Source organism: Microtus pennsylvanicus, chromosome 2 (assembly GCF_037038515.1).
Source record: "Microtus pennsylvanicus isolate mMicPen1 chromosome 2, mMicPen1.hap1, whole genome shotgun sequence".
Taxonomy (NCBI): Eukaryota; Metazoa; Chordata; class Mammalia; order Rodentia; family Cricetidae; genus Microtus; species Microtus pennsylvanicus.
The window spans coordinates 151612086-151737135 of record NC_134580.1 but is presented as its reverse complement, the minus strand read 5'-3'; the positions used below and the strand labels follow the sequence as shown (position 1 = coordinate 151737135).

Genomic DNA, 125050 nt, shown 5'->3' with positions numbered 1-125050 from the left:
CAGGTCATGTGAGCTCAGTTCTGCATGGCTAACCTGGCACTGCGGGGTAGTATCAACATGAAATCCCATTTGCTCATCCTCAAGTGCCCGTTCAGTGGCATCAAGTGCACTCATGCTGGCAGCCGCCACTGTCTGCTTCAGGAACATGTTTTGTTTCTAGGCAGTGTTGATGCGTAGTCTAGGATTCATCTTCTTGCCTCAACCTCTTAGCTGCTGGGACGATAGGTAGATTTTGCTGTGCCTGGATCACAACAATGCCTTCATTTTCTCACTGGTGCCCGATATTGGCCAAACACCAAGTTCTAAGCTGTTCTTCACACATGTAGACTCAGAGTATCAGTCCTACTGCCTGCCCCTGACCACCTGGACTGCTTCTCTAGTTCCAGTGATCAGTTAGGATCTTGAGGATATCTGGGTTTAGAGTGGTACCCTTAAAAAGAGAACAAGTCTGGTGTGGTCTCCCACACCTGAAATACCAGTACTTGGAAGGCTGAGGCAGGAGAATTCTGCATTTGAGGTTATCCTGAGCTACATAGTAAGACCCTGTCCACAAAGGGGGGCAGGGAGGGAGAGCAGGGTAGAGGGGCAGGGAGGGAGATGGTCTATCAAGACGGAAGCAGGGATTAGAGTAACTCAGGCACAAGGCAAGGTCCCCTGGCACCGACTCTGGAAAGGCTCTTCCCAGAGTCTTAAGAGGCAAGGCTCCCTGCCACCCGCCAACCCAGATTTCTGGTCTTGTCTAATACGTAGACAGATCATCTCTGTCCCACACTACTTCTTGGGTCTCTATCTCTGCTGGGCTTCTCCACCAGAGTAGGCCCAGGTTGTGTGTGTGGGCATCGTGGGCCCAGATAGCAGAGTGTGAGCCTTGAAGGCCCAGCCAGTGTCTCCTTGTTGGTCAGGGCAGACACGGGGCGCCCAGAAGGAACGGTGGGGGCCCGGCTGTACTTATCAGCGGCAGCCAACGTCCCATGCCATCTGCCATCCAGTCATTTCCCGTGACATGCGTCAGCATGGAGGGAAACCTGGTGAGGTTCTAACTGGTTGGGAAGCCTGCAGCACCCCTTAGTTTGCGTAGGCATTTTCTGTTCCTGGTTCTATTTCAACAAAAGCAGGAAAGATAGGGCAGGGGGCTCTACGTGTAGAGAAGGAAACAAAGTGGAAGAGGAACCTCTACAACTTGACAGACCTGGCTGTGAGGATGAGCTGATAGCAAGGCTCTTTCCTGGTATATTATCCCTGAAGCCCTGCAGGAGCTGGAGGCTTGGGTCCTGGAGTGGCAGGTCTGAGCAGGGAGCAGAGCCAAAGGCTGGGAAACCTAGGGGAACTCTGTACCCCAGATCTTGGGCTCCATCCTCAGTCCTGTTTCCTAGCCAGCCAGGCAGCACAGATGCCACAGGCAACCGGTGGCAGATGACTGTCAACAGGAGACAGACTGTGGAGCCCCAGCAAAGGCAGGCTACACCCTACAGGCAAACATGCCAGGAGGGAGCACCCAGGAGCAGAGGGAAGCTGGCTTGCTGTGGTGTCTGGGAAATGTCACTAGTCCGTGGGGACAGGTGTTGGAAGATGGGAGGAATCCAGAAACGTAGGCAAGACTGGGAAATAACACGGGGCAGATGTGTGCTCCAGACAGCTGGCCCCGGCACAGCAGCCCCTCTCTGCCCAAACAGTTATCAGAAGCCCAAACAACTCTTTGGAAATGGCCAAGAGAAGCATGGCATTCAGCTTAGAGCAGGGAAGGGATGCTACTGTCTCTTGAGTGAGCCTGGGACCTGTCCCCGCATTCACCCCACACCCACACGCACTCACTAGCTACCTTGTTGGAGTCAGAGCCACTGAGGGTGCTGGGGAACAGCCTACCACCATAGGCCCTACACTGGAGGCCATCACAGCTCCATGCTGCCTGTGGTCCTTCCATGAAACAAGGCAGCCATAGGCACCTCAGAGACGGCACAGTAGGCATCTGTTAAGATGCTGTTACACAGCTGGGCATGGAGGTGCACTTGGGAGGCAGAAGCAGGTGGATCTCTGAGTCTGAGGCCAGCATGATCTACAGAGCTAGTTCCAGGACAGACAGGGCTACACAGAGAAACCCCGTCTCGAAACCCCACCGCACCTTAAAAAAAAAAAAAAAGCTGCTGCTGCCAGATAACTGACCACCCCTGGGCCCGACTTATGGGGAGTCCAGTGGAGGTAAAGTCTGTGGGAACAGGTGGACTGGGCTGTGAGCAACCCGGGGAGGGGGGGAATGGAACTGTGTTGAAAATAGGTAGTGGAGATGGTTGCACAACCTTGGAAGGCTTACACACACGTGGTGGCACACTGTGAACTATTTGAAAACAGGGTCTCATGTAGCTCACGGTTTCAAACTGGAATTGGAACTGAGGATGTGACCTTGAACTTCTGATCCTCCTGCCTCTCAAATACAACAACATCATGTACCACCCCCATCACTACTTCACGTGTCTTGCTGCAGATGGAACTCAGAGCCTGGCATATGCCAAGCAAGTGCTTTGCCACCATGCCACACCACAGCCTGAAACAGTACAATCTTTGTTTTTCTTTTACGTGTATGGGTGTTTTGCCTGCAAGTGTAGTATGCAGTGTCCTTGGAGGCCAGAAGAGGGCACTGGATCATGAAACGGGAATTACAGACTGCTTTCAGTTTCCAGGTGGGTGCTGGGAACTGAACTCTGGTCCCCTTGAAGGGCATAAGTGTTCTTACCAGCTGACCTGCCAGCCCTTCCCTCCCCCTTCACTTATTTTGTGTATGGGTGTTTCCCCTACATGTATGTGTGCACTGGGTGCATGCAGCAACGGCATGACCTGCAGACACTCATCTGGAAGCAATGATGGAACCAGAGCCTGTGGGGAGGAGCCCTGCTTCAGAAACAAGCCTCCGGGGGTGGGGGTGGGGTCCCAGGATGATGAGCAAACGCGAGCATGGTTCTGGGGAAAGCTTTCTGGCGTTCCTCAGTAGCCTGTGTAACTGAGTCCGGACTGAGGACTGTTGTGGTGCCCACGACACAGCTGCTCTGAGGAGTCAGCCCACCCCTGGTCTCCAGGCCCTAGGGAGGCGTTCTGAGGTCTCCAGAGCACGGCGGCCGCAAAGATGAAAGCCAGTGGTGGATAATTAATGCTCTCAGGCCTGGCCTGACTACAAAACCCTTTTCGGTGGCCTGAAAGAGAAAGCCACAGACATGAGACCCGCCCTGGCCTCGCAAACGCAAGGACCTTTGAAATTATAAGACATTAGAATAAAGCTTTGCGGAAAAGGACCCCGTGTTCCAGCTGCAGATCACAACGGAATTGCTCAGGAAAGCTGAGGGCAGGATTGCTGCTGCAGCAGCCCCACCCCAATATCCAGAGGGACTCTTGTCCGTGTGCCAGAAGCATGACTAGCCTCACTCTAGGGCAGGAGTCCCCCCAAAAGATGGGCCTTTTTGTTTCCATTTGTCTCTTCATTGTACGTCTAAGGGCCACATTAGGGCATCGGCTTCCCTGGGGGAACATTCTGGGAATGTGGTCCCTAGTCTGTACCACCTGGGGTCACTCTCCAAAGTGCAGTGCCTGGAGGAGTAGAGGTCCCTCCTGCGGAAATAGGCCCGTGTTGACTCACAGGGCAGGGCAGAGCGGTGACAGTACCTGTCACCAGGGACAGGTCCCCTGCCATTCTCTCACACACCACGCTGAGCTGAGGCTACCTATCAGGAATAATGTCAGAAATTCAAGGTTCGCATCTCCCGTGGTTGACAACATGCTGGCGCATCACGGATGCACAGCCAGAGGCTGCGTGCCTGGTCGGATATTGGGTGCATTCAGTCGTGAAGCTCAAGGCTGCCTTGGTGTCCAGCCCCCACAGAGCTCAGCACAGCGTTCTGGGAACAACAGGGAAGGAGCTGGCCCTCGCTGTTTTCCTCAGTCAGCTGGCACTGGGGAACAAAGTATGGCCACGGCACCCTGCCTTCCTGACATGCTGGCCCAGTAGCCAGCATCGGGGCTCTGCAGGACCCCCACAAGGAGACCAAGGGCTGCTCTGTCGCAAATGCTGCCACGCATGAGAAGCCCAGCCATGGCTCTGCTGCTGTTGCGTTTGCCCAGGCTGCCTGGCAGCAGTGTTTGCTACTACCTTCAGCCAGCAGCACTGTCCTCCTACTAATGAGGTGTTAATTAGCACAAATGAGTCAACCTCAGCAAAGCAGGCAGCAAGGGTGACAGGCACACCAAGCACTGGGAGTCATCCAGGTACCAGGTGGCACAGAATACTCTATAGCCTAGGCCAGAGGGTAGGGGCAGTTTAGGAGTATGCCTGAAATTGGTGGGAAAACAAAGACATTGACACACTCAAATATTTGCAAGTACTTTCTCTCAGGTGCTAAAAGCTGCCCACATTTTACAACACGCTTGCGTTTGCTTCCTGTGACTGCCGGCCACTCCTGCCCCATGCTGGCCCAGGCAGGGCATGCAGCCCTGGGCCCACTACCACCTGAGAGGCTGGCGGCCCTGCTCCAAGTCGGCCTCCATGTGGGCATCGTGCAGGGCCTTGAGGTGCAGAAGCAGCTGCTCGAGGTTCTCTCCAGTCAGTGCTGACAAGGCGATGACCTCCTGCCCGAGGCGGGCCTGGAGCTGGGGCAGGTGAGCTCTGGCCTGCGGGATATCAATCTTATTTGCGACGATCACATGGGACCTCTCAGACAGGCCTTCTTCATACTTCTCTAGTTCATATTTTAAATCATCAACCTGAGTCCATGGCTCAGGTAAGGAAAGATCTACCACAAACAGGAAGAAGCGACATCGCTCAATATGCCTGAGGAAGCTGAGCCCTAGGCCCTTGTTCTGGTGTGCACCTCGGATGATGCCCGGGATGTCGGCCACTGCGGGAGCAAAGAGTTTAGCGTCAGGTCCAAGGTCATGTTTGGCTTCTCAATGCCACTCAAAACCTTGGGGTCAGGAGGCTCCTCTCAGGGAGACCCCTTCTGGCCCAGATCTCATGTTCTACAGCTGTCCTTCCAAGGAACACTTGAAACTGAAGTCATTCATCCTCCCAGGTGACTCAGCAGGCCAACCGACATCAAGGCCCTGCAGCCCCCGGGTCTGCAACATGCTCTGGAATATCTGGGTGACAGGCACAGTGGACCAATCTAATGAGCAAGCTTTACACATTCCTGTCTCCCAGGCTTCAAACATGGTTCAAAAATGGAGATGGCTCCCTACATTCTATGGCTAATTTGATTATGGATACAAATCACTATCGTGCACTTTGCAGATATAAAGTGCTGTACAAATAACCTTACCAGCAGGCTTGCTATTTTTAATGGGTACATTATCTTCTGGAAAAAAGTTTTCCTCTTAAAATGGTACAGGAAAGGCTTTTTAAACCACATGCTGTCTGCATGACGGATGCCGCCCAGCTCCACAGAGAGAGCGAGGAAGGCGAGAGGCAGCCCTCTCCTCAGGCTCAGACTCCAGATCACAGTTCCCAACCACAGAGATCAGATTTCCTGGCTGCGAGGGGAGGGGCTGATTCTGACAGAGAACAGACTCATTAAAATTGTTTCAATCAGGGAAAACAATGTCTCGTTTTAAGTGGGAAGCTAAATTCAGGGGTTACATAATTGCTCTCCTGAATCACTGGGCCATTTAAACCCATCCTCTGGCAGGGTTTTGGAGGATCTACCTGCTACCTGTTGGTGGCCTTCATAGTGAACGATCCCCACGTGAGGGTTCAAGGTGGTGAATGGGTAGGAAGCCACAGCAGGCTTTGCATTTGAAATGGCTCGAAGGAGAGATGATTTCCCAGCATTGGGGAAGCCAACCTAGAAGAGAAAAAGTAAAAGTGCTATGTGACCTCATGGAGGGACATGGCTGGCACAGAGAGAGACTGGGCTGGGAAGGGGAGTGTGCAGGCACCTGCTTGTCAGCAGCATACACAGGCGATGAATGAGAACTGCTGTCCTCTCCAGGTAGCAGCTGCCCCACCAGCAGGGACCCCCCCACCTCAGAGTGTGGCAGTCAGGGACCTACCATCCCAGCATGCGCCACTGTCTTCAGCTCCAGGTAGAGGACCCGCTCCTGACCCGGTTGTCCAGGGGTGCAAGTTACAGGGGCACGGTTGTCATTGGCCAGAAAAAAGCGATTTCCTTTTCCTCCTGCACCCCCCAGTGCAGCGACGTACTCATCCCCTGGGTGAGACAGGTCAGCCACAACCTCACCTCCCTCTTTCACCAAGGTACCCACAGGAACCTGAAAAGCATCATCATCATGAAGGTCTGTACCAGCTGGAAGAGGAGGGGACACTGCTAACTACTCTCCTTGTCACTACCACAAAGGAAACGTCCCAGCCCTGAAGAGATTTTACGGGCCTAGTCTTGTGCTTCATACTGCATAAATAAACTGTCATGGCAACACTTGCCTCTAGCACTCGGGGGCTGAGGCAGGAGGATTACAAGTTCAAAGGCAGCCTGGGCCACACAGTGAGGCCCTGTCACAACAGCAAACACCCGCCTAGACAAGGGACTCTTTTGAATGTTTCTATAGTGTCAGAATCAACAAAGCACCAGGGAACCAGCCCTGTGTGAGCATGCCACCCTCATCCAGACTTGGAAGGGGGTATGTTCTTGGCTTCCTCTTTAGGGTCAGAAGCAACATGGCACACCAGTGAAAAGGAGTCTGTGTGGGGTGTGACTCCTATGACAGACGGCTGTCCAGCTGCTGGCTATGGGGTGTGACTCCTACGACAGACCACTGTCCACTTGCTGGCTGCCTTCTGCTCCTACCCAGGTGCCAGTAGTCATCCGTGGACTCAGTGATAAGACCTAAGAGAATAGTGGCCATTCCAGCTCCTCAGCTCACCTGGATGTAGAGGATGGCACCACCTCGTCCAGAGCAGTTTTTGCTGCCACCATCTTCTCCACTGAAACCTTGATACCGGGACAAGACTGAGGACAAGGACTTCACTTGCCGGTCAACTAGAATGAGAACAGAATCTTCTTGTGTGTTAAGACACAGCCAACACAGCTGTCATGCAGAGAACAGCAGCCTCACACTTATTACCCTTGCCCTCCCCTGGCCTGGGCATATGGCTGGCTCCCTACACTCTCCATTATCCTAACCAAAATAGAATATGACCTTTTCTTAGACAGAATTTTATTATGCATCCTATTAGCCCTGGCTGACCCGAAACTTGCAACAGGAAGGCATCACCATATGAAGCAAATATGACTATCAGCAATTAAAAAAACAAAAACAAAAAAGTCACCTAAGGGGCTAAAGGGATGGGCCAGAGATTAGGAACATTGGCTGCTCTTCCAGAGGATCCAGGTTTGATTCTCAGCACCAATGGCAGCTCACACTGGATCCAGGAGATCCAGTGGCCTCTGTGGGGCACATATGTGTAGACACACAGACATGGATCCAGGAGATCCAGTGGCCTCTGTGGGCACATATGTGTAGACACACAGACATGGATCCAGGAGATCCAGTGGCCTCTGTGGGCACATATGTGTAGACACACAGACATGGATCCAGGAGATCCAATGGCCTCTGTGGGGCACATATGTGTAGACACACAGACATGGATCCAGGAGATCCAGTGGCCTCTGTGGGGCACATATGTGTAGACACACAGACATGGATCCAGGAGATCCAATGGCCTCTGTGGGCACATATGTGTAGACACACAGACATGGATCCAGGAGATCCAATGGCCTCTGTGGGCACATATGTGTAGACACACAGACATGGATCCAGGAGATCCAGTGGCCTCTGTGGGCACATATGTGTAGACACACAGACATACACTTAGGCGTAACACCCATACACACAAAATGAGAAAAATAAAAGAAACCAGCAAACTTCATTATACTATAAAGATGTCTGCGCCCAGCTCCCGGGGCATTCACAGCAAGCATGTGCGCAGTAGAACCCAGGCCCTCTGCTGCACTTTCTGACCCTGTTACATGTTATCTATCATCCAAAGTCACTCGCCTTAGTACACTGGTGATGAGCAGCCATATAATTTATAAAAATGATATCTATGCATCAGGGGTGAATGCAAATGCATGACAAGATAAGACAGTGGATGTTCCAACCACTAGTGAGGCTATTTTGTTGTCTCCTCCCCAGCTGCTCCCAGGGCACATGCCTCTCAGGATGATATGGCCACCATTTCCTCCATCCCCGCCATCAGGGCCTCCGAACTCCTTGCGGGGCTCACTGTGGAAACAGCTTATGCCGGAGCCTCCGTTTCCTCCACGGACCAGCACTCTCCGGCGATCCACAAAATGTCTTTTCTACAGAGAATATAAGGCACCCAGCGATGTCAGCAACCCTGAAACCTTTCCAAGAGACACCCATACACGTGAGTACCCCCTTGGTACAAGCTCCTCTACCAGCATCAGAGGCTAGCTATGCTAACATGGCCCTCACAGAGCTCTCCAAAGCCGCCGGTGAGGCCCAGCTCCCAGAGGTCACCAGCACCTGAGTGAGCCAATCACTGCCGACACAGTGGGTGTCTGGTATGGCATGCACACTTCAAAAGGGAACTCAGAAATTCTAACCTGGAGAGCACAGCTTGTTTAGGAAACGTTTCCTGAACAAAGTGTCCTTCCAGCTTCTTTCAGGCAGAATTACACTGTTAAAACACCAGCTCTGTCTTTACCAGTGGAAAATGCTGCTGCTGAGGAAGGAATGAGGTGGAGTTCTTGGACAGCGCCCAGGCTCTAGCTATGAGGAAAGACGACTCTCTAGTGGTAGGTAGCACCTGAGGGCTTGTGTATGAAATGCAGGAAGGGAGAGAGACCCTTCTCAGGAGGACTCTCTTTAGGCTCTCAATACAGTGAAAGAATAAGAACTAGCCAGCTGGGCTGGAGAGACTGTGCAGCAGTTAAGAGCACTTGCTGTTGTTGCAGAGAAACTGGTTCCAATTCCCAACACCCACATGGCTCACAAACCTCTGTAACTCCAATTCCAGGGCAGCCAAAAGCCCTCTTCTGATTTTTGTAAACAGCAGGTATGTTTGTGGCACACATACATACACGCTGGCAAAACACTCACACACACAGGGTACACACCAGCTCATCCTTCAGCTGGAGCCCCTCCTCCTTCCCAGCACTGGATTTTTAGAACATTTATTTATTTTATGTGTATATGTGTGTGTGCCAGACTATACGCATAGGTACCATGTGTGTGTAATGCCTGTGCCAGATCCCTGGGAACTAGAATTACAGGTAGTTGTGAGCTACTCTGTGGGTGCTGGGAACCGAACCCAAGTCCTCTGCAAGAATAATAAATGCTCGTAACGACGACAGAGCCACTGTACCAGTCACCAGGACTGGGTTGTTTTTAAGAAAAAGGACGCTCAGCCTGGCAGAGCTCAGCAGTACAGCATTCTCTCCTATTTAAGGTCCTGGATTTGATGCTTTGCACCACAAAAATAAATAAAAAGTCTCCAAAAAGAAACATCCTGGGATTCCTCGGCAGCAGAAGGAAAACCATGAGCTGCTACTTTGAAAAGATGTGGGTTTGTGCCGTGCCAACAAAGACTCCACCTCACAGGAAAAAGCACAGGCTGAACTCCAGGAAAGATTCAAAACAAGCATGAGCGGCCAGGAGGAGAGAGCCCTGGAAATCTAGGTGCTATGTCCCTCAGCCTGCCTGCCAAAGTTCTTTTCCCTAAGAAGCATGGCTTTTTCTCAGCTGCTCACCTAGAGACCCTCCACTAGGGGGAAATGAGAGAGCCCTAATGTGTAACTTCTTTAGTCAAAGGTTCTGGCAAACAGAATAAAAACTTTCTAAGGGCTGGGGAGAGTCAGTAAAGAGCCTCCATGCAAGCATAACGGCCTGGGTTTGATCCCCAGCACCCACATGAAAGTGCTGCTGTGGCCAGGGGTGGTGGTGCAGCCTTTAGTCCCAGCACTCGGGAGGTGTGGCCAGGGGTGGTGGTACACACCTTTAATCCCAGCACTCAGGAGGTGTGGCCAGGGGTGGTGGTGCAGCCTTTAATCCCAGCACTCGGGAGGTGTGGCCAGGGGTGGTGGTGCACACCTTTAGTCCCAGCACTCGGGAGGTGTGGCCAGGGGTGGTGGTGCAGCCTTTAATCCCAGCACTCGGGAGGTGTGGCCAGGGGTGGGGGCGCACACCTTTAATCCCAGCACTTGGGAGGCAGGGGCAGGCGGATCTCTGGGAGTTCGAGGCCAGCCTGATCTACAAAATCTAGTTCTAGGACAGGCACCAAAGCTAGAGAAACCCTGTCTAGGAAAACAGAAACAAACAAACAAACAAAAAACAAACAAACAAAAAAACCCCCCCAAAAACCAAAAAACCCAAAGCAATTTGAGCGCTGGAGTGGTGGCATGTGTCTGTACAGCAGAGACAGGGGCTCTCTGAAGCTCCCTGGCCAGCCAGTCGCTACAGCAAGACTGGAGAGCTCCAGGCCCATGAGAGCCTCTGACTCAAAGGAAGTAGACAGTGTTCCGGAGGATGACACAGAGATGTCCTCTGGCCTTCATATACACAGCGCCTGCACACACACATGCACCTACATACATTATACAGCATCTTGTTCAGTATAAACCTTAAAGAACTTAAACTAAAGATATACCCAGTCCCCAGCTTCAAAACAGAACTTGAATACTCAAAGACACCTAACTGCAAATAAATAAAGGAAATGTAGGTAAAAACACTTTCAGGAGAGCTGGGCAGGGTGGCACATGCCTGAATCCTCCCACGAGGGAGTGTAGTGGCATTTCAATTATATTTTAATAAGTAAAGCTTGTCTGAAGATCTGAGTGTAAAACAGCTCCCCTGGACAACCTTACAGCCAGCAGCAGTGACACACACCTTTAATCCCAGTAGCCACACTAGTTACCATAGAAACTGGGCAGTGCATGACTTTAATCCCAGAACTAGAGAGGATTATAAAATGGGAGGAAACAGCTCTCAGACAAAGTCTCATTCTGAGATTCCTGGAGGCAGGATCGCCATTTTGGACTGAGGTCGAGATAAGAGCCAGTGGCTGGCTGCTTTGCTTTTTGGGTCTTCAGATTGTTTTATTTATTAAAATACAACTGAAATGCCACTACATGGAGACAGGAGGATCAGAGTTTAAGGTCATCCTCAGCTCCACAGGGAGTTAAAGGGCACCTGGATGACATGAGTCCCAGTCTCAAAAAACTAAAATAAGGTTTTAGGGATTTACTTGCCTAGCATGCAAAAGGCCTGGCTTCTATCCCTAATACCTTAAACCAACCAATCAAATCAGTCCTAACTCCACTTGGCCATGACTCCTCCTGGGCTGCTGTGTTGCTGGCAAGGGTTTGGCACACAGGCCCCTCTTCAAGAGCTCCATGCAACCCTCAGTAGCACCGTGAGGGCAAGTCATGGTGGGATAAAGAATGCAAAGGCTGCGCTGCAGAGACAGCTGAGAAGTTAGGAGTACTTGCTGCTCTCCAGAGAGCCATGTTTGGATCACAGCACCCACACCAGGTAGTGCACAACTGCCTCAAACTCCAAGGGATCTACCCTTTACTCTGACCTCCACAGGGATGTGTGCACATGTGCGTGCATGCACGTATACACAAACACACACACACACACACACACACACACACACACCCACACACACACACACGAGAGAGAGAGAGAGAGAGAACTCAAATGTGTCTTCCCTAGGCTGAGACTCACCAGTTTTTTCTCTGACAGCGGCTTCTTTCCAGGGGCTTCCTGGTGCTTAGCGTGGTCCTGAATGCCCAAAGAGAGCAGTCGAGAAGATGCCTGCAGTGCATGGAGCTGGCTGGGCTTGAGGGCAGCCCACGTCGATGCAGCCCACTCTGAAACACCCAACACAGCAGAGGACCTTGCCAAGACAAGTCTGGTAGGTATCATAGCCCTAACAAAAGTCAGAAGGATCCAGTAAGACACTTGGGTTAAACATGAACTTCTGGCAAGAGCTGGAGCAGGGCCTGGCACGAGGCAGAATCCACGTGGCAGAATAGCATCAGGAAAAACAAGAAAACTGATGGACTGAGCTGGGGTTTGTGATGCGCATCAATCTGCACTCAGGCCAGGATCTGTGCATGCAGGATTTAGATAATTGAATCTCTTACAATGGTGAGTGAATCTCCCTGGAGAATGTAAGGTGCCTGCTTGTTGAGATTATTAAAAGGGAATCTAAACCTCAAGTCAGAATTTCTCCAAAGTAAAAATGGCCATTTGTTGAATTGTTATTGAAGAGTGTGTTGTGCTCTTGGGCAGCTTCTGTTAAACAGGAACACAAGAACACTGGACAACGGCAGCACACACCCAGACAAATGTCACCTTTGCCACTTTGCTGGGGACCTAGGGAAGGTCACACGGCTGTTGACTCAGCCTCCTGAAAGTGGAAAGACTGGGCAAGGACAGGCCAACCCACACTGCACGGTGTGCCCTGTGCTTCTGTCCTGCTGAGAGCACAATGAACGCATCTCGTGGTCTCGGTCCTCTGCTCCTGGGGACACAGCTCCCATCCTTTCAATTTCCTGAGAGATGAGAGCGATGGCAGCATCTGACCCAGAGCCACCGAGCCCCAGTGACTTCTGCTCTAATGAGGTTACATGGGCTCCTGCAGCTCCAGGGTGAGGACCAACTCCCACCACACACCCTGCACCAGGAAAAGCAGCTAGGGATGTAAAGGCACGCTTCCAAGACAGCACAAACCATGTGGGCACAGGAAAGCGGGGCTGCTGAATACACAGCACGCTGGGCCATACTCTGGCTCCACAGGGAGGGACACTCCAGTTCAAAGGCCTCTGTCTTACTACGTCGCAGGGACCTAGGGAGGCATCCTGATTCCTGCTCCTTTACCCACCACCACTTTATTAGTTTTATACAGGCACATCTTCCTAGGGCAATCCACGAGCTATTGGCAGTAGGGCCAGCAGAAGTTCATCCTGGAGTGCTATGGGTCTCAGCACCTTTCCATGTCCACAGCGGCCTCAGCCATGTCTTCCTCCAGCACAGTCCTGCAGACAGCCTCCTCTGGGAGCCCTGAACACGCATCTAGAGGCTGTGTGACACTGCTGTCCCCTCTGATGGATACAGCTGGGAGTATACAGGCACCTGGCTTCTCCCTCACACTCCACTTACACTTTTAGTCAGGTCTACACCCGTCTGCCTGCACACACACACGCATACACCTGCTGGAAACTAAAGTTCAGAGTGTGATGGCTTCAGTAAAAACGACCCCAGAGGCTTATAGGGAGCAGCACTATTGGGAGGTGTGTCCTTGTTGGAGGAAGTGTCACTGGGGGCGGACTGTGGCTCACTCTTCCTGCCGCCTGCTGATCTGGACGCAGAGCTCTTGGCTCCTCTCCAGATCATGTCAGCCTGCATGCCACCATGCTTCCCACCATGAGGACAATGAACTAAACCTTGCAACTGTAAACCACCTGGAATCATTAAATGTTTTCCTTTATAACAGTTGCAGCGGCCATGGTGTCTAAGACACATCCACTTGCCATGGTGTCCCTTCGTAGCTATAGACTCCAACTGAGACACAGGGCTACTCCTGCAGTCTAGCATTGACCAAAAGCTTTCTGTCTTGGTGACTTCCTTTCTCCTTATGGCTTTTCTTTATGTGTCCAGTAACCAGCCTAGCCTCATGGCCCATTCCCTCCTCTCCCATGCTGGGCTGCCACTTATGGGGATACCCTTCTCCTCTTACCCTTCTATTAAAGTGCCTCCCCCCCCCAAGACAGGGTTTCTCTGTGTATCCCCGGATGTCCTGGAATTCACTCTGTAGACCATATTATTACCATAATATTAAATTATTACCATATTTAATAAGTGTTGGTGTCCTGCCTACATGCATGTGCAGTACATGCATGTATTACATGTGTATCTAGTGCTTTTGGAGCCTTTAGAATTGGAGTTCCAGACAGTTGTGAGCTGCCAGGTGTGTCCTGGGAATGGAACCCTAGTTTTTGGGAAGTGCACAGACATACTTTTAACCACTGAGCCCTCTGAAAAGTTTTTCGTTTTTGTTTTCATTTCTACCAATGCCAGGGATTGAACCCGAGGCCCACATATCAAGGAAAATGCTCTACCCCTGAGCTACAAGCCCTGTCCAGGAAAGTATTGTTTTAAGTAAATTACTCTGGAATGACTAGACTTAGAGAGAGGTGACGAATACACTTCACATGTGGGACTCTGAGACTCACTCAATACCTTGTGTCAAATGGACATTATTTCTTAATATTGTTTTCTAAGACAGCATTCTCTGTGTAGTCCTGACTGTCAGAGATCCGCCTGCTTCTGCCTCCTGAGTGCTGAGACTAAAGGTGTGCACCACCATTGCCATTGCCTGGCAAACAAATGGACATATCTTTAAAAATTCAAATAAACAACAACAAACAACCCTACATCTCCTCAAGAAATTGCATTTTCCAGGAAACAATAGTCCCAAATTTTAGACATGGTAGTAGATTCCTGGTAAATGCTATCAAGAAATAACCCCAAATTTACACATACTAGATCACTGTGAGGTCAGTGTAGCCCAGAACCAAAACCCAGGTTTCACAGAAAGTAAAATAAGAGGCCAGTAACCAGCAGGGTCTGGTGTGAGAGCACAAGGCCACCTCTGCAGCTGGGTCTCAGCAAACAGAAGGGACGAGTGGCTAGGCCTAAGCATGCCATACTTTATGTGAAAGCATGAATGGTACCCGGGACTTAGGGGGAGGCAGGGATGCCCATGCTCACACCTGCAGACTGGCACTTTCGGATGCTCCAGTGGTCAAAGAATGAGGATGTTGTGGGGCAAGGGATGGCTCAGTGACTAAGAACGTGCACCGCTCTTGTACGGACCCAGACTCGGTTCCCAGCACCCATGTCAGGCGGCTTAACCAGCCTCAGTTACATAGTATGAGGTCAGCCTGAGATACCTGAGACCCAGCTTTAAAAACCAATCCACCAATCAAACTAAACCAAGCAACCGGCAACCAAATACTAGAGTCTCCTAGTGTACCACTTGCAGAATTCTGCCTTTTTTTTTTTAAAGTGGTTTCCAGGGATTAACTCATTCTGTCTACTTAAAAATTCTATAAAGCGCCGGGCGGTGGTGGCGCACGTCTTTAATCCCAGCACTTGGGAGGCAGAGGCAGGCGGATCTCTGTGAGTTTGAGACCAGCCTGGTCTACAAGAGCTAGTTCCAGGACAGGCTCCAAAACCACAGAGAAACCCTGTCTCGAAAAACCAAAAAAAAAAAAATTCTATAAAGCAATTTATTTTATTATCATCCCCATTTTACAGAGAAAGATACTAAAGCAAAGAGCAGGAATGTAACTTACCGAGGTCCTAAGGTAGTGGATGAGAGGGGTGGGGTGGAGTAGGAACACATAGGTTAAGGGGAAAAGCAAAATTCCCGAATCTGCTGTGGGCACCTGCTGGCCACTAGCAGCTAAATCTGCAAGGCACAGGCTGTCCACCATCCCAGCACTGGCAGAGCCAAACCCAAAGGTCAGGAGCAGCTGCAAAGCCACCTGGACTCGGGCCTGCGTTGGTGTGCTGGTTTGGTTTGGGGACGAGGTCTCACCATATAGCCCTCGCTGGCTTGGAATTCATAGAGAACTGCTTGCCTTTGCCGCCAAGCACTGAGACCAAACGTGTACCACCACAGCCCACTCCTTTCCAAATTCTCAATCTGTGTGCAGACTCTGAGTGATGTGGGTCCCTGCCAAGGAATAAAGTCAGTCTTCTTCCCGTTGCTGTTCAGCCTCTAATTGTGTTCCTAATGCTATTTCTGCACCGTCTCATCCAGTGTCTACTAGCCACCTGGGACTGGCAAAGTTAAAATTAAATAAAACGGGGCTGGGGAGATGACGCAGTAAACAAGAACCCTTGCGGGGTAAGCATAAGGACTTGAGTTGGTATTCGTTTGTTTACAAAGCTGGGGTGGATGTACCCATAATCCACATGCATGACAGGGAGCCTGGAATAGGACGATTCAAGGGGCTGCCTGGCTAGCTTCAGACTCAGGGAGAAACCCGATCTCAAGAGAACAAGGCAGAGAATGACAGAGCAGGATACCTGATGTCCTCCTGCCCACACAGGTGCACATGTGTGTACAATGGCACATTCACATGCATGAGCATGAACTCTCACAAAAAGAGTAAATAAAATGTAAGATTCCAGTTCTTCAGTGCCACAGGCCACAAGGGCTATACCAGGCAACAAAGCTCAGGACACTGCCATCATAGACAGTCTTAGTGGGCGGGGTCTACCCAGAGCACACTGCAGAGGGAGCCTAGAAGAGTGTGCTCTCTTCCCTTCTAACAGTGCCTCAACTGGGCCTGAAGCCTGACAGCCATTTACTTTAAGGCTATACAGCAGGGCTTTCACAAACAAGGAGAACGGACTGACAGTGTGAAGGGTTTTACATAATAGTCAGTTCACGGCTGCTATCCAGGATGCTGAGTTCCTGGCTACTGTCCACAAAAGGTATTGCCAGGCATCTTCTGTACTGATTGAATTTATTGTGTAGCTGGGATTAGAAACATGTCACAATATCTCCATTGAGAAAAAAAAAGCATCCTGGGAAGGGGGATATAGTTCCATTAGTAGAATGCTTGTCAGTCTAGCATGCACAAAGCGCTGGATTGATCCCTAGAGCCACACGAACCAGGTATGCCAGGCCAACACTTACCCGTGTTCTCAGCACCCAGGAGAGTAGAAAGATCAGAAATTCAAGGTCATCCTTTATTGCACAGCAAGTCCAAGGCCAGTCAGGTAGCCAGAGAGATGTGAAAGCCTGTCTGAGAGAGAGAGAGAGAGAGAGAGAGAGAGAGAGAGAGAGAGAGAAGCACTTGAGAAACAGTTCCATTTCTTGTGTTGTTCTTTCATAGGATAATCACTGGAAGCATGGCATACGCTTACCCAACACTTATCCTTCAACCTGGTTCATAGTACTTACAGTTAACTAACTTAATTCTAAGCATTTCATTTCCATTTTGCTGGAGGATATTAAATCCCACGGGGGCATTACTGTTTCTGCTACACAGTTACGCTTCATTAGATATATTTGTGATCTACTTCGCTTTTCATGTGGAAAATGTTTAGAAACTGGATTATTTTGTCACTTGACAACGCACATTACATTTTCTTTTTCACTTAATTACATGCCAGTCACAGGAGAAAAAAAAGTGTCCCTGCTGTGTGTGGTGGCATATGCTTTTAATCCCAGCACTCGAAGCCAGACAGGCATCTCTTGAGTTCTGGGCCAGCCAGGGTTACATAGGGAGAGCTTGTCTCAAAAACAAAACAAAACAAAAAAGCCACGTGCTCCTTCCAACTCTGCTGCTGTCTGGCGCTTGCCCTAAGGGGTCTTGTGGGGCTTTTCATTAGAGCAGACCGGAGGGACAACTGCCTCCTCCCCCAGCACTCAAGGTCGCCAGGAGGGGTTCCTGCGCCAGCAGGGAAGCCCCTGGCAGCTCCGGAACAACTGTTCCCTAGTCTAGTCCTTCAGGCTCCTGCGTAGGAACAAACTCCGGCCGAGTACCAGTACAGATGCATCTCTATCGGTCCTCAGTGAGCAGAATCTTCTTTACCTGATTTAAAAAAGAAAAAAAAAATGCTCCCACAAAGCAGCAGAGGCTGGGATTCAGGTTAAGTCAACTGCCGGAGGGAGGCAGCACACTGCAGCGCCTGCATCTTACAAGCGAGTCTCGACCCGGGGAGCGCGTCCATAAACGCTTTCCAAAAGACTGGGCGAGGGGCAGTTTCTGCCACTGCTTTCTGTTCACGGGCTCACTATGCTGGCTAGCCTGGCCTCGAACTCCTGGAAACCCTCCGGCCTCAGCTTCCCGGCATGCTCCGCCACACTCTAAGGGAAAGGGCACATCTTCAGAAACCAGCGTTGTGGGCTCGGGGTGGACCGGCCATCCCCACAGACCTCGCCACCCAGCCAGCCCTCAGTCTCAGAACACACACCGGGGAAAAACTCCACGCTCGCACCCACCGGCTCCGGGCAGCTACGCCATCCGGCCGCGCGACTGCTTCCGGGTCGAGCTCCGGCCGCGGCTGCGCAATGCACCAGCGCGCAGACGCAGAAGGCGCGCCACCGCCCCCAAGCCCGCGTCCCTCTGCGGGCGCCGACGGGCGGCTTCCGATCGAGTCTGCAGCTCCGCCGTTCAGGAGGCCGAGGCAGAAGGATCGCCGTGAATTCCAGCCCAGGAAAAAAGCCAGGGTGGGGAGCACGCCTTTAATTCTAGCCTCTGGGTTTGAGGCCGGCCAGGGATGCACGGTCGAGTTTTGTCTCAAAACCAACCAAACGAAAAGGGGTCAAAACGAGAGAGGGTACTGCGCTCACAAATAACAAGGCGGATTTAACCTGCTCGGTAAACAGAAATGAAGTAGTGGCTAAAAAATGTTTTAATGGAAACGTAAAGTCTTCCTCTTTTTACAATTGCGAATGGACGCTCGTTACTGAAGCCCACGTCTGAAAACCGGCACAACGGGAAAGGCAGACACTTCTTCCCGGTCCACGGCCTCTGCAGACATGGCCAGTTTCCCACTGTGCTGTGCTCTGCTTCTGGAGAGGCGTCCATCCTCCAACCATAGCCCCAACGCGGGGCTTCTGCCAAGCACATCTGAAAACGTCAATCATCACTGGTCACGTTCACCACGTGTTGGACGGGTGCTGGGAAACAGGAGGAAGAATGAGCAGCGATTCCCAAATCTCCCACTTCACCTTTTCTGGCCTTCGGTAGGAGTCATAAAAAAAAAACCCGCACAGTCAACCACACCTGCATGAATGGTTCATTTCCGCTAGGACGTTACAGAAGAAAAAGCTGTAATACAGTCAATGAAAAAGAACTGCTGGCATTACTGTTCCCCACAAAATTACATAAAAATGAACAAAACATTAAATAAACATTATTATTAATCATTAAATATATTAACACCAAAATCATGTATAAATTAGGAAATAAATGTACAAACTATTTCACAAAGTGCTTTTAAAAATATATACACAACATTCAAGAAATTCTTAATGTAAGACATTTCAGATTGAAGTTTTGGGGTGATACATTTTTTTTAGGTGTCCTTTTCTTTCAAAAAGTATTAACACAGCACTTGCACACACACACTAATACAGCCATTTAACATACACACATACTAATACAGCACTTAACACACACATACACGCTCACACACACATACATGCACACACACACATAGAAGGCATATTCCCAGATTGGCAAGGAATAAAAACCATTTTCACAGTTACTTAAAATGTTTCGACATTTTCAACGGGAAATTTTAGGCCCCAATTGAGCTTGGAGACGAGTTTTATAAAAATTGCCAGAAAAGAAAGGAGCAAAAGAGATGACTCCCTAAAATGAAGTTGCCAAATGCTTGCATCACTTAGCAATCAAACTCGTTTCTGTAGAGTTAATACCGTCACACAGCCAGCCTTGCCTGTGTTAAGGGATTTCTACACCCTAAGCCTACGAGACACATCTGCCCACGCTTGTTGGTGTCAGCCCCACAGGAGAGGGAGAATGTTCTAGACTAGGACTGCAGCCAACACAGTCCAGTCCTTCAGTCTTCATCTGTAAGTGAAACAGTCCTTGCTCTGTACTTCCCAGGAAGGCTGTCAAGATTAATTCAAGTAAAACCCACAAAAGTGCCTTGCAAATCCTCACCCACTGAGCTACCGGTAAGTTTTATGTTTTAAAAACTATCAACTGAACCACCAGGTGTGCATGCCTGTACACTCAGTAACTGGGAAGCGAAGCAGAGGCAGGAGGATCATAAACTCAAGGTCAGCCTTAGCCGTGCAGCAGTGAGTCTGTGGCCAGTCTGGGCTACACTAAGACCTTGTCTAAAAATACAAATAAAACAAAAGCTTCACACTGGATAAGCCCGATGCATCAGGCCCTGGATGCACGTGTGTGTGTGTGTGTGTGTGTGTGTGTGTGTGTGTGTGTGCGCACGCGTGTATTTGTGTGTGTTTGTATTTGTATCTTCTTGGTTGTTCTTAGAAATACACCAGCACTTATCTTGAAGGTTTTTTCCCCTTTTCATAGTAACATGATTATTATCCAAATGAAGGCTGAGAGATGCCAATGCTACATTATATGTGGTATTTTCCTTTGACATTAACTTTCCAAAAAGGCTGTGTTTCGTGTTTTGCACAGAATTAAAATGAGATTGAACATCCTAGGGATGTAAAGAAAAAAAGGAAAAGGAAAATCACTCAAATTTCACTATATAAAACGTGTACTTTTCATTTAAAAGAACGTTAATAAAGCTATTTAGACTTGTTAAAGATACGGTGTGGATTTCAGATTTCCCTAATGGAAAGGACACTTGCTTGGCAATCTGAACTTGGAGGTCCTGAAGAAGTAATAGAAACACTTGTCAACTGCTTGTAAAATTTAGCATCGGTACTTTCAATTCTCCTTAAGTTTAGGACTGGGCATACTTTTGAAATGACATTAAATAAACACACAGCTGGTAGACAGTGAGCCTTGCTCTTCAGAACACTGCCCTCCCTGGGACAGGTCACCCTCACACTGCCCTCATGGACACTGATCCCTCTTCACCGTTTAAAGACATAGACTTTTTAGGATCACTAGGAGTAGAGAGACACAGGCAATGGGTAAGTTCTAGAAAGGATAGCTCATCGTCTTTCCACACAAAGCACATTTTCTTTGTTACAATGACACACGAAACTAGCCCAAGACACAGGTGGTATCCCCAAGCCCTATCTAGGCACAGGAAGAGATGGCCACCCAGGGTTGTATATGTGTGTCAAGCTAAGGGCAGTCAGGTAAAGAAACACTTACAGTCCACTTTGCAACAATGGTGTGAGGAGCACACCGGGTCTGTTCACAGTAACATGGATCATGGTACCTTTTAGATATTGTCTCATCACTGGGCACACAACATGTGATGACAGTGTGACCCCCAGAGCTAGCTAAGAACATTGAGGAGGGGGTGAGGGACAAAAACAGGACAACCTCTCCATTGTGTCGATATACAATACTTTACACAGCACCAAATACGTCACACCATCGCAGCCAGTCGTGCACGCGCAGCATCATACCCAGCATGAAATCAGCCTGCGTCACATGCAGACATGGCACTGGGCGCAGGGTAACCAACATGTCATGACTCATCAGAACTGCCACTGGCTTGTCCAAAGACAACGCTCGTCCCTTATTGCTGGTAATTTCCATACTGGCCCTAAAAGAGAACAAGACAAAGATTACACCTCTTCAGTCTTGAGTGGCAGGGTGTACACCCAAACAACAGGAAGTTTCTTCCCACAGCCAGACCCTGGATCATAGGTGGGAAGTGACTTCAGAAGCAAGCAAGCTAACAGCCTGCCCAAATCCACAAAGTGAGAGGTAGCCCTTCTCCAATCCAAAAGTATCATGGCTTGTTTTTTTTTTTTTTTTTGTTGTTGTTGTTTCTTGAGACAGGGTTTCTCTGTACACCTGCTGTCCTGAACGCTGGAGACCTGGCTGGCCTTGACCGCACAGAGATCCACCTGCCTCTGCCTTGGACACGTGTACCACCACCACGGCGGCCCTGCCAGAAGTATCATGTTTTAGCCTGACAGTCACTCCCCACCTTATTTCCCAGGTGGGACAATCATTTATTGACTGAGAGGCAGGTGCTGGAGGACAACCCTTCTGTACGCTGGAAATATATTTTTCTCTCATTGATTGATAATAAAAGCTGCTTTGGCCTACAGCGAGGCAGGAAAGCCAAACTGAATACAGGGAGAAAGATGGGCAGAGTTTAGGGGTATACAAGACAGCCTGGTAAACGCCACGGCCACATGGCAGTGCATAGATTAATGAAAATGGGCGTGGAGGCCCCAAAATGTGAGCCTATTCCACCTGGTCTGCAGGGCAGAGAGTTTGAGCCTATTCAAAGTTGTTAACAAGTATAGCTACACACCCTGACCTAGGGTGTAGTTACTTGGTGTTTTGGACATTAAGATGGCCCATAGAGGTGTATCCTCTCCACCCTGATCAAAGATCAGAGAATTTAAACATACTTCTGCTCCTTCTTTTGAAATAGGAGGTTTGGCCTTAGGGTACCTGGTCTGGGGGTGGTTCACTGCCTAAATAATAGAATACTTTTCTCAAGAATTAATGGCTTGGTGTCTCAAGTACTGGAGCAAGTAACTGTTCTGGTTGTCCACTGTATCATGTTAAAGCAGTCTTTTGCCTTCTTCTCTCTTTTGTATTGGGCTATAAAAGTGTGGGGGAAAAACAGGCAAATTCAGCACTCAGAGCTTAATGTGCAAGAGGCACTGAGTGGCCCTCCCGATACTATCCTATGTCTCTGTGTTTCTTTCTTATCTCTGTTCCTCCTACCTAAGGTTTCTAATCCTCATGCCCCTACCCTGGAACATAAGAACCCGCCGTGGTTAGGAGCCTGGCAAAACTCACCCCAAAAAGGTGGCTCCCACAAATGGGTTAATTTAAATGTAAGAGCTAGTTAGTAATAAGTCTGAACTGCAGGCCAAACATCCTGTAATTAATATTAAACGTCTGAGTGATTATTGTAAGTGGCTGCGGGACAGGGCAGGACAGAGAAGCCTCCGGTTAGAGGCAGGGCCTGTGAAGACAGCAATGTGCCCTCAGCGATGCACTGGGCTGAGAGGCAGGGCCTGGCTATGTGCCTTACCAGACATCATGCTGACCCTCTAGGAAAGGAGTCCCCCTGTGCCCTGGGCTCCTTCGAGTGACTGGTGGAACAGCAGGGCTGGTGCCAACACCAGCTTCACTCTTAGGAAATAGCTTAGAGTGAGCTGGTTAACAGGGTCAGTCAACGCACAATCTGAAGAGAGACCTGAGCTTGAATACAGCATGGCTGTAGGCTTGGAAGCTAACGGAATCCCGCGCCCAGGGGAGGACTCTCCCAGAAGATGTTGTCCTTTGGGACACAGGCACTCAAGGCATCCCAGCTTCCTTTCTCCACAGAGCCCACAGTGAAGAGTCTGGCAGAAACAATCTGCCAGGTCTCTGGGGCCTGTACCCAGGTAGGTGAAGCAGACGGCACAGCAGGCCCTGAGTACAACCGTCACAGCAGGTGGCACCTCTGTATAGAGTGAGTCTAACCCAGTGCCCTCAGGCCAGCCAGTTCTTCCTGCAGGGATATATGGTGTTGCACGGAGCTATTTCTTAATCCTTAAAACTGGGGAATCAAGTTGGGTAGTGGCTAGGAATACTAGAAAACATGAAATACACAACTGCTGCCTGTACTTGCCTAGGCCCATCAGCCAACCGACTGGACTGGGACCTTGAGACCCACAGCTAAAACTTTTGTTTTCTGTATCCACCCAGACAGGGTTTCTCTGTGTAGCTGTGGCTGTCCTGGAACTCACTCTGTAGACCAGGCTGGCCTTGAACTCACAGAGATCCACTTGTCTTTGCCTCCTTGAGTGCCGGGATTAAAGGTGTGCACCACCACCACCCAGCTCTACAGCTAAAAGTCTCACAGGCTGCATTAAAGGTCTGAAGTGAGGACACATTCCCCTGAGATGTCCTGCTGCGTCTCTAGGGGACAGTGACGTCATGACACTCAGCCTATAACTAAGTTAGCATGCCACTTGTTGGTCTGCAAATTCTTGAGATATTCTTTTTTTGGCCTCTGGGAAAGAAGTATCTGTGTCATCCAGATCACCCTAGCAACTCCAGCCCCACAGTGGTTGGGCACTGCCGCTGTCCTGGAAGCCAGCTGGCACCATCTGTCATTCCTTGGGACCATGAGAGAGATCCTCGCCATGCCTCACTCGACACTTAGCAGACAGCACTTCCAGAAACATCCAGAAAGCTTGCCTGCTCATAGCCGTAAGGCCGCTGCTGCTGGGCGGAAGGTCCTGTCTGCGAGGCTCTGTAGCTTCCATACTGTTGGCCTTGTCCTTGCTGGTAGCTTGAGTACTGTGAGGGGGCTCCCTGGGCAGGGCCTGTGAAGACAGCGGAGGTTGAGCGGCCAGCCATGACCGGTCGTCATGCTTGTGAACACCCAGATACCAGGCACCTGTCCCTCGGTGGTCAGGCCGAGTGTCATCTCTGACAGTTTTGTGAGGACCTGGGACTGTGCCCATACACACGTGGGGCACTGAGGGTCTGTCCCTAGCACACTGGGCCTGCCACCTTAAAGAAGTGGGTAAGGGGCTTCTCCAGAACCATCTGGGTTCAGTTAAGGTGGACATAGAAAAGCACAACATTAAATGGAACAAGGGAAACTCGGAGGCCGAAAAGAAATGTCCGATCCTGTGAAAACTAAGTTGCAGGCTCAGGAAAGGATAAAGTACAGCACCTGCTTAGTTATCATCTGTGTGTGCATGTGTGATGCTGGGGACAGAACGCGGATCATCATAGGTGGCAGTGCTCCACCACGGAACCACGGTCCAGCCCCTATGAACACTAGGCAGGCTTTCAATGCTACAGCTATGGCCTGTATGTAAGCTACTGCTCAATGCTGCTTTCCTTTCTCCTGCACACCACGTGCATCAAGCAGAAGCCAGAAGAGGGGAATCAGATCTCCCCTTGGGACTGGAGTTTCAGTCATCTGGGCGCTACCGTTTGGGTGCTGAGAACCAAATACAGGTCCTCTGCAAGAGGTTAAGAAGTAAGTGTTCTTAACAGCCTAGTCAGCTCTCCAGGCCCCAATCCTGGCTTCTGAATTGAAATCACTGTACTGGGTAACTGATGACCTTAGATACGGGGGAGGCATGTGGTGATATTTTATTTGTGTTTTAACAAATAAAGTTTGCCTGAAGATCAGAGAAGCAGAGCAGCCAGCCACTAGTTCTTACCTCTACCAAATCCTCAGAGTGAATGGGGTATCCTGTCTCTACAAAACCTCAGACAGAATCCTGAGCTCCTGTCTGCTCCCGGCTTATATTCCTCTCTCTGCCCAGCCTTATCATTTCCCTCTCCATTTCTTCAGTGCTGGGATAAAAGGTGTGAGCCACCACCACCTGGTTCTGTTTCTCTTTGAGACTGGATCAATCTTGTGTGTCCCAGGTGGCCTTGAACTCACAGAGATCTGTCTGCCTCTGTCTCCTAAGTGCTGGGATTAAAAGTGTGTGCCACCAGCGCCTGGCCTCTTATGTGGATTGGTCTGCAGTTTGATCTTTAGGCAAGCTTTGTTATAGCACAAATAAAATATCACCACAGAGGCAGAGTACTAGCTACATGGGAACTCTGTGCACAATCCCCCAACCTACCCAGAACCAGCATCTTTGCCGAAATAAGCTTACTAAGCCTCTGCCTAGATGACAGCATTACAGTGTACGCAGTCCCCTTACCGTAGCCCTGCTGCTGTCCGGGGTAGCTCTGTTGGTTGGGGTACTGCTGCTGGGAGTACGTCTGCTGCTGCGCTGAGCCCTGCTGGTACCCAGTCTGCTGCTGACTGTACTGAGAGTTTCCTGAAGGAAGAAGGGGGCACAGTCTCATCTCTGGGCACAGGACAAGCGAACAGTTAGAAAACATTTGCACCGTGTCTCCAGAGGTAGCATGTTTCCACAACGGCTCAAATAGCATAGGACATTTTTGTCTTATTATGTTACAAAACACAAATGAAGAGCCAGACAATACAAAATGGGTGAGGTGGCTGCTAAGAGAGAGGCCAACAATCGTGCTGTACACCGAACTGTCAAGTTCTGCTCCACACAGTCGATCTTAATTGTCAGAACACCCTAGGAGACGCACCCGAGTGTGCCTCTGAAGGTCCTTCTTGAAAAGCGTAAGTGAATGTGGGTGGCACCATGTCATGGACTGGGGGCCCAGACTGGATAAAGAGGAAAAGCGAGCTGAGCACCAGCATTCGGGTTTTTTCCACTTGCGGATGCAGCTGCAATGTGACCAGCTGCCTCAGGCTCCTTCTACCGTGGACTGTTAGCACTGCTAGCTCTGGGAGTGTGTTTACACACTGGGGCACAGCATGGGTCCCCACCATGCTCCTTACCCCCCTCATAGTAGTGCTGTGTGGAATCCTCAAACGAGCGGTCGTAGCTCTGCTCTGTGTAAGACGATTGCTGGTAGGCGTAGTCACCGTGGCCTGCAAGAGACAGGTGACTTACTGTCGCTGGAAATGTCTCCCTGCCTAGGCCTGCAGCACTGAGTTCAGGCCAGGGGATGAGGCTGAACTGGTTGAGCCTATCTCTCTAAGCTCCTTTGTTCTGTTTGTCTGTCTCTCTGTCTCTGTCTTTCTCAAATGCAGACTCACTGTGAGGCTGCTCCATGTTGTGGAGAGAATCAAGCTTTCTTGACAGCACCGGCTGCTCTCTCTGCATCTGTTCAACTCCTGGGGCTTCCTGGGTAGTGATGTTGTGACCATGAAAAGGTCTTTGGGACAAGCCACCATCTGATACCAGGCATCACGGCTAGCTACAGACTTGTCTCAGCCACCTACCGTGCTCTTATTCCCCAACGCACCCTGCCTCATGCTATGGCTTACACCAGAGACCTCTATCGTTATCTCTCAAAATGTATATTTAGGATATTTACTGAGACAGAGTCTCCTGACGTAGCCCAGGCTGGCTTCAAATTCTTAATCCTCCTGCTTCCGCCATCCAATAGCTGGCGTTTACAGGCAAGGGCTACCATACCCAGTCCTTAGGATTACTTTAAATGCCACGTCCACAAATCCACTTAAAGGGGACAACCTGCAGAAGTGAGGGCAGGAGGCCGGACGTTGGGACCCACCATGTTAAAGACACCTGTCAGTGACGGGTGGCTCTACCCAGCTCAGACTCCACCTTCTGGGAAAGGGAAGCAGAGAAAACCCAAGGACATGGACGGTGTCCTACATGGAAGGTTTTCTTGTGGGAGACCAGCCTCAGTCGTGCCCCAGAGTGCTCAAGCTGAGGGGACACGAGGCTGGGTCTGAACGGCGGATGAACTAGCTGTCAGGATCATGCCTTACCGTCTGGGTAGTACTGCTGACTCATGGGCTCTGCAGCTCCCTGGCTGTGGCTGTACTGTTCGCTGTAGTACTCTTCCTGGCCTAGGTACTGCTGGGAAGAGCCTGTGGGGATGTGACCAGACTCTCAGGACATGGACAGTGGGCAAGACAGGCTCACACACCTGGTTCAGCAGCAAAGCCATGCTAAGTCAGCCTTGCCCATGGGCAGAACACACCCAGGACCATTCAAACACCAATCCTCCCTCTCCTATTAACCCAGCTGCCCAAACACTCTGGAACTGGAACAACCACCATCTGTCCCTTCAGTCCAAGACACCTGCTCCCTGGGCTAGCAGATGCTCCCTAGGTCCCCATTGCACCTATAGGCCCAGGGTCCTTGCTCATGCTATGGACAGACATTATGGCCCATGTGGCCCCCTGGCTCTTTACCGTGGGCTGGAGTAGGCCTCGGCCTTACCTTGCTGGGAGGGTCGGTAGGGCGCCATGGGCCGCTGTCCCATCATGCTGCTCCCTTGGCCACCCTGGCCCATCATGGCAATGGGCGCCTGGCTCTGGTAATGCTGGCTCCCGCCCTGTGCTGAGTTGTAGTGAGATGTGGCTGCCTGCTGGTGCATCATGGAGACTGTGTGACAGGACAGAGACCCCAAAATAAGCCTGAGCACGCGCTAGGGTGTATGTGTGTGTGTGGGGGGGGGGCTGTGTCCCCTGCAGACCTGACTCTCTCCTAATGCTACCCGTTCATCACTTCCCATGTAAGATGGCACCTCTGATTCCAAGTCAAACCTCTAACATTGTGAGCCGCATCCAAGCCCTGGCACAAGGTCGGGCCTCAGCTCTTAGTACTAATGTTTGGCTAACATAGGAAAGGTCACTGGGCAAGAAGAGGGTCCTCAGAGCTCCGGCTCACAGAAACTACAGTCCTTCCTTGTCCCTAGGGCTTGTCTTGAAGCAGTCAGTGTCCTCTTTCCATTTCTTGAGCAGCAGCCATACAGCACTGTGGACTGCACCCGCCTGTTTGCTGGCCTCTCTACACACTGCTCAGAACTCACTGGAACAGCACCGCCCAACAGAAACGGGACAAGAGCCATTTATTTTAAAGCCTATAGTCAGTCAGGCCTGGTGGAGCAACCTGTCTCCCTAGCTACTCGAGGGATGGAAGAAAGAACATTCCAAGTTCAAGACCAGCCATGGCAATTGTGTGAGGGGATGGAGCTCACTAGAGTCCTTGCCTTACATGCATAAGGCCCTGTGTTTAGTACTCAGCACTGGGAAAAGAAAAAGAGAAGCTTCTGGTATCACGCTGAAAAAACAAAATAAGCCAGGCAGCGGTGGCACACGTCTTTAGTCCCAGCACTTGGGAGGCAGAGGCAGGTGGATCTCTGTGAGTTCGAGCCCAGCTTCAGGACAGCCAGGACTACACAGAGAAACCTTACCTCAAAACAAAAAAAGGTAAAGTGATCTTCAATAAACATTACCACAATGTGTTTGCAAAACAAATCCACAGCGCTATGATCACAGAGAACACAGGAGACACTCCATCTTGTTTTATAATGCTCCTCTGAAACCTGTCTGACGCCCAGGGAACATCTGGATTGGGACCCTCCCTTTCCCAGGTACTTCCTGATGTCACCATCAGCACCCACCATCAGGACAGCCCCCAATCCTGGGTCCCTGCTCTGCTGAAAGGCCCGGACCTCCAGCTTAGTATTTGTGACCCTTCATCTTTTATACTTTTGGCCTTTTCCCGGGGTTCCCTGCGTGGGGAACCCCCATACCACATCCAAGACCAGTGTTTATCCAAGTCCCACAGCCAATGGGATTTGGAATTCAATTTCCTTGGAATTCCTAAGGCCTCTGAGAAACCACTCAGGGTGAGTCACCGTGTATCCACTAACCTGGCCTCGTGGAAACGCCTAGGGAAGAACCCTAAGGGGAAGGCTGCCCCTTAGGGTCACACAGACAAGCTGCCTGAGTTTGCCAAGATTTAGGAGCTGACCAGGGGTGTGGACCAGTACCTGGGTTCGACTGCATGTTGATGTTGGTCCGAGACACATAGTTGCTGATAGCACCTTGGCCTTGCATGGGGACACTCTGCGAGGTGGGTCCCGAGTGGCTGTAGCCAGGCCCAGTCCCATGGCCACTGCCTGACATGCTCATGGAGGTTGTGGGCAGTGTGCTCTGCGCCGTCTGCTGCATGGACACATGGTTTGGACCTGCCAGGAAGAGTAGGAGACAGAGTGTCAGGCATTGGAAGCCAGGTATCCACTTCAAGGTAAAGACATCCAAGTTCCTTTCAGACGGTTTTGAGCAGGAAGGTTAATCCCTGGTCAGTAACACCAAGAAAGGAAGTAATTTACACACAGACACATAGCATTGTGTCATGGTTACTGAGACCCCCAGTTGTCACTGCAGCAATAGCAGCACCACCACCTCTTCATTCTAGGGGACCCGTGCAGAAGCACATGTCTGTACACTAAGTGGAGAGTCAAGTGGAACTGGGCACGTGAAGCCAGCTTCATGCCCTCTGCACATACACGCAGGTGTAGCAGAGTACCTGTGGCCAGGACAGTGGGAGAGAGGTGGGCAATCACAGGCCAGGACAGTACTGTACCCAGCTCTGCTGGGTGTGGGCTGACCCTGCAGCCGGTCAGTCACCTACAGCTGGTTACCTTGGTGACAACGCTGCAGCAAACCTGCTCACCGTTACCGATCTGGCCCTGCATGAGGGAAGCGGGGGGCAGGCCTGTGCTGATGGCATCGCTGAGGCTGCCCTGGGGATGCAGGCCCTGGCTGGAACCGCTCTGGCTCAGTGCTCCGGGGCCCAGGTTCATGTTCTGTGTTGGTGGCTGTAGAGGACACAAAGGTTAGGACAGTTAACTCAGAGTGAGCACCAAGAGCCACTCCAGAGACATAGGAATTGTACAGCTACCTGCCAGCAGGGGTACTGGGCTTAACACAGAGACCAAACATGACATTCAGAACATAAATCAGTTGGATAAGTGTCTCTCAATGTCCACAACTCATCAATGACCTGTACAACCTGGCTTCCTGCTTTTTATTCCCTGTGTCCCCTCCCCTCCCCTCTCATCCTCTATCTCCTCAGTTAAACATAAGGTGTAAGGGAGACGGATCGTCCCAAGGTTTGCATGCATGTGCTATCTGTACCTAGCCAAGAAAGGGAGCCCCTAACCAGGCCTGGTGTTGAGAAGCCCTATACTCTCAGCTGAGAGGTGGAGGCAGGAGGATGACAAGTTCAAGGCTTGTGTACAGAGTTGAGCTCAAGCTCAGGCTGGGCAAAATAGTTAGATCCTAAAACTAGCACTTATTTCTAAGAAATAAAAGGACAACTGAGGACATCACATGCACACAGCTCTAGGTTCAATCCCCCAGCACTGAAGACGAGAAGGGGTGTGTCCGGCAGGACCAGCTGCTATCTGCACAAGCACCCAATCGACATCACAGCTGACCGAGGGGTAGCACCATTCACAATGCCTCCGCTTTCCCAGGGGGCAGTGCACCAGGGGTTGAACCATTCCTGGTAATGTGTCTACCCTGCACCTTGTAATCAGCCTTGGTCATCCTGGGGTGGCTCCTTCTCTTGGCCTTACTTGGGCACAGGTACATGATCCAACTTCACAGTAAAAATTTAATTTGGGGAAAATGCAGTTACAGAAAATTAAACAGACAATAAAATATTTATACTAACATCTGGAATGTGACTGCACAGGAGATTTTTTTCCTTTCAACTTCCTCTTATTTTTAAGACAGGGTTCATACTGTGTAGCTCTAGCTAGCCTGATTGGTATTCGATCTACGGCCCAGTTTGGTTTCAAACTGACGGCAATCCTACTACCTCAGCCTCCCAAGTGCTAGGATTTAAAGGCATGCATCGCTGAGGAAGATGTGTTTGGCTTTTGTTTTTTAAAGTCCAGGTAGTGCACTCACAGACACTGGAAGTGCTCACACCATTTGGAGCCCTGATACGATAAATGAGGCCCTGCATTCAAGCCTCAGCTCCACAAAACAGAAAATAAACAGAAGGGTTTGCAGCAAAGGCACAAAGCCCCCTCCTGTCGGTCATGACACAGATGACATTCCTTGGGTGGGTTCTGGGGTCACTTCCCTATGCTAAGCAGTCCAAGTCCCAATTCTACCTGTCTGGCCATTATAACCTCACCCACACGATGGGGTTTTTCCCAGAATCCCTCCTTTCTGCTGCCTAATAGCACTGGGTTGCTGCTGGTCACCTGCCTACTAAGGTGACACACTCAGAAACTGGCTGCAGCACCTACCGCGGGAAGCAGCGACTGCATATTCTGGTTGGAGTCCGCTATGGTGGCCAGATAGACCAGGTTCCGGTGCAGGATCTGCTGGTACCTATGGGAGACGCAGACAGGTAAAGCAGGACAAACTGCCACGCCCAAGATAGAAGCACAGTCTACCCAAGTCAGCCTTGACCTCACACTGGCCCCTAGGACACTCTGGAAATGGAACGTTGCAGCTCTCCACAGTCTAAAGTGAGGAAAGCAGGGAACAGGTCCCGTCAAGACCCAAGCAGGTTCCTGTTCCGTGAGTGAACCTCAGGAGACCCCGAGATGTGTGCCAAGTGAAAAGAGGCAGCAGGTCAATGGAAAAGGAGGAGAGGCCTAAACATGACAGATGACGACCAGGGAACAGAGCCCTGCTACAGAGTCAGACGCCAGGCTAACTCCATAGCAGTCGAAACAGGAAGGGGCCGTGGACTGAGGACCCTCACCCACACGTCACACCAAGCAAGGTCTCAGGTCTCTCAGACAAGCTGCACCAGGTGGGCACCAGGGCCTCGCACACTTGATACCTCGTGAAGGCGAGAGAGACGTCTGAGGTACTTTGCCCACACAGAGGCACAAGTGGTCTCCTGGTTGGGTCTACTACTGGCCCATGGATGGAGACTGTGGAAACCCCAAGCCCTAAATGGCGAGGGTTCCCACCTCACTCTACTCTGCACCATCACATGGGGAAGGCAGTGTGGAAAAGCCCAGGGGAGGGCTGGGTCCTGGGCCGGCATGGTTACTTACTGGGTGCACTCAGCCGTCTTGCCCTTGCTCTGGTAGTCCAGGATGCACTGGATCAGATGGTGATTCTCATCCAGCATCTGGAGGGGAGAGAAGCAGGGCACATGCCAGTTACACAGCAGCTGGTTCACATCTGGACACCAGGATCCTTGGGGAGACTCACTCCAGGTCCCAGGCCCCTACCTAGAGAGTGCCACAGACCCTCAAATCACGACTTCACAAGAGGGTAGAGGCAGCTTACATCTCTGCTGGCTACGTTCAGTCTAGGTCAGTGAGGGAAGGCAATGAGACATCACGGCCAGCAGAAGGCACTGCAGATACATATGACCAGGCTACACACGGAGGAGAGGGAATCATGGGGCTACTAATCGACAACCTCATTCCTTTGGATCTCTTCCAGCCCTGAGCACAACACGAAAAGACGCGGGACAGAAGACCCAGGCTGCACTCTGCGGAGATCAGCACTGTTTCCAGCCTCTCTTACACATAATAAAGGGTCCAGATTTGAAAACAATCTCATGGGGTGATAGGTGAGCGGTCAAACGTGAACAGGTCAGGGGATGGAACACGGGCTCCCAGACCTGTGCCTAGGCCAGAGTCGGTTCCCAGCAGCAGGAAGCTGGTCTTCACTCCACCAGGAAGGGTCCACCCTCAGCACTTAGCACCACAGGGAACTAACTGGTCAGACACGCAGACCCCAGACCACACCTGACAGGTGGCCATGTTGGAAGGCATTGGGCTGAGCTCCCAAGGTGTCCTGGAGGCACTGTCGTGTCTGTAGGAGAATCCAGCACTCTTCTCAAACCCCGTAATGTGAGGGTCAGACTGCCATAGATCCCAGGGCTGGTGCACATGGCTGGCATGTGCTGGAACTGGTGATTGGCAGCACTGAGGGGGACGACAGGGACACCGGGCATGACAATGCCCAGGGTGAAGGGAATGTGCCCAGCATGGGCAGGTACGGTATACAAGAGCCTTCTACTATTTTACAGTCACTTGGGGGCAGTACTTTAAATCACTGAGAAAGGCAGAGGGAGAGGTGGCAGGGGACAGAGGAAGTGTGGCAAGTCAGTGGGCACAGGACAACTGGAAGGTAGTATTGAGTCCCTTTCTACCTGAAGTGACCACCAGTCTCCCTGGGGGAAGAAGCCTGGCACACCTGCTACCTCCTGTGCCTTAGCACAACAGCTCACAACAGGCAGGTCCTTCCTTCACCAAGACATGTGCTTGGTCTGTCCCTTTAGGCTGCCCGTTGCCCCGCCCTCTACTTTGTAGCTGGGTCCATGAACTATTTCCTGAGGCTAGCTGCCCAGTTCCACCCCCTCAGCCTGTACAACCTTAGGGGTGATCTCTCCTGCCCTGCTCCTTCATAGGTTAAAACACCTTTCTGTGACAACAGATCCTGGACCCAGTGGCCACCAGGGGGCGCTGCTGCAAGAAGCTGCTGCTGGTCAGGTAAACCTGATCTAAAACTCAGGGTTGGACTTTCTCCAGGTTACCTAAAGAACAAACCTCTGATACATGCCCCCATACACAAGGCTCGCAGCATGCTCTTCTTCAAGAAAGGGCTCTCTCCAACGACACAAAATAACTCCCCCCAGCATGCCTAGGATGTCAGCCACAAGGCAGACAGTGCTACATTACACAGTACCTAGCATTTTATAGGCACAAGGAAATGCTGAATTGTTACCATGTTCTAAAATTTTAATTATGTGCATACGTGTTTGCTTGTGTGCTGTATGTGCGGACACATATGCAGGTACCCACAGAAGCCAGAAGGGAAAGGTCAGATCCCCTATGAGTTACAGGTGGCTGTGAGCTGCCCAATGAAGTGCTAGGAACTGAGCTTGGAACCTCTGCAAGGGCAGTGCGTGCTCTTTTTTGTTTTTCCGCTCTGTAGAACTCTGTGGAACTCGCTCTGTAGAACAGGCTGGCTTCAAACTCACAGAGATCCGCCTGTTTTTGTCTCCCAAGAGCTGGGGTTAAAGGCACAGCCACTACCACCCGGCTCAGTGCATGCTTTTAATTGCTGAGCTAAATCCCCACCTCATGCCTTCTTAAAATAGCAAATGGTATGCTGGTTCACTTAGTTAAAAACATTCACAGGAAGTGGGGCATGGTGGCACACGCCTTTAATCTCAGCACTCAGGAGGCAGAGGCAGGTGGATCTCTGCGAACTCAAAGCCAGCCTGGTCTACAGAGGGACTTCTAGGACAGCCAGGGCTATTACACAGAGAAACCTATCTTGAAAATCCAAAACCAAACATTCACAGGAAAGACAGGACGCATGCCCAGTATAAAATCCCAGGCCAGTAAGAATGGGACATGAGCTGGCGGGTGTGGATCTTAGGGAGAAAAGCAAACAGAAGAGAAAACTGAACCGCTGTCCCCAAGGCAGTGGATCGCAGCCAACTGTATGTAGAGCCACCCTGGGGAAGTCCCAAGAGGCTCAAGACAGCAGGGATGGGAGAAAGGAACTCCTGGCGTGTCTCTATGGAAAGGGGGAAGGCAGAGAGCACCCCACAGGGAGGACTATGGAGCCTCTGACCCTGTCCCCAGTCTCAGCAGGGCTAACCCACGATGACCAGCTTCAGCCTACGGAGGAAGGCTGTCATGTGAGGGGCAAACACGAACACCAAAGGCTGGGATGCAGGCCAGGGGTAGAGCATTTGCCTCATGTTGCAGAACTTCAGTCTGGTCCAGTCAATGGCCGGAACTTAGAGCAACCAAGATTACAAAGGGGAAAAAAAACAAAACAAAAAACTATATTCAAATCACAACAATAAAATCAAGTCATTATATAAATGTAAGACAACAGGGCCATTTAAAATGAACACAGGAAGCCTGTTGTGGTGGCGCACCTAAGCTCCCAGCACTCGGGAGACAGAGACAGGTGAATCTCTGGGAGTTTGAGGCCAGCCTGGTCTATGGTGCGAGTTCCAGGACAGCTAAGGCTACAAATAGATCCCTGTCTCAAAAAACAAAATAAAACAGGGGCTGGAGAGATGGTTCAGAGGTTAAGAGCACTGGCTGGTCTTCCAGAGGTCCTGAGTTCAATTCCCAGCAGTCAAAGGGCAGCTCACAACCTTCTGTAACAGTATCTGAAGCCCTTTTCAGGCATGCAGGTATAAATGCAGACAGAGCACTCACATATAAACAAATCTTTTTTATTAATTTTACATTTTTATTCATTTTTACATACCAACCACAGTATCCCCATAAGTAAATACATCTTAAAAAAAAAAGCTGGGTGGTGTTAGCTCACATCTTTAATCCCAGCACTCAGGAGGCAGAGACAGGCATATCTCAAAAACCCAAACCTAAATATAACACAAACAAACAATAAAATTAACCCAGGGGCTGGGGAGATGACTCAGAGGATAAACTCACAACCTGACTCCCACAGGTTGTTCTGAGCCTCCATTCCTCTGCCATGGCACCCATGCAGACACACTGAATAAATCAATCAACAAATGTAGTTGAAGGCTAAGCTGGCCTAGTGAGTTCTCGGCTACACAGTGAGACCTTGTCAAAACTCAAAACAAACCAATGGGGTCGGAGAGACTGGTCTTGCAGAGACCTAAGCTCCTAGCACCCCATCAGGAAGCTCACAACCTCCAGACTGAGATGAGAAGACCCACCCACTATGAGAGGCACCGTGAGACTAAAGGCTGAACACAAAGGGTCACCTCATCTCCCTGCTTCCGCTGAGGTTCAAACCTTCCATCCTCTTAAGACACAGGACGTGAACAGGGAGGTGAAGCACTCCATTCTTTAGGACAGAAAGTAAAGCAAATAAATACCTTTTGGGAAGTCCCTAAAACTGACCAGAATTTCCAGGCCTCTGCCATCCAAGAGTATATAAAAGCAGTGAGGACGGCCGAGAAGACTCTCCGAGGAGCCTACCCCTGTAGAGAGGCTCAGACCGACAGAGCCACCTTGAAAGGCTCGTGTCAATCTGCTGGCCTGCCTGCAGCCTGTGCAGTGTGCTCCAGGTTTCCAGCTCCTGTGCACTGTTGAGAATGCTGGGGAGGCCTTTGGTGATGCAGCTGTCTTTGGGTCATTTCTACTTCCACAAGTAACCCCAATAAAACTCAAATGGGCACCGACAGGACGTCTGTTAGGGGCCCCCTTTCTGGGGCGAGCTGATGTGTCACACAGCACCCTCTGCTCCCAGGCTATGGAAGCGCTATGAGCAGCTGCCCGGAGCTTCTGCCACCATGGCTGAACCCTCCAAGTGTGAGCAAGGAGATAGGGATCCACGATCTGAGGATATTTCTAGAAGGCTGATGACTAACCTTGCTGCAGACCTACAGCTAGGGAGAAGCCAATGAGCCACCTCGGAACACTCACCCCACTGTGGAAGATGCGAATTAGCTGTGTGAGCCTTTCAAAGCCCGTGCAGGCAGGACACGCAGGAGGCACCAGCCTTGCAGTCTCACAACCACGTTTAACACGTATGTCCACTTTGTAATGACTACACCCACGGCAACGCTCGTGACCGCAGATAGACTATTTCTACCTTCCTGAGCAACATACATGTCAGTTCCGGTCTGGTACATCTTTGGATGCTTAGAAAATTTAGTTAGCACAGCTCAGCCTGGCCAAAGCATCCTGCCTCCATGAGAATCTCCGCGCAGAAGAAAGATACACAGATGGCAGATGACGTTAAAACCCAGCACGCTCGGATGAACTTGAACTGGGTGCCAGAAACTGCCTCTTTACAAGAGTCTGCACTGCCCAGTTTTGCAGCAGGATTTCTTTAGGGCCACCAACCAGCTTCCAAATAAAGACACAGAAACTTCTTATTAATTATGAATGCTCAGTCTTAGTTTAGGCTCATCTCTTGCTAGCTTTATAACTTATTTTAGCCTGTTTCTCTTCATCCACATTTTGCCTCAGGGCTTTTTAGATTTCCTTCATTTGTACGTCTTACTCCAAGTCTGTCAGGCTGGTCTCGTCCTCTTCTCCCTTCTCTCCTCCTCCTGTTATCTCTGCCCACCAGCCCCGCCTATCCCTCCACTGCCGAGCTATTGGTTGTTCTGCTTTGTAGCAGATCAATCAAGTGCCTTCCGCAGGCAAGGTAAAACGGCAACACATCTTTACATAATTAAATAAATACAACATAAACAAATGGAACATGTCTTTTCTTTCTTTGCTTTTCAAAGACAGGGTTTTCCTGTGTAACAGTTCTAGCTGTCCTAGAACTAGCTCTTGTAGCCCAGGCTGGCCTCAAACTCAGAGATCCGCCTGCCTCTGCCTCCTGAGTGCTGGGATTAAAGGTGTGTGCCACCAGTGCCTGGCTACATTTTTTTCACAGTTAAAGTAATATTCTGCAACAGTTTTCTACCATTTCCGACAGAGCTCTTGCCAAAGGACACTGAAGTGATTTGACCCATTCTCCACTGCTCAAGCGCCTTTACCTCAACGCCGTCTTCACTCTAAGAGCAAGAAACTGAGGCCCAGAAAGCACACACAAACTAGAACTGACGAAAGAGAATTCGAGCCTAAGAAGCCCGAGCAGCCCTGCTTTGCTCCCCTGCAGCCGCAGCCCAAAGGATCCTAAATACACATGCTTAAAAGCGGGCACAATCTGAGACGTAGCCGAATGGGTCATGTCCACAGCCTGCTCTACACAGCATCCCATATCCCTCTCCTTCACCGCCCACACCTTCAGGCCTTCAATTCCTCCTTCACACACCACACACTCGGCTCATAGGCTTCAAGACATCATCGGTTCCATGCCGTCTGCTAGTGGTCATACCTGGCGCTTACTGTACCTGCTGGATACAATGTGTTCATCACCTGCACCTTGGGGACTGTCCTGGCTAGAAACAAGCCAAGCTAAGGCTGGACACTCATAAAAAAGATTAAGTCTCCGTGTGTGTTGGGAACTGCGTGGCGGGCCCCCACAAAAAGTGAAAGTGTAAAAGCAGTCAACATTTTGGCGCTCCAACAAGGGGCTAGAACAAAAGAAAATCCAGCAACACATGCCTAGGGTAGAGAGTCATGTACCAAACAGTACAGGTATTGGCTTCCCAGGCTGACAAAGGAGGGGGGGGTGTAAGGAGGTGGGGGCGCTGAATCCTGCTCTAAGTGCCTCTCCCCTCTACTGGGGAACAGATGGAAAGGCAAAGCAGCCTTTGGGCACAGATGCCTTCCCTGGAATGTCCAGCAGGAGTGCTCTCAGCCAGGCTTCCCAAAGAACCATCCCTGCTTCTCCCCATCCTTGGAAATGCAGGGCTTGAGCTGAGACCACGCAGGGTGGCCCCTTGCCTGACAGGAGGCAAAGAAACCAAAGGATTGCTCCCATCCCAAGGTGGACGCCAGTCGGAGTAATGAGGGGTATCATTCTCTCCCCATTCCAGGGATGGGAAGAGAGACTCTGTGCTCCCCTAGGGAAGACTCTCGCTCAAGAACAGCTACCCACGAGCCATCATTCCGCCACTGCAATGGCAGATACACCTCCACATGCCATTCAACACTGTGGGGACAGCTCTAAGTTTCCGAGTGGCCAAGTTACCCTCCTAGCTGGATTACTGCTGTACAAGCCTAGAGACCTGAGTGTTCAGTCTCTGGAACCCATGTAAAAAGAAGGAGGAACTGATTGCATAAAGTTGTCCTCTGACCACTACATGTACACTGTGACACATGAATCTGTGCAAATAATAACAACAACAAAGCCAATACAATCAGCAACGGATATGTAACTTTTATTGTGCAACTGCTCTGTGAAACAGCAGGGGGCGTTCAGCTGTCCCTCTAATAAGACATGCAGCCATGGGAATCACTGTCCTGAACCAGGCTAATTGCATCAGCTGCACAATGCTGGTCACAGGTATACGATGGCCTTTAGTGGAGAGGAAGGCAGGAGCCAGCTGCAGCTTCATGTCAGGATGCCAGGCATACCTGACCAGGCTGTCTTCGGCAAAGCACACTTCTGACTACATCTCTCAGGTGCCAATGCTGTCACCACAAGGTCACCTGCTCCAGGTCAGGCCAGCCCTCCAGGCCTCCACTCTGGGTGCCCATTCCCTGCTCCATGAGAGCCACATCTAGGATTACTCTTGCTTGTTCAAATTTCCTGACCTCACGAAACATCTATACTTGGAAGGCGGGCCATCTTAAGTGGGCCAAATTAATGTTACCATTATTCTCATAAGAGGGAGAATAACAGACAAGAAGGTGCAGGAAGAGGAAAACAGAGACCTCGCTGCAGACAAGGACACCAAAGGCTTTGGCAGCCACCAGAAGCTGAGGAGGAAAGGGGCAGCTGCCTCCCTCAGGACTGTAGGAAGGCAGGTAGACAGCCACTCCTTCACACCTTGACAAGTGAATTACAGCCTGTTATCTAGGGAAATCGCGGGCCACTAATACATCCACTTAGGCAGAACCGTGTGTAAATTCTGCAGGGCATACTAGCTGCACCCAAGTCCTAGGCAAAACTAGGGCCCAGCAAGGAATACCTCAGTCACATTCTAACTAACACGCCACAAACAATACCTCGGAGTACTACAGTGCCCTTGTGACTGTCAAGAAAAGATTAGGAGGATACATTTGTGTGGGACCTTGAAGGTTGAGGGAGTCCCGTCACTCCGAGAACAAGCTGTTTCTTCCCTAGCTTCCACCAGCCTCTCAGGAAACCCTGGCTCTCCCCAGGGATCTCAGCGTGGACAGGCTAGCACACGCTGACTGTGCATGGAGTTCAGGCATTTGTGAACGCCAGACAAGAGTTCTCCCACTATGCTATATTCCTCGCTCTTGGCTTTGATACAGAGTCTTGCTAGCTAGCTTGGGCTACCCTTGAACTTGTCATGTAGCTCAGGCTGTCCTAAACACTCCATCTTCCAGTCTTTGCTTCAGAAGGTGATCAGTGGTACATCATCAAGCGAGGTGGAAGTACCCATTTGAAGTACATATGACGCATTCTCCTTAAGCCTTCCTACGTCCTCAGTAAAGGATGCAGAGAGGCAGCAAGGGATGGTTGGCCCTACCAGGTCAAGCACCTTGATGGGATAACGTGAAGATCTGCTTCCAAAGCTGTACAGGGTGTTTCTGCCCTGGACTAAGGTCAGTAAATTTCCCCTCTGTGCAATCTGATGTTTGCGGTGGTGCTCCAACACACTTTAGCCTAGAGAACCCGAGGAGCTTTGACGAGCAGGTGTGACTACAAAATCATGGGTAAATGCTGAAGCCGATGGTGGCTTTGAGAACGGTCTCTCTCAAGCTCCAATAGCCAGAGTGCCGGGATACTGTCGGGTCTTCCAATGTAGTGGCCATCAACCAGGGCTCCCAACCCATGGCCACAGGGGACGGCAGCTCCTGGAGCTACCACGGAAGGAGTTCAATAGTTCCCACTTAGCCTCTCCAGTTTCCTTCACCAAGTCACGTTGCTACTTTAAAAGCGATAAAAATCTACAAAACTGGGCTCAGTACCTGGAACGCCATGGCACCCCACGGTTTTCACAGCCAATGAAAAACCCACACTTGAAAACCTGCTCAAGGCTGGCTAGGACCTGCCAATTTCCAATCATTATATTCCTAAGGAGCAGGCCAGCAAGGGGGCTCTGGGAAACAGGTGACAAGCTCAGGAAATCCCAAGATCCTAGGGTCATGAAGGACTAAAAAACTGGCTCAAGGGAATTCAGAATTCTTCTGTAGAAGGAACCCGAATTGAGAAAAGCCAGAGCTTACAACTGCGTTCAGAAAGGAAAGACAACCAGTAAAAAGCTGAAGTGCCCAAGGCAAAACTTAAAAGCTTTTGTTAAAGAAGTCCCCAAACCCGTGCAAGCGCCTTCTCTGTTAAAACAGTAGCCCGAACTAAAGGATGTGCCCGAGGCTGTAGGATGAACCTCCGTTGTCTGAAGTCTGCACGCAGGCGGCTGGGCTCGCGGTTGCTCAGTGACCCGAGCGGGGGCGGGGCTGCGCTGGCCGCAGGTCCACCGCGTGCAGCGAGCTCGGGACATTGCTGCGGGCCGTGGGGATGACACGCACAGTCTGAATGTATCCCTTTGTGCCGGGCACCGTAGCACCTCACGACAGCGGCCAGCTCGCCGCAGCGGCACGCCTCCAGGCTGCCCGCGCCCCCTTCTCCACTCGCCAAGCTGCGCGCAAAGGCGCGCGACCGTCGCCACCAAGGCTGTCAGCAGAGCGCGACGAGCCCCCGCCCCGGCTGGAGGAGCTGCGGGCCCCGGCGTCCCGCACTGCTGCGTCCGCTGCCAGGGGCGCTAAGGACACCGCGCGACGCGCTCCGGGGGTCTTCACTCCCTGCGGCCGCCGGGCCTCCGCTGCCAGGGCCTCCGGCAAAGTTGGCGCAGGCTCTCGTGGGGGCGCGCGGGGCCGCCGTCAGGGCTCCGGTACCCGGGCTGTGCCTCGGCTTTGTTCGCGCCCCGTGCCCACCCTTTCACTCCGCACCCCCGCGGCCCTGCCCACCTTCTGGATGGTCTGTTGTGTAACCTCCCCTTTGCCTCTCGGCCGCGCCGACGCGAAGGCCACGGACATGGTGGCGGCGCGGACTCAGTCCTTGATCATTGGGGTTTATTCTCCGGCTGCGCCCCGCGGCCCGAGGTGCCCATTCTCCGCAGAGCGGGGGCGGGGGCGCGGGGGGTGCCGTGCCGTGGGCTCGCCCGCCTGCCTGCCGCCAATGCGTGCCCGGGCCTCCCGCGTCCCCGCGCCTTAAGCCACAGCCTTCCGGGACCGGACCCCGCACGGAGTCCCCCGTTGCCCGGCCCGCGCTCTGCGTCCAGCCTGCCGCCGCCGCGCCGCCCCCTGCGCTGGGCTTCGGTGGTTCCGCCCGCCCCGCCCCGCCCCGCCCCGTCGCGCCGCACGTCCCCCTGACGCCGGACGCTGCGGACGCCGGCAGCGTGTCCCGGGCGGGCGGGGCGCAGGCGGTGAGTGTGCGCTTTTGAGCGGCGGCGGCCCGAGCTCGCGCGTCCGCCGGGATGAGCTACGACCGCGCCATCACCGTCTTCTCGCCCGACGGCCACCTCTTCCAAGTGGAATACGCGCAGGAGGCGGTCAAGAAGGGCTCCACCGCGGTGAGCCGGCCCGGGCGAGGCCTGCGCGCGGCAGGGCGCACGGGGAAGCAGGGCATGCAGCCCTAGGCGCGGGGGCCGGGGTTCTGCTTGCTTCGGGTGGCCCGGGAGGTGACGGGAGCTGAATGATGGCCACCTAGGAAGGGAGCCGGGCCGCGGGGCCTGCGCCGCGCTCCCTGGAGAGCCGGGGGCTGCAGCTGCCAGGCTTCCCCGCTGCAGGGCGTCTGGGCGAGCGCATCCCCGCCACTGGGCCGGGGCCATCTTGGTGCTATTGGCGCGGCTCGGGCCGCGGAGGCCGCAGGTGCGCGTGGGCGTGGGAGGCTGGCCGTGAGTCGGCACCCGCGGGGACTTGGGATCTCCCAAGTTAGGCCCAGATGGGCGTTGTGAACAAAGGGCGGCTCGTCGTCCCTGCGTCGGTGACAGGCTGCTTCCGGGTTTGTCTGCTCCACCGACGCTGTGTTCTGGTTCCGGTGGACCTTTCTCCCCGCGCCCCAGTTTTTGTTCCTTAGCACCATTTGCCTCCCCCCCCCCCCCCCCCCCCGACACATGCAAGCATCAACCGTGAGGCGGTTTTGTTTTTTGTTTTACCCGAGTCACCGGGTCTTTGGGGAAACACACGTGGTTCTGACTGAGTCTTGCAGCGCGTATATTTTTCAAGTATTTAAACTTTGAAACTTAAGCCTCAAATCTTTCGGTGACCTAACCCATCTAAAAAAACTATAGTGTGAGCAGGTTTGGAGGGGTAGGCCTGTAATCCTGGCATTTAGAGGTTGAGGCTCGAAAATCTTACAAGTTCAAGGCCAGCCTGGGCCTATAAGTGAGAGAACCTCTTACACCGTCTCTTCCTCTCTCTGTGTATGCATGCTTTTTTAAAATAACTTATTTTTACTTTATGTGCATTGGCGTTTCGCCTGCATGTATTTCTCTGTGAGGGTGTCAGATTCACTAGAACTGGAGTTGCAGATATTTGTGGGCTGCCATGTGGGTGCTGGGAATTGAACCCTGGTCCTCTGGAAGAGCTTCCAGTGCTTTTAACCGCTGAGCCATCTCTCCAGTCCTAGTGGGGAAAACAACCAGTGAGACAGCCGGCCAGGTTGCTAAAGCGCCAGCTTTGCCAGCCAGAATACCTGGTCTTGTCGTGTCTGTCCCGTGTCTGTCCGTGTCTCCCCCTCGCCCCCCTCCTCCTTGTGGGGTAATTTGATCAGTCTGTGACACTCCAAACTGTCAAAGTTTACCTTGAATTTGGGGGCAGAGCCCCTGACTAGCAGAAGGGAATTAGCCATAGAGAAACCAGCAATTTTGATAGACCTACAGGAAGGAAAGGCAGGGCTAGAGTTTGAGCTGCTTTTTGGTTCTGGGCTCTTGAGGTGTCTTGTCTCCAGACAAAAACCAAAGGTCAGCTAGTTGATACTCAGCCTCTCTGAGCTGTCAGGCTTTCACCCCAGTCTTTGATTCTCGGGTCTGATTGATAAATAGAACGATAGAGAATTAATTTAAACCTACACATGGCAGCCGCCGCCGAAGCCCAGTCTGGAGGGGCTGACCGGGCACATAATGCAGGCAGTGGGACTGTGGACAGTAATTAAAATATCAGATTCCTGTGCAGTCACTAAGCCAACAGAGAAACAGCATTTGGTGCCCCACAAATGCAGCAGTACTTTCCCATCAGGACCCCTAACCCACAATAATGACATGGAGACTTAATTATGAAAGCTTGGCCTTAACTTAGGCTTGTTCCCAGCTAGGTCTTATAACTTAACCCATTTTTTAAAAAATCTATATTCTGCCATATGACTTGGTTACTTCCTAGTACTGTACAAAAGTCACATGTGCCTAGATTCCTGCTCCCAGTTTCTTCCTCTCTCTCTCTCTCTCTCTCTCTCTCTCTCTCTCTCTCTCTCTCTCTCTCTCTCTGCCCAGAAGTCCCGCCTATTCTCTCCTGTCTAGCTGTTGGCCATTTAGCTCTTCATTAAACCAGTCAACATCTTTACAGTGTAAACAGATATTCTGCAACACCCATGTGTTTGTTTTGTTTTTTAAGTTAGCTTCACAGAATGACATCCCTGGCATCCCATTTCCTAGGAGACAGAGACTGGAGGATACGCTGGGTTTGCTGGTCAGCAAGTGTAGCAGAGTCTATCAGGTTCAGTGAGACTGATTCTGTCTCAAACATACATTGGAGCAGCTGGGGAGATCGTCCAGCAGTTAAAGAGTGCAAGCAGAGTTTAGTTTTCAGCTCCCAGGTGGTCAGTCTCAAAACTGCCTTTCATTTCTGCCCCAGGGGATTAAGCACCTCTGGCCTTTATGCACACTCGGGGACACACAAAACCATAGGAAAGAAAGTGCTGGAATCTGGAGGTGCCTGTCCCCAGTTCCCCCAGCTGGAGCTGTCGTTGTACCCAGTTAGCTTCTCAGAACAGGAAGCACAGAAGAAACTTGTAAAATCACTCCAGACCAGGGCTGGTGTGGACTGAGCTTTTCTCCCTTGGTAGAACCTTGCAGAAGGTTCCTGCAGCTGGGGGAGTGGAACTGGGTTGCTGCCACCTAGTTGTGCCCTCTGCGCTCAGCTGCCTTGTTGAGGGATTGCTCCGTGTTTCGTTCTCTCGGGCCTTGGGGGTCCTGTGCAGTACCGTTTAGCTATAATACTGCTGCAATGCTTTCGTGTTTTAGAGGTGTGAGATTGGACACTCAGGTCCTGATATTGTCCTAGTCCACAGAAGTGGATCCAGTTGGTACAGTGTGTTAGCGATGGGCCGGATAAAGGTGGCGTACCTTCCCGTGGGACTGTTGCCCCAAGCTGTATGCCTGGCTGACCCTACCCTACTCCGCTGTGCCAAAGATTAACAGCTGTCCTGCTTATTATGTAATTCTTAAAAGTGACCTGCGTTCTCATTTAAGGTTGGTGTACGAGGAAGGGATATTGTTGTTCTTGGTGTGGAAAAAAAATCAGTGGCCAAGCTACAAGATGAAAGAACAGTCCGAAAGATCTGCGCTTTGGATGACAATGTCTGCATGGCCTTTGCAGGTACAGGTTGCTCCGGGGTGGTAGGGGGAGCCCTGGTGACCAGTTGGTGGGGCTAGGCGGTTGTGACACATGGAGACTGGTTAACGGCGACCCTTGAAAAGAGAGGGATTTGGACATTTAAGAGACCCTCCTTGCCACTAGCACCCCAGGGATGGCGGTTACCACTTTCAGCAGAGCCTTCTTGGGAAGCTTGCAGAGGCCGGTGTGCCGCCCTTGTACTCCGTGTAGTGACGAGCTGCCCTGACAGAGCCTCTGCTCGTGTTTCAGGCCTCACTGCTGATGCACGGATAGTCATCAACAGAGCCCGGGTAGAGTGCCAGAGCCACCGGCTGACTGTGGAAGACCCGGTCACTGTGGAGTACATCACCCGCTACATTGCCAGTCTGAAGCAGGTAGGCGCTTCCTCAGGCACTGCTGTCGGGGGGCCGTGTGACTTCATCTGGCCCCTACAGCACCGTTCAGCTGATTCTTCTGACCTGGAGCCATCCTGACTCTGGTCTCTGGAGGGGAATATAAGATTTTGTCTTGCTACTTAGTCTAAGCTACCATTTGTCAAGCAGTTGAGAGGGCTGAAAGGCTCCCCTGCTCTGTGGTAAGATGCAGGACACCAGACACCATGTGGTGCACACACATGCAGGCAAATAGATACAAATAAATCTTTAAAAAAGATACATAATGCATTCTCAGTCCTGGGTGTCTTAGAGGAAAAGGGAATGCTACCATCTGAGTCAGTCGCAGGTCACTAAGCGGTTGTGGTTGTCGCTTCTTTTCCTTTCAGCGCTATACTCAGAGCAATGGGCGCAGGCCATTTGGCATCTCTGCCCTCATTGTGGGTTTTGACTTTGATGGCACCCCCAGACTCTATCAGACTGACCCGTCGGGCACGTATCATGCCTGGAAGGTAAGTCTGTGTTGAAACAGTGGGGCTTTGGGCATAGGGAAGGACTAAAGCGGCATCAGCAGACAGACGGCAACCTCTTAGCATGTTCCGTGTGCACCGCCTGTTTGTCTCACAGTGCTTCTATGAAAGCAACACATTCTACATTGCTGTTTGGCATTGCATCAGAGAGGGCCTAAATTGCAATCTCCCCAAGTGTCTCTTGACAAAGAACTTCCATTCTAATGTGCTAATGGCCTTAAAGGTAGGATCACGGTCAGTGCTACCGCCTCCCACTGCTGGAGAAGCCATCTGCAGGCCGTGGAAGAAGGCAGCCACTGGCCAGCCACATAGACTGGCTCTACTAAGACCCATCTGTTTTAGGCCAATGCCATAGGCCGGGGCGCCAAGTCAGTGCGTGAATTCTTGGAGAAGAACTACACGGATGATGCCATCGAGACAGACGATCTGACCATCAAACTAGTCATCAAGGCACTTCTGGAAGTGAGTATATGTGGAACACCCCAGGCAGAATGAGCCTGCTGTGTCTGAGAGGGGGTGGCGTGACTGGGACAGTCAGGGCTTGCCTTAGGGCAGAACATGAGAGGCTGTGTGCTAAGTCAGGGAGGTAGGAGGCAAGCAGGTGAAGCCACAGTAGCTAGAACACAGGTATTGGGTTCCTTTATGAGGAGTTGCTGTACAGACTGGAGGTTACGTAAGTATCCTCCGCAGGCCTGACCAGACACCCACCTGCATTTGGGACAAAAGCCATAGATGTTCACTCTCCCATCTGGCTGGTCTGGTCATGGACCAAAATTTAGGTCCATGTGAGGTTAGACACACCTAATGCTTTGCTTTCTTCAAGGTGGTTCAGTCAGGTGGCAAAAACATTGAGCTTGCTGTCATGAGACGGGATCAACCTCTCAAGGTAAGTCTCATTTTTGGTGGAAGGGTTCAGATAGAGGGGAGCGCTCCTACCTTACATACCCAGTCCGAGGTTCCAGGTGTGTACAAACACACTATTGATGGCATTTTCATAACCCTCCCCTGGCCCTCTTATGTTGCTTCTCATAGGCCATTGGTTGTACTGTGGCACTACCTCCCCCCTCTTGACGGTTGTGGAGATGTGCTGTGTTCTGGTGTAGACTGCCAACACCAGCTCTGCTGCTGTCTGGGCCACTCGCCTTATTCCAAGCAGCATAATGCAGGCCTGCAGAAGTAGTTGCACCACCAGGTGGTGGTGTGCTTGCATCTTATGCAGATTAATTATAAATGTGCTTCTTGTGGGGTAGATTCTAAATCCTGAAGAAATTGAGAAATATGTTGCCGAGATCGAAAAAGAAAAGGAAGAAAATGAAAAGAAGAAACAAAAGAAGGCATCGTCATGAAGTGTGCGTTATTTGGAGCGGCTTTCAGCATTGGTGTTGTGGGCCTTCTGTCTGCTTGTCCCGGAGCCCAATAAACATCTACATTTTTTAACTCTGTCTTGTGATGTGAGCACATCATTCAGGTGCAGCTGTAGTTAAGATGGGATCTTTGCGTGAGTGCTGGCCTCGTACTCTCAGCATGTCTGCATAAGGGTCCAACAGACCCAGGGTTCCCAGAGCTTTCTCCCAAATAACTCTGGAGCCATGACTTTCAATGTAGCTAGTTACCTGGTATGTACAGCTCCTCTGGCCTGGCATGTGAGGCCTGGGTCCCTTCCTTAGTGCTGAGGTTTGGTGCCAGGTTTTTAAAAAATGACTCAGTACAAGAACACTTGGTGTTCTTTCAAAGGACCTGGGTTTGGTTCCCAGCACTTACATTAGATGACCGGTACATTAGATGACCGGCGGCTGTCTGTAATGCCAGCTCATAAATGTGGTATATACTCAGTCATGCATACATACACGAATCGAACCTTAGGTGGGTAGTGGCACAATCCCAGGGGAGGCAGAGTTTAAGACCAGGACAGCCAGGCTACATAGAAACACAGTCTCAAAAAACCAAAAGAAAAAAAAAAAGCTCCATAGTAAGACCTCCCATGCCACCCCCCAAAACAACTTAGTACTGACTGTCACTGTGTTGTTTTTTTGGCCAGGAATGCACTTCCTCTTGGCTTCTTAACCAGTTTATCATTCTACCAACTGCTTTGGCTTACAGCTACACCCCCACCCCCTTAACCAGTTATGTTAGAACAAATTCTTTGGCCAAATTTATGCCTATTGTAACGTCTATAAGCTACTGTGTCTTGGCAGAGAAAAACCAATCTAACTAGTTTAAGGTATGTAGCATATATACTCTTATTAGTAAAGGACAGGATATGTCATCAACGGTCCCAAGGCTGCCTGCCAATCCACTGACCACATCTGCCCTTAATACTTGAACAGCCACAGCAAAGCAAGGTGTTTACACTTACACCAGTTTCCATCCATATTAGACTGGGGTGCCCAGTGAGAACCAGCCTGCCTTCTTCATCTGTGGTCATTGGGTCACTTTTCTAGCATATACCTCCAACACCTAAGTAGCCTAGGTGTGCTCTAGGCCTGACTAGTTCTTGCTTCTGGGTAGGCCTGGACATGACAAAGGCGATGGAGGCAGCATTTGAAGGCTTGAATGTTTATTTAGAGTTTGCATTACCCCAACAGTAGCCCCAGTGCTATGTTCTAGTCTCAGCTATGAAGTCCTAAAAAAATAAACCCAAGCTTTTGCAATGTGACTTCATCAATACAGAACTAAAGCTTTATAGCTATTTTGAAGGGGTTTTGGTTATCAAGGTGCTTATTTTCAACAAAATGCCCTGTCAGTCAGAGGACGCATGCTTATACAGAAAATCTGACCCATTTACTCATGCAACAAGTTTATGTTCCCACCCTCCCTCCACCACCTCCTTTAAAATAAACACACGAGAACTATTTACAATTGAGGAAACAAGGCCAGTGACCTTAAAAAAAAAAAAAGACTGGCTCATTTCAAAGTGGATGAGAATACTTAGGTGCAGCCAGAGTCTTCTAACAATGGCTGACCTGGGCCAGAGGCAGACAAGGGCAGGAAGTCGGGCACACCACATCCCTTGTCTTGGATCTCGACAGTAAGCCTCAGTAGCTGTGGAAGCCAGGCTCTACAATGAACTTCTTCACTCATCCCTCTGTCAGCCTCCAACACTGAACATCACTGGTTCATTACACAACATGATCCATGAAACCCCACCCCCCTACACTGCCCTTGGCCCTCCCACCCCATATGACTGGTTCACCCTGTGCTGGCCCTGCCTGGCTCCTGAGACTTCCCACTTTTAGCAGTTGGGGTACCAGGCCAGCAGCACCAGGGGCCAGATGGGTTGCAGAGACATTTGGACACCACATGTGCCAAATAAAATTTGGTTCTGTTTTAAGAGTCAAAGCTGTCATTTAAAAAAAAAATTACAAAGTGAGGATTGAGCCTTTGCCTATAGAAACCTTTTTGCAAAATACCAAACCTTACAATTAGTCTGTGTGCAACCAAGAAGAAAATGTAGGTCAAGATACCTTCACAAGGTCACCCACAAAATACTTCCCCCAAAACAAGTGGTTCTAATCAGACCACATCCAAGTTTAGGTTGAGTCCAAAGCTAAGTAGCTAAGTAGCATCCAGACTTGGTAAACAAGATCACTTCTCCGGGTGACTGTAGCATTCATTTCCTTCTGTCCTCTTCAGGACCCTATGAAACGACAAGTAGTCCGTGTGTCCAAAGGTACCTGTCACATGGCTGTCTATTCCCTCACCACCATGGGGACCAGGAGACAGAGGAAGGAAAGAAACCCTGGCCCTCCACATCCCACCCAGCACCGCACAGGACTTCAGCCAGACTTGCTTCTGTGCGCGCAGCTCTAAACACGGTCTAGGGATCTCACCCCACCACCTCCTACCCAGGGATCCAGAAGGTTCCTCGCTTACTTGTACTGCACCCTCACACCCGGCCAGTCCCAGCTCGGTGGGAAGTGGGGTTGCGCCGTGTTGTTCCATTGCCTCTGCCTCCTCGGAATCCACCACGTGAACTGCGGCCCCGAAGGAACCTCCCAGATACCCCAAAGGTCTCGGTGTTCAGCTTCCTCTCTTCTGCCCATGTTGTTCGCCTAGAACTAAACCAAAAGATAAGGTGTGTTAAGATCTAACTGTAAGTTGGGCGGTGGTGGGGCACACCTTTATTCCCAGCATTGGGGAGGCAGAGGTAGGTGGATCTCTGTGTTTGAGGCCAGCCTGGTCTACAGAGCAAGCTCCAGGGGCAGCAAGAAAACCTTGTTTGAAAAGGGAAACCCTGTCTTGAAAAACCAAAAATCAGACTGTAGTGGGCAACAACTGATGTTTCTGAAATAGGCTTTGTCCTTCAAATAGCAGTGAGAAGGAAGGATGAGCTACTGCTGTGGTTGCCAGAGGCAGGAGCACACACCTTTACACTGCACACCAGGCCTCCTGTGGCTCAAGACCCACCTCTATCACAAGAGTAAACAATGGACACAAGTGGACGACAGCGAAGCCCTAAGAGCCATCCAGGTCAGCTTCACACCAGCTCATCTTCAGCCACTGTCACCAGGAGGCAGTGAAGTTCATTGCTTAGAATATATCCAGCACCATCAACCTGCCCATTCTGACGGAAGTCCCGTTCCTCATTCCTACAGCTGTTGCAGAGTCCTGGCCACACCCCTCCTACAATACAGTTGGGCCTAAGTCCTTCTCTTTGCTTGTATCTTTCTTGTTTCAATTGCTCCCCTGACAGTGTGTATGGCTCAGACTACCCAGCTCATTTCCTGTTCTTCATTGGCTGGCAGTGCGCCTAATATTCAACCAACAGGACTCCTAGGTCTGTGTTTGCACATCATGCCTGCTCTGAAGACTACTACTGTACAGTCTGGGGGTGTTCATCCACAGTGCTGACACATATATCACAATCACTGACTTCCAAGACTTGGGAGGACAGGGTGCTCAGCCAATCGCTTACATGTATCTATGCCAGTAGGCAGATGGGCAAGAAAAAACAGCACAAATGCAACTCTTGGAGGCAAACAGGGAGCGCAAGGACTTGACCTCATCAAGTCCAAATCAGGCTAGGGGACAGCCAGAGGCTTTTGGTACTACACCCTAGCTGGCAGAGGTAGACCCAGCCGGGACTCTAGTACTTATCATGTAGAAATGTAAGATCCCAAAACACCCACACCCAGAATATAAACTCAAACCTCAGACTTAATGTTAGTACGTGTGCTTCTAGGACTTACAAACCAGTCATCCTTCCCACAGTGCACTCAGGCCCTGACCTTGTTTTGAGTTCAGAAGAAATGTTGTCAAAGAAGGACTTGGATTTGTCATAGTAACAGTTGGGCCCCAGAAGATCTTCCTCAGTAGGAGTCTCTTCACTCTGGGTCATCACAGTAGGGTCCTTCTCTTCCCCCTTCTCAGCTTTGTCTTCTACAAAGAAAAGCAGGGCACAAAGGTCCAGAGACAAACACTACCCAATGGTTTCCTGTTGGGGGTGCGCTCAGGCCCAGAGGATGACCTAAACATTTCATGCCAGAGACCCTTTCTTCTCACTGCGAGTCACAAGCTTCACAATCCCCGCCCCAACCCTTCCTCATCTCATCTCATTCTAATTTTAACATTGGTCAGGACCCCACGTCCTTCCAGAGCAATGCCAGCCATCATGTCTTAACATGCTCTAGGGAATCTCTTGGGGGCTAACTTTCAAGTGAATCAGACCTTTAAAATTCAGCTTCTTCTTAAATTCTTTATCGAGCTCTTCTCGGTTGAACTGGGCATTTGCACTCTCAAAATCAAAGTCACCTTCAAACTTGATTGTGTTTTCCTTAACATTAGTTGGACGGTTTTGCCCTCTGGAACGATTTCTTGTTCGCCTATTGCCTATGCGGAGAAAGAAAAAAAACCCAGCATGGCTGAAGTCACCAACTTATTTCCAGTTTGAATTCAAAAGTAGCTCAGACACACTGAAGACAAAGGGGGCACAGCTCACTAAGGCCCACCTTAGCCCCAAGTCCCCAGCACAGGCAAGCAAAGTGGCCCTGCTGCTCGTGGCCATGGAGTTACCTGACCGCCTCCGTGGAGGTCTTCTGTTCTCATCATTCACCTGCCCTTGAGTGTGCACAGGTGCCGACTGGACTACATCTAAGGTGCAAAGGGAAAAGTGAGGCAAAGCTCCCGCCGAAGCCAGAACCCAGCCACCAAAGCAGAGTACCACCACCACATGCAGCCTATGGGACTAGGCTGCCTGTCCACACAGCCCAGTGAGTTCTACATTGGGAACATATAGCAAACGGCAGGGGGATATCAAGTGCAAGTACCAATGGCAGTCTTGCTGCTTGGCTGAGCCTGGCGACCATTGAGTTGTGTCCCCGAGGTGACCTTGGTGGGTAAGAGTTTCTTAGCATTCAAGTTATCAGCAGAACTAGTCTGGACAGCCTGTTCCACCATGGGGCTCTTGCCAACTGGGGTAGATGGAAAACCAGCTCCTGAGTTGAAGAGGGAAGGCAGGTTTAGAAGTAGCTAAGAGGAATTTACTACCTCCAGCCATTTCTCCTGGATGGTACCTTGGGGGTGGGGTTAGGGCAGGGGTGACATACTGTCTAGAGAAATTCTGAACTCAGGATTTACTCTCCCAGACCGGCCCACTCCTTTTGAAGCTGATCCAGGTGACAAAGGAAATTAAGTCACAGGGAGGCACCAAGGCCTGTTCTCTAGGAACGCCGATCTTTGAACTACGATGAGGAAAGTCATTGTGCTACCAACACCAACAGGTACTTCCTCAAGTTTACCAATGGGTTTTCTAGACAAGTTTTGACCAAGCCTGAAGGTGTCAACAGTCCTGAAATGAAGTCGGAATTCAAGAAATGTTACTCTGATCTATGCAGGAGAACCCACCTAGCCTGTGATCTTCTAGAAAGTACAGTAATCAGACTCTGAAATTCTAGAACAGCTTTATGAGAAACAAGATGAGGTGACCAGGACGTACTGCAATGAAGGTTAACAACCTACAGCTTCTCAGAGTAAAAAGCTCTCATAAGCAAGGACGGACTACCGGGTGCCCAGTGTATACCTAACACACACACAAAACGCACCCTCAAAACAGAGCTTCAGTGGTGGTCCCAGTATGAATCCTCCGAAACTGGTAAAACACAGAAGCCACCAGTACCGTCTGTGGCCCCCTTTGACCTGTCCCACATCCCATAATCCATGGGGAACATTAGCCCTAGGGACTATGTGGGACTGGAGTGAGGCGTAAAACACAAGTCCTGGTCATGGCAAAACAAAATGAGACACTGCTGTGGAGAGACTATCACATGGTCAGGGACGCACTCCCGGCAAGCATTCGTAAGGTGCTCTCTCTGACAGAAACCAAGACGGACTACTTTTCCAGGCCTATCTCACTCAGCAAAAAGACTCCCAAAGACAAACAGGAAACAGTCACACCAAAGTGGCTTCTGGATACAGTTTTTTAAATATTTATTTGTACATATATGGGTGTTTGTCTATATGTAAGTCTGCACCACATGCATGCCTGGTCTCCTTAAGAGTCCAGAAGAGGAGGTTAGATCCCCTAGGACTGGAGTTATAGACGGTTATGAACCACTATGGGGACCCTGGGAATCAAATCCAGGTTAACTATGAGCAATCTATCCTGCCCCTTGTGTGCTTTGTAAAGCAATTTTATCCTATGGTGGATTTCTGTGAGCAATCCTAAGGGCAAGGAAAGCATCCTCAGTGACAGCTCTTAATTAGAAAGGGTTATGCATTCCCTCGTTTAGGTACAAAGAGGCCCTACAGGACATAACAACCCACACAAATAGACGGATTGTACTCTGTGCCCCGGCCCGGGAGGCCTCCTGGACTAAGCTGGGTAATGATGAAGGTTTGAGCTGCTACAAGCACGATGCCAACATGTAAAACAGACATGCAGAAACATCAGCACAAGAACATGAGGAAGGTCAAGAAACCCTGTAAATGCTGTATCAACAGAGATAGGTGGGTGGATAGTAACACTAGCCAGCTGGCTCTCAAGTTGGCATTGTTCATGCAGTCAAACACCTGGGGGCTACCATTCAAGCTCCCCACCTCAAATGCCCTTAAGACAGAACTACACATGTTTCATCTGAGTTGTTTGGGAAAGTTCCACAGCAGAAATCCAGAACATGTTTAGGACTCAGAAAACCCAAGAAAACAGTTTTATGTCTTCCCATGTAATGGCCATGACAGGCCAAACCGTAAACCCAGGCAGAATGAATTAAGTCCTCTGTTGGCTCTTTCTAACCCTTTAAAACTGGCATTAATAAATCAGGCCACATGCCGAACCAAGCAGAAGCAGTGTCCTGATCCCTGGGCCTAGTGGAAGGGTCTGTTCCAGTTCCTGCCATCCTGGCTCTGTTCACCCCCTGGCTCTCACAGTCTACGAGAAAGCATGCAGTTAGTTCTCCAAACTGCTGTTACCCTTGGAAGTGAGCTGAGGTGGCTCTGAGGACATGTCAAGCTCTGAAACAGGCTGTGGAGATGGAGAGGAACTAGGGCTGGAAGCAGCGGCTGAGGCTGGAGGGCTTACCAACTTCTCTACAGAAGAGAAAGAGAGAAGAGCAAAGAGAAAGCACACAAATAAGTCAGGACATTCTTGTCTTATGCCTAGCAAGCCTGGAAAGAGCCAAGCAACCTCTCAAATGATGTATTTTAGAGCGAGGCTGAGAAGTCGCCTGTCACATCAGAACAGCAATCACAAGTGGCCCATAGCATTGGTCTGGAGTTTAACTAACATTCCCTGCCTCAGCTGCTGGAGTCTTGAGCAAGGATGGAAGGACAAGATACAAACTGTGTTCTTAGGGGTGGAGGAAACACGCATGTGTACATATGCACATTCATGTCAAGGCCACAGGTCAACCTGGGGGTTGCTTCCTTGGGTGTCATCCACTTTGTTTTTAAGGCAGGGTCTCTCAGCTGCCCAATAATTAGGCTTAACCTGAGAGTTAGCCAACCTCAGGGGCCCGTCTGTCTCTGCCTCCCCAGCACTGAGAAAAGTGCCCAATTCTCTATGCTCTGAACACAGCATCATGGTCCAGGTCAAAGACAGGGCTGACCTTACTCCCAACACAGAGATACTCTTAATCTAAGGCTAGTAAACCTCAGAAGAAACCATGTTTGAGCTGGGCTCCTGCAACAGATTAATATAGGCTATAATAAGATATAGGGCACTAATAGTCTTAGATCCCATCTGTAAGAGACTACAGCTACACAGAACTTCTGATTTCAAGTGCATTCTGAACTAACACTGCTGCCTCTTAGTCTCAGAAAATGGGTAATTTATCAGGAGTGGTACGATGCAACAGTCCAGGAGCTGTATGACACCAAGAATTAATTGTCCCACTCTCAGGGCATAAAACTCTATCACTATATGGTGATCACAGGCAAAGGTAGTTGAGCACACAGAACGGTCACTCACCTAGACCTAAGGAGGCGGCATACTGCTGGCTGAGCAGGGAGCTGGCTGCCAGCTGGCCATACGGCGGCATCCCTCTGAAGGGGCTGTAAGGCACATGCGGCTGGAAGGGCGAGGCGGAGGCAGAGCCCAGGGAGGACTGAACAACGAGACACACAGGTAAGAGCACTGCAACATCCCGTTACTTCTCAAGCAAGTCTCCACATACAGCACTTGCCAAGTCTGTCAGCCTGCACTCCTGATGTGGTAGGCAGTTCTGGGCAGTTTCCAGTGTTGCCAAAAGTGCATGAACTTCACAAAATTAAAACCCTTTCACAACTCCCCTCTGCCAACAGCGGTCTGGCCTTTTTAGTTGGAGAAAGTTCCCGTGAAGAGATGTGGGGCCATGAACTATTCACATATCTCCAGATGTGTTTGTCCCCTCCCCTCCTTTTGTCTCCCTACACAGAATTTAGGATCATGCCTGTTCATCTGAAGGCTGGCCTATTCCCACACTCACCCTCAATACCTATGCACCAAGCTGGGTCCTTCCAGTGCCACAGAAGCCATCGCTGCCTGCTGCTACCTTTCTATGCACAGCCTCATCCCAGAACCTGAGCAGCCTGCACTGCAGAAGCCAACCAAGGCCTGACTTTATGTAAGATAACCATCTAGATGCCCTGCCCCTGACGATCCTGACATATAACCTACCAGGCAGTTAGGCTTAGCTTAAGACTTTTAAATTTAGGGTTCTACAACAACGGAATATAACAGTATAAGATTCTCAAGACAGCGAACCAACCCTATCCTCCTGAAAGCATGTGATGCCCTCACACTGTGGCCCCTCAGGGCTTGAGGGCAATGTTCCAGGTCCCCCAGGACCAGGCAAGACCAGCAGCACATCACACACAGCAAGCTAGTTTTCTTTCCCTGCTGGCCTTGCTACACAGAACACACGACCCGGCAGAGCACATGCTGCATGGGTACAGAAACCATCCAGGTGAAAACCAGGCCAGCGCTCACTAGAGGACAAGTCTTCAAGTTGATTGCTCTGGACAAAAAGATGACACCAAGTTCCATGTGGAAACCAAGATCTCTTACGAACCACACCCATACACTTACCTGAACAATAGCAGGATCCTGAGGGAGTGTGTGCTGAGCTTTTGGAGGTTCACACACAGTAATATCTTTGATATCACTTCCCCGGAAAATGATGTACTCATAAATTTCCTCTCTTGGGGGAGCAGGCCTATCTGTGGGACGGTCTTCAGTACCAAAGGACCTCACTTAGGGGTTAAAAAAAGAAGGGTTAAGTTGTAGTCCTGTGCCAAGTCCATTTGATCAGCTTCTAACACTACAGCGCCCTCTCTGACACAGCATTCTACCGACAATTAACAGCTCCTTAATCTCCCACTTTCCAGCTGACATCACCTATAAGGCGCCACATCTCAAAGCAAGGGACGGTAGTTCAGCAAGAGGACATGAGAAATGTCACAGAATCCAAGCCTCCCAAAGCTCCCTGCACATCTGCATAAACCCACTGATTGTCTCTGCAGAAACCTCCCTCCTCACATCTGACTGCAGATGGAACCCTTAGCAGCTTCAAGCCTAAACCCTCATCACAGGCTGCAGCTGAGGCAGTATTCCTAGGCAAGCAGGGAACAACAGGCCTGGGCTGCTGCAGAAACAAAAGGAAGGAGTCCCTGAACTCGGGCCCCCAACACTAGCTTCTGTGTCCACAAGGAAATCTGGAACCCAAGGGATCCTCCACAGGATCTAGGAAGGCTAGCACACCTCTCTTTGGCAGGACTCCGGGGCTGATCTGAGTCTGGTGGCAGGACTTAAGCAGCAAACTCCTACTGTGGACAGGGGTCTACTCTGGGCCTTGTTTCTCCAACTGGGGATCTCATGGCAAGAGCAGTGCAGCAAGGAGAGTTCCGAACATTGAGCTCTCCCCGGCAGCGCCACAGTCTGGGTGCGGGAGCCAGCTTTCAAACGGAAGGTACTGCTAGGGTTCGGGAGAATGGCTCAGGACTGGCCTCGACCCTTCCATCTGCACCCTCGAGGGTCTAACACACACCCCGGGCGGCCTGCTGCGCTCGCGCTTCCGAGGAGCAGCAAGGAAACGAGCGCCCCATTTTACGCGGAGAACGGAGACAAAGAAGCTCTGGGGGCCTCACGCTGCCGGGACCAGCGCGCACCGACTCTTGGGACTTCTCTCATCACAAACCAACCCCTCAAGTCGACAGGGTCGGAAGAGTGCGGGGCAGGGCAGCGGCAGCTCTAGCGACGCCCCGGCTCGGCTGGAGGCTGCACCCGGACGCGGTGGGCCGTGGCTGCCACGGGGTTCCAGCAGAGCGCGCTGGACCCGGGCCCCCCGCCACGGCACGCGGCTCGCCCCGCAGGGACGTCTCGCAGGCGGGGAGGTCCGCGGCTTCGGAGCCGCCCCGCCCCCCGACACCTGCAGGACCGCGGTCCGCTCCTCCCCTGGCCCCCGCCGAAGCCGGCACCACCATTGTGCGGGCAGGCGCGGGGCAGCCGAGCTGTTGGGGCGGCGGTTGGGCGCGCGGCGGCGGCGGGCCGCTACCTTTGGCGAGCGCCACGGTGGAATTGTCGGTGTCGATGGTGTAGAGAATGCCCTCGTAGCGGATCTGCGCCTTGGAGATGAGGCTGATCTTGCTGCCCAGATACGGGGTGCCGGACGAGCCGCTCATGGCGGCGGCCGGGGCGCGCCAGGCGCGGGGGACCAGCGCCGAGCCCCGCCCGCTCCGCCGCCGCGCGGTCGCCTGGCCGCCTACTCCCGCGCACCTCTGCGCCGCCGCTGCCGCCGCCGAGGCGCCTCCTGCCGCGCCTAGGGGCCTGCGGGCCGCGAGCGAGCCGGAGAGGGAGCGGAGCGAGGCGCTTAGCCCGAGTCTGAGGGGAGCGGGGGGGAGGAGCTCCGCCGCAGCCACATCCGGGGCCTCCCGCCGCCACGCGCCGCCCCCGCACGCTCGCAAACTCATTGGCTCATAGCGCCGGCCTCCCTTTAAATATGGCCGCGCCGCCGGCAGCGGGCGGGGCTGCGCCTGCGCAACTTGGCACGGCCGGCTGGGCGGGGGGGGGGGGGGGGGGGGACCGGCCTCTCGGGCTCTGCACAGCCGGTTCCCGGCGGGCTCCGCGCACGGCTTAGGGGCGTGAGATCGAGCGGGCGGGGCGGGGCGGGGCGGGGCGGGGGCGGGGCGCGCGTGCGCGGGGCGGGCGGGCGGCCGCTGTTTGCAAACTCAGGGGCGGTCTCGGGGCTGGTCCTGGAGGAGCGCCAGGCTCCTCCCGCCGCGCGTGCCAGCGTCGCCCTCCGGGCGCCGGGTTTCCCGTTTGGAGGAGACGGACCCCGGCAGCCGGCCCTGGACCCGGGGCTAGGAGGAGACGCACCCCGACAGCCAGCGCTGGACCCGGGGGCCCAGGAACCGGCAAGCTGGCGCAGCTCAGCATTGCAGCGCTTCCGGCGGGCGGCCCCGAAATAGAGCAGGCAGGGGATGCCCGGGGGAGCCCTGCCCCTCCTCCCAAGCCTGCGGCGCTGCGGTCCTTAAAATAAACCCTGGCTGGCTTGGGCGGTCCCCGCCGGCGTAGGCCACCCGCAGGCCTCCCCACGTCCTCAGACTGCACCCCAGGCCCTGCCCCCGCCTTACAGTTCGGGGAGTCCTGCTAACTCTTTCCCTGTTCTTGCCATGCTGGCTCCGCGCCATGCATGGTTAGTAATTGTAATATGTGGTTCGCATGTCTGTTTACAGTTAGTCTCTACCGTCAGATTAGGGCCCAGTATTGGGTACTAGGAAAATTTTGACTTAAGAGTGAAATAGGATGAAAGGCGGTAACGGAACATCTCATATACTGAACATAAGTACTGTTTTGTGAAACTATTTCTCTTAAATGTGAGACATAAAATGTACTTCTTAACTGTGCTGACATCAGCCTAACACATGCCAAGTGGATGCCTGGAGTACAGTTTTGAACATTTAGAAAAATTTTAATTTGCTGTGTGTGTACATACATATGTCCCGACGGGTGTGGAGGTCAGAGGACAACTGGAGTTAGTGCTCTGCTTCCACTCCAGAGTCTGGAAATGGGACCTCTCAGGTGGTCACACTTAGCAAGTTCCCGTACCCACTGAGCCCTCCTGCTGGTCCGATTTTTTTTCTTTCACTTTTAGTCGTGACTGGGGTCCTACTCTTAGCTCAGGAACTCACTGTGCAGCCCCGACTGCAATCCTTTGACAATCCTCCTGCCTCAGCCTCCCACATGCCCAAAATTTGGGCATGAGCCACAGCGCTAGAAACCATAGTGGGCCGATTTCCCCCAGTTGACAGAGGCAGAAACCAGTTTAGTATGTGGGTGAATTGCGGGTGAGCCTACATACAGTCTTTGGAGGTGTTAGCCTGGGTCTCAAAACACCGTACGTCACATTCCATACCACCTTTGTGAGACCCACTGAGCAGCGCCAGCACCCACCATCACCAGGCAGCACTGACAGGAAGAGAAGGCAGAAGTCTGTTTGGCCAGCCGTAATTCAGCTCACACTCCACAGCCACTTCTTGACGTCTAGAAAACTGTGCTCAGGAAAACTGAGCCAGCCCTGTTGGGGAAGAGAGGTCTCCTGGCCTGGGGCAACCAGACATCTGGGTTGGACATGATGGGATGGATGGGTGGACAGACCTGTGAGCACCTCAGTGACCGTCTGGCTGGTGGTGATCCCTGTGTGCAGCTGAGGCTCTCCTTCCCCTGCTTCTCAGCTGAGGAATCCAAGGTCACAGAGCCACGAACCTCTGTGTGTTGGAGGGGTGTGCATTCCTCCCTTTAAAAAGGCTGATCCTGTCTTCCAGAAGGGAGTTGGATCCTGAGCCCTAGAACCTGAGATGGGAGGGGGGTCCAGCTCCCAGTGGCCCCTGCATTTGCAACTGGGTGGTTCCCTGAGGACACTAGATGCAGTGTAGATACCCACACAGTAGAGGCTAAAAATATACACACTGCCCAGGTCCAGGAATACAGGCTCTGTTGTTCATTCCTGGTGCCCTGCCTAGTACAAGGAATGGAGGGTACTTGGGCAGGACCAAGAAGGAGAGCAGCTGTACTGGACTGAAATTTGACCCAGCTATCCACTGGCAAAGTGTTTGTTTCCTGGCCGGAGCATCTGCCCGGCACCCTTACAATGCCAGCTTTTTACAAGTGTGCAGGTCTGGAGAGCCTACTGAGCCCACCTATTTGATAATCACCAAGCCAGTAGTGGAAAGATGTAGAGAAAGAAGCCAGAGCTTCTGGAAAACTCTGACCATGTCAGTTCCCCTATCTCAGTTTCTCCTTTTCCCAAATGGTGATATAGCTACCTGCTCACCTTACGGGTATACTAGAAGTCCCCAGGAGATAATGGCTGCATGAAACTTTGAGGGCAGCCCCGTTGGACGTGTGAAGAACCTGACAGGTAGCTGCAGAAATCTGCTGCATGTAGGCAGTGGGGTCAACAGTGCCGAGACGGGAAGGTAGAAGGCAGGAAGGGGAGCCCCTACCCACACTTCAGTACCAGTCAGCTAGGGTTACACTGGCCAGTATTCCACAGCAGGTGAGCGTGCGGTGCCACACAAAACCATTTGGTAACTCGAAGCACACCTGAGAAAGAGTGGCTGGCACACCAGATGTCACAGGTGAAATTGCTTAGTACAAAGAACACAAGATAAGAATTAGAGAAAACCATGGCTAGGTCGGTGGTTCGTAGGTAAAGAGGAATCCAGTGAGTGGTCTAACATATAGGGATTTTCCAGGTAAGGTCTCACCTGGCCCCTGCCCACGCTCAGGATCTCATCACAGCCCTGGGAAGGAGTCCTGATCACAACTGGCTGGGATGGAACAAGGAGGCACAGGAGGGAGGCAGAGATAAGAGAGTGGGCAGCCCAGGGTGGCAGTGTTCAGAGCACAGTGCTGCACACGTGACTGGGCTATAAACCGGGCAGTGGCCGCGCACACCTTTAATCCCAGCACTCGAGAGGCAGAGGCAGGTAGATCTCTGTGAGTGTGAGGCCAGCCTGGTCTATAGAGCGAGTTCCAGGATAGTCAGAGAGTTAGAGATACACAGAGAAACCTTGTCTCAAAAAATCGAAAAAAAAAAAAAAACCAAAAAAAACAACAACAAGCTCTGCACAACTAGCACCCCTCCTGAGGTCATACACGTTGTCTGTGGTTCCAGAGGAACTCCATTTCTCGCTGCCGTGTCCTACTGCTCAACAGACCTGTTGTCCCAGCATGAGCACAGCTGGGCTAAAGTTCATGTGCTCGGACATCTCTCCACTTCCTTCCATTTAGCTCCTCTTTCCTCTCTCCCTTCCTGCTCCGGTATTGTTTTGTGAGACAGGGTTTCTCACGTAGCCAAGGCTGGTGGTAAACTATGTAGATCAGGTGACTTTGAACTCCCATCTTCCTGCCTCTGTATCCTGAGTTCAGGGATCACAGGCATTTGCTACCACATTAAACACAGGTTGATGCACACTAGGCAAGCACTCTGCCAGCTAGGCAACATCCCAGCCTGCCTGGTCCTCTTTCTGACCCTACTCTTTGTAAAAATTACATGTATTTATTTATTGTGTGTATGTATGTGTTCTGTGTTGGAGGGTCACCGCACATGTGTGATAGTCAAATGTCAACTGGTGGGCACTTGCTCTTTCCTTCCACCATGTTGGTTCTGAGAATTGAACTCTGGTCACCAGGCTTGGCAGGAATGGCCTTTATCCACTAAGCTCATCCAGACCTGCACACTTGTAAAAAGCTCATCTTTCTGTCCCTACTCTTGCCCACCCTGTCCTCTCCATCCCAGACGGCTCCTTGTCCTCTTTGCTGCCTTCCTCTTTACAACCCCCCCATACCCAAGATTCCCAGGTATGGAGCATACGGTGTCTATGCTGTGCTCCAGGGAGGAAAGAGAAGCACGTGCGACCTTGCACACGATCACCGAGGCTTGGCCGCTCTCACGGGGGTTGCTGGTCAGACCTGATGGGGTTACAGGCAACCCTTGGATCCCTAAATATCAGAGAGGCAGAAATGCTTAGAGAACACTGGAGGACCGGAATGGACCATCTACTTAGAGAACACCGTGAGGACCTGAATGGACCGTCTACTTGGAGGCAAGCCTCTTGAAGACCTCAGGAACAGTTTAGGGTGAGGGGTAAAGTCCGTGGGCCTCTGTTCTTCTTGGATAGAAATAAACAAGAGCTCATTTAGAGCCAGTCTACCAAAAGCTCATTCAGTGCCCACCACTACACAACAGCCACATCCATGACACTCCAGATGCCATCCCGGCACACCTGGCAGTGCAGTCTCCCCTCCAGGCCTCTGAGGTACGATGCGGCTCATCCTGAGCTGGGTGACTTTGCTCGGGTCATACAGCCAGTGAGGTAGGGCCTGTTACGGTTGGGCTCTGTCCCTCAGCTCACGACAGGGATGCACAAGGCAGGATGCCCAGATATGGTTTTGCCCTTGAACACAGGCTCTTCAGATGTCCAAAGGGAGGCTTCCCTGAGACTGCAGCAGGACGGGGGGGGGGGGGAAGAAGCAGCAGATTCTTCAGTTGTTTTCTCTGGCATTTCATCCTAGCGTGGCTCCACTGGAGACTCAGGATGCCATGACAACCTAGAAGCCTACCTGGCACTTTTGGCACCTGCCTGATGGTGAAGGGCACCTGCCGGGCAAAGTCACTACCCCAAGAACAAGGTCATGTAAATGAGAGATGTTTACATTCCCCCAAGAATGGTCCTCAACTGAGCCCTAGTTCTTAGCTAACTCAGGACTCTCTGTTTTGAGTTTGTCACTCAGCCCAAGGCCGGATACCAGGCACAGAAGCTTCTATTTTTACTCATAAGTAGGTCTGACTTAGTAACTACAGTTCTTTCCTTCTGTCCCCACCCTAATCACCCCAAAAGCAAAGGGCGAAATTAGGACTCCAGGTGACGGAACTACTGTGTACTTAGCCATGGAGGACTTCAGAGCCAGGCACTGTCTGTGAAGCAGGCGGAGCTTTGCAGTGGGAGGAGCGGAGTTGGAGAAGAGGGCTGTCCCTAGAGGAAGCTGGCTTCTCCAGCCCAGGGAACTGTTTCAGCAGGTTACCAGGCACTAGTTAGTAACTCATTCCCATTGGCTATCTTTCCTAAGTACCAAAACTCTTGCCATCAGTGGTCCTCTGCCATCAGAGTGACATCAAGTGACAGTCACCAGCAGTGGTCACCTTAGAAAGCATGCAGTCTTTTTCCATACCAGGCTGGACCCGAACCATTTCCTATTTACTTAACGGCTTTACTGAGATACTGTTTACTTACTATGCTAGTCACTCCAAGCGTGTAGTTCAATGGTGTTTAAATATGTCCAGTTGTGTAACCACCATCCCAAATAGAAATCCCAACCCATTAGCAGTTTTTCTCCGTTCCCTCTTCTAGTACTAAACGACCTAGGGCTTTCTGTTTCCATGGATCTGCCTAGTCTGGACGTTCAATAAAACCTCCTATGGATGGAGCCAAGCACCGGCCTCCCTTCACTTGGCATGTTTATGCGATTTCAAGGATCATCCGTGTCACAGCTTGGATCAGTGTTTTATCCCTTGACAACTGGACAATGCTCTGCTTTATGATGGTTCTCGACTCTTTACCACCTGATAGGCATTTAGGCTATTGCCACCACTCAGGAACACCTGTGCCTAAGTATTTCCCTGGCTGTTTTAATTGTTCTCAGGAAGATGGTATCTGGGTCACGTGCGCGAAACTGCTGTTTGCCAAAGTGGCTATACCACTTCATAATCCCATCAGCCATGTGTGAGGTGGACCCCATCTTTACAGTGATGATTGTGGCGAAGGACAGGGTGTTAACACTTCAGTGGCCTATTCTTTCCTTCGGGCACAGGGTCTCCTGCCCACCCGCCCTGATCACAACTTCCCAGGGTCTCCGGTGAGCAAGGCAGATGGAGGCTTTTCTTCTGGTGGAGATAGGACTAGAAGCCTCTTTTCTGGAAGCCACTAGAGTTACAGCCTACAGAGTTGACTCTTCACTCTAGCAATTCCCAGTGTGTTTGTGTATGGGATATGTGAGAGAGTTTATGTCCATGTCTCTCTGTGTGTACAAAAACGCATTCACGCGCACATGAATATGCATGGAGGTCCAAAGCTAACGTTCCGTGTCTCCCTATGGATCTCTACCCATTTGTTAGAACTTGCTGAATGCGCCAGTTCCTGCTAGTCTAGCTAGTCAGCTTGCCCCAGGGATCTGGTCTCTGCCTCCTGATTGCTGGATGGGAAACCAGCTTTTATGTGCAACTCAAACTCCGGGCTTCATGCGTCCAGGGAAAGTGTCTATCCACTGAGCCACATCTGCAGCCCCACAATCCTCTGTTCTTTCTGCTCCCCTAAGTCCTCTACCTGCTAAGGCCACACCATGCATCTGCTGCGTGACAAAACCTTTCCTTTTCCTGGAGAGATGCAACACATGTCTATAAACCCCAGATAGTGGAGCCCTACAGATCAAAGTACAGATTCCACCCAAATCCTCTTTGGTGAACTGCTGCAGCCAGCGTATCCTGGATAGCCGAGACTGAGACGCAGAGACTTCTTTTCAGGTGGAAGAACTGCAACCTTTATTTTGCCCAGCAACCTTTTATACCTCTACTCCTTCTGTGGAGACCCACCGGCCAGAAAGAACACAAACATCCTTGTCAATTACAGACCACAAGGAAGTTCCGTCAGTCAGGGGGAGTGAGGGCAGCTGGATCACAACAGTGAACCAGTGACTCTTACTGGGGTTGTTTACAGAAATGTGGGCAGAGTTACTCATAGGAGCAGAAATGACTTACAGACAGCCGCTTCACCAAAAGCCACCCCGGCATGGGCGGCAGCTCACAGAGCTGGGAACGTGGAGCACACCACACAGCCTGTAGGCAGATGCACAGGTTGGAAAGCGTCCCTTCCAAGAGAGTCAGTTGGTCTAAACCCCTTCCAGGCAGCTGAGCTGGTCTGAGAGTCTTCTTTGCAGCTTGGCTCTGCTCATCAGAGAAGGACTCTCAGCTTTTATCTTTTAAAAAAAAATTATTTTTTATTTCATGTGCATTAGTGTGAAGGCATTAGATGCTCCTGAAGCTGGAGTTACAGGCAGTAGTGAGCTGCCGTGTGGGTGCTGGGAATTGAACCCAAATCCTCTGGAAGAGCAGCCAGTGCTCTTAACCATTGAGCCGTCTCTCCAGCCCCTCAGCTTTTATCTTATGCTGACAGGGAGGAGACCTGGTGAGTCTGGTCAGTTTCAGGGACTTCCTGAGTTCTTTACCTTCTTGCTTAAGGAGCCTTCTGAAGCTGTTTTGAGTTGTTTCTCTTCCTGCTTAAGGAGGTTCCTGTAGGATGGAATGTTTTAATCCCAGAGGAAACTATTCCACAACAGCATCCTAATTCTGAATAGAAAAATAAACTCATGCAACAAAAGCCTTGAGCTTAGTGCTTAAAGAAGAAGCAGCTGCAGATGAAGCTGCTCACCTGAGTGTGTGTTGGGCACTGTACCAAGACTTAGCCACTGATAACCTACATAGATGACAGGAAGTGAAGAGACAAGGCAGTCGAGTACCATGACCTGCCTCCCAGTACAACAAGACAGTTGAGTGCCATGACCTGCCTCCCAGTACAACCAGACAGTTCAGTACCATGACTTGCCTCCCAGTATAACTAGATAGATGCAGACCTCGATTGGGGAATTCCTGGTCTTCAGTGTGATGTAACACACCCCTCCCAAATATTTGCTGAGTGAGTAGATGAACTCTCTGGCCCTTCATACCTATCACACACGACTGTGAGAGGATGCTGTGGACCACTGTCCTCCAGGTGTAACATGGCAATTGCCATCTTAATTAGAATGTCTGAGAATACTCACTGGTGACCTTCTCAAGTCCGAGAGTGTGGAAGGGTCATTTAAACCTCATCTGAGATTCTGGCCACTCCCTTTTAAGGCTGTCTGTAATTTTATCCCAGATGCATGTCATCTTGGAAGGTGCTAGAATATGCAGGTCAAGGAAGGATTTTATTCTGTGGGCTTGGAGCAGGGTAGGACTTCTCAGAGGTGCAGCTGTTTTGGGGGGAGTCACCCACACATCTGTAAGGAAGCCTAGTAAACAACTCCATGGTTCACCAAGCCAGACTTGGATAGACTCACTCTGTCTGGCTGTGGTCGGTGCACTCTTTGGAGTAAATAGATCTTTGTTCACTCTCCCAGGATAAGCCATAGGCCAACTTCTCTGGGAAACCGAGCTGGTGGGACAAGTGATTCTTGGGAGGGAAGTAGAGATGCTGATTTTATAAAAGCCTGCCAGGCCAGCAGGGAACTCGGAGGCAGTGGACAGTGCGGAGCCCACGCCTGGCAGGCATGCGTGGGTTTTAGTACTGTTAGTAGTGGCAGGAGCTGTAGCCCAACGGTTATGAGAAACCTGAAGAATTCCCTTGTCCTTATGGGCCTCCAAGTAAGACCAGATCCCTGACTATATCACAGACAGGTCAGAGTAAATCAAGTTGGTGACAGGGTGGGCTCCTGGGAGACTTGAAGCCCAGTTCGTGAAAGTGAATACATGTAGTAATAGGAGCGGCGGGGCTGCGTCCCCGGCACCCCGGCCGCCCACATGGCTAGCTCTAGCTTATGCCCCGAAATAATTACACGGACACTGTATTCTTTTAAACACTGCTTGGCCCATTTCTATCTAGCCTCTTCTAGGCTAATTCTCACATATTAATTTAGCCCATTTCTAATCATCTGTGTTGCACCCCAAGGTGCGCTTACCGGGAAGATTCTAGCCTACGTCCATCCTGGGTCGGAGCTGAATCTCGTCTGTCCGGGAGAGCGGAGCATGGCGTCTCTGTCTGAGGCGTCTTACCTCACTTCCTCTTCCTCCCAGCATTCTGTTCTGTTTACTCCACCCACCTATGTTCTAAGCTATGAGCCCAAGCAGTTTGTTTATTACTTAACCAATGAAATCAACAGATTGATATATGACACTTCTACATCAAATACACGTGACACACGTGACGGGGTAAGATCCTGGGGGACTTGCACATCACTGTCTTTATAATTACTGTCTACAGATTTGGCAGCCTTTGATATTTTTCAACAGATATAGTTTACAACAAGATTTGAAGATTAAGCAAAACTTAGAACATAAGGTTTGAAAGTTAGGTGAGAGAACACATGAGCTGGTTAACTGTTTTTCTTTAAGCATTTTCTTTTGTATATTGGAAAGACTCGGTGCTAATCCAGTTAAACTCAAGGTCACAAACATTTTGCCCGAGTTAGTACAGTCCATTTTGTTGTTGTTGTTCTGCTTTGTTTCTTTGGTTTTTTTCAAGACACGGTTTTACTGTAGCTCTAGCTGTCCTGGAACTCACTCAGTAGACCAAGCTGGTCTCGAACTCAAACACCCATCTCTGCCTGTGCTGGGATTAAATGTGTGTGCCACAACCACCTGGAATAGTAGTTCATTTGTTTTAAACATCTTTTAAAGATATCTTTTGGGACACAGAAATTACCTCTGTAGGTAATTTTGGGCTGTATCAATTGTGTTGATGTTTCTTAGCTTAGTCTGTGGGAAAGGCAGATTAGGCCTTAGTGTACAGGGTTTTCCCCTTCTTGTGCCTCCTCCATTTTGCCTGTCTTTTTGTCCTGCCCCAGCACCACTGTCTAGTTGAGGAGGCAGTGCCACAGCAGGTTGAAGTAAGCCCGAAAGTGTCAGCTGGTAGACAGTCTCTTGCTGAGGGTGACCGCGGATTCTGGAACCTAAGGACTCACAGGTGGCAAAGGAATACTCTGCCACTAAGCTGCCATCTCTGGGTCATTTGTCCCTTCCTGAGGTCTGATGACTGACTCTCCACATCCCAAGCCTCTCCCTTGTGTCTGTGAGTAGCTCAGTGTCTGTAGCTATAGCCTGGCTTTCACTTGATGGACTCCCCCTAACTCCATCCTCCATGCCCAATTATGTTTGGGTTGAAGCCTCACCCCAGCCCCTGGCATCCATATACCCAAAGAGTCTGGAATGTTTAGGTGGAAGTTCCATCCCAAACCCCCTCCCCTAGGAGTTGCCTCAGTTCAGGCTCCACCCCCAAGAAAGCCTGCCAAACGATGACTCCTCCCCAGAGATGCTCAAGACCATTCCCACAGGGTATATAAACTGCCCTCCAGAGACCAAACAGGTGGTTTTCCCGTCTTCCTTCCCCAGCTCCTCTCTGGGGAGCTGAAAAGCCATCCGGGAGCAATGGTATCCATTAAACCTGGGCTTTTTCTAATTTGGTTTAATTTGGTCTGATTCAGATTATTGCATCAGCAGAGAGGCTTACTGGGGTGCAAAAACTTTTCACACTGTATCCCAGCTGTCATCATCACAGGGCTGGAGGTTGAAGCCACTGTAGCTTCTCAGGCTAGGGAAGGTGTACCTCTCCATTCACAGAAAGAACATGTGAGGAAGACCCCTGGCTCCCCAGGACCCCAAGCACCCTCAGAGTGCAATCCCACATCTTCATCATTAGCCCAGCATTTCGCCAGCTGGGCTGTGACTGAACAGGTCTGGCCAGAGAGAGCAGATATGGACAGCAACTCCCACCAAAGGAAAAGGTTGTCCATCGTCACCTCCACCTGGAGTGGGGCTGGATGGGGACAGGAGCAGCTTCTGTGGCTCACGTGGGGTCAAACTATAAACTCCTTGGGATATCTGTCCACCTATTTGGGCTCCATCCTTCCCTGTAGGGGGCCCTGACTTTGGTCTAATAGTTGTGCTTAGTTGAGTACTCAGCTGTCTCTGAAGTCCATCACTCTGGCCATAAAATCTGGATCTGAACTTGAACTTTGGTCTTTCTGAGAAAAGGGCTTTGAAGCTGGCGAGTATAACCGGCAGCTCTTGCTCTCGGCCTCCAATCGTTAGTTAATTGCCCTCTGCTCATCAATGCCCATCTGCAGGGAGTTAACAGCCCTCCAGTGCTATTAGCCTCCCCTCCACTGCCAGCCCAGCACTGGCCCTTGGCTGGAAGAGCCCCTTGCACCGATCCCTCCCCTATATTAGCTCATTCTCTCGGGCCATTCTCAGGAGAATTGTCAACTTGACGCCTTGGTTGTGATGTACGGCCACCACCTCAGTGATGCAGTGAGGAGTGATCCGGGACAACCATCTTATTGTCCTCCTCATTTGGGCCACTCCATCCCTAGTTCCCACCCGGGCTTTCTAGGAATCAGACGCTAAAGTGGCCAGAGGTTTCTTGGGAAATCATACCTCTGAGAGGAGTGAGGAGGGGACCAGAGACAGTCAGTGAAACCTGGTAACGTCTGAAACATCTGTGTGATAAGAAGCCCAGACTGCCAGGAAGGAGGTTGTGTGGGCAGAAGGACCGCCCACTGCTCCAGCTTTGCCCAGCTGGCCTCTAGAGACTCCTCACAGCTGGGCAAGCATTGGCCTCTGTTTGATACCAAGGGGACGGCAGGGGTCAGGCAAACCCACGTAGTTCTCCCTCTGGTGTTGTGCGTCATCTGGGGGAATCCAGCTGAATGTGGCTCCCAGGGATCATCTCCTCTGAAGCTCCTGAATGGGGTGGTAATCTTACCCGCAGCCTCTTCCTAGGCCACACCTGCCAGCTCTCCAGCTGGGTGAGGGAGGGAGGGGTTGGTGGCTGAGGTCAATGCAGTGTGCCCTCATATCAAGGCCACTTGGTGGAATTGTCAAGGCCACTTGGGTACGTGTACTATGGAGCTGCAGAGAAGCCCTTGATCAGAGCAGGGAACACATCCCGTTGGCTGTCACCCAGAGGAGGGAGAGGACATACCAATGCCAGTCTATGCAGTGGCACTCTGAGTCCTCATGGCAAACCCTCCTGGGTCCCAGACCTCAGGATGTGTAAACGTAAGAGAAGAGTTCCTTCTGGGTTTGCTGGCTTGCTGCCCTTCAGTATCCCAGCCCCAGGAATGAGATCTCAGACTGCCATTCCTGGCACACTTCAGTATCCAGGAGCTGCGGAAGATGGCTGGGATGCGGATGCACCAGGTCCGATCTGTCCACTCTACGGTCGGCCATATCATACACATTGGCTCAGGTCCATGGGCAGGTGATGGAGAAGGGTATGGTCACATGACTAGCCACCTGGAGGGAGTACAGATTTTCACCCCAGCCCTGGGGCCCACACAGCTGTCAGGTGAGGCTCGAGCTGCATTGGGAACGAGGCCTGCTTCAGACACAGTCTCCGAGTGGACACGGGCAGACATCTAGTAGCTGAGGAGCTGCCCCAGATCAACAGTCCCTTGTCGCTTTTACTTTGAGATGGTTAGAGTGGAGTTTGCCATACGTTCCCATCTGTGGCTAGAGTTCATTGTCAGCCTGACAGAATCTAGACTCCCTTGAGAAACAGGCCTCTAGGCTGCCTGTGGACACTGTATGACACTAATTGCTGTGTGAAGACCCATCTTAATTATCAGACATCATGCCCAGGATTATGTCCTGGGGAGGGGATTCTGAAATGTGTAACAAGACAAGCTGAGTGCAAGCTTCATGCATTCACTCTTCTCTTCTACTGCAGTGGCCACATGACCAGCATTTTTTTAAATTGTTTTTATTGAGCTATACATCTTTATTAGCTCCCCTCCTTTCTTTTCTACTCCCCTTCTACCCTTTCCCATGGTCCCCATTTACTCAGGAGATCTTGTCTTTTTCTACTTCCCATGTAGGTTAGATCTATGTATGTCTCTCTTAGGGTCTTCACTGTTGTCTAGGTTCTCTGGTATTGTAAATTGTAGGCTTTTTTTTTTGCTTAATGTTTAAAAGTCACTTATGAGTGAGTAGATATAATATTTGTCTTTCTGGGTTTGAGTTACCTCACTCAAAAGGATGTTTTCTAGATCCATCCATTTGCCCGCAAATTTCAAGATGCCATTATTTTTTTATAACACATTTTCTTTATCTATTCTTTGGTCGATAGGCATATAGGTTGTTTCCAGGTTCTGTCTATGACAAACAATGCTACTATGAACATCATTGAGCACATGTCCTTGGGGTACGATTGAGCATCCTTTGGGTATACACCCAAAAGCGGTATTGCTGGGTATTGAGGAAGGTTGTTTTCTAATTTTATGAGAAATCGCCATACCGATATCCAAAGCAGCTGTACCAGTTTGCATTCCCGCCAGCCATGCAGGAGTGTTCTCTTCATACCACTGTTGTCTGAGGTTTTCTGTCCTGCCTAGTTCCCACAATCATTAAGTCCCAAAGAAATCACACAGAGGTCTACATTAATTATAAACTGATTGGCCCATTAGCTCAGGCTTCTTATTAACTCTTATAACTTATATTAGCCCATTATTCTTGTCTATGTTAGCCATGTGGCTCAGTACTTTATTTGGCGAGGCAGTTACATCTTGCTTCTTCTGTGGCTGGGTCACACTGCAGAATGGGACTTACTTCTTCCCAGAATTCTCCTGTTCTTGTTTCCCTGCCTCTACTTCCTGCCTGGTTGTCCTCCTGCCTATACTTCCTGCCTGACTACTGGCCAATTAGCATTTTATTAAAATACAATTGACAGGGTACAAACCATTGTCCCACAGCACCCCACATCTTCTCCAACATAAGATGTCATCAATGTATTTGATCTTGGCCATTATTACAGGTGTAAGATGGAATCTCAGAGTTGTTTTGATTTGCATTGCTCTGATAGCTAAGGATATTGAGCATTTCCTTAAGTGTCTTTCAGCCATTTTAGATTCCTCTGTTGATAGTTCTCTGTTTAGGTCTGTATTCCATTTTTTTTTTAAATTGGATTATGTGATCTTTTGGTGTGCAATTTCTTAAGTTCTTTTTATATTTTGGAGATCAGACCTCTGCCTGATGTGGGGTTAGTGAAGATCTTTACCCACTCTGTAGGCTGTTGTTTTGTCTTGTTGACCGTGTCCTTTGCTTTACAGAAGCTTCTCAGTTTCAGGAGGTCCCATTTATTGTTTCTCTCGGTGTCTGTGCTACTGGGGTTAGATTTAGGAAGCAGTCTTCTGGGCCAATGCATTGAAGTGTACTTCCCATTTTCTCTTCTATGAGGTTCAGTGTTATTGGTTTTATGTTGAAGTCTTTGATCCATTTAGACTTGAGTTTTGTGCATGGTGATAGATATGGATCTATTTCCATTCCCCTACATGTTGACATCCAGTGATGCCAGCACCATTTGTTGAATGTGCTTATGACCTGTTGCCTTGACTCCCTGGCCATGATAGACTGTGATTTGAACTGTGAGCTAAAATAAACTCTTCCTTAGGTTGCTTTTTAGAAAATTATATTTATTCTTTTATATGTGTGGAAATGGGGGTGCAGTGCATATGCTTCAGTGTGCACATATGTGTTTGTGTGTGTTGGAGCACAACTTGATAGGGTTCATGGTTCCCTTCCACCACATAGGTTCTGTGAGGAACAAAGATCCTCATTTCATAATAAGAGTCTGAGGCCGGGCAATGGTGGCGCACGCCTTTAATTCCAGCACTCGGGAGGCAGAGGCAGGCGGATCTCTGTGAGTTCGAGACCAGCCTGGTCTACAGAGCTAGTTCCAGGACAGGCTCCAAAGCTACAGAGAAACCCTGTCTCGGAAAAAAAAAAGAAAAAAAAAGAGTCTGAGGAGTGAGAATGAAGCAGTGTATTTTATTTTTTTTGAAGTTTTTTTTGTCAATGACTTAGGTATATTCCTAGATAGCTCTTACATCTTTTTTTCATGGTTATCAAAACATTTATTGAAATTTCTTTTTTTTAATTGAGCTCTACATTTTTATTTGCTCCCCTCCTTGTCTCCCCCCTTCCCCTTAGACTCTTCCCCAAGGTCTGCATGCTCCCAATTTACTCAGGAGATCTTTTCTTTTTCTACTTTCTACTTCCCATGTAGATTAGATCTATGTAAGTCTCTCTTAGTGTCTTCATTGTTGTCTAAGTTCTCTGGGATTGCGGTTTGTAGGCTGGCTTTCTTTGCTTTATGTTTAAAAACCACCTATGAGTGAGTACATGTGATAATTGTCTTTCTGTGTCTGGGTTACCTCACTCAAAATAATGTTTTCTAGCTCCATCCATTTTCCTCAAAATTCAAGCTGCTGTTATTTTTTCTGCTGTGTAGTACTCCATTGTATAAATTACCATATTTTCCTTATTCATTCTTCTATTGAGAGGCATTTAGGTTGTTTCCAGGTTCTCGTTATGACAAACAAAGCTGCTGTGAACATAGTTGAGCACATGTTCTTGTATGATTGAGCATCCTTTGGATATATACCCAAAAGTGGTATTACTGGGTCTTGAGGAAGTTTGTTTCCTAACTTTCTGAGAAATCACCACACTGACATCCAAAGGGGTTGTACCAGCTTGCATTCCCACCAGCAATGCAGGAGTGTTCCCTTTTCCCCACATCCTCTCCAGCATAAGTTGTCATCCGTGTTTTTGATCTTGGCCATTCTTACAGGTGTAGGATGGAATCTCAGAGTTGTTTTGACTGAAGCAGTGTATTTTATGAGCAGCCTCAAAGGGAAGACATTATGACTGAGTACCAAGAACAGTCTGGAAAGGGGGGCACAATACCTTGCTTCCTGTTTTGAATCGGCAGGAGTGACAGTCGCACCTGGCTCTTCCCTCTGTTGGCTCAGTTGTCTTTTTCTCAACAGTAACTGCAGCAGGTTCATCGCACACTTTGCATCCTCTTTATTTAAAGCCGGTCAGACTCCCGCCTGACCGTGCAGGCAAGCGTGGCCGGGAGTCATTTTCTACTCTAACTTCTAGGGCTGTGGGGGAAGGGTAGCAAGACTAGCAGGTATCTAGGGGTCTAGTGTTTTCTGTTCATGTGTGTTTAGACCTAAGCTAGCTCAAGGCACATTTGAAAATGAATCTTCAGATTTTATCTCTAATAATCCCAGGGCTCAAACTCAGGCCATCTGGTAACAACCACACTTACCCATTGAGCCATCTTACTGGCCTCCTTAAATTACGTTTTTCAGAGTATTTTGTCAAAATAACAACAAAAGAAATTAAGACACCAGCTGGAGACTCATAAGACAGCCCTCCAGCTACAGCCAAGCGTTGAGCTCAGGGCTTGTCCCAGGACTCTACCTAGTCTTCAGGGCTTAAAATAATGACAACTTTATTGGCATTCAATTCAGAGGCCAGAGATATGACTCAGCCGTTAAGAGCATTGACTGTTCTTCCAGAGGTCCTGAGTTCAATTCCCAGCAACCTCATGGTGGCTCACAACCACCCGAATAAGATCTGGTGCCCTCTTCTGGCCTGCAGGGACACATGCAGGCAGAACACTGTACATATAATAAATAAACAAATAAATCTTTTTTTTTATCAAATATCCAATAACATACCTGTAGTTGGAGGCTGCTCATTTGTTCCTAGCTTCCCAGACCCAAAATAATCACACAGAAACTGTATTAATTAAATCATTACTTGGCCTATTAGCTCTAACTTCTTATTGGCTAGCTCTTACATCTTAAATTAATCCATTTCTATTAATCTGTGCATTACCACGAGGTCATGGCTTACCGGCAAAGTTTTAGTGGACTCCAGCGGAGGCATCTCTGTCCCTGGCAGCGGCTACATGGCTTCACCCTGACTCTGCCTACTCTTTCTACATATCTCTTTCAGCCTGGCTTTACTCTGTTAAGCCATTGGACAAAAGCAGCCTCTTTATTAACCAATGGCAATAATACATATTGACAGCATATATCACCTCCCACATCACCTCCCCTTTTCTGTTTAAATAAAAAGGAAGGCTTTAACTTTAACATAGTAAAATTACATATAACAAAACAGGTATCAAATAAGAATTATAGTTACAATATTTATATCTACTTTATCTTTTATCATAACTAAGGAAAACTATAATTATAACTATCTTTCTTCTTTTTGTTTTTTTGTTTTTTGAGACAATGTTTTTCTGTAGTTTTGGAGCCTGTCCTGGAACTAGCTCTTATAGACCAGGCTGGCCTCGAACTCACAGAGATCTGCCTGCCTCTACCTCCCAAGTGCCAGGATTAAAGGTGTGTGCCATCACTACATGGCATAACTATCTTTCTTCAACTCCATCAAAGACCCCAGAAAAATATAATATTACCTAAGCAAACAGGAAGTGCATTATAAACAACTTCCAAAACTCTAGAATTGACAGAGACATCTCGCTACCTGGACAGTCACCCAAAGGTCTTATGGAACACCGTGGGCATCCATCTTCAGCTACTGGCCCTTAGTATCCAGAAGACTTTTCTATGAAGCAGGAAATTTCAAAGACAATTACACCTATGTTGGCAGGTTATCAGTCACTTTCTTCTGTGTCCTGCAGAATGTCTGGCAGACTCTTTCATGAAGTAGAAACCCCAAAGGACTGTCTCAACTTTGGGCAAGTTCAGCAATTGTTTTTCTGTGGGTCCCACATGTCCAGCTTACACAGCATAACATCAAATAGTACAGGCAAGAGCAGTTTCTTGCCCAAATGGCTAGCAAACTCCATAAGGAGCCTCTTCGGTGCCCATTATTCTCTCTTTTTTTAAAAATATTCATTTATTTATTATGTATACAATATTCTGTCTGCATGTATGCCTGAAGAGGGCACCAGACCTCATTACAGATGGTTGTGAGCCACCATGTGGTTGCTGGGAATTGAACTCAGGACCTTCGGAAGACCAGGCAATGCTCTTAACTGCTGAGCCATCTCTCCAGCCCCCCATTATTCTCTTGAAGTATATTGGTGCTGCCAGGAGCAGATGAGTCTCACTGTCATGAAAAATCCTCAGTTTTTAAAACATTTTAAAGGCCGTATTCTGTAGGTCTTTGAAAGGTTCAAAGATTATCTAACTTAAATATATCTCTATATATCTAGAACTAACTAACATAACTACAAGCTTGACTATTATAGGTAATTATCTATTAACCTATATTTCTTAATTATACATTACATTTTTAAATGAGCTGCACAAACACAATACCTTAAACAAGAGCAGAAATATATATAATAAAATTTATCTTAAATTTGTATCAATAAACCAAGATCCATACCAATGCAAATCTCTATAACATATCCCTCTTTAAATGTAAACAAACATTTATAAACAATATTTGGGAATTTGGGCATAGTTCTCTCCAAACTGCTTCTGCTTTTTGTTGGGTGAAGTAATTTTTGGGGGTGTTCACGGCAATCTTTAGATCTTGGTCCATCAAACCATGTTAGTCTAGAAGGAGTTCATGGGTTCTCATCTTCTGTTAAAACAAAAGAAGAACCTCTTTTCCAAAGCAATATATCCGTAAAGTCAAATTTTGAAGTCAAGATACTTTAAAATTATATATGTTGTATATTGTATGCAGCCCATACAATAAAATGTCTCTCTGTACTCATCTCCTTCACAGTCAAAAAATTCAAAGAAAACACAATAATATATATAATCTAGACTCTCTGTGTATATTCCATCTTTACATGGCTTATTTTTCTTACTATATTACTTTTTCTACAAATTTACTCTGTCTCTTTAAAGACTTTTATTTTTTTTAAAAACATTTACATCTCTTTATAATTCTCTATACTCTTTTTCTTCTCTCTCCCAAGCCTACAGATATTTTTTAAATACATGGTGTATCGTTTAGAGGTCTTTTATGTCTGAAACTGTCCTATTGTACATCTGTAATTCTTTTCTGACTAGGACTACTTCTTAAAATGCGAAGAAGCTTGGCTAGAACTAAGGCTGCTTTGCCTTTTGGCTCTGCCCAGTCCATCATGGTGGAGGTCCATTCATTCACTGCCTCTGAGACTGCCGGGTAAGAGCCGTCCTCACCACTTCAACTTTGGTAACCAGTTAGCCCATGATGCCACCAAGTAACTTGCGTCATGCTGCCCACAAACCCCATTCCAGTGCTTAGCCTCCTGAAAGAGACAGAGTTTGTGCTGGCAACATGGACCAGAAAGCAGCCATTTCAAAATCGTATTTTTTTTCTTTTTTTGCTGCCAGCAAACAGAGCCCATCTGAAAAAAATAAATGTGGTTAAACTTTGTGGTTTTGTGTGTGTGTGTCTAGAATTCCTTTCCAAGCTTTCTCAGGTTTTACGTGTATGTAGTCAGCCCCATGTTGTCGTCAACTGTAGTTGGAGGCTACTCATTCATTCCCGCTTTCCCAGACCCGAAATAATCACACAGAAACTGTATTAATTAAGTCGTTACTTGGCCTATTAACTCTAACTTCTTATTAGCTAGCTCTTACATCTTAAAGTAACCCATTTCTATTAATCCATGCATCACCATGAGGTCATGGCCTACTGGCAAAGTTTCAGAGGGCTCCAGCAGAGGTGGCGATTTCACAGCTTCTCTCTGACTCTGCCTACTCTATCTCTCTTTTCCAGCCTGGCTTTACTCTGTTAAGCCATTGCCTGAAAGCACCTTCTTTATTAACCAATGGGAATAAGATATATTCACAGCATACATCACCTCCTACATCACATACCTATTTAAAAAATAAAATTTGCTAGGTGATGGTGGCATGCCTTTAATCCCAGCACTCGGGAGACAGAGGCAGGCGGATCTCTGAGTTCCAGGCCAGCCTGGTCTACAGAGCGAGTTCCAGGACAACCAGAGCAACACAGAGAAACCCTGTCTCAAAAAATAAAAACAAAAACAAACAAAAAAAAACCCAACAAGCAAACACATAAAGTATGGATTTCAATGGCTTGGGGCATGTTAGCCATAGTCATGGTTTTAAAACCATTTGCACACCCAGCAAGGAACCCTGCCGTTATTTCCTCTCAAGCCCCTCCCACTCATCTACTCTTGCATATTTAAGGGTCGCCTCCTCTGGACATTTTGTGTGAAGGGAAGCACCTATGATGTGGACTTCTCCTTGGACTTCCTTCCTACGGCACACGTTGAAGCCTGTGTCAGCAATCCACTCCTTCATAGCCGGGCAGTAATTTATGCTATAGACACGCCATGTTACATTTTTTTGTTTAAAGATATAGTTTTAGTCCATACGTGATGGTGCACACCTTTAATCCCAGCACTTGAGAAGCAGAGGCAGGTGGATCCCTATGAGTTGAAAGTCAGGCTGGGTTACACAGCGAGACCCTGTTTCCCCACCACCACTGCAAAAAAAGAAAATGTTTTTAATTTTTACTTATGTGTATGTGCCACACGGGTGTGGGTGCCCACAGAGACCAGAAGGCATCAGATTCCCTGAGCTGAAGTTACAGGTGGTTGTGAGCTATCTGATATGGGTGCTGGGAACCAAACTCAGATTCCACAGAAGAGCAAAAATGCTCTTAACTACTAGGCTGCCTCTCAAGCCCCTTGATTTTTGTTGTTGGGATTGTGTGTTGTGTGTTTTTTTGTTTTGTTTTGAGACAGGGTCTTGTTATGTATGCCAGGATGTTCTGGGATTGACTCTAAAGCCCAGGGTGGCTTCAAGCTCATGGCAATTCACCTGCCTCAGTCCTCCCCAGAGCCAGTGTACAAGGTTGTCACTCCTAATTTTCATGTTTTACTTACCCACTCATCAGTGGCCATTTGGGCCTTCTTCATTTTTCGGCTGGGTAGGACAGTGCTGCTGTGACCTTGGCGTTCAAGGCTTTGTGTGGACAGTGTTCATTTCTCTTGGGAGTTGAACCCAGGTCCTCTGGAAGAGCAGCCAGTTGTTCTTAACTCTTGAATCATCTCTATAGGCCCTCATACTACATTATCTTAATTTCATTTTTAATTTGTTCATTTGGAAAATATTATAGTAGTAAAACTGATTTTTGTGTATTGGTTTGGTATCTTGCAATCTCATCAAATTCATTTATTAATTCTGAGTTTTTGTAGTTTCAGACAGGGTCTCATTGTCCTGGAACTTACTATGAAGACCGGGCTAACCTTGAACTTACAGAGATCTTGCCTGCTTCTGCCTCCCGAGTGCTGGGATTAAAGGCATACACCGCTATGCTCAGATTAACAGTTTTTTCATGTGGTTTTTTTTGTGTGTGTATTCCTTAGGATTTTCATCTCTTATCATATTTTCATTCCCTCTCTCTCTCCTTCCCTCTCTCCCACTCCCTGTCCTCCTTCCTTCCCTCCCTCCCTCCTTCCTTCCTTCCTTCTTCCTTCCTCTCTCTCCTTCACAGTACTATCATAACCCCATGCATGGTAAGCAGGTTGCTATATGACTGAGCTACATTCCTGGCTCTTGAAAAATATTTTGTTTTCGAAGCCCCAGTCATTAAGTTGCCTACATTGGCTTTGAAATTGCAGCCCTCTGGCCTTAGTCTCCCAAGGAGCTGGGAGACAGGCTTACAGCCTTAGGCTAGCTCCTCTAGGATTTTCAGTATACAGGTTCCCATCACCTGCAAACTGTCTTACTTCTTGTCTCTTGTTTTATCATCATCTACTCGTCTCTCTTCTTAAGTTGGGGACTCAGAGAAGAGTGATTTGATAAGCTACACAATTAGCACCAACAACTGAGCCTGAAGCCTCATGGAGTGCAATCAGCTGTGTCTTGCCCCAACTGTGGCTATCACTTCTCACTTCTAAGTCCTACTCTGGCATCCTGAGGCTCATATGAGTGAGTCTGAGGTCTGGTTTGACCATAGAATCTAGGATGCTCTGGCATTTTCAGTAAAATCTACAAGGATCTCCTCTGTCCCCCTAGCAGGATGCTTTGGAGCTTCCCTGACCTTAGTGGCCTGCCGTGGGGAAACTGGCCCTTACCTGTCTGCACAGAGCAAGCTGGGTCCTCCGTGACCACTGACACTTTGGATGTCCCCAGAGGCTAAGGAGTTTTTGCTTTGTCCTCTTGGAAGCCAAATCAGGGCCAGAAACTGATCTGCCCCTGACCCTGGGAAGGTAGGGCTCAGCATAGACATGAGGCATCCTGAAATGCTGCAGCCAGAGCAGCCTGGATAGCCAAGACTGGCAGGGGTGGGGGGTGGGGGTGGGAGCGTGGTGCAGGATTGAGACTTGGAGGCTTCTTTTCAGGTGGAAGAACAGCAACCTTTAGTTTGCCCAGCAACCTTTTATACCTCTACTCCTTCTGTGGAGACCCACTGGCCAGAAAGAACACAAACATCCTTGTCAATTACAGACCACAAGGAAGTTCCGCTATCAGTCAGGGGGAGTGAGGGCAGCTGGATCACAACACTGAAACACCCCTGAGGCCAGTCAGACAGAAGCAGAATCCAGCCTTCTGCCTTGTCCTGTGGGGCACAGAGTGAGGGAGAGCAGGCTGGGACTGCCCTTGAGGGGGCGGGAAGCAGGTGATCACCCAGGTGACTACTAGTAGGGTCAGACAAGAACAGAGAAGGGCAGGGAGACTATCTTAGGCCTGACCCTGACTGGGGTGGCCCTGGGTGTAAGAGTAGAGCCTCAATTAGCCAGATAAAGACGGAATTACAAGTGTGAAGTCCCGTGGAAGGAAGCAGACAGGTGTACAGTGTGGTAGAGCTCTGGTTATTACTTCAGCTACTTCAGGGAGGATTTATTTCAGTTCATGGTTTGAGGGGTTATGGCCCATCACATTTGGGGAGCATGACAGCAGGAACACAGGCAGAGGCGGCTGGTCACATTGTACCCTCCCTTTGGGAAACAGAGAAAGACGATGCTGCCACTCAGGTCTCGGTCCCCTTTCTATTTAGCTTGGGACTTCAGCCCATGGGTTGGTGCCAGTCACATGCACGATGGGGTTTCCCTTCTCTGTTAAGCCTCTCTGGAAATGCCGTCTGGCACACACCCAGAGGTGTGTTTTCTATGTCATCCCAAATCTAGTCCAACTGATGATCAAAATGACCACTGTAAACTCCAGCTCATGGAGTTCACACTGCTGGTGGCCGAGAGAATCATGACACATGTCAAAGGCACAAGCATCCGGCTACCCAAGGGACCAGCCAGCCAGCAGGGAGACAGCAGAAGCAGAATGGGGGTGGTCCTCCATCTGGAAACCTGAAAAGGGTTTCCCGAAGAAGGAGCTGGAGTCGAAGGGCTTCTTTAGAGGGACCGTCGCCTTGGGAGCCCAGGTACCACACAGTGTGAGAAGCCCAAGCCAGTGTTTATACAGAGCTGTGTGACGCTATGGGACACCAGCCCATAGCCAGTGTAGCCAGCAGAGGGAGGGAATGGGCACTCAGAGGGTTCTACACTTAGCATCAAGGCCAGATGAGGCTCTGATCAAAGCGGAACAGATGAGCTGTGGACTCAGTGCTTCTGATCCACAGGTCTGAGGGTCTTTTCATCCCAGAGCTGGCCACCGAGCCCCTGTGGGCAACCATGACTTGAAGGACACATCACAGGGAGCAGCAAAGTGGCCTTGGCCAAACAGGTGGTCTCCTCTGCTCCCCCACCCCAGCCCCTGGCAGGTGGCCGTCCAGCCCCTTTTCTTGAGTGTGCAGGGACCTTTATCTGTAGGACTGCGGAGAAACGCTGGATTTATCTAGCTCAGTTCCCACAGGACTCCCCCAACCCAAACTGCTCGTTCACTCTCCAGCCTCCCAACTGGAAGCTTTTGCTTAGCTCCTGGTCCTGCCTCGAAGGTCAGTCTCTCCTCGCTCCTCTTCCAGGAAGACCTTGACTGGCATGTGTGGTAACCTGTATTTCTCAGAAGCTCTGAGAGAAGTCAGTGGATGAAGAAAGCCACACTGACACTTATCTCAGGCTGTGAAGTGGCTGCCAAGTCTCCTGCCTTTGTGTTTATGCCAAGGCTGCTGCTTGGCTATGGTGAGCATGCATAGAGTTTCACCTTGCTATGTGGTGACATCATTGCTTGTATTGACTGGCACCTGTCTGAAGCCAAGCCCTTCCCCTCAGTCTCTGCCTCTTTTCCCACCATGCATGTGTCCTCTCTCTAACCCCCTCCCTCTCTCTCCACCCTGCAATGTTGCCTGCTCTAATGCACCCCACAGCTCCCTGGCTAACTTGCCTCATTTCTCTGATTCCGTGTACAGCAATGGTCCTCCAGAGGCCACACACCACTCTCTTCCATCACCGCCCACATGTCTCTGTCCCACAAAGCAGGCTTCTGCTAAGACAGATAGAGCCGGCAAGGTTACCAGTGACCTCCAGAATGCTAAGCCCCTTAAGCACATCTCTGGGGAGGGAGTGGGTGCCCCAGCAAGCTTTCCCCGTCCTTGCTGGCTGCCCTGTCTCTGGTCCTCCTTGGATTTCCCTGGGACAGGGTGCCCAGCCTTGTGACGCTTGCTGAGGGATCTTTCCTGTGGGCTCCCAGAGTGCACACGTCTCTCAGTTACTTATGACTGGCACACAGGAAAATGGCACAAGAAGGACGCTGACCTGTCTCCATTACCTTTTCCTGTGGCCAGGAAGTCCCAGTGCCTGACTTTCTACATGTATCCAGAATCCAGATCTGACTGTGGACCCGTCCACAGACAGGTTCGACCCCCATCTTTGTTTGTATTGCATGACATTTACCTGACCTCTGTATTCTGATTGCAGTGTGGGTGGAGGTGGGAGATTCCTTCAAAGCATGAACCCTTGGGCTCCCTCGCTCCGGTTGCCATGGATCCTTGCTGCTACTCCTGCCTGTTTCTTCACTGCTTTTTCAGGGACGGCCCTCCCCACTGGGTCCCACCCTCCTCCTCCTGGGAGAGGTTGGCTACTCGCTCACTGGCAAAGCAGTCCCACCTGGCTACCCTGGTCCCTCTCTACTCACGCACCATCCAGGTTCTGGACATTCAGTGGCTCATCAAGAAGATTCTAATCAAGGCTGAAGAGATGGCTCAGTCGGTAAAGTACTTGGCTAAATGCCAAGGATGACTTTGAACTTCTGTCTCCTAAATTTCGGGGTTACAGGTGTGTGCACTAGGCTGAGTTTATATTATATACAGTAGGGACTGAACTCGGGATTTAGTACCCGACTGTCCAGACCCTCTGCGATATTTTGTTTGTTTTTTGAGACAGGGTTTCTCTGTAGCTTTGGTGCCTGTCCTGGAACAAGCTCTTGTAGACCAGGCTGGCCTCGAACTCCCAGAGATCTGCCTGCCTCTGCCTCCCGAAGTGCTGGGATTAAAGGCGTGTGCCACCACCGCCCGGCCTGGAATTTTTTTTTTTAAACTTCCCGGCCACAGTTTCTCCTCCTGGTCCCTCTGGAATTCTTTAAAAAAATTTTTTTAGCCGGGCGGTGGTGGCGCACGCCTTTAATCCCAGCACTCGGGAGGCAGAGGCAGGCGGATCTCTGTGAGTTCGAGACCAGCCTGGTCTACAAGAGCTAGTTCCAGGACAGGCTCCAAAACCACAGAGAAACCCTGTCTCGAAAAACCAAAAAAACAAAAAAAACAAAACAAAAAAAAATTTTTTTTAGTGTGTGTGTGTGTGTGTGTGTGTTTGCTCTTGCTTGAGGACACCCATACCATGGCACACATGGGAGTCAGAGGACAGTCTCAGGTGTTGGGTCTTGCCTTCTACCATATTGAGGCAGGGACTTTGTTGCTTGCTGCTGAGATATGTATTCAAGTCTAACTTGCTGACAAGAGTCTTGGGGATTCTTTTGTCTCTGCTTTTCATTTCTCCACAGCAGTGCTCATATTTCAGACATGAGCCACAGTCTGACTTACGTGGATTCCGGGACTTGAAACTCAGGTAGTCAGGCTTGCACGGCAGTATTTTCGCCTGCCGAGACATCTCCCTGGCCTTTGACTTCTTTCGCATTTTATCATTTTAAAAAAGTTATTATTTTACTATTTTATGTGTACTAGTATTCTGCCTACATGTATGTCTGTGCAGCATATACATGCCTGGTGCCTAAGGAGGACAGAAGAGGGCACTGAGTCTCCTCGAGCTGGAGTTACAGGCAGCTGAGAGTCACCATGTAGGTGCTGAGCATGGAGCCCAGGCCCTCTAGAAGAGCTGCGAGTTCTCTGAAACATCTCTCCAACTCTCTTTTTATCGTTTACACCCAGCTCTCCTGTCCTCATTGAACCTGAACTTATTCCAGATGCCATGGATATTCTGGAAGCCAAGGTGACCAACATGGTCATGTTTTCTGGCTCCACAGGCTGAGCCCTCTGTCCTCCAGGCCTTGCTGGGATACCTCAAGATCCTTCACTGTTCGAAAGAGGCACTTGGGGCGCTGTCCAGAGTGAAGTGAAACTGCACACTTATTTTCACGTTGTTTTTCTGCCTCATGCTCTTGCCACAGTGGCATCTTCTAACATCTACTCTGGAGCCATGATTCATGGTGTCGGTGGCTCTCACCCTCTGTGCTCAGCCTTTGACCTTGACTGGACAACAAGGCTAAATTCCTAGCTTGCAGGTGGCAGCTCACGAGGCTTAGTCTCCTTAAGCCTGCCAGCCACGACTTCGTTATGTCTACAGCCAACCGGGCATGAGGACGCTTTGTTCAATGGAGAGCTGTATGGACAGTGGAAGGACCATAAGATTATAGTGGAGGTGGAGAACTCCTGACCCAGTGACATCATAGCCCTCACGGGGCAACGCATCCTTCTCATATTTGTGGTGGCACAGACGAACCTTTTACACTGCCTATTAAGGCACAGCGTATGATTAGGGGCAGAACATAGTGCTTGATAATGATTATATATGCTAGTTCCTGGTTTATGGATTTACTATGCTGTACGTTTTATCACCAGCATGCATCCCTTCTGCTTCTAAAACTAAATGCTGTAAATAGCTGTGGTGGTGTGCCTTAAGCAGCAGCCTCATGTCTTGTGGTACCAAGGGTTAGCTCCCTGTTAGTTTACAATAGTCCTGGAAGCACTGTGCCACAACATACGTGTATATAACCTCTGCATCCGATGACATCCTCGCAATGAAGAACTCGTCTAAGGATGCTTTTGCAGGCTGCACCCGTCTCCTGTCTGTTCTGAAGAGGCTTATTATTTTGGTGCTTATGATGGAGTTTGGGATCACTGACGGACGCAGCTCCTGGAGGGCGGATGTCCTACTTGGCGTTCACTGTCAACTGACATCGCTGTAAGAAGTGGGTCGGGGCAAGCAAATGACCACACAATCCGAAGTATTTCAGGCGAATTTCGTTTCTGCGGAGGGGCATGTAGCCATGCTTACTCAGTCAAGCAGGCCCACCCAAGAGGTATGTCTGGGTTTTTATTCCTGATGCACAGGGGTCTTGTGCCCCCACTCTGAGTGGTCAAAGCTCACCTCATATTCTTATGTGACTGGCCAATAGCAGTGCAGTTTCTATGGAGAAATGAAAGCATATACTTTTATTTGAAGAAGTGCTGACCCTGGAGGAATTTGAATTTCTGCCAAGTGGCTTTGTTACAAATTTTCTAATAGAGTTTTGTCTTATTTAGCCCTTTGGTGAAAAGTTAGCAATTTGTTTACATTTTCCACACAGCCTCCAGTCTTCTGAGAAGGAAAGCTTCAATTGAAGAATTCTCTGGACCAGAGTGGCCTGTGAGATTGTCTGAGAGGCACCAACTTGATTATTAATTGATGCAGGAGGGACCAGCCCACCGTGGGCAGCACCCCTCCTCGGTTACAGGGTCCTGGTTGAGTGAGAGAGATCGCTGTGAGCCTGTGAGCCCCCAAGCAGCATTCCTCCTGCTTCAAGTGTGGATGATTGCCTGACTTTCCTCTGTGATGGCTGTGACCTGGAAGTGTAAGCCATATAAGCCCTTCCTCCTCTAAGGTGCTTTCAATAAAAGCATTTAATTGTAGCAACAGAAAGGAAATAAGGATATGAGAAAGTAATTTCTGGAAGGATTAACCAAGGGGGAAACCCTCTCCCAGAGAGGGTAGCACCTGGTGGTAGCCCAGATAGAAAGAAATCTTGGGGAAGGCTGAAGAGACGGCTCAGCAGTTATGAGCACTGTCTATTCTTCCAGAGGACATGGGTTCAAGTCCCAGCACCCACCTGACAACTCACAACTGCCTATAACTTGAGCTCCAGGGGAGTCTATGCCTCATCTCCCCCCAGGTACCATGCACACAGAGTACATAGGCATGTATACACGCAAACCACCCCTATAAGCAAAATAAAAGCTAAGCTTAAAACACAAAAAAGAAGTCTCGAAAAACTGTCTCGAAAAACCAAAAAAAAAAAAAACACAAAAAAGAAGTCAGGTATGGTGGCACACAACTTTAATCTCAGCATCCAGGAGGCAGAGGTGGGCAGATCTCTGAGTTCAAGGCCAGCCTGATCTACAGAGTGAGTTCCAGGACAGCCAGAGAAACCCTGTCTTGAAAAGCAAACAGGAAATCTGAGGGGAAGGCCGCTGCTTTTGCCTGCCGACCTTGCTTGTTCCTGGTAATTTCATCTACTCTGTTTCTGTTCCTGCTTCTGCCATTCTGAAGTCAGAGCCCAGATTCTTCAGTCTTCCCATGTAGACAAAGACCAGCAGCTCTCCAGGAGTCTCCCAGGCCTTCAGCACCAGTTTGAGAAACAGAGACACCCAGCCTTGTGGAAGGAGCAGGTTCTCAGCCTCTCCAGCATGCAGACAGCCACTGTTGGGCTAATGGGCCATACTGTATGAGTCAGTTTAGTAAATCCTCTATGTAGTATACCCATTCTATCTTTCTGTTCTTCTAGAGAACCCGACTGATACAAACCCTACCATGCTACCTTTAGGCCTTTATTTTGAAATACTCTGGACCTGGCTTGTTCCTAGATGCCCTCACCTTCAGCTCTGTAGCCATTATCACCGTCTCACTGAGTACTTGTTAGCCATGGCTCCCCAGGGATCAGGACTCGAGCCAGATTTACATGCAAGGGGCTCATGTGTTAGCTGAGGAGTGACAGAATGGACAGAGAAGATGGGAAAGCCTGGGCGAACTGCCGAATGGCCCACCAGCTGGAGAGGTTGAACCGTTCAATCACAGACTGCATCTTTATCTGATGAGTCCAGACTGAACTGTTCCTTAGCGCGCAGCTTCCATTGGCTAAAACCTCCCGTCCTTTGTGGGGCCTGAGTCACATTCTGGTCTTGTGTTGAGTGGGGTCTGGGGATCAGGATAGGAAATGATGGTAGCAGAGCTGGGAGCTGTGGCTGTGTGAAATGACTGACGTCTGCGTTTGGCTTGTACAGAAAACTCCAGAATCCAAAGTGGGGGCAGTGAGAGTCTGCAGAGGGGCCCAAGGGATGCCAACCACAATCAGTGTTTATTTACATGTTCATGTGCTTATGTGGCTTCCACATTTATGAGTAAGTCTCCAACATTATGCAAAAGAGAAAATTATTTTCAAAAAGAAAAGAAAAAGAAAAGGAAAGGAAAGTTATTCTCCATGGGGTTGATTCATTCTCAAGGCTCTGAAGAAGAATCTATTCCCAGTGTCCCCCAACTCTGATCACTTAGGTAAGGACCCTCCTTGAAGTTTCTGTTAATTCATTCCTTCCTTCCTTCCTTCCTTCCTTCCTTCCTTCCTTCCTTCCTTCCTTCCTTCCTTCCTTTCTTTCATTTTGGTTTTTCGACACAGGATTTCTTTGTATCTTTGGAGCCTGTCCTGGAACTAGCTCTTGTAGACAAGGCTGGCCTCGAACTCACAGAGATCCGCCTGCCTCTGCCTCCCAAGTGCTGGGATTAAAGGTATGCACCACCACCGCCCAGCATCACCCTCCTTTTTTTATAAGGACAGATGATGCTCTCATTTCAAGATTTATTTTTTTCTTAAGGGCAAGGTCTCAGTATGTAGCTCTGTCTGTCCTGAAACTCACTGAGGCCTGCCTCTGCCTCCCAACTGAGATATTAAAGACTTGTGATACCACGCCTTGTTTCCAAGATTCTTTTTAAATGACTAACAATATTTCCGTTTTCCAACAGATAAATTTTCTGCTGTGCTTCAGCATTTTTCCCTCAGACAACCCGAAGGCTTTAGAACCAGATCCCCTGGCCCTTTTCCCTCTAGTTTGCCACAGTTCAAAATGGTGCATCTTAAAGGCTGGCACCCTCTGGGATCGGCAGTTGGGCGCCACACTCAAGTCTGGATGCTATTTTTTCTGGGTGGTTCTTCTTCTTCTTCTTCTTCTTCTTCTTCTTCTTCTTCTTCTTCTTCTTCTTCTTCTTCCTCTTCCTCTTCCTCTTCCTCTTCCTCTTCCTCTTCAAAAATTTGCTTTGTCTTTCATCCTACCAAAACTATTCTGTTTCCAATTGCAGCCCTTGGGTGTATAGGGACCCTTCCTGAGGTTGATGCTTCTGGCACTTGGCGTACTCCTTACAGGAGGTTTTCTCTTCAGGGTTTGGGTCCACTGACCAGCTTTACAGGAGAGACCCAGTGACTGCGATAGCCACGGCCAACAGCCTGCACCAAACAGGAAAACACATCTCAATGTTCTTAAACCAGGCGTGGCAGCTCTTTCCTGTAATTCTAGTGCTGGAAAGGCTGAGGCAGGTGGATTGCTGTGACTTTGAGGGCAGCCTGGGCTATTTACTAAGCAAGCAAAGTAAAATTCTCAAGTACATCACACACACACACACACACACACACACACACACACACACACACACACCTATTTCCAATAAGCCCTTATTCAGATAGTGGAGTTAGGACTTGGAGATTTTAATATATATTCACTTGTTCCCCTCCTCTCAGTCCCTATCAGTCACCTTACTATTTTATGTTTTTATGGTAACTTCAGAAACCTCTTTTAATCATACAGTGCGTATTGTTTGGTGGTTGACTTATTTTACTTCAATATTCAGTATTTTCTAATTTTTTCTTTTGTTAGAAATAGATATTTTTTCACAGAATATATCCTGATTACAGTTTTCCTTCCCTTTACTCCTCCAAATTTCTTCCCATCTCCCCTCCCATCGGAATCCCCCCTTTCTGTCTCTCATTAGAAAATAGACAGGCTTCTATGGGATAATAATAAAACAAAATGTAGATAGAACAAAAACTAGCACATTGGAATTGGACAAAACAAACATAAGGAAAAGAGCCCAAGAGAAGGCACAAAAAACAAAGACCCGTTCATATGCACAGGGACCCATAAAAGAGTAACCTGGAAGCCATGATACATATGAGTACATATGCTGAGGACCTGGTGCAGACCCGTGTAGGTCCAGTTTGTGCCGCTCACCCTGTGAGGCCCACGTACTTGGTTCATGTTGATTTAGAAGGACTTGTTTTCCTGGTGTCCTTTATCCCCTCTTTGATGGAGACATCCCATTTAGGACTGAGTCTTTCAACTTCTCTCATTTTCTGCATAATGTCTGGCTGTGGGTCTCTGTATTTGTTTCTCAATTGCTGCAAGAGGAAGCTTCTCTGATGATGGCACTGATCTGTGAGTATAGCAGAAACATTATTAGGAGTCATTTTATCATATTTTATTGGCTTTTTGAGACAGGGTTTATTTCTGTTGCCCTGGCTGTCCTGAAACTAGCTCTGTAAAGCAGACTGGCCTCGAACTCACAGAGATCCGCCTGCCTCTGCCTCCCTAGTGCTGGGATTAAAGGTGTGTGTCACCTTTTTTTTTTCTTTTTGAGACAGAGTTTCTCTGTAGCTTTGGAGCCTGTTCTGGAACTTGCTCTGTAGACCAGGCTGGCTTCGAACTCCCAGAGATCCTCCTGCCTCTGCCTCCCAAGTGCTGAGATTAAAGGTGTGCACCACCACAACCAGGCTCTGTCCCCCATTTTTAAATTAGTTGTTTACTTGTTATTTAATTTTGTTTGTTTATTTTGATTTTGATTTTTCAAGGCAGGGTTTCTTTGTGTGAAGCCTTGACTGTCCTGGAACTCACTCTGTAGACCAGGCTGGCCTCAAACTCACAGAGATTCGCCTATCTTTGCCTCCTGAGTGCTGGGATTGGAGCTGTGTGCAACCACTGCTTGGCCTAGTTTTTTGAGTTATTTATATAAATTTGGATATTAGCTTTTGTCTTAGTTGGGGTTTCTGTTGTTGTGAAGAGACACAATGACCTCGGCAACTCTTATAAAGGCCAACATTTAATTGAGGTGGCTGCTTGTAGTTCAGGGGTTGAGTTCACTACCATCATGGCGAGGAATATGGCAGTGTACAGACAGACATGGTGCTGGGGAAGCAGCTGCCACTCGTCGATATTCAGGCAACAGGAAGTAGACCATCTCACCGGATGAGGCTTGAGCATATATGAATCCTGAAAGCCCGCCTCCACACTTCCTCCAGCAAAGCCACACACCCTAATAGTGCCACACCCTTTGGGGAGCACTTTCTTTCAAACCCCCACACTCTCAACCAGATGTGTAGTTGATAAAATCCTTCCCCATTCTGAAGGCTGCTCTATTGTACAAATGACAGTGTCCTTTGCTATATAGATCTTCAGTCTCATAAGGGCCCATTTATTAATAGATCTTAGCACCTGTGCTAGTGGTGTTATGTTCAGAAAGTCTTTTCCTGTGCCAGGAGCTCACGGCTGTTTCCCACCTTCTCTTCTCTACATCTTCAGTTTATCTTGTTTTGAGTTGAGGACTTTGATCCATTTAGTTGTGTTTTGTACAGGCTGGTAAGTGTGGATCTATTTGGATTCTTCTTCATGTAGCTGTCCAGTTTGTCCACCTCTATTTGTTGAAGACGTGCTCTTTTTTTCCCAGTGTGTATTTTTGGCCACTTTATCAAAAATCAGGTGTCCATAGGTGTGTGAATCTGTGTCTGTGTCTTCAATTCCATTTCATTCACCAACAAGTCTGTTTTGTGGTTTTTATTACTATAGCTCTGTGGTACAACTTAAAATCGGGGTTGATGATTCCTCCAGAAGTTGTCTTATAATTCAGGGTTGTTCTGGCTACCCTGGGCTTTCGTTTCCCTATGAAGCTGAAAAGTGCCTTTAAGATGCGTGAAGAATTGTGTTGGAATTTTGAGGAGGATTGCATTGGATCTGTGTATCACTTTTGGTAGGATGGCCATTTTTATTATATTAAAAATTAATGCTACCAATCCATGAACATGGGACATCTTTCCAATTTCTGATATCTTCACTTTTTTCTTTAATGCCTTAAAATTTTTATCATACAAAGTCTTTTATTATACAAGTCTTATCACTTGCTTGGTTAGAGTTACCCAGAAATGTTTTTATATTATTTGACACTATTGTGAAAGGTGTTGCTTCCCTGATTTTTTTCTCAGTTCATAGGACAGATATTGTTTTTGTTTTGTTTTTTTAATTTGGATTTTTGAGACAGGGTTTCTCTGTAGTTTTTGGTGCCTGTCCTGGAACTAGCTCTTGTAGACCAAGCTGGCCTTGAACTCACAGAGATCTGCCTGCCTCTACCTCCCGAGTGTTGGAATTAAAGGCATGAGCCACCACCACCCGGCCAGATATTGATTTTTGTGAGCTAATTTTGTATACAGCTACTTTTCTGAAGGTGTTTTTCAGCTGTAGAAGTCCCCTGGTAGAATTTTTAGGGTCACTTACATATACTCAAAGATACTTTGACTTCTTTCTTTGTAATATATATCCCCTTGATCTCCTTCAACTGCCTTATAGCTCTAGCTAAGCTTTCAAATACTGTATTCAGTAGCTATGGCAATAGTGGACAACCTAGTCTTGTTCCTGATTTTAGTGAAATTGCCTTGAGTTTTTCTCCCTGTATCTCTGAGATGAAACCTACTTGATCATGGTGGATAATCCTTTTGGTGTGTTCCAGATTTGGTTTGCAAATATTTTGAGAATTTATGCGTCTGTGCTCTTAAGGGAAATTGGTCTGTAATTTTCTTCATTGGTTTTGTCTTTATGAGGTTTGTGTATCAATAACTGCAGCATTATAAAATGAATTGGGCAATGTTCCTTCTGTTTCTATTTTGTGGAAAAATTTGATTAACTCTTCTTTGAAAGTCTGGTAGAAATCTGCACTAAAACCATCTGTCCCTGAGCTTTTATTTTTGTTGTTGTTGAGAGATTTTAATTATTGCTTCTATTTCACTAGGGGTCATAGGTCTGATTAAATTGCTTATCTGATTTTGAGTTTTAACTTCAATCAGTGGTATGTATTGAGAAAATTATACTTAGGTGTTCCAGTTTGGTGGAGTACAGGTTTTTAAACTGTGCCCTTATGTGAGGGTTCAGTCTCCGTTCAGACGGTGTCACTAAAAGGCAGGGAGTATGAGAAGCACCGACACCTCCTGCCGCTGTTTGGGCAGACCTGAGTCTCTGGAACGCTAGATGACTCCTAAAGGAGTCCCAGCTAACTGGAGACCCTCTAATTTGCTGCCAAAGCCCAGGGTGTTGCTTGCTTACTGCCCTTTATCTGCAGACACACTGCCTGGACGTACTGCCTCTTGTACACCCTCACATAAAGTGGATTGTGTGCCCTTGAGAATCATTGGATAGTAACTCAATATACCCTTAGCTGATTAGATAATGTGTGCGTGTATACCCGCGAACATACACATCAGATAATGTGTGTGTGTATACCCACGAACATACACATCAGATAATGTGTGCGTGTATACCTGCGATCATACACATCAGATAATGTGTGCATATATACCTGTGAACATACACATCAGATAATGTGTGCGTGTATATATACCCGTGAACATACACATCAGATAATGTGTGCGTGTATATATACCCGTGAACATACACATCAGATAATGTGTGCGTGTATATATACCCGTGAACATACACATCAGATAATGTGTGCGTGTATACCTGCGATCATACACATCAGATAATGTGTGCATATATACCTGTGAACATACACATCAGATAATGTGTGCGTGTATACCTGTAAACATACACATCAGATAATGTGTGCGTGTATATATACCCATGAACATACACATCAGATAATGTGTGTGTGTATACCTGTGAACATACACATCAGATAATGTGTGCGTGTATATATACCCGTGAACATACACATCAGATAATGTGTGCGTGTATACCTGTGAACATACACATCAGATAATGTGTGCGTGAATATATACCCGTGAACATACACACCAGATAATGTGTGCGTGTATACCCGCGAACATACACATCAGATAATGTGTGTGTGTATATATACCCGTGAACATACACATCAGATAATGTGTGCGTGTATATATACCCGTGAACATACACATCAGATAATGTGTGCGTGTATACCCGCGAACATACACATCAGATAATGTGTGTGTGTATATATACCCGTGAACATACACATCAGATAATGTGTGCGTGTATATATACCCGTGAACATACACACCAGATAATGTGTGCGTGTATACCTGCGAACATACACATCAGATAATGTGTGTGTGTATATATACCCGTGAACATACACATCAGATAATGTGTGCGTGTATATATACCCGTGAACATACACATCAGATAATGTGTGCGTGTATACCCGCGAACATACACATCAGATAATGTGTGTGTGTATATATACCCGTGAACATACACATCAGATAATGTGTGCGTGTATACCCGCGAACATACACATCAGATAATGTGTGCGTGTATACCTGTGAACATACACATCAGATAATGTGTGCGTGTATACCCGCGAACATACACATCAGATAATGTGTGCGTGTATATATACCCGTGAACATACACATCAGATAATGTGTGCATATATACCTGTGAACATACACATCAGATAATGTGTGCGAGTATACCTGTAAACATACACATCAGATAATGTGTGCGTGTATATATACCCATTAACATACACATCAGATAATGTGTGTGTGTATACCTGTGAACATACACATCAGATAATGTGTGCGTGTATATATACCCATGAACATACTCATCACATAATGTGTGCGTGTATACCTGCAATCATACACATCAGATAATGTGTGCGTGTATACCTGAAATCATACACGCTAAAGTAGATCTGTACCTCCATGCTGGTCTCCAGAGTCTACTCGGGGAAACTCACTGTGACTCAGTCTTCCTTGCCTTCCCCACACCAAGATACTGGTGTGAGAGAGGAAACTTCATGTTTATAATTCTCTGGGTTTCTTTGGTGTCTGTTGTTATGTCCTCCTTTTCATTTCTAATTTTATTTATTTATGTATTTGGGTTTTGAGACAGGGTCTCTCTGTGGGAAAATGAATATAGGTAGAGGTGGGATATATAGTGTTGCTCCCACCCCTGATAAAGCAGGGGCTACAGAGGACAGAAAATAGGACCAAGAAAGTGTTGCACAGCAAGGACGGATGAGTTTCTCTTGAGGACTTGTACAGACAGTGGTTTAGGTTAATTAAGGAAAAAAACCGAGTCCTCGGTGTCAGCTCAAGTTCTTTCTGATGTTGGGAACTGTGTGCATGGGTTTCTGTGTGCATCGTAGCTAACATAAAGCTTTAAACAGCTGACTTCATGTAACTAAGAAACAAAGAGATAATCAGACAGGATTCTGAAATATTAAAAATTGAAACCAGTAAACTTTCCTGGCAGTTATAACGACTGTCTGTGCAAAGGGTTACAGCTGAAAGGCTCCTGATCTGTGAGACTTCTGAAAGATAAACGTTTAACTGTATGTGGGTTCTTGGTGATAGTTTGTTTTTCACCTGTAATATATAAAATGTTTAATCACATAAGGGAAATGGGAAATGTTTTTTTTTACTTGTATTCATTATCATTATTCACTTAAATATATAATGTAACCACATTGTAACTTGTATATTGCCTGAAAGTTTCTGCTGGGGCCTATGAGCTGTAAGGGGAAAACAAAGAAGTGAGAACACCGGGAGAGACATAGAAGGGAGACACCAGGGTAGACCAGAACAGGAAAAGGAGAGAGTAGAACAAACAACAGAAAGGATAATAAAATGACAAACTAAGCGTTGGCTCTCAGAACAGACTTCGTGCATCTGTTTGTCTGTCCAGTAGTTCACCTGCTCTGCATCTCCTCTTCGGTTTCTCTGACCTGTGAAGGCTTGCCGTTCCTCAGCACCTTAGGTGAGATCCTGACATGTGGAGGGGTGTGTGTGTGTGTGTTTCCCATTTTTGCCTGCCCTGGAGAATTAAGTCTTACTCTCTCAAGTAGAAAAGTCAATGGAGAGGCTGGGCAGTGGTGGCACATGCCTTTAATCCCAGCACTCGAGAGGCAGAGGCAGGCGGATCTCTGTGAGTTTGAAACCAGCCTGGTCTACAAGAATTAGTTCCAGGACAGGCTCCAAAGCTACAGAGAAACCCTGTCTTGAAAAACAAAATAAAAAGGTGGGGGGGGGGGGAAATGAAGTGAGCAGTCCACTGACTCTATGGATTCCCTTTAGTTCCCGAGCTGGTCCTTGCAACACCAGTTTTTGATTGAAAGTTGTACTGGGTATAGTAGTCTGGGCTGGCATCTGTGGTCTCTTAGAGTCTGGACAACATCTATCCAGGCTCTCCTGACCTTTAGAGTCTCCATTGAGAAGACAAGGTGTTATTCTAATTGATCTGACTTTATAAATTACTTGGTTTCTTTACCTTGCAGCTCTTTTTTTGTTTTGTTTTGTTTTTTTGTTTTTCGAGACAGGGTTTCTCTGTGGCTTTGGAGCCTGTTCTGGAACTAGCTCTGTAGACCAGGCTGCTCTCGAACTCACAGAGATCCGCCTGCTTCTGCCTCCCGAGTGCTGGGATTAAAGGCGTGCGCCACCATCACCCGGCTACCTTGTAGCTCTTAATATTCTTTCTTCTATAATTTTACTGTCTTGATTATTATCTGTCAAGAGGACTTCCTTTTCTGGTTCATCTATTTGGTGTTCTGTATGCCTTTTGTACCTTCTGATGGGCCTCTTTGTAGCACAAATAATAAAAATTCAGAGACAGATATTGGGGTTCAATCTGGAGATTAGAAAAGCAAAGCAGCCAAGCCACTAGAAAGTTCTTACCTTTATGAAATCTTCAGACTGCCTTATATTCCTCTCTAGTGCTGCGATTAAAGGCTTGCACCACCACCACCGCCTGGGTGTGTTCCATCACTGCCTGGTCTGTATGGCTGACGAGTGTAGCTAACTTTGCACTTTGATCTTCAGGTAAGCTTTATTTATTAAAACACAAATAATATATCACTATATTTCCCCTTTTTGTCTAAAATAAAAAAGAATGTTGTAACAAATATAAGAATATGTATAATAAGTACAATAGCTATATACAATATATACAAGCAATAAGTACATCAACAATGTCTAGTCTATTTGCATTTGACAAATTCAGAGAAAATACTCCATTATCTATCCTATCTTGGTGAGTCCAAAGTCTTGTACCTAACTTACTTTCTATCATAACTTGCATTACCATTCAAAACAATTTTTTGATATCTCTCAACTTTATACATTTTATACTTCTTTAGTAAATTTCTTTTCTGAGTCTTGTAAACAAGAAAAACTATTTCTAGTTTTCAACTCCCCCAGAGACCCAAGAAGGAAATAATATTAATCAAGTAAGTAGGAAGTGCAATCAAGCAACTTCCAAAAAACGTGAGAAATTACAGAAACAGCTGACTGCCTGGACAGTCACTCAAGGTTCCTCTGCAATGTTGGTCACCCATCTTCAGCCTACAGGCCTAGAATATTAGACAGACTTTTCTATGATGCAGAATTTTTGAAGGACTGTCCTACCTTGTCTTGACAATGTTTGGCAGTCACTCTCTTATCCCCTGTTTGTCCAATTAGGGCATACCATCAGCAGTTAAGGCAAGGTCATTCTCTTACCCAGTGACTTACTTTTGTCACAAAGAAAATAAACTCCATGTGGAGTTTCCTCGATGTTCATTATCTTCTCTGAAGTAGATTGGTGCTGCCAGGAGCAGACATGTCTCATTGACATAAGAAGAGTCTATGTTATTAAAACATCTTAAATGCCATATTCTGTAGATCTCTGAAGTATTTGAAGATGACCTTAAAAACATACCTAATATGACTACAAGTTCGATTGTAATAGATGACTAATGACTAATCTTATCTTCAGTGGCTTGGCTGCTTTGCTATTCTGATCTTCAGTTTGAACCCCAGTATCTGTCTCTGCATTTTTATTATCCTGTTTCATCTTTTCTTTAGGTTGGAGAAATTTTCTTCTTTGATTTTTTTAGAATATTTTCTATGCCTTTGACGTGGGTTTCTTCTCCTTCCTCTTAGTCCTAGATTTTGTCTTTTCATGGTGTCCCAGATTTCTTGGATGTTTTGTGCCAGGGTTTTTTAAATTTAACATTTGCTTTGATAATGGTATCCATTTTTTCTATTGTGTCTTCAATGCCTGAGATTCTTTCTTCCATCTCTTATATTCTTTTTGAGAGGCTTGCCTCTAAGAGTCCTGTTCAAGTTCCTAAATTTTTTGTTTCCAAATTCCCCTCGATTTTAGTTTTCTTTATTGAATCTACTTTTACTTTCGGGTGTTCTGCTGCGTATGTGCACATGTGCGTGTGTGTGTGTTTCAGCTATGTTGGAATACTGAAGGGTCTACTGTGCTAGAGGGTTGCTGGGCTCCAGTAGAGACATATTTTCATGGCCACTGTTGATTGTGTTTTTGCACTGGTATCTAGGCATTTGAGTTTGGAGTAAATGTAATTCTAGGTGCTAATATCTGGTCTTTGTTGGCTTTTTGTTTGTTTGTTTGTTTCTTGGTTTCTGTTGCCCTCTCTGGTTCTTAGGAAAATGTGGTGGCTGTGTGTTACCTGGTAGGGAATTCTTCTGGGAACCTAATAGGCACTGGGGGTTCCATGTCAAATGGGATTGGGGGGGGGAGCTGGAGGGCGGAAATCAGAGTGTTCCATCAGGATCTGCTTAGTCTCCTGGGAGTGGGGGGGGGGCAGAGAGTGAGGACAGGAAGACGCAGATGGTCTGTAACAGAGCTAGGGATGAGGCTGGGGAGTTGAATTTGGAGAAGGTTCCTAGCCTACCTGCTTTCCTGGCTGAAATGGCCTAGAGGGTTCCCAGGACTGCCTGTTGGAGTTGAAGCCTGGGATAAAGCAATGAATGGGGGGGGGGAGTTAGGAGGGAAAGATCTGTGTGATCCACTGGAGAGGGGGTGGTGGTGGGAAGGGAGGCTCCCGCAGGTGAGCTGGGATAAGACTGGGGTTGGTTTTGGAGAGACTGAAGGAGAGGTGAAGATCTGCACTTAGCCTACCTGCTTTCCTGACTAAAGTGCTAGTTTCTAATTTTTTCGTTTTAGTTTTTCAAGATGGGGCTTACCTGCGTAGCTTTGGAACCTAGAACTAGCTCTGTAGACCAGGCTGGCCTTGGACTCACAGAGATCCACCCTGCCTCTGGCTCCCGTGTGCTGGGATTAAAGGTGTGCGCCAGCTTTAAGGCTTTTTTTTTTTTTGGTGCTATTTTCTAATTTTTTAAAAACTGCTAAACTTGGGGTTGGGTGATGGCTCAGTTGGTAAAGCATGAGAATCCAAGAGTGGATTCCCAAAAACTGACATAAAAAGCCTGGCACAATGACAAGTATCTGTAACCCCAGTCCTGGCGTGGGTGGAGAAAGTGAGATCACTGAAGCTCCTGGGCAGCCTGCCTCAACGAGACACCATCTCTAAACAAACAAACAAACAAACAAACAAACAAACCAAGGTGGAGGGATTTCTCAGTGGTTAAGAGCACTTGTTCTTGCAGAGGACCCAGGTTGATTCCTAGCACCCACATGTCAGCTCACAAACGTCTGTAACTCTGGTTCCAGGCACCCAGTGCCTTCTCCTTGCCTCTACGGCACTGGGCATGTACATGGTACCCAGATGTATTGGTAGGCAAAACACTTGTAAACATAGTATAAAGTATGGTGTGGGAGGTCCTTCTGTCGGTGTGTTGCTTTTATTGGTTAATGAATAAAGAAACTGCTTTGAGCCTATGGCAGGGAAGAACAGAGCTAGGCGGGGAAAACTAAGCTGAATGCTGGGAGGAAGGTGGAGTTAGAAGAAACCATAGAGCAGACACATTAGACAGATGCTGGGAATTTTAGCTGGTAAGCCACAGCCATGTGGCAATATACAGATTAATAGAAATAAGTTAAATTAATATGTAAGAGTTAGCCAATAAGAAGCTAGAGCTAATGGACCAAGCAGTGATTTATTTAATATAGTTTCTGTGTGATTATTTTGGGTCTAAGCTAGCTTGGTGGCCGGAAACCAATAAGCTCCCTCCTCCAAAAAAAGTAAATATTTAAAAAGGTAGAAAATGGTAAGGATAGGTACCTTTTATCGACTGTGGGCCTCAACATGCATACGAACGCAGGTACATATGCAGTCACACCCACATAATGCACACACCACACACATACACAACACTCCGCAATACAGAATTGTGATAAAATATACATAGAGTTTACCATCTTCAAATTGGCAGTTCAACTCAGTGGTAGAGCCATTAGATGGGCAAAGCCCCATATTTGATCCCCCAGCTCTCTCTCTCTCTCTCTCTCTCTCTCTCTCTCTCTCTCTCTCTCTCTCTCTCACACACACACACACACACAAAATAATCCTGGTTATCTTAAGTATTTAAATTCTATTATTGTATTTTAATTGAAAAATAATAGTTATATGCTCTTAGGAGGTCATAGAATGATTGGATAAGGTTAATAAACTAAGCTACCACCGCATACACATGCCATCTGTGTGGTTATATGCATTAGCCAGGGTTTTCAACAGGAACAGAATTGAGAGAATGAATGTGTGTGTGATATACATACATAATATATCTTCATGCGTATATGGTTTATTAGACTGGCTTTCTGTGTTTCAGGGTCATCCAACAATGGCTGTCTCCCGATGGAAAGGCCAAGGATCCATGTGTTTTTCAGTCCATGATGCTGGAGGTCTCAGCAACCCAATCTGGTGCTAGAGTCCCAGAGGATTTCTGGAGAGCTGCTGATCTTCTGTGTTGGAATCTTGAAGAAGTAGGTTCTAATGCCAGCGAGAGTGAGGGCAAGCGGGCAAAACCAAAAAAGCCTCCTTCTTCCATGTCCTTTTATGTAGGTGCGGCCCACATTCAAGGTGGGTCTTCTCACCTCAAATGATCAATCAAGAAAATCCCTCACAGGTGTGGCAGCTGCTGGGGTTTTAGTTGATTCCAGTTGTGGTCAAGTTACCTTCCAAGGTCAGCCATCATAGGTAGAAATACTTAAAATTCAGCCTTCAGCAATTCTGATAACCGCAACACATTTTTCTTTCAGCGGATTGTTTTGAGACACAGTCTGGCTATGCAGGTCTCAAACTTATAGTGACCCTTCAGCGTCGGCCTCCTCTGTGCTGGCATTATTGGTATGGACACCATGCTTGACTTTACAGTGTTCTGCTCATCGATAAGGTCACCATCCGGGCAGCAGGTCGTCAAAACTTAGCCTTGTACCTAGAAGGACTCTCCCTGGCTGTCCTTGTCTACTCTCGGCCCCTGCTCTCACTCCTAATGCCTGGCAATCCCTCCTCTGTCCGCATTTACCAACTTGATTTCCTTTGGATTCCGCATCTAAGTGAGACCGTGTCTTTCTCCTTTTCTGCTTGGTTTGTCGTCACCTAGCGTGACGCACTTCAGGCTCACCCAGGTTGCCACACTGACAGAAGTTCTTTCCTTCCTCCATAATGCTTGAAGCGCATTCAACTGTGTGTACACTGTATTTGAAAGATTTTCTTAATTTTTAGTTATGTGTGTATGTGTCTTTCTGTGCGGATGTACACGTGTGTAGGTGCTTAAAGAGACCAGAAGAGAATGTCAGTCAGAGCCCCTGGAGATGGAAGTCGCCTGATGTGGGTGCTGGAAGCTGAACTTGGGTCCGCTGCCAGAGCAGTGCTCTGAACCACTGAACCGTTTCTCCAGCCCTCGGCCTGGATTTTAGACAGCGTTTCTCACTGAACCTGGATTGCCACTGGGCCCCTGGAATTTGCCTGACTCTATTCCTTCCCCAGCCCCGACTTTTATGTGGGCGCTGGGATTCAAACTCAGGACCTCGGACTGTGCAGTAGGCACTTTGCCCACCGACACACATACGGAGAGCAGCTTGTCGGCCGAGAATTCGGAAAGTTTGGTTTGGGTCACAGCCTTCCATTTTCTGGAGGCCCAAGGCCAAGTTCATCTCTGGGCTCAGGTTTCTGCTTGCTTGCTTGCTTCCTTTTTTTCCCTTATCTCTTCTCTCCTTTTTCCTTCTTTCTTTTCTTTCCTTTCTTTTTAATAATTTTATTTATTTTTTTATATACCAATCCCAGTTTCCCTCCCTCCTCCAGGTTTCTGCTTTCTACAAAATGAGTTTATTCTTGACTTCCCAACTCCAAAAGTCAGTATGCAAAGAAGAGCTGCACCCTGCACTGACTTTCGTCCAACACACTACAGCACACTGAAAACTGCATACACCAATGATCCTATAAGAAGGGCGAGTGGACCGTCTCCTCACCACTTTCCTGCTGGCGGAAATGTGGGCTTGTCCATGTGTGGCTATCGGGAATAGGACTGTGCATCTGGATGTGAAAAGCGCTAGTCTGTGGGGGATGCGTACGGTAGACTTGCTGGGCTAGATAGGAACAATCATATGGCTTTATTAGAATTTGACAAGTATGAAAAGGTCTGCAAAATGGCTAAGTATCTAAGACGTGTAAGCATGATTTTGGATCTCTAGAAACCATGTCAAGTCAGCTTCAGTAACGTATGTATCTGTAATCCCCGTGCTCCAGTGGTGAGGTAGGAGATGGAGACGGGAATCCAGGGACCCTCACACACAGCAGCAAACACACAAAAAGAAGGTGGAAGGGGAAGACAGACCCTTGGGATTGTCCCAGCTCCAAACTGATGCCATGGAACAAGTGCACACACACATACATGCATACACACATGCACAAACACAGATTCAAAAACTTGCCCCACAGTTTGGACAGTGGGTGTAAGGCAGCATAGAAAGACCAGAGAATAAAGCCGATGTGAAAACAGAAAGAAGCCTCCGACCCTGGGACCCGGTTTCCACTTCCTGCTGTCTGAGAGTCAAGCAATTTCAACACAGCCGGCAAACTCTCAAATCTGCCTGCAGAGATGGTGCCTGTCACAGGACAGCTCAAAGAAGAGGTCAGAAGCATCAAGCTGTGTTTACGTGGGGTCAGAACGTGCGTGCTCTTCAGTTTCACTGCTAAGGCTCCCCTAGTCCCTAATCTAAGCAGCATGCCTCATAAAGCCACCTTACAGAAATATTTTAAAAATTCTATTTCATTTCTGTTTGTGCATGTGTGTGCAGCTACCCAGAAGAGGGTGTCGAAGTCCCTGGAGCTGGAGGTGTAGGAGGTTGCTAGCTACCCACCCAGCTTGGGTGCTGGAAACTGAACTATGGTCCTCGGCAAGGCAGTGCGTACTCTTCAATGCTGTGCCATCTCTCCGGTTCCCAAAACAAACTTAAAAACACTTATTACCCCCCAGCGTGTGTGTGTGTGTGTGTGTGTGTGCGCGCATGTACCACAATGCACCTGTGAAGGTCAGAGGACACCTTGTGTGAATCTTTTCCACCTGGTGGGTTCCCAGGATGGTCATCCCTCTTGGTGGTGGGCAGCCTTACTCTCTGAGTCTTCTTGCAAGCTCCCAAACTCTCCTTTTTAAAAATTTATTTTTTTCAGAAAAGAAAACAAACTACATTTTTTCATTTTACATACCTTTTATATGCAGGCCAGAGGACAACTTCAGGGTTTTTTTTTCCAGAACAATTTGTTTGCTTTTGTGTGCATGCACGTATGTAACATGATAAGCACATTCATATGTACAGGCGTGCAGGGGCCGGAGGACTTCGTGTTTGGGATGGGATCTTTCTCTGAACCTGGAGCAAGTCTGGCAGGCATCAAGCCTTAGGTATCTCCTCACCCATGTCCCTCACAGCACTGCAGTTAGAGGTGTGCGTGAGGCCACACCTGGGTCTTCACACGGATGCTGGGATTTGAACCCAGACCCTTATGACTGCATAACAAACACTCTCACCCAGTGAACTCTTTCAGCCTTTTACTGTTTCTAAGGTGCTCACTGGAAAATGTTAAACTTGGCGACTGGCCTGTGAGTTCTGCCTGTCTCCAGTCCCCAGTATGGGATTACATATCTCTCTCTCCGTTTTTTAATTATTAAAACTTTATTTATTTTTGGTTTCTTGAGACAGATTTTCTCTGTCTAACTTTGGCACTTATCCTGGAACTCGCTCTGTAGACCAGGCTGGCCTCCACATCACAGAGATCCGCCTGCCTCTGCCTCCCGAGTGCTGGGATTAAAGGGGTGCACCATCACTGTTTGACCTTAGGATAATATTATCTTGGTACTGGTTCTTTTGGGGTTCTAGCCTGGACGCTGTGACGGTTTGTACCACTTGGGATTCTCTCCCATTGGTAGCACTGAGTTCTGTTAGCTGACAACCGACTTGGGGACTGAGACCTGGCTGCCATCTGTCACTTGGGCAGCTGCTCATGTCTCTTCCAGCTGTCTTATTCTTAGCTGTGTCGTTTGGAGTCTGCCCAGGACACAGCTCAGAGTTCAGCTGGAGATGGAGGCAACAAAAGCCCAGTCTGACCCCTCTTCTTAAGCCTTTCCTTTTCGGGGATGCTCTGTACCTTCCAGAGGGTTGTGACACTCAGCTCTGACATCCAGCTCATTGGGCCAGGAAGACTTCAGGCCCTTCTAGAGTCTTCTTTTTTCCTGTCCACATGGCCTGCGCCATGCTTTGACCTTAGTGACTCACCTGGCACCATTCCCTCTTCCTGTTTGGCCCCTGTCCAGAGTCTGCAGTTGAGGTCATGCTCTGAGGTCACGTTCTAGAATGCCAGGCAAATGTTGCTGTATCGTTTCACCCAGAATCTGAGGTGTGACCCGAGGAAGAGTTAGTTTTGCTGTAGGAGAAGCACAAGCCAGCTTGTCAACTTTTGTAATCAATGACTAAAAACAAAACAATTGGGACTTAAACTTAATTTCCACCAAGTCTGTAGCTGATACTGAGAAGAAATGATATTTTTACAATGTCAAGACGTCTCATTCTTTAATTTGGTATATTTCTCTACGTATCTGTCCTGTGTGCAGAGTAAATATTTGCACGTGTGTGCAGGTCTAAAGCCGGTATCTCCTGTTTTCCTCTGTTGCTTCCTCTTTTCCTGCCGAGGCAGGGTGTCTTGATGAACCCCGAGCTCTAGAGTGCTAGCTTGCCTAGTTAGCTCCCGTGTGCTGGGGTTACAGGTGCTTGCCACACCTGCCTGGCTTTCACAGAGGCTCTGGGGATCTGAATTTATTATTTTCACAGTTACCGGATTATGGGTCTTGTGCTTTCATTAGTTTCATATTGAGGTATTTGCTTTTATTTCATGTGCGACTATTTTTGTGTGATTAAATATGTATGTGTACCATGTACATGCCTGGTGTCCACAGAGGCCAGAAGCATGTTGGATCCCTCGGATCAGGAGTTACGGGCAGTTGTGAGATGCTATGTGGGTGCTGAAAATTGATCCCAGGTTCTTTGCAAGAGCAGCCAGTGCTCACTCATTCATTCATTATTATTTTTTACATATTGATCCCAGTTCCCCTGCCCTCTTCTCCTCCCACCACCCCACCTTCATCCCATCCCACTCTACCCCCTCATCTGCTCCTCAGAGAGAGTAGGACCCCCCCTGGGAAGTCAGCTAAGTCTGTCCTATCACCTCATTGGGGCAGAACCAATGCCCTCCCTCTCCTCCCAGTGCCAAAGCTGAGTAAGGTGTCTCTCTATAGTGAGCTTAGTGGAGCCCATTCCTTATGGTTAGGTCCTGGTCCCACTGCCAGTGGCTTCATTACTGCCCATGCTACACCACTATCCCCTGCCTTCAGGGGCCTCGCTCTGTCCTGTGCAGGTTCCCCAGTTGTCAGTCTGGAGCCAGTGATCTCCCCCTAGCTTGGGTCAGCTGACTCTGTGGTTTCCCCATCATGGTCTTGACCCCTTTGCTCATATTATCGCTCCTCCCTCTCTTTGTACTCCAGGAGCTCAGCCCAGTGCTTAGCTGTGGATCTCTGCATCTGCTTCCATCTGTTTCTGGAAGAGGGAGCTAGCTTCCCTGGGGTTGTGGACTGCAGGCTGGTTATCCTTTGCTTTATGTCTGGTATCCACTCATGAGTGAGTACATATTTGTCTTCCTGGATCTGGGTTACCTCACTCAGGATGACTTTTTTTTCTAGTTCCATCCATTTGCCTGCAAATTTCAAGATGTCGTTGTTTTTTATTGCTGAGTAGTACTCCATTGTGTAAATGGACCACATTTTCTTTATCCATTCTTCAGTTGAGGGGCATCTAGGTTGTTTCCAGGTTCTGGCTATGACAAACAGTGCTGCTATGAACATAGCTGAGCAGGTGTCAGTGTGGTGTGAGTGTGCCTCCTTTGGGTATATGCCCAAAAGTCGTATTGATGGGTCTTGAGGTAGACTGATTCCTAATTTTCTGAGAAATCACTGATTTCCAGAGTGGCAGGCAGTGCTCTTAACCACTGAAGCATCTCTCCTGCCCCGAGGATTTGTTTTTTGTTACTCTTTTCTTTTTTTCTTTCTCTCGCTTTTTTTAAAAGCCAAACTATCTCCATTATATACACCAATCCAGGTTCCCACTCCCTCCCTTCTTTCCACTCCTTCCACATACCCTCCTGCCCCACCCCCATCCAATCCTCAGAGAGGGTAAGGCACAGTGCTTTAGGGAAGGTCTAAGGCCCTCCCTACTATATCTAGACTGAGCAAGGTATCATCCAAAGAGAATAGGTTCCCAAAAAGCCAGTACATGCAGTAGAGATAAATCCTGGTGCCACTGCCAGTGGCCCCTCACTCTGCCCCAGCCATGCAACTGTCTCCCACGTTCAGAGGGACTAGTTTGGCTCTATGCTTGTTCCTTCCCAGTCCAGCTGCAGTTGGTGAGCTCCCATTAGCTCAGGTAAACTGTTTCAGTGGGTGAACCCATCATGGTCTTGACCCCTTTGCTCATATTCTCACTCCTCCCACTCTTCAACTGGGCTTTGGGAGCTCAGTCCAGTGCTCCAATGCAGGTCTCTGTCTCTGTTTCCATCACTTGATGGATGAAGATTCTATGGTGATATTTAAGATATTCATCAGTCTGACTACAGGGCAAGTCAAGATTGGACCCCTCTCCTCCATTGCTTAGGGTCTGAGCTGGGTTTTTTGTTACTCTTATAAATGGTGTTCTCTTATTTTTCTAACCCAGACTAGCTTCAAATTCACCCTCTTCTCAAGCCAACCTTTGAGAAATGGATCAGTGGGCAAAGGTGCCTTCCATGTCAGCAATGGGGAACTGCGTTCAATCCAGAAACCCATGAAGGTGAAGAGGATTGACTCCACACGTCCTCTTGCGATCACACATGCTGTGGCAGGCACATACTCCTCTCACGTCATATACACACAGACATAACAAGTTTTTTTTATACAGGGTTTTTTGTGCCTAGCTTTGGAGCCTGTGCTGGCACTTGCTTTGTAGCCCACGCTAGCCTCAAACTCACAGAGATCCGCCTGCCTCTGCCTCCCAAGTGCTGGGATTAAAGGTGTGTACCACCACCGCCCAGCCCAACAAAAATATTTTTAAAGTGTTTTGTTTTTGAAATAGTCTTATGTAGTCCACAGAGAGTGACGGTATTTCACATTATTTATTTTGTTTTTCTCAAGACAGGGTTTCTCAGTGTAGCCCTGGCTGTCTTGGAACTCTGTAGACCAGGCTGGCCTTGAATTCAACAGAGATCCATATTTCTCTGCCCAACAAGTGTTGCGATTAAAGGCTGTGCCACCACTGCCCAGCTTGCATTTTGCTTTCTCAGTGGTCCCCAGTTTGGGAGATGGTGAAGTCCAGCTAGATGAAGTGCTCAGAGGAGGGGCCTTGACGAATGGCAGTCAGGCCCTGTTTCCTGTCCTGTGGGTTTCCTGATGCTCCCAGATGTGAACAAGCAGCCTCAGGCTCCTGCTACTGCAAGCCATGGCTGCTCTTCTGCCACAGCTTCTCCCCCATGCTGGACCACATCCTCAAAAACGGTGAGCAGGGACAAGCTTCTCCTCACTTAGGCGATTCTGCCAGGCTTTCTGTCACAGGAAGGAGAAAGGCAGCTAACAAGAGGCAAGTGTCAGGGCCCACCCTCTTTTTGGGGTGTATCCCCAGTGACCTAAGTCTCTCACTAGTTCTGGACACTTCCCAATACTGCTATGTAGGCCACTATGCCTTTAACGTGATTATTCAACACGTGACGACACCAAGTTTTCATGTACCTGAGTTGAGGTTTGGTTGACTTTTTTGGGGGAGTACATAGGCTTACACGGCCCAGCTGCTCTCAAAATTACCATGCAGTTGGAGTTGGTGTTGAACAATCCCTGCCCTCACCTCTGAAGTGCTGGGATTACATGTGTGTGCCACTATACCCTGTTCCAAATTGAGTTTGGATTTTATAAACTGGACACAGGAGCTGAATGACGGGCAAGTTGTGTCGGGAATGAATGCATTTGAGAAGCCCTAAGAGCCACCTGATGGAGCAGAGCAGCATTGTCTTCCAGGACGAGGAGATACTGCTGGCTTTTCCCTGGGAAGTATGGCTGATGCTGTGGCACTCAGGGGAGGTGGAGACTCTGGGGAAGGCTGTTGCAGGCATGCCGTCAGGCTGGGCTCCTTTACATCCTCTGATACTCCTCTGAGCTGAACTGTAAACCCGGTCACACAGCTATAGTTAGTCCTTTGTGGGAGTCAGCCAAGGGACTGCTGTCCATGAGTCATTCTAGTTTGCCGACAGTTGGCTGTGGAGACCTGGGTCAGTTTCAAAGGGAGAGGGCAGGGCCAGGCATCAGACCTATGATGTCTATCTGTGTAAGACATACGGACAGAAGGATGGCTAACCTCAGAGTGAGAACAGAGTGTCGTCAGTGTCCGGCAGCTGCAGGGACCAGCACTTGGCTCCCTGCCCTTAGCAAGAATGAGACCCAGACTTAGCTTCTAGCTTCAGTTCTTCCCCTGGCTTGCAGAGAGCACTGCATGCAGTAGTCCTGAGATTGGTGGCTACCCCAGCCTGGTCCCAAGCAAAGGAGTCTTGATGAGAGAATGCAGGACAGGGAGAGGACTGTTTAGATGCTTCAAGCCACACATTGCTGTGCCCTACTGCAGCTGCCCCAGGCTTCTGTCCAGGTATTTGAGATGGACAGGCCAACACTTTTCGAGGCTTTCTCTCCTTAGAAGGACACACTGATGTAGAGGTTGAACACTGACCTTTCCCCCAGTTCACATCCACCAGAACACAAGTGAACTCATTGGAGGAGAAACTTTGCAGATGTAATGTAAGGTAATCATCTTGGATTTAGGCAGGTCCAATCCCAGGCCTGGCATCATTCTAAGATGAGAGGTGCCAGCTATCTGAAAGGCTGATAGCATTGGTGAGCCCAGGTACAAGGCTAGCATGGGCAACACAAGACACTGTCTCAAAACAAAAGAGAGAGACCACAGCCAGGGGAGGCCACCACAAGGCAAGGATGCCTCAGACCCAAGAGCTGGAGGTAGCAAGGAAGGCCCATCTTCTCTAGACTCCAGGAATAAACCCCACCCATGCCAAATTTCAGCCTTCTATCTTTAGAACCATGGGGTAACAGAGCTGCTGTTCCGACATACACTGAGAAATATGTGCACCTGTATCTACACGGATCCAGGCCCTTGGCTGCAGATCTACTTGAGGGTGCATGCATCCCTTTGAGTTTACACAACCAAAGACAGGTTGGTTGACTTGATAAAGTTGCCCAGAAAAGGAACTAGCTTGAGGCCTCCAGCTGCCCTCTCTCTCCCCCCCCTCTCGTGTGTCTGTTTGTCTGTGTGTGCGTGCGTGCACATTCGTGGAGGCTAGAGGTCAACATCAGGAATGCAGGTGTTTTTCCTCAATCATTCTTAGTTTTTGAGACAGGGTATTTCACTACACTATCCGGGCCAGTGAGACCCAGGAATACTGTGGTCTCCACCTCCCATAAATGGGATCACAGAGCATGCTGCTACACTCAGCCTTTGCATGTGGGTGCTGGGATCCAACTCATATCCTCATAACTGTGCCAACTGAGCCATCGCCTCAGCTTCCCGCTGTGCCTACTTTTTTTTTTTTAAACATCTTATAGGGCCGGGCGGTGGTGGCGCATGCCTTTAATCCCAGCACTTGGGAGGCAGAGGCAGGCGGATCTCTGTGAGTTCGAGACCAGCCTGGTCTACAAGAGCTAGTTCCAGGACAGGCTCCAAAACCACAGAGAAACCCTGTCTCGAAAAACCAAAAAAAAAAAAAAATCTTGTAGGGGTGGTGAGGTGGCTAAGTAAGTAAGTGCTCACCATTAGCCTGATATAAATTTGATATCTGGAACCTACATTGGAGACCCCTGGCCTCTACACGCATGCTCCTACAGTCACATGCACACACACGCCCATCTTATGGCAGGGATTTCAGGCAGATAGTAAAAGCACAGGTGACGACTGCAATGTTGTTCACAGCTAGAACCGCATGTTAGCTGTTTAGTCTCACTTTTAACTGACTGTGTCTACTTTTGTTGGAGACATCCTGCTTAGTAAGGTTTTTTTTTTTTTTTTTTTTTTTTAGTTTTTTCGAGACAGGGTTTCTCTGTAGCTTTGGAGCCTGTCCTGGCACTAGCTCTTGTAGACCAGGCTTGCCTCTGCCTCCCGAGTGCTGGGATTAAAGGCGTGCACCACCACCCGGCCTTAGTAAGTTTAAAAGGTTTAAGAAGCTATTGGCTTGGGGACTCTGCCTTTTTATGCCCACTGCCCTACGCATTAGCATCGTGGTGTGTTGCTTCCTATTCTGCCACTCTCGGCTGGTTAGTTCTTCCACATTTGAGCATGGTCGTTTCTTTTTATTTTTCAAAACCAAGGTCTTGCTGGGTGGTGGGTGCATGCACCTTTAATTCCAGCCCTCAGAAGGTAGAGGCTGGCAGATCTCTGTGAGTTCCAGAACAGCCAGGGTGACAAAGAGAAACCCTATCTTGAAAAACAAAACAAAACTAAAAACACGTCTCAGGTAGCCAAGGCTTTCTGAAGGGCAGAGTCGGACCTTGAATCTGTGACTCCAGTTTCCACCACTCGAGGGCTGAGATTGTAAGTGCATATTACCACACCTAGTGTGTGAGGTGCTGGGGATGAAACCACCAACTGAGCCACACACCTCCAACTAAATGTGCTTTATGATTTTATTTGTCCTAACGAAATCTCAAAGGGAGCTCTGGGACTGTCAGCTGTAAACTACGGACGTCATAATGGCCTGTGGCAATGTGTCAAATGAGAGACTTGGAAGAAAATCTGTCCTTTAGGCTCCAGAGTGAGCTGACAGTGTCTTCTGTCCCTTCTGCAGGGAAACACATCCACTTCAGTCTTGGGGCAGTGCTCTGAAAAACAGCTGCCTGAGCTGGGGCTTGAGCACTGGACCCTTCAGCCTGGATCTAAAGTACTGTGGGCACCTTAACCCCACACCAGCAATTTAGGTGCAGTTCAGGGGCTGTGCTATCAGCGGATGCTTAGGCACAGTAGGAGGCTGATTCCCTTCAGAAGAGGCTTGGGACCAAAAGGGAGGTGGAGGGGTTCTGCTGGGCCTCAGAAGCCTTTGCTCTATGGGGATGGCCCTACTGACCCTCACGGCAGCAGCGAAAGTGCAGTGTAGGGTGTGGAGATGGAAATAGCCGTCACACAGGCCCTTGGGGCTGGGAGCTCAGAATTTGCCCCCCCTTTTTTAAAATAGGCATCCATTGTTCTGTTCGCCTCTCATCTAAGGGTTTGGAGTACAGACCGCTGTACATCTAACTGATGGTTCTCATTAACCAACTCACCAGGGGACTAGCAAGAACCTGCTGATGGTCTGATATACTTTAAGATCTTCAAACCAGTCGTCAACATTGAAAAATCCCCAACTTGGGGTTGGGAGCATGTCGCTTGGTAGTACTGTCCTGGCCTAGCATGCTCTTGGCCCGGGATGTGCTTTCCTGTGCCACAAGAAGGCTCTTAGGTTTTATCTACAACGTCCAAATTTCTGCTCGGGTGCCAAGCCAAAAACAAGCTAGGTACTCCTTGGCGAGGGGCACACAGGCCTACACTGTTTGCCTTGACTTTCTTTCCCAACCTAGGGAGGGGGTGGCTAATGTTTCAGAATAAAAGTTCTCTTAGGCTCCCTCAACATACTTTTTACAAGTGAGTACACTGTTGCTTAGTGAACAGGTGAGGTGGGGTAGGGAGGGGAGAGGTTTGTTTTATAGTTATTAATAAGCCATTTAGTTTAAGAGGTTAGGACAGGATCAGCACATGGGTTCAGTTATATTCTGTTTTTGAGAAAAGAGTCCTCACCCCACCTTTTTGAAACAGGGCCTCATGAGGCCCCAGGCTGGCCTCCAAATAATATATAACGAAGGTTGAATTCCTTGTCCTCCTGCCTTCATCTTCCAGGTTCTGGGATTACAGGTGTGTACTAGCACGTACAGGAAAGAAAAAAAAAAACATTTACCATGTCAAACCCCTCCCCCCACAGTACTGGCTCTGCGCTGACTGTGGTAAAATCTACTAAGTGAGGATGATCCAGGGAGAGTCGGTTGCAGTGAGGTTCCAACAAGGACCTTTGCCATATAGAATTTGTTTCTGGGCCTTTTCAAAAAATGGAAAGAAGAAATCCTCTGGAAACGTCCAACAACACGACCTTTTGCTTTAAAAAAAAAAAAAACTCAGAAAGGGGTGAAACAGTAACTAAAATACTCCCACGGTTTGCTTGCAAACATCGGTGTAGAGGATTTATTACCCCCCTCCCCCACAAAAAAACAAAGTAAATACAGAACAAATCGGCTTCCGGAGGTTCAGCTTTGCTCGGGGTGCTCGCTGTCCTCGTCCCCACGGCTGTAAGTCAGAGGAGCAGACCGTGGCGCCCGCGGCGCCCTCCGCACACCGCTAGCCGCACAGAAAGCGCCTTCGTGCCAGGACTCCCGCTCTTCGCTGACCGCCCCGGCCTCGGGAGCGCCTCGTCGCCGCCTTCACAGCCTGCCCTGGCCGCAGCCATTTTGGAACAGCGCAGACAAAGGGCGAGCCCCGCCGCCGCGACCCACCGGGCGCTTCGCCACCGCCCGCTCTCCGGGCCCGGTAGCCAATCCCACCCGCGCCGGAGAAGCCGACCGGCACCCAGCGGCTCGCCCGCTCCCCGGCCTCTGGCGCTCGCTGCCATTGGCCGCGTCTTTTAACAGCCGGCCGCAGCCAATCAGCGGGCGCTGGGGGCGCGGGCGGGGGCGGCGCGTGCCGCCGCGCCTGCGCGTTGCGCCGCCCCTCCCCCGCCCTGCGCGCCGCGCCCCCGCCCGCCCCGCGCACCGCCCCCCGCCCGCCCCGCGCCCCGCTGGAACCTCCTCCTGCCCAGGCGCGCTCGGCCGAGCGGCGGCGGCGGCGGCGGCGAGGAGGAAAGATGGCGGCGGGCTCGGATCTGCTGGACGAGGTCTTCTTCAACAGCGAGGTGGACGAGAAAGTGGTGAGCGATCTGGTGGGCTCGCTCGAGTCGCAGCTGGCGGCCAGCGCGGCCCACCACCACCACCTCGCGCCGCGCACGCCCGAGCTGCGGGCCGCGGCCGCCGGCGCGCTCGGGAACCATGTTGTGAGCGGCAGCCCGGCCGGAGCCGCGGGCGCAGGGCCGGCCGCCTCCGCCGAGGGCGCGCCCGCAGCGGCGCCGGAGCCGCCCCCCGCAGGTAGAGCGCGGCCGGCGGGTGGGGGCCCGCGGCACCCGGGCTCCGGCTCACCGCGCCGCTTGCTTGTCCCCGCAGGGCCCGCGCCGGCGCCCGCCAAGCTGAGGCCGCCGCCCGAGGCCAGCGCGGGGCCCTGCCCGGCCGCCGCCGCCACCGCCGCCGCCGCCGCCGCGGGGCCCGATCCCGCCGCCGCCGTCGCCGCCGCCGCCCCGCCCGCCGGCCCCGGCGCCTCCAAGCCCGGCCCGCCTGGCCCGCCCGGCCCCGGCGCCGCGCAAACTTTGAATGGGAGCGCCGCGCCGCCCACCGCGCCGCACGCCGCACCTGCTGTCAGCCCGGTCAACAACGGGCCCGCGCCGCCGCCCGCCGCCGGCTCTGTCATCCAGGCGGCCCCCGCGCCCGCGCCCGCCGCGCCCTCGCCTCCCGCCGCGCCCGCGCCCGCCGCGCCCCCGCCGCCCGCGCCCCCAGCGCCCGCCGCGCCAGCCCGGCCGCCCGGGCACCCCGCCGCGCCCGCGCCCCCCGTGTCACCCGCCGCCGCCGCCGCCGCGCAGAACGGGGCCGCTCCTGCCCCCGCCGCGGCCTCCGGGGGCGCCGCGGGGCTGGGCCAGCCGGGCGCGGGCGCGCAGGGGGCCAAGGCCGAGGCCCCCAAGCCCGTGCCCGGGACCGGACCGGCGGCGGCGGCGGCGGCGGCGGCGGGGGTCGCGGCCGGGGGCGCGGCGGGTGGCGTGCTGCTCGGGCCCGCCATGCCGGGCGCGCTGCCGGGGCCTGCGCCCGGGACCCCCGCGGGGCTGGCAAAGGGCGCGGCCGCGGCGACCCCCAGTCTGCCTCGGACGCCGGCTGCCACCACTGGCGCTATTCGGGCCACGCTGACGCCCACCGTACTGGCCCCGCGCCTGCCGCAGCCGCCTCAGAACCCGACCAACATCCAGAACTTCCAGCTGCCCCCAGGTGAGTGGCAGCGCGCGACGGGAGGCGAGGGCGGGTGCACCGGGCGGCCCAGGCGTTCCAGGAAGTTCTGGGTTGCATCCTGGGGCCCTGCCCTGGCCAGGCTGGCTTGCGAGGCCGGGGGGCAGCCTCTGCCCAGGTGACCTGCCAGTCTTGAGAGCTTCCCAGTGCTGGAGTGCCCAGAGCCCTCGGGGAACTCTGGTGCCCCGTTTCCTCTGGGGTGCCAGGGGCTACCGTCGTGTGCCTGAGGGACCCCTCTCTCCTCCCTCAGGCGGGGTCAAGAGAGGGTGACCTCCTCCTGGGCAGGCTGATGAAGTCTGGGTGTAAGGCATGGACTTTCCCCTTGCTGCCAGGGAGGTTGATTAGGTGGGAGCAGAGAGTGGGTCAGTGGTCATCAGTGCCTTAAGGGGCTCTGGGTGCTTTTGTTGTTGCCGCTCCTGGAGGTCAGCAGGACGCTCGGTGCGCAGGGGTCTGCAGATGCAGGTGATCATCGCGCTGTGGGTGCTCAGGCACAGAAACTGTCTTAGCGTTTGCAGGTTGGTCCCGTGGGTTCGATGAGGGACTCCCTGCCAGGCTCGCAGACTGTTTTTGTTTGGGAGTCCTCTGTTGGAGTGTCCCCACTGAACCCTGGGCTGGAGCGAAGCGAGCCCCCGAGCGCTCCTCCTGTGTTAATAGTGACATGTGCAGCGGTAGTAGCAGCGCCGCCCGCCGCGGTGGCAGTAGTAGAGAATTAGGAAACATGCTGCCGCCGTGTCCTCGCTGTTTTCTGAAAAGTGCTGTGGGTCACTTTGAAAGAGCTGCAGCGTCTTGAGAATCGAAGTTTGCTGTGGAAGTCTGTGAGGATCAGGAAGGCTCATCACAGGCCCCCAGGGATGCGGGACCTCCAAGTGTTTCTGAGGTTGCAGGGGCTCCCATGTTCTGAGGAGGCTCTCTGACAGAGGAACCGGGGCTGCAACTGTCTCTTGCCACACATCTGGGGTTTACTGCACGGTGTGAATGAAGGTCTTGTTCTTTATGTTCATTCTGACCTCTGAGTGGAAAATACAGCTGACATTTATAGTTTAAGATTCAGTTTGTAGTTGTAATCTACTATGCGAAATGCCGTAATACTTGGTACCTTTGTATTGGAGTTCTTTCCAGGGGTCCTTCCACAATGCCTTCCCACGGCTAGGATGTCCTCATGCTGCCCTTTTACCAGGAAAGCTCACGTGGTCAGGTGCCCATGGCATCCTTCCGTGGCTATCTTGGCTCACCCTGGTTCCTTTGCTTTTGAGTACCATGTAGTGAAGCCCTTCTTCCAGGGAGAAGGAAGGTATCATTTGAAAAGGGCATTTGCTGCTGTCTCCATCATAACTGCTTGGTTTCCTGGTCGGGTTCAGGGTTGATGTGTTTGAGCAGAAGGTAACTCCTTGGGGAAAAATGTAAACGTGCCTGTTACTTGCGCTCCTCTGCACTCTGTATCAGCCCCCATGCTTGTGTTGGGGAGTGGACGGTGCCTGTTGACACCTGGGTGGAAACACCCCGAGCTCTGCTTCAAAGCTGCTGCCTGCTTTCCGGAAAAGAGAAGGCTCGTAGCCATCTTCTGCACCCTCTGACTTCTGCTGCTCTCTTGATAAGGAATGCTGATTGATTACCTTAGTTTAAAAACACCCAAAGCGAAGCTAATGTCTGGTGGTTAAAACTACCACCGGTGCTAGAAAGTCAGGTTTTCTTCAAACAGTATAGGGAGCCACAGTTAGAGGATGTAAACATTCTGGTTTAGAACTTTTTCTGAAGTTCTTTCTTCATAGACATCTTTCATAGTAAAACATATTCAAAAAAATAAGTGAAAGTAAGTTCTAATAAAACTCCTGTTTAGCCAATAACAGTCTTGGGGGAGGGCAGGTTTCAAAGCTACACATAGGTGTCAAGTGGAATAGCATGCCATTGGCAGTTGAATGGAGTGTGAAAGGGGCTGAGTCCCGCCCAGTGCCCTCTTGATAGAGGTCACGCTGGGCAAGGGGAGGGACACAGGTTTCAACTGAGGTCTCTGAGGTCACGTCTTCACCGGTCAGCAGGAACTTCTAATAAGCATGTTGAACTTGTCCTTACACACTGAGTCCTGACCTTGCTTGTCAGTATAGTTCTGTAAAGGGGCTGGGATGTTACTGTGATTGTGATCTGCTGGTTTGCCGGTGCTAGAGTCTAAGCTTGATCACAGTGAGAGAGGTTTAGAGAGCTCCCATGAATGCTGGTTGAACGCTGCTGCACACCTCAGGAGCCAGTGGAGGCAAGTCACAGTGTGATTACAGCTGGAGAAGGAGCAGGTGAGATTACCTCAGAGTTAGTGTGTGCTTTGGTGGCTTTGGAAGATCTGGGTTGAGGATGCTGTCTTGCAGGCTGCTTTAGCGTTTTTTCTTCGTGTGTTAGAATTTGTTCGCATGTCGCTAAAGCGTGGGTTCTTGGTCTAGGAGAGGACATTCCTTCCATTGGCCGGGATGCTGTGGCTGGCGCTGTGGGTAGGACATGTCAGTGCTGGTTCCCACGTGTGGTGTGTGGTGGCTGGGTGATGTGCGGAGAAGGGAAGCCTGCTGCTGGCTGGCTGCGCTTGTACCTCCCTGAGCTGGGGGGGCTGATTCCCAGACTCCCCAAGGATGGAGAGCTGTCTGGGAATTACAGTGCTGGGCTTTTGGAAGCCAACTTTGGCAGCAGCAGCCTAAAGGGATGTTGTTGGAATTTTAGCTTTTCTTACTTGAGGTCACAGTCACTGTCTTATGGAGGCTCAATCTGTCCGACTGTAAAGTGAGGTTGGCTGCTTTGTGAAGAGAATGAGACACAGGCACAGCTGGTCTTTCTTCCTGGGGTCCTGGTCCTTTCCCTGTTTCAAGGATGGTGTTGCTGTCGAAGTAGCAAAGTCTTTGTGAGGTTAGTTTTATTGGAATGGAAATTCTTATCCAGGGTGGCTGAGAAGTTTGGGCAGGGCTGTCTTGTTCCCAGTGATAATCACAGGTGGACCATGCAGGGATGGCTACCGCTAGCTTATCCACATGCTACCTCAGAGGACCTCAGCAGGGGGCTTGATTTAGGTCAAACCTAGTTTGTAGAGGAGTAGGGGGGAAGAGAGGAGGGGGAGGACCATTCTGGTAACCATGAAGGATAGAGTGGGGCAGCTGGGCGTCACAAATCCCTCAGACTCCTGTGCCCCTTGCAAGACTGGGCTCTGTTTCCTGCCTGGTGCTGTTCACTGCTGGCCTGTCATCTCTGGGCAGTGTGGTAATGGGATGGATGATTGACATCTACAGGGGCCTGTGAACACTCTCAGGATGGTGGTCTCTAACACTTCATGCTGTATTTAGAAGGCTCTGTGCTTGAGGATAACCCATCTTACCTCTTTGATTTTGGTTCTCACGAGGCAGGGTCTCTTATTAGATTACTGGGACTTGTTCTATAATGCATGTTGGCCTTGAACTTGAGTTCCTTCTGTCCCAGCTGCCTGGATGCTACTGTATGCCTCCCTACTTGGCTTATTTTTTTCTGGTACTTGCGCTGCCACTTTTGGGCCAGAGCCCTGTATTCTAGGGCTGCTAGGAAAGGAACCCTGGCCTGGGTAGATGTGAATGACCCTGCAGGAGGCCAGGCCACTGGGAATGCTGGAGGAGGCTGCCTCTTAAACCTCTTCACAATTGCACCAGAGATGCCATTGGATCAGAGCCATGCCCACCTTAATCTGGGCTGAATGGAGGGCATGGTGGGGTAGTGGGACTTTCCGCACCTTTGAAGTGAAATGGAAGTCGGGGTGCTCTGGGGATGCTCTCAAAGTCTGCCTTGGTGTGATTATGCGTGCGCTTTCCTCCATTTATGCTATAAATTTGGAAACAGCTTTTATAAATAGCAGGTTATATCTGAGTTGATCAAGTCATAATAGCTGTTTTTGCAGATCTTGAAGCAAAGAAAGATGTGAAGCTCAGTAGAAACCGCCTGAGGTCTGCGGCAGCTTGTGAAGTTTGGAGAAGCAGCCTCAGCTGGCCTGACCTGGGAGGGGACCTTTCCGTAGGAGGTCTGGGTGACCTGGGTGTTTGTGTTGTGAGTGCAGTTTGACTCTTTGAGAGCATTGTGCTTGGCAGGGTTGCTCTGTGAGACAGACCAGGCACTACAAGGTTGCGTCTAAGTATTAGGAGTTTTGTTTTATGGTAGGGTTGTGAAAGTTTTGGTTTATATATATTTTTTAAAATATTTTTACCAAGGACTTAAAGCTTAAGAATCTGTAAGTGATAAGGTTGCCCACAGTTAGGATCCTACCTAGCATCCTCCCTGCCTTGCTCTTTTGTTACCCTGCTTGCCCAGGTGCCTTGTTGCTGCTGTATGGGGCCACAGAGCCAGATTCAGCCCTGCTGCTTGTTTCATGCTCAAGTTGGTAGGAACCTTGTGCAGGAGGAGCTGCTTGGAGCTCAGACCCTTGTGCCTCTCTGAGAGTCTGTGAAGCTATGAAGAACCTTGTCCTTCCTGAAGCTTTAACTGTGTTCTTACTGTGTGTGCCGTGGTGTGTGTGGGTGCGTGCGCTACAGCACACATGTGAAGAGTAGACTATAGTGGGTCCTTCCCACCAAACTCAGGATTCTGGGCTTGCTTAGCACAGCAAGTGCCTTTCCTCACTCTGGGACCCCTTTCTCTATCTCTGTGTGTGGTAGGGCTGCTCTGAGAAAGGTTCTTTTTTTTTTTTAAATATTTATTTATTTATTATGTATACAATATTCTGTCTGTGTGTATATCTGCAGGTCAGAAGAGGGCACCAGACCTCATTTCAGATGGTTGTGAGCCACCATGTGGTTGCTGGGAATTGAACTCAGGACCTTTGGAAGAGCAGGCAATGCTCTTAACCACTTGAGCCATCTCTCCAGCCCCCTGAGAAAGGTTCTTAACTGTTTTCTTTGGCTCCCAGATTTTTGTTTGTTTGTTTGTTTTAGAGACAGGGTTTCTCTGTGTAGCTCTGGCTGTCCTGGTACTCATAGGAATTTGCCTCCCTCTGCCTCCTCAGTGCTGGCCCCCAGCCTTTTGAAGGGAGTAGTGCACACACAACCTCCGGGTGGTGGGTGATGTTGATGACCTAGGGTCTTTGAGTCACTGGTTCTGCGGGACTTCTTGTTCTTGTGACAGACTTGATGTCAGGCTTTCGAGTGACATTTTAGCAGTGAATCTGCTCTGTGGCTCTGAAAAGGTTAATTTGAGGTCTGAGGTCTAAGTTGATGCTGAGTGGATGAGCAGGAGATGAGCAGCCAAAAGAGTTGAGCCTCCCCTTTGAGGACTGCTGCCCAGAGCAGCCACAGGGCAGAGGCTGAGCATCTCTTGATCTGGCTGAGCATTTTGGAGAAGGTGCTGGCAGGGTGAAGGGTCCTTGGTTGGTGGCCTTTTACAGAGAGGTGAAGGAGAGGAGAAGAGAGAGTTTACTTTTCTGCTTTCTGTGTTAAAATACATTGGGGCAGTGGCTCAGGATGTTTTTTCCTCTGTGTGTATACTTGTTTATGTTTGCCTATGTGTGCACAGTATATGCCCTGCCCCTCAACCCCCCCTCAACCTCAACAAGGTTGCTCACTGAACCTAGAGCTTGCTAATTTGACCAGACTGACTGACCAGTAAAGCTAGCTAAGGGGTCCTCTTTTCTCTGCCCTACCAGCTCTGGAAATGCATCTGGAACAGCCATGCTTGGTTTGTGCTGGAGTGCTTTGGATTTCATGTAGGTCTTTGTGTTTGCACAATAAGCATCTTCCTGACTGAACAATCTCCCCAGCCCCCTTATTTTCCTCATGTGCGTGTGTGCGTGTACATGTGTGTGCGCATGTGCCCATGCATTCTCATACCTTGGTGTAGAGGCCCAAGGTCATACTTGGGAGGCATTTCTCAGGTGCTGACTGGAACTCCGCAAGTAGGATGGATTGGTTGGCCAGCAAACTCTTGGAACACAGTGTTACAAGTGCATGCATAGCTGGCTGCTGTGTGGGTACTAGAGCTTCACTAAGATCCTCCCACTTGTGCAGCAAACACTTCACCAACTGAGTTATCCCCGGCCCACAGGAGTAGTTTTTGAGAGATTTTGGGTCTTTCACAGGGCAGCCCTGACTTCATGTTTGTCCTGTAATCACAGGTAGGGCCTGTGGAAAGGAAGGTGGACAGGGTGAGCCTGCTCACCTGGACCTTGTGAAATGGCAGAGTGGGGCTTACTCAGTAATGCAGCGACTGTCTGAGAGGTGTTTAAAGGAAAGCCATCCTGGCTGACTTTTTTTTTTTTTTTTGGCAGGGTCTCCCCATGTAGCCAAGGCTGTCTCTTGACTTAGCATCCCAAGTGCTGTGGTTATGGTGTGTGTCACCGTATCTGACTGTTTTCTCCCCCTAGTATGATGTCACAGAGTCATTAGTATTTTCCAGCCTGCCTTTTCAGATTACAGGTTTGTATTCACTATAGGAAGTTTTGAAAGTAATGGGAAGAAAATGAAGTCTCTTGCCACTGCCCCTTACCTAGACTTGGCTGTCAGGGCTGACCGTTTCTGCCTTTTCTTTAGGTATTTCTGATTTTCATAAAGTTAGAGCTACCCCCGACCCTGCTGAGTGTGTGTGGCTAGCCTTGCCTTGCCCGTTTTCTGTGCACCTCAGTCTGTGAAGACCCTGTGCTGAGGTCCCCTGCCTACCCTTACTTGGAGATCTTCACATGCACCTGGGCGTCTGATGGGTTGAGCATCTTCTAGGCCGTGATACAGATTGCAGGGGGCTAGGCCAGTTTACACTTATAATCATTGTCCAAGTATAACTTCTCGGGAGTCGGTAACATCGTATAGGGCCTGTATAGTTTGATGGTACGTCTCTGACTCAGCTGGTATGGGTCTTGTTAGTGTGTATGGTGCTGGGGCAGTTTGGGTATTTTACTTAAGGCTCACTTTGCAGAACTGTACTTAAAAATACATGCTGGCTGGAGAGTATGCTGAGCTGGGTGCTGAGGGCCTACCTGGAGTCTCACAGCTACAGATCCTGCTCTTCTGGATTTCAGAGATATTTCTCACTGTGATGGGTACCTGTGGCTGAGGGGATGCTAGGCAGGGAGGGCCTTCCTGGGAAGCCGAAGTGAAGAGAAGGGTCAGCCATACATATCCTGTCCATGAAAAGACTGGGGGGCAGAGGCAGGGGTGTGGGGAGAGGGGGTAGGAGGTGAGGCTATGTTGATTTGGTCTTAGAATTGAGATTTTTCTCATCTGAAAGCAGCCATCAGGGTTTTATGTGGGGCAGTGACAGAATCAAAACTGAGTTTGTGGTCACTTTTGTGTCTGTGAGCTATGGAATACAAAGGTGCTGAGGGCTGGTCAGAGGGGGGGCATGGGTGGATGTTAATGGGGCTTGCTCATGGTCTCAACTCTGGGGATTGGTTAGGAGACCTTAGTGAGCCTGACATGGGAGCCATGGTTGTGTGTGTTCTCTGAGTGGAGTGTGCAGGGCTTGGGGTATGGGTTTGATGTGTTATTTCTGGGTAGGAACATTGGGTAGTGAACATAAAGCAGGAACCCAGCACTGGGGGAGCAGTAAGCATTTGAGAATTAGAGTATTGGATGACCCTTATGGTCATGACCGGAAGAGCTGTGGGCTCCTTCCAGGCATGCCCTGAAGTGGAGGCAGTGGCCTGCTCCTGGAGGCCAGTGGAGTCCCTGGAGTGGCTGGGAGGAAGACTGCTGGCAGGAGTGAAGAACCACCAACTGCGAGGAAAAGACAAAATGTAGCCACCGTGCTGGGACCTGCTATACTGTGTGTGTGGCTCATCCCAGCCAAGCTGCCTCAGCCTCTGTGCTGTGTGCTGTTGTGTAGACTTTCAGTCTGTGGCCTGACTCTGAGCCTTCAAAGTCCCATCATAAGAATTCCCCCCCCGTGAAGGTAGTGGGTATATAGGAAAATGGTCTGCCAGGGACCAGTGGCCGCTGCAGGGAAACTTGCACTGCAGTGTGTTGGCAGCTCGGGAGACCTGCATGTGACTTACTTAGATATCTGCTTTTGTGCTTTACACAGCTGTGTGCAAAGAGTGAGCATACTGGAATGTCTGCTTCTGCTGGGGAAAGTGCTCACTGTGCCTGCTTGGTGTAGACTCAGAGTGTTCTGTGACTTTGGCTTCTGCCATTCTGTGAGGGGACTGGTGGTCACTTTTCCACAAGACTTTGATTCGAGCTCCTTGAGTTCTCTTCCACCTTGCAGCTCCTGCTTGCCTGTAGCTGGTGCTCCCTGGCCAATGTCTGTGCTGTAGGATGTCATAGTCCTGCCAGCTGGAAGGGCAGCAGGCAGTGGACAGAGGCTCCCCCTTGTCCTAGGTCTTGTCCCAGAAGTGACACAGCTCTCTTTCTCTTAATTCTAGCTGGGAAAACTTGATAATTGGCTGTTTGTAACTGCAAAGAAGTTGGGGAGTTGAATCTGTGCAATGGAGAGGGAAGGGAGGTTTGAGGGACAAGGAGCAGGTCCTGAATGGGGCTGAGCCGGCAGAGGAGTGGGGCTGGGAGGAAGAAGAGACTGTCGCTGGGCTGCGGCTGAGAGCAGAGCTCTGTAAGGGATGGAGTGCTGTCAACCCAGAGACTCTGTCCGCAACCTTGCACGCACTTTGTCAGGATACTCCAGAGTTTTCTCTGCAGCTTCTGACAAGTGGGTGGAGCCGGTTTTGTGCCAGTTTGAATTTGCAGAGGAACTTGGTTCTCAGGGTGTGTGTGAAGCCTTAGGGTGATTCAGGCTCTGGTCCTGTGAGGGAGTTTTTCACCAGGATCTCATTACACGGAATGGTCCCAGGCATTCCTTGGCTTCTGACCTCTGACCTCTGTCTCTTGTAGTGGTCTTACCAGACTTTAAACTGGCTCTAGGACAGGGAGTAATATAACTTTCCCTCCTGTATCCTTTCTGTTGCCACAATGTTTATAAATCAGGAGGGACTATGTCTAGAGCCAAAGAGAGAGATGACCATGTCTTTCATTATGGGAATGCTTTGTAGGCCATAGTCCACTCTGTGGGTCCCTGAGGCTAGGTTAGGGTCAGTGCTGTCTCTGTGGGGTCCCTGAGGCTAGGTTAGGGTTGGTACTGTCTCTGTGGAGTCCCTGAGGCTAGGTTAGGGTCTGTACTATCTCTGTGGGGTCCCTGAGGCTAGGTTAGGGTTAGTGCTGTCTCTTTGGGGTCCCCGAGGCTAGGTTAGGATCAGTGCTGTCTCTGTGGGGCCCTGAGGCTAGGTTAGGATTGGTGTTGTTTCTGTGGGGTCCCTGAGGCTAGGGTAGGATTAGTGCTGTCTCTGTGAGTCCCTGAGGCTAGGTTAGGGTCAGTGCTGTCTCTGTGGGGTCCCTGAGGCTAGGTTAGGGTCTGTACTATCTCTGTGGGGTCCCTGAGGCTAGGTTAGTATCAGTGCTGTCTCTGGGGGGGTCCCTGAGGCTAGGTTAGGGTCAGTGCTGTCTCTGTGGGGTCCCTGAGGCTAGGTTAGGGTCAGTGCTGTCTCTTTGGGTCTCTGAGGCTAGGTCAGGGTTAGTGCTGTCTCTGTGGGGTCCCTGAGGCTAGGTTAGGGTTAGTGCTGTCTCTGTGGGGTCCTTGAGGCTAGGTTAGGGTCAGTGCTGTCTCTGTGGGGTCCCTGAGGCTAGGTTAGGGTTAGTGCTGTCTCTGTGGGGTCCCTGAGGCTAGGTTAGGGTCTGTACTATCTCTGTGGGGTCCCTGAGGCTAGGTTAGGGTTGGTACTGTCTCTGTGGAGTCCCTGAGGCTAGGTTAGGGTCAGTACTGTCTCTTTGGGGTCCCCGAGGCTAGGTTAGGGTCAGTGCTGTCTCTGGGGGTCTCTGAGGCTAGGTTAGGGTCAGTGCTGTCTCTGTGGGTCCCTGAGGCTAGGTTAGAGTCGGAGCTGTCTCGGCATCAGGGCCCTGAGAATCATCCTAGCATCCATCCTGGATCTTGGCATCATTGTTCTTTGACTTTCTTATCCCAGACCTGGTTCCTGGGCTGGGAAGACCACCCTGAAAAAGAAGAGCTACACCTCTTCTTGTCTACACGTGACCCTGGTATTGTGCATGTGAGTATTGTGGGTTGTGTATCAGTTGTGCATGGGACACATGTAGTACTGGGACATGTATGAACACCATTCTCAGGTGACAGAAATGCACTTGGACCAGGTCTGGTGGCACAGTCGCTAATCCCAGCTGCTAATCCCAGCTACTTGAAAGGCTGGTGTGGAAGGATGACGAGTTCAAGCCTGGTCTGGGCTGCAACATGGAGTTCAGGATGAGACCCTGAATGAAAATGTGTCTGCCCAGCGTGTGCAAGTCCTGCTTTCATTCCCTGGCAGTGGGCTGGGAAAGACCAAAAGCGTGTCCTGGTGTTGGCATAGACGGGGTGGCCCCACTTGTCATGGTTCCGTTTCTGTCAGTAGCATTGTGCCTGTTGACGGAACACTACCAGGGTGATGGGGATGAGGGTCACACCCACTCTGTCATCTTACTGTAGTTCTCTTGAGGAGACCTGGAGCTGGAGCTCTTCTGTGCCTTTTAACAATCTCCTGTTTCTGGTGGCCTGCTTGGTTTTGCCTGTGTTTGTAGCTGCCTCAGGGCCAGCAGGTGATGGTGCAGCAATCTTGGCAGGTGCGGTCCAGGCATGGGACAGTGTGCTGTTACAGGCATCCAATTGCTCCCCTTTGTGTCTCCCTCCCCAGTGTTGGGACAACTCTTTAGATGCTCTGAGCATGAGGTGTCCTTCCTCTGCCAGGTATCCAGTCCACCGAGGAAGCTCTGAGAGCTCCTGTTGCTTTTAGAGTGAAAGGCAGACTCTGAGCAGCCTGACCCCAGAGGTCAGCTTTGTGCTTGACAGACAGGAGCTTTTCCCATGCTTTCTTCATTGTCACTGGATCTGTTTGTCACTCAGAGCTAAGAGGCCCAGCTGAGCAGAGTCCCTGTGGGGTACCACCCCCAGATGTGTATTGCTCAAGCAAGCCCACACCTCTGAGACTGCCTGTTGGCTCAGTCCTGGTCTTGGTGTGGTCTTGTCCACTGAGCAGAAGCACCCATGCATTTGTACACCCTCAACATCTGGTGTGGGGCCCCATGTGACTGAGATGTCCCAGGTGTGATTCAGGGGGTCTCTAGGATGTGGTGTGACTTGACTGGTATAATTAGCATGAAAAGCCATCCAGGGAATGACATATATGCTGTTGGATCTCAAATGTGTAGATCTGCGTTGCTTACAGTCCCTGTTAACTTGGCTGGCTAGCTTTCGTTTATATCATTCCACGTTTGAATCAGGACCTGC

The 125050-nt window shown here is 49.6% G+C and overlaps 5 protein-coding genes across 14 annotated transcripts in view; 2 read left to right on the top strand and 3 right to left on the bottom strand.

The window, feature by feature from the left end:
- Window positions 1–4352: 4352 nt before the first annotated feature.
- On the bottom strand, window positions 4353–18045 carry Mtg2 (mitochondrial ribosome associated GTPase 2). 5 transcript variants are annotated; one of them, XM_075963297.1, is made up of 8 exons: window positions 17990–18045; window positions 16679–16787; window positions 11686–11890; window positions 8147–8294; window positions 6856–6971; window positions 6028–6246; window positions 5681–5819; window positions 4353–4877 (listed from the first exon to the last, which is right to left on the bottom strand). In XM_075963297.1, the coding sequence occupies exons 3-8, from the start codon at window positions 11884–11886 to the stop codon at window positions 4483–4485; spliced, it is 1218 nt and encodes a 405-aa protein (XP_075819412.1). In that variant the 5' UTR covers window positions 11887–11890; window positions 16679–16787; window positions 17990–18045; the 3' UTR covers window positions 4353–4482. The 5 variants fall into 5 exon arrangements, with proteins under 5 accessions (XP_075819412.1, XP_075819409.1, XP_075819413.1 ...); XM_075963294.1 differs by having other exon boundaries at window positions 17962–18039; XM_075963298.1 differs by having other exon boundaries at window positions 16679–16783; window positions 17990–18035.
- Window positions 18046–18384: 339 nt separating this feature from the next.
- Window positions 18385–41751, bottom strand: Ss18l1 (SS18L1 subunit of BAF chromatin remodeling complex). Its single transcript, XM_075963300.1, has 11 exons — window positions 41421–41751; window positions 31992–32068; window positions 31227–31311; window positions 29636–29780; window positions 28950–29147; window positions 27392–27556; window positions 26935–27036; window positions 25975–26067; window positions 25316–25435; window positions 23838–23965; window positions 18385–21225 (listed from the first exon to the last, which is right to left on the bottom strand). Exons 1-11 carry the CDS (start codon window positions 41487–41489, stop codon window positions 21199–21201), a joined length of 1209 nt encoding a protein of 402 aa, XP_075819415.1. The 5' UTR covers window positions 41490–41751; the 3' UTR covers window positions 18385–21198.
- Window positions 41752–41842: 91 nt separating this feature from the next.
- On the top strand, window positions 41843–47408 carry Psma7 (proteasome 20S subunit alpha 7). The gene is made up of 7 exons (XM_075963301.1): window positions 41843–42025; window positions 44921–45047; window positions 45315–45439; window positions 45826–45948; window positions 46309–46428; window positions 46790–46852; window positions 47217–47408. The coding sequence occupies exons 1-7, from the start codon at window positions 41930–41932 to the stop codon at window positions 47310–47312; spliced, it is 750 nt and encodes a 249-aa protein (XP_075819416.1). The 5' UTR covers window positions 41843–41929; the 3' UTR covers window positions 47313–47408.
- Window positions 47409–48481: 1073 nt separating this feature from the next.
- On the bottom strand, window positions 48482–58289 carry Lsm14b (LSM family member 14B). Of its 4 annotated transcripts, XM_075963288.1 has the most exons (10): window positions 57933–58289; window positions 56468–56631; window positions 55370–55505; window positions 54373–54489; window positions 52233–52400; window positions 51979–52056; window positions 51634–51795; window positions 51195–51345; window positions 49840–50024; window positions 48483–49603 (listed from the first exon to the last, which is right to left on the bottom strand). In XM_075963288.1, the coding sequence occupies exons 1-9, from the start codon at window positions 58057–58059 to the stop codon at window positions 49853–49855; spliced, it is 1275 nt and encodes a 424-aa protein (XP_075819403.1). In that variant the 5' UTR covers window positions 58060–58289; the 3' UTR covers window positions 48483–49603; window positions 49840–49852. The 4 variants fall into 4 exon arrangements, with proteins under 4 accessions (XP_075819404.1, XP_075819406.1, XP_075819403.1 ...); XM_075963289.1 differs by lacking the exon at window positions 51979–52056 and having other exon boundaries at window positions 48482–49603; XM_075963290.1 differs by lacking the exon at window positions 54373–54489.
- A 54232-nt stretch (window positions 58290–112521) lies between these two features.
- Taf4 (TATA-box binding protein associated factor 4) overlaps window positions 112522–125050 on the top strand; it is a 63646-nt gene continuing 51117 nt past the window's right edge. For 2 of the 3 annotated variants that reach the window (XM_075963286.1, XM_075963285.1), the window contains exon 1: window positions 112522–113794. In XM_075963286.1, coding sequence (XP_075819401.1) covers window positions 112576–113794 — 1219 coding nt within the window. In that variant the 5' untranslated portion in view covers window positions 112522–112575. The remainder of the gene's footprint in view (window positions 113795–125050) is intronic. The other variant, XM_075963287.1, reaches the window with a different exon arrangement.

Bases quoted from the DNA above. Each gene is read 5' to 3' on its own strand.
- Psma7 (XM_075963301.1), top strand. From the start codon at position 41,930: ATGAGCTACGACCGCGCCATCACCGTCTTCTCGCCCGACGGCCACCTC. The intron at 42,026-44,920 runs GTGAGCCGGCCC...TTCTCATTTAAG, and splicing joins TCAAGAAGGGCTCCACCGCG to GTTGGTGTACGAGGAAGGGA. The intron at 45,048-45,314 runs GTACAGGTTGCT...CTCGTGTTTCAG, and splicing joins TGTCTGCATGGCCTTTGCAG to GCCTCACTGCTGATGCACGG.
- Mtg2 (XM_075963297.1), bottom strand. From the start codon at position 11,886: ATGATACCTACCAGACTTGTCTTGGCAAGGTCCTCTGCTGTGTTGGGT. The intron at 8,295-11,685 runs GTGAGTCTCAGC...TATTCTCTGTAG, and splicing joins CGCTGTCAGAGAAAAAACTG to AAAAGACATTTTGTGGATCG. The intron at 4,878-5,680 runs GTAGATCCTCCA...TTGCTCCCGCAG, and splicing joins AGGCCACCAACAGGTAGCAG to TGGCCGACATCCCGGGCATC.
- Lsm14b (XM_075963288.1), bottom strand. From the start codon at position 58,059: ATGAGCGGCTCGTCCGGCACCCCGTATCTGGGCAGCAAGATCAGCCTC. The intron at 55,506-56,467 runs GTAAGTGTATGG...CTCGTTGTTCAG, and splicing joins AGGATCCTGCTATTGTTCAG to TCCTCCCTGGGCTCTGCCTC. The intron at 52,057-52,232 runs GTACTTGCACTT...TTTGCACCTTAG, and splicing joins AAGCAGCAAGACTGCCATTG to ATGTAGTCCAGTCGGCACCT.
- Ss18l1 (XM_075963300.1), bottom strand. From the start codon at position 41,489: ATGTCCGTGGCCTTCGCGTCGGCGCGGCCGAGAGGCAAAGGGGAGGTT. The intron at 27,037-27,391 runs GTAAGGCCGAGG...ACATCCCCACAG, and splicing joins CTACCGACCCTCCCAGCAAG to GCTCTTCCCAGCAGTACCTA. The intron at 25,436-25,974 runs GTAAGGAGCATG...TTCTTCCTTCAG, and splicing joins ACAGCACTACTATGAGGGGG to GAAACTCTCAGTACAGTCAG.